This window comes from Spea bombifrons, chromosome 2 (genome assembly GCF_027358695.1).
Source record: "Spea bombifrons isolate aSpeBom1 chromosome 2, aSpeBom1.2.pri, whole genome shotgun sequence".
Classification (NCBI taxonomy): domain Eukaryota; kingdom Metazoa; phylum Chordata; class Amphibia; order Anura; family Pelobatidae; genus Spea; species Spea bombifrons.
The window spans coordinates 118,744,278-118,875,656 of NC_071088.1; the positions used below are offsets into that span (position 1 = coordinate 118,744,278).

Below are 131,379 nucleotides of genomic sequence, written 5' to 3' on the forward strand. Positions count from 1 at the left end.
CACACACTTACCTCTTCTGGAGCTCATCCTCATGGCTGCTCATGCACCGCGAGCACGCCCGCGATATTACAGTGTGGTGACATAACATTGCATTACATGACCTCACTGTGCAACAAGCGGGACGGTTGAGCGGTTAAGCAGGACTTACTAGAACAGCCATAAAGAATCGGCTCTCTGGTGTTTGTGCAGGTAATGTTACCCAAAATATCACATAAACTGCCTCCAAGTCTGAAAGTAAAGTGAGCTCATTGGAACAAAATAAAGATAACATTTTCTTTAGTACATTACTATGTACATTACTGTATACTGTAAAGCCATAGCTGGGAACTCGAGCCCGATTCTATTCTACGCTGCCAGGATTTTATATGACTCCTTATTGGTGCTTTGCTGCCAGTACGTTATGGTTCATATCTCTGATTGAACACCCAGGTGACTCAAGTAAATTTAACCCCTTCGTGACAACGGCTGATTTTATTTTTTGTACCCTTCGTGACAATGGCTTTTTTAACATTTCTGCGGTGCTCGTGTTTAAATTTTCTTCTTCCCTGTTTACTGAACCCAAACAATTTATAGATTGTTTTTTTCAGGACAGTATGAAAAAATATGTCATTATTTTGATTGTATCATATCATTTACTATAAACAAAAGTATAAAATATGGTGAAAAATTGAGAAAAAAAAGATTTTTTTTCTGACTTTTACTTGAAAAATCTTTTACTAATCTATAAGGCTAGGTTTCCACTTGGTTTTTTTTTGCTAAAAACGCCCATAAAAATGCCAATTCAGCCACACGGCGTTTTTTTAGTGAAAAAACGCTGCAGCCAGATGTTAGCTGTTCTTCAATAGGAAATCGCAAAATGCCATTTCCACTTGGCGTTTTTCTGTTTGGCGTTTTTTCAATCCTCTTTGGCGTTTTTCTGCTTTTTTGGGCTCTGTGGCAGTTTTTCAAAATCGCAGCATGTTGACACTCTGGCGTTTTTTGCAAGGAAATCTTGGCGTTTTTCTCCAATAGAAGTCTATGGGAGAGAAAAAACGCCATGAAAAAGCCATGTGGGTTTATTGCCTTGGCGTTTTTTATGGCGTTTTTTCCACAGTTACAATGCAGAGGATGGACCCAGTATCTGTGTGTCCTACGAGAAATAGGCTGAAAACAAACAGTTTCACACAAAACAAAGTCCTGGACTGGTTCATATTGAATTTTACACCATTTGGAACAAACATGCCATTACAAACAAACATACCCGATGCATCAACTGGATCCTGCGTGCCAAAAGCAACAGCAAACAATTTGCACCATCATTTGGGGCCAATCTTCCCAGAGGAGCAGACATTCGGAATAAAGCATGCCTTACAAACCACAGAAAAGAGACAAAAGGGTCTACCAAGTAAATGACATCAGGAGAGGGCAGATACTTGCCATTTATCCTAATCCCTTTTAGCTGGGTGAAACTTCTAACTTGTAAAGGCTGGAAAAACTGCCTAAGGACAAAAAAAGCAATTTCCACAGAAAGGCTAAAACGCCAGAAAAAACTCCAGAAAAAATGCCAAAACGCAGGTAAATGCAGTGGCAGTTTTCTTGGCAGTTTTCCTGGCGTTTTTCATCAAGAAAAAAACGCCGGACAAAAACCCAAGTGGAAACCTAGCCTCAAAGCTAATGAAAAAAACTGCTAAATAGATTCCACTATTTGTCCTGAGTTTAGAAATACCCAATGTTTTTATGTTTGTTTGCCTTTTTCTGCATGTTATGGGGCAATAAATACAAGTGGTGTTTTGCTATTTCGAAAACATTTTTTCCAAATCCGCCCCATGTGCTGTTTCGGGTATCTATGAAGCCGTCCAATGCAATTTACCCCATCAAACCATATATTTTTGAAAACAAGGCACCCCGGGGTATTTCAGTGGTGGTATTTTAACTCTTTCCATGCACTTATTCTACCACCAACCTTTGTCAAATTATGCAGTGGTATTTTTTGTGTGTATTTTTCCCGTACACGTTGTACTTGAGGTATGAATTTACAGCTCCTGGTATATGTCGCTGTCACACAACGCTCCAATATGTGTTCCGCAACATCTCCCGAGTATAGTGATACCCCCCCATACATGGGTTTGTCAGGTTGTTTAGGGACTAAAAGGCCACATTTGGGACATGTGCATTTTTCAAATTGGAAATTTGACATGTGGTCATCCTGCCCCCCCTCCCAACAATTGGGACATTCAATTTACCCCATCAAATTCTACATTTTTTAAAAATAAACACCCTTAACTCTTTCAATGCAAGAATTGTTTGAAGATATAGTGCTAATTTTAGGACTTGCTCATAAAAATATATATTTTTTAATATATTTTTTTTGGCCTTTTTTTACATTTTTAGGAACTGGAAGGTCCCCCTGATGGTGACATGAGTGGAAAATTATGTTTACATGCTACCGCTTTTTTTTTTTTTTAAAACAATTTGTCAATTGTTATCAAGCGGTTAAATAATTACAATTATCAATTGTCAATGCTCCCATGAGGACAGCTCTTAAAGCCACTTGGGTAACAAGTTTGGAGAGTCACTACATAGAATTTTCACAATGGGCTATTAAAGGGTTAATATTTTAAGAATCTCCCGCTCAGTAAAGTTCCTGGGTATTCAGTAAAGCTGCACAGTGATATCAGGCAGACGCTGCCTTTACTAAATAGATCTCTTTATATTTTGTGGGTATACCTACACGATCTGGCACGTAGGGAGTTAACCTAGCTCTGGGGTCATTCTATTTAGGGGGCATCCCATTTCCACCCAGATAACACAGATGCAGCCCTAAAACGAGAGGCAAAAACGTTTTAAAAGCTTTTTATAGCTCTTGCGACATAGAGGAAAGCCCTTATCAGAGAGGGCTTTGTTAGCTTGTTTTGGTTTCACTTCACAAGTAACCCCCCCCTGCAGCCAAACGGAGACTGGTCGTGGTGTTTTCACTCAGGTACTGCGCCACGGCCATGGACTCTCTCTCTCCCCTCCTGCGTTACTCATCAGCTCTCAGGACCAGTTCTATGTTTAGTGTCGGTCTTACTGGTGAATGGCCCCAGCAAGCCTTCACGTGGAACTCACAAAACCTCCCAGTCCACGCCCTGCCCTTGCCCTGGGTGGGTAACCATGGAGGCTGGTGATGAAAGCACACCCTCCTGAGACCATGCCTAGGTTACACCCAATTGGGGAAGGATTTTTCCATCTACCCAGCCCCTCGGCAACATCTCCACGTGGCTGGGCTTCCCCTGGCTCAACCTCTCATCCTCGGTCGACCCATAACCCTAATCTATGGGTCACATGATGCAAAGCGGGGCAATAGTCTCTACTAGAGATGTCAAATGCTTACATTCACAGCGTGTCTTTTGATCCGCCGCTGTTACCGAGCATAACCACCGCCTGCTTCTGCTAGCCCCCTAAGGCTTCTTTCCCGACTGTGCCTAAAAACGGCCAGCAGAGGGAGCTCTATGTCAAGGATTACACGATGCTGCGCTTCAATGGAGGGTGAACCCTGGATGGGGAAGCTTCTTATGAGAATGGATCACACCAGGGTGTGTTATCCTGATTTAGCTGTAGTAGCGTAATGCGGATTTGCCTTCCCAGGAGAATACCAGAGAGCTCATAGATAACAATCATTTTTAAAATGTGATGTTCCAATAAAAATCATCCAGCACCATGATGTAGATTTCCTGTATAGTAGTAGCAAAACGTTTTTAAATGGTAGCTTTTTATTCTGTTTTCTCCCCGATCTTTAGGGGCAATTCCTTATGCATAACTCCCAAATATCACACTTTAGAGAGACAGTCCTGCTTTCGGACCCAAAATCCTTATGTCCTTCTTTATGCCTCTGTTGCCCCTCTTTTCTATGAGCTCAGAATGTTTGCTGGTTACGAGTGGATCAAAGAGTACTACTATAGGGAGGGTCACAATAAGGTGTACGTCTGTAGAAGGAAATGTGTAAATCAAATACATTATTCTCTTTTGTACCTTATTAAGATACATAATTCGCTATCAACAAATTCCCAAAAAAAAGTTTTTGGCAAAGCCCTCCCCCAGTGATACCTCTAACTGTACCCTAAAATCACACACTAACTTCCCTGCTGTTTTTCATGTGTTACATTTTATCGACCTTAGTGTTGATTTGGCTAAGCAAACCTACATGGAGGAAACACGCCAGGTCTAAGCTGACTCGAGACTTTAAACGAACTGCGCTAAGGGCACCAATTTTGGCTGAGGAGGGAAGAATTAAGTTGTATATTTCTCTTGGGGAGTGTGGCCATTGAGGATGGAGTACACATCCATTGGCTACAGCTTCCTTCCACGGTGGTCCACTCCATTTTGGGCTGGTCCTAGACCAAGTGGATCCCCAGGAACTCTGTAGCGCCCCCATTTTTTTCATTTTAGATAGTGTTATGTTTTTATAATTAGCAACAAACTTCTGCTTTGCCTTACGGTTTCACTATACGGTTTAGGGCCATCTCACATGCATGCCCAGCAGATGTTCTGAGCTCTTAAAAAGGAGGGGGGGCATAGGGATTTGGGTCCCAATAACATGATCTGCCCCTATTAATGTGCCCCAAGACCTGTCGCCAATAAAGACCCCAGCGCTGCCCAGTGCTTCTCTGATTCAAGTACCCAAGGCTGCTGCTTGTGATGCCTGGCTCTAAGACTGCCATGTAGTAATAACTTTACTCTGCTGGATGTGCTCTGGAGAGCCCTGGAATATGATGAAAACATTGCTGCGGAGGGGATCATAGATATATGTATTGAAGAAGCACAGATCCCTGCTCACTTGCAGGTTGGCACTGTGACTGCAGCGTAACCTTTATCGGCCTTCCTAGCGGTGATGTATAGATGATGGGTGTTCACATTGCCTGACTTATCAGGGTGCAAATTGCAAGCACTTATCACCTCGATTATCACTTCCTTGTACAATGTATGACCTCAATGTGCAGATTGCAACAATATGACTACACATCCAGATGTTCCACCTTATTATTATTTGTTTTATATAGTGCCATCAAATTCCGTAGAGCTGTACAATGGGTAGACAGGACATAACAAGCAGTATATAACATAACAATTTGATTTACGGAAACTACAGGGGAGGAGGGCCCTGCTCAAACGAGTTTACAATCCACCTTAGAAGTTTCTATAGATTAGGAGATAGGTGCCACACATGTCTATGCCATCTGAAGCACACACCTCCACAATAATTACATTACCTGGTTACAAGGAGATTGGGCTGCGACCCATTGAGTAAATCGATCAGCCGATAGGGCAATCAGTGCCTGGTAAAGCGGGGCATTGGCCGCAGCCTCTGAACCTGTAGGTTGTCATTGTAGGTTGAAATAAGCCGTTGCACCCCAGCTGGTAGGAATACTCCAAAAAACACAAATGCTTCTAAGGGGTTAATCTTTTTAAGCATTTAATTATTGATTTATGGGATGCATTGAAACGCCCTATGCACATAAAGTCTGAAATTTCCAAAGTTTATTTTTTTATGAATTGGTCCAAATTGAACATTTTAAAGGGTCTTGAAAAGACATGGCGTTTCATGTAGAATACTTGGTTAATCAAATTATTTCACACAACGCTATGGTAATAATTGTTTAATGGCGCAGTGGTGCTACATACAAAAATCGCAGTGTTTTCCATTTAAGGGGTGCAAACGAGCTGACCTGGATGGCATAAATTTATAAAGCTTTGTTCAGAAAATGCCAGGCCACAAACCCTAATTCTCTGTAATCTGGAGGAGTGCCACCGCATAGGAGGAAAGAATATGCGGGTCTTTATTCCAAAAAGGCAACACAATCTCAGTTGCTAAATTATAGACCAGGGAGCTTGCCATTTAGTGCGGATCCGCTGCAATGTTTGGGAAAAGAGTTTATTACAGCACAGCTTAAGTGGTAAGTAGATCACGTCAAAACTAATTTGCACGCTTTCTATGAATAAGTACTCACAGAAAGAGAACACGGTCTTGCTGAAACTGCTGTTTGCAGGGTTACTGAGCAAAATTAGTACGCAAGATTTCAGATAACAGAGATTCGAGATTCTTTTATACAAAATAGGTGCAAAATAGCTGTATTGAGTTAAAATGGCCCAAACAGCTGGTGTCAATATCATCAAAGTGTGTAATTGACTTATAGGGGATGTGTGTATACACACACACACACACACACACACAGCTAGCAGATTTCTAAACAGGGAGTCTTACATCCAAAAGATTTTAAGCCCAAGATAACAAGGAATTGTCTTTGTTAAGACGGAACGGAACTAAGTCACCCCTGGGTAAGTACAGTGTCCAATACTTGTCAGCCGTTACGTTAAGGCTGTTTGTTAGGTTTATATGAAGATTAATGAACGCAGAGCCTTATTGCTTTAGAAGTCGGTCATCTCATCTCCAACTCAGTTGCTGTACCACCTTCTATCCACTAAAGGGCATGTGCCCATTTTTGTTTTTCTTCTCGGTTATTTCTCCAACGTAGCATTGAAGTATACGTTTTGGTTCATTATAGTTACCCTTATTGTTCTCTATGTTTTAGAGAACTGTAATGCATTCCAATTAAATAACAACCACCATTAAACACTGGAATTTCTTTTCAATTTAATATTAAAAAATATCTAACTTTTCATCAATATTGCCCTTAATCTGATGTTAACAGACTCTGCCATGCCATATTTACTTTCATTTGGATTTTGGTTTTTAATTTGTTGGCACGGACAGCCCTTGCTGAGGCTTTCAAATTAGTGTACAGCTTACTTGTGTAAATATTGCCCCTTCCATTGTCATGTATTTCCACGGTTGGTATAAGATGAATGCCCCCAGTTTATAAATTTAGCCCCCTAGATTTTCACACTTATATCTTGGCCATTGCAGAAGTACGTGCTTCTGTTTCTTGCTGCATCCTCCCAAAGCATATTCTTGATGTTTTATTTTGAGTAACGTTAGAGGATCCGAGGTAGAAAAAAACTATTTTAGGCCTCATCAGCATGGATCGTTTTGTCAAAACATGACAGGAGTTCTGCTAATGCATATTGTGATCAACCAAAACACAACTTTCTGCCACATTTTGTAGCAAGGTCACCCAAATGTCCCAGATCAACTATCTTCAATGTTGGAGACTACAAGAAACATTACAATCTTCTATTTTTCGTCTTCTGACTCCTATTTTTATTGATATTTCTTTAATCAAATGTCTTCAAAATCCTGCACACTTCCTTAAAATTCTGATTTGGCATAGGATTTTTAACTGTTAAAATTTCCTGTAATGGCATCCGCTTGGACCCAGTGGAAGGCGGACATGCCAGCTGGCCTTTTCCAACCATTTGAGTCTGTAAGCTTCTTCTATTATAGAAGTGGTGTTTCACCTGAGGTTATCACCCTTAGTTTCCACTGCTCCAGAGTCCAGTGTTGGGTGCTTTACACAACTCAATCTGACGCTTGGCATTGTACTTCACACGAGGCTTGCATGCAGCCGCTCAGCCGCGGAAACCCATTCCATGAAGCTCCCGACGCACAGTTTTTGTGCCGATATTAATGCCAGTGGAAGTTTGGAACTCTGCATCTATGGAATCAACAGATCGTTGGCGATTTTTACCCACGATGCGGCTCAGCACTTTGTGGCCCCGCTCTGTGAGTTTGTGGTCTTGAGCTTCGTGGCTGAGCTGATGCTGTTGCTAAACATTTCCTGTTTCCAATAATACCGCCAACAGGTGAATACTTAGCAGGGATGACATTTCGCAAGCTACCTTATTGCAGAGGTGGCATCCTATCCCACTACCACACTGAACTCTTCAGGACGACCCATTTTTTCCCAAATGTTTGCAAAAGCAGACTGCATGGCTAGGTGCTTTATTCTATTCACCTTCAGCAATGGGCCTGATTGAGACACCTGAATTTAATACTTAACTTTTGTCTATATACTGCATCTCCCAGCATCTTTGTGATAAAGCCAGGAAATCAGGCAAACTACTACAAGTAAAGCCATGTGCGGATTATTCGCTTACATTAATTAAGAGGAAAATGAACATTTCTAGGTGTTTACTGACATGGTGTAGAACCATTTCCACCATCTGTTAATCACTATAAGTAATAAATTAGCGTATTGTCATTTTTGTTTTCCAGGCCTGTTTTTTCTTCTTCGTTGCCCCTTGTGTAAGTGTGTAAATTTCATGCAATATCTAAAGATTTCCAATAGATTTGAAAGTATGATTTTTGACCTGTGGTTCACGGTTTATAAACACCAATATGATCAAATTCTGTTATCCTGCCTTGCCTGTTCCACAGTTCATTAGATTTAGGACACAGTAACGCGCCGCGGGTGTATTGTGTGCTGTGCATGTATCTTGATCCCCTGGACAACTACACAACTTAACAAAGTCACTCTAACCAGAATTGGCCACATGAGAGCAGAGACCCGCAGAGCAGGATGGGGTTAGCTGACCGATCTACGGATCATCAGAAAAAGGCTTAATGCTGTAATCTTGAGAGCTTTTGCCAATAAAGAGCTCAATGGACAGGCATTCCTGGAAAAAAATCTTTTTTGTATAAACACAGACATGACATACCCTCAAGAGCATCGCAGGGTAAATCACAACTTAAATAATTAGCATGCTTATTTTTTTTAGACAGTGCTACAGAATAATTTCAAAGTCATGCAAACATGGAATGTGACAGCAAAGCTGGTGGCTTCAAATATTAGACAGCAATAGGCACTTAAAAGCAAGATCTCATTAAAACTTATGCCTGTGCCAATAAAAGCTGGTTAAGTGATTCCGTAGGAGCTGCGTGTTTGCGGTCCTTGCGTGAACAGAAAACACACGGACCTGGCTGTAATTAAACCGCATCTCCCTTGGTGTCCGACAATCATCATATTCATTACATTTCAACTTCCTACATCATGTGATGCCAACAAATGCTTCGTTGATTAAAAAAGTACTAATCAAACAAAACACATGCAGCTGGCTCCTTGTAGCATCTTTTAACCTATCCCTTTAAAAGAATTGTGCACGTTACACACGGTATTCTGGCCAAGCCTAGGACAACAGCCTTTCTGCCACAAAACTGGATGCAGATTATCCTACTGCTCAAGGGAGATTTCTGATCTCCTCAAATGGCCCACTTACGTTTACCATTACTGTATCCACAATTCATTTATAGTCCCCTAAAGCAAAGGTGGACCATGAAAATAGTTTCTGGTCTCAAGTTGATAATTAGTTCAGCTAAAGCTGCACTAACTTTCAAGTAAATTAGACAGCTACGTGGATAACTATGTCTATTGATCCAGTATTATAGATAGACAGTTCTTTCTATGGCAGTACTGACACGTTTCTGCCCATTGATGTCACGCTGCACCAGACACTTCCTGGAATGTCGTGATATGACATCAAATGTACGCCGAGACACTTGTGACCCAAATGATTGTGGCAGGAACATAAAGGTGTCCATGGAGGCTTCCTGGGGCATGCGGTGCCCCTCTTCAGATGTATTGGGATTAGTAAGTGGGTAAAGGGTAGCAGTAAGCTCCACTGAAACATATAGTTGAAGTTTTTAACGGTTTGTCAATTCTTAATATTTGCCATAATTACTTGCTGTAATCATGCCCCAAAGAACACTGAACTATGCGCACACCCATTGTAAAACACTCCATAAAGAATAAAAATGCATGCAATGAGCAATTTGTCAAAAAGGTGTACATTGTGCATATCACTGCAATGTGAACAGATGTTTACTATAACACAATGCAGATATATAGAGCATATACAGTTATTTTGCACCTTAATCAGTTATGCAGAGTTGTTTTCAACACTTGACTTTCACATTAGAAAAACGGATTATGGAGAGTCTGTAGTCATTGGCACAGATATTGAAACACCTGTGGCGGTATAAGTGATAGGAATAGGGAGGTGAGTGATATGTCAGAGGTATAGCACTCACCTAGATCGGAGTGTTGCTAAAGCCAGTTATTTCTAATACAGGGGAGAATTACCCTAGACCTTTCAGATTTTGTAAAATCTGTTCTTATATTTTTCTCCCTAGTAATACTTACATTAGTGTGCCACTGAGATATTGGAAGAATGAATTTAGAAGGGTAAAGAATATCAGGTTGTGTGTTTTAAGTTGGATGAACCCCTTAAGGCATGAACCTCGATTTTTTAAATTTAGTTCAGAAAGACAAGTATAATATCTGCATATTTTTTAAATATGATTATATCTTTTAAAGCCTCCACTAGTTTGTACATATAGGGACTGTCCTTCCCGGCCACTGATAATCCATTCTGCCTCGGGGCAGCCGCCGTCAGGCTAATTAAAGGCCTGGATCTGGCCAGCGGGTGGCTGGGAGGAAGCCTGATGTTCCCACTGACCAGAGTGAAGCGTCTCGTGTAATTATCCCATTTCCAGACTCATGTACTATAAATAACGACACCGAGTGAGGTGGCTGTATTTAAAGTCATTTTTTATGGTGTCTTCTGGTGTGTGGTCGGAATGTGGTGGAAGAAGGGAGAGAGATGGAAGCAGACAGCTAAAGGGACTATGCACACCTACAAGAAACATGCTTGGCAAGATGCACATCCTTAACCATGTTGACCCTGATAACGTTCTATATGTGATCAAGGAAAGTTAGGGTAATGCAATGACTTTTAGGCACAACAGGGCAAAGAAAATTTTAGGCACACCAGCTAATAACTGAGCGGCATGATATGATTTGTAGTATGTATCACATAAAGTGTCAGGGATTGCATAGACCTTCTGCTAGTACTACTAGCACGAAGCTCCGTGAGAGCCATAAGCTGCACAGTGAAATCATATTTATTGTATTATACTAGCTCTCTGTCTATGAATACTAATATGGCTGGATGAGGACCACTGGTGAATTCATAGCACACTATAATGAAGCCCCCATAAGAGATCAGTCTTGTGGAGATCATTGTTGCTTTTTCTGTTAGACACCCAAGGCTGAGGTTAAAGACTGGCGCTAAAAGAAAAAGGTTGGAAGAGAATACCAAAAACTAGAAAAATGAGTAAATGACTGGGAGACGAGAAAGGGTAAATGGTTTCAAGGTCACAGGAAAATGTTCTTTAGTTAGACAAGCACAAGGAGCTGAAGGATAGGTAGAGGTGAGAGGATTAAGAGAAAAGTGAGGGGTGAATGGTTAAATGGGTAGTGAGACGGGGGGGTGGAGGAGATAAAATAAAAGGGGGAAAGCAGAAAAAAGTTTGATGCAAATTAAGATGATAGATTTAGACATAGAAACAGGTATGAGTGTTAGTGGTGGATCTTGCTGCCTTAAAGTGTCCCAAATATAAATAGTTCATATAAATAGTGCAGCTCTTGTATATTTATCAAAACTATACATTTTAGGATGTTGTAAACAGAGAATCTTTAGCTTATTTTTTCTCCGTAGAATTCTGCCAACTGTAGTAAACCATAACTTGCTTCTCTGTTGCAGGCATATAGCTGTACATTCATAATTGTTATCTGTCTGGGGAGCAGGGTCAGACTGGGGATGATTAAGCAGCACTGGCACTTTAAGGCCAGCGGGTGCCTTAGTAGCGTGCTCCTGGATTTATCCAGACAGCAGCCGTATACTGCAGGACCTGATCTCCTGCTGGAGTGGCAGTAAAGAGTAAGGATGCGTCCATTGCCCAGTGTGCCAGATGGTCAGTTAATGCCTGCTGAGGAGAGAAAACAGGGAATACGTGGCTACTTGGTGTTAGATACAATGCTCTATGAAAATAAACTGGAGCCTATATCCAGCCTAAATTCTCTAGAATAAGAACTATTTTAAATGATCTACCCATAAACCTGAAGTGTATTGCTAGATATTGGTTTCCAAAACATACAAATATATTTTGTTAATTGAGAGAAGAATAGGTGTAGATTCTGTAACCTCAACCAGTGAACCTCCCTTTTACCTCTACATCTAAATGCAGCTAAACCAAAACACTAATGTTACATGTACTACTACGCCCCATAGATTCTAGTTTCTAATATGAAGTGATCAGCTACACGCCAAGGCTGGCGGAGTCGCTGCGGAAGAGTGCCTTATTGCCATATAAGGGAGGCTGAGGATACGCAAACAGAAGCAAATGTCTCCCCCCTTACGGCCTGACCACAGCACTAAGAGCTCAGTCTAATTGCAGGCTCCTCTCCCAGGCGTCCCCAAGCCACATGAGTAGAGCCGGCACCAGGACTTCAACTTGAAGGGAGGGGGGCACGCACCAAGCTATCTTGTGGGTCTTATCCCCCTTCTTACACAGCCATCATATGGCTCTGATTGAGACTGTGGTCAGGAGGCTCATTAAAGTAGTGGTGAGGCAGAGAGCAGGCCGCAGGGATAGGTTCTTGTGATGGGTTAACGAGCCCCCTTTTCACATATGCTACGCCTCCCACTCCTTACTTTGGTATCTGTCTGTATTCAAGAGGCAATAAGGAGCAGCGTCAATCCATTTATTTTGTGCTGATAATACCGAGTGGGACATTTGTCCATGTTGGTGCCGTGTAAGCTCATTGCTCATTGCCATCATTTCAGACATATTAGCATATGCTTCATTCCATATACTAATGTGGAACTACAAACCTCCAAAAATACAAATGCTTTTTGATAGATTTTTTATGTTAATCCTAAAATAATAAACCGTCAATTACTTTTTCTAATTACTATAGAGTAACTCTTACAGAATGATCCTTAGTAGAAATGACTAACTATTCCTCATCCGGGAAGAAGACAGCCTAGGATGGATGGTGGAAGATGATGGAAGGAAAGCAGTGAAATGAACAGAGAACAACACTTTTACTTTTTCTCTTATAGCATATGCGCGTTCACAATGGAGCTCTAGTTTGTCAACTCTATCAGCTTTTAAAGTAATCTGTGAGCTCCAGTTACTGTATGCCTTGGATCCAGCAATCTGTGTTGACCTTGCATCTCTGATCATGTCTCCTTCTTCCCACGTTGAGATAACATCTAAAGTATATAATTGATGAAGCATTACCAGCCTTCCATTAGCTTTTTTTTTTCATTGTAACTCTTATCTAATCCCTGCTAATTTGCAATTAATGCTGTAATGTAAAGGATATCCTTATCACTTCTGTTAACAGTGACTATAAACATTTGTAATAAGACAGTGAAGGCCCACTACTGAACAGTAAACTGAAGACGGGATACCGGAGCTATAAATAGAGCTCTTGAAGCCTAAGGCAGGTTTCCGCCATTTGACGTCACATCCGCTTCTGGAAGGGGATACAGTGCCATTGCACTCTCAAGCTTAACATGAAGTACCTGGAGCTTCTACCCCTCTTGTACCATAGAAGTGATGGCCCTGTGGGATTCCGCTAGTCCGGCAGGCGTGTGGCAACATTTACAGACTCTTAAACCCTTTAAATATCGGAATGATGACCAATGTATTGCTGTGTAATTCATTCCTGAAAGGGTTAACAATCTTGTGGCTGTAAGTCAGTTCTTCTGTTTTGCCTGCCAAGGAAGGCCAACAAACATGGAGTTGTGACAAACCCTGTTAGCTAAGGGCCATAAGTGTCACTTTTCAGGATCTTAAGCACGATCCTCTAAGCCAATGTGGCTCAGGAACACAGATTTGCTGAAAACTGTGCGATTTCTTTGCAAGTGCACAAAACAAAGTCATAAGAGAAAAGTCCCAGCTCCCTATTGGAGCCATCTCTGGCTGTACTTTGCTGGCCCAGACCAACCAGCCTAAACACCCACTAACTATACTTCCCTACCAGATCCGGCCAAGGGTTTTCCCTTGACAAAATACACAAAAGGTCAAGTCAGGTAGTACCACACTTGGCTCAGGGATAGTCTTCAGGGTCTCTCCTTGCCCTGAGAGCACAGGGGAACTTCCTCTGTCCTCCACAGTCTACCAGATCGTTGGGCTAGTCTCTTGCAGACATCTAGTCTCTTGCTGCCATGGATTTTCCAGTGGAAGGGGGAATGGCGCATTGGCTCACCCTGTTCTCCATTTGCTCCATTACAGGGACCCATATGCATGAACTGTATATCACCTGTGCCCAAATGGCAAATAATCTCCCTGGTACAGTGTCACACCCTTTATTACCCAAATTATCAACAAAAAATGCAAATTGCAGACTTCCACCCTGTGCACCCAGCTCAAAGCAGTCATCATTTTCTTTCTATGAACTCATATCCACTAATAGAGAATCAACCGGTCAGCCGCAGACTTCCGGTTTTGTGACCCCTTTCAGACATGTCTGAACCAGGAGGTATACTTAGTGCAATAATAATGCACGCACTATTCTGTGTAGTATTTTTATTTTTAGGGGATGAGAGCCAATTTCAGCTTTTGCACATGGCTCCAGTTAGCCTAAAGCAGGCCCTCAAAAGGAGACATGACAAAAGATGAGAATTATTTATTTAAGAATGTTTTATTGTTTGAGTGTGTCAGTGTTCATCCGTGATGATGAGAGGCTAAAATAATTATGTTGATTTTACTAACTGGAAAATCATAAAGAATTGCTCAGCTAAGCTGGCAAGGAAATAATAGGTTAAATCCTCATCTTTCAACCACATAAGAGAATATGTACGAGCTGCCTCCGCAAGACAAATAAAGAATGTGGCTATAGTTTTGTGAATATATTAAAAAGTTACCACTTTGACTTCAATAGCAGAATGCCACATTCTAGCATGTGCGGGATTCTGCCTACAAGAACAATCTTACTGCTTTATTTTATCAAAAGTACAGTAAGCTCTGGGTGTCTACAAATTTTTGTGGCTCTTTCTTTTTCCAATATTTCACAAAACATAAGGCACAGTTTTTCTCTCATCTCTCCCCTTTCTCATTATGTCTCCCACTTCTCTCGCCTTTTTCTCGTCATCTCTCATTATCTCTCTCTTTTCTCCTTTTTCCCATCTCACTTTTCTCGTCATCTCATTATCTCTCCCCTTTCTCTCTGTCTCTCCTCATTATCTTTCCTTTCTACCTTTCTCTTTATTTCTCCATAGGGCCATGAGAACAACTTTATTGGTCGCCGGCAGTGGCCTCCTCTAGCATCAACCAATTGGTTGATGCCAGAGGAGGCCCTTGCAGGTGACCAATAGACTCACTCACACGGCTTTTTAACTCCTGACGGCGGAACTTGGCCTGGGCCCGCTCTAAAAGTTAAAGGTCTGTACGAGCAACTCTATTGGTCGTTTGTATGGACCTTTAACTCTTGGAGTGTGGAGACCAGTGGTCCCCCCGGCCAATTTGCGGCACCAGGATTTTAAAAGTCTGTACGAGCGATTCTATTGGTCGCCGGCAGGGGGCTTGTCTGCCATCTACATTCTTTTTGTGACACTTGGCAGAATGAGCTGTTTTTAAAAGTACTTTAAAGGTATAATTAATTTATATGGAAGTGTGTGATCTTTATTTTCATTAAATTGTGAACCCATTTTGATATATAAATTATTTTATTATATAAGATATTTTAAACCCATTTGATATATATAGGAATACTGTATTAATTTAAATGTAATCCAGAATAATAAAATAAAGATAAAAAGACACTGGAAAGTGCATACACAGGGTGAGAGAGACCTAGTGACCAATATAATGTCAAAAGCAAAGAGAGGAACATTGAAAGAGGTTTACACAGTGGGATCCAGATAAAGATGTGGGAGGGTGGAGTGAAGAAGACAGACAGTCAGGCACCAGGGTTAGAAACATTTCACATCTGGGGTGCCTTCCAGGTTTTGGGGGTCTGTGGTTAGAGCTAAGCGGCTGGGTCTCCTTTCAGGGAGGGCATAGTGGTTGAGTTAGAAATCAAGTACACAGGAATACACGCTTCACAGCACAGGTCACTGTCAGCAGTAGGACCCAACATGTGACAGCCACTAAACAGGACGTACAAGAATCTACATGATGCTACATGTCCCTTCTGAACAAGCTCACTGCTACAGAAGGACAAACACGGGGGGCTGGAACCTTCTGGCCTGGAGGCAGGCAAAGCCAAGGGACTCCATTGGCCCCTTGCACACCCCATACCTAACATACACACCAGCACACATACTTACACACTCACTTTCATACTAGTACACACTCATGCCAACGCAAATTTAGACACAAACTCTTGTGCTAGCACACACTCCCTGTAACACACACACATATATAAACACATTCCCTCTTACACACTCATGCTAACACATACTCACATGAACACTCACTCTAAAATATATACAACATACTCACTCCCTTACCTCCTTTTTACTTTTTTTTTTAAATAACCACTTGCACACTGTTTTTATTATGTGACCACACTGAATTTCTGCATCCACAAGTCGGCCAGTCCAAGTCGGACCAGTCCTGTTTGAAAAATTTTGTACTGAGCTAGTGGGGGGGGGGGTGCAAATGCATGTTGAAAGAATTTACGGACTTATCGGGTATCCTTGAAGCTACATTTACTCTGCTAAATGTAACACTGTTTTAACTATACAAAAACTTTCCTCCAAAGGATGTTGTTGACATGGATTGTTGCGGTAGAAACGAAAAAGCCTTGGGACCCCTTTGGATTACAAATCTGCCATGATTTATTTGCAAAACATTGTAGAGAGCTCAAGCCATGGTTTTTCTATGTGGAAAAGCACTTACCTAAAGAGGAGCTGACAACCTCACAGCTTTTAGCACAACTAAATTCACTTATTAAACTACATTCAACATGTGGCTTTGTTTGTCAAACTGTGTCATTATTTTGGGGATATTAGCTATTTTATCTCATAGAATCTCACTAGTTGTAGCTAGCTGGTCTGTTCCTAGGTATCCATATATAAAGTCATACTGGTACCTAATCGGATTGATGATTGCGACTGGTGAAGGGGTTATGGGGACATAATGGGCAATCAGTTGGGGGAGTCTGTAATCGTCAAAAGGTTCAGAATCCTTGGTTTTACTGATATTTCTTTCTTTAAAAAGGTGTTTAGAATTGAGTAAAATGCTGTATCGGTGAATTAAGAATATCTAGATATAAACTGTTACCCAGGGGCGGTACTACTAAAAAAGCTGAATAAGCAGCTGCTTAGGTCCCCCATTGGTCTAAGGGGTCTCATCAGGGCAGGTGGAAGAGGCGAGGATTCCTCTTAAACCTCTTTTATGTGTTATTAGCCATTTGTATCAGTTGTATGTAAGATAGAGACCCCTAGACCTGTTTCACCCCTGTTGTCACCAATGGCTATTTTCCTAATAATGTAGAAAAGCAATAGTCCCTGGTTAATTAACCTAACTTTCCCTAGGGTGAAACCCTAAATAATTGTACTAATGTTCTATTAGAATATTGACTTTACTCGTCACTTGTTCTTTAGCAATGACTGAATACAGATCATGTGGTTTAATTTTCTATGTGATATAACTTAACTAGGTCTGCTTACCTCCCTCTTTTTTCTGTACCCCATACTCCTTTTTTTTAAATCAATAAACTTTGGCTAGCAAAAGAAAAAATAATAATGAATTGGGCAGATATTTAATAGGTTAATTAGTTTCTTTTGAGTCTGCCTTGTGTTACAGAGATAGGGATTCAAGTAATAAATCCCTACATTGTTAAACTTCTATCTGAATTATCATTGAGCAAATATTGGACTGTTCATTCTTGATTATTAGATGGCTCAAGAAAAAAGAGAAAAAACGCTCAGGCTAGGAGAAACCGACACGTGTTTCGCCTATGTGGCTTCTTCAGGAGTCGTTTGACGGGTGTTTTAAATTGTTATAGAGTCTCTTCCAACTCAACGTAGGTTTGATTGATGTTTAACGATAATAGGCAATGAGCGATTGATGTAAAGTATACTGAGCTGTATACTCTTGGGGAATATCAGCAGTAAGGGAAGGGTTAATAGTACTGTTCATTTTAGTTTAGGTTTCTGCTGATAACGGAAGGAGAATGTGAGATGGACCCTTGTTAATTAAACTTTCTTATTAAGAGAAATGATTTGCAGCAATAAAAGTTGTATTTTCTTAGTCAGTTTACCCTTTCCTGCCCAATTCATTATTATGTTTTCCTAATAATGCTAATTGCTAAGTCAGCCTGTATCCAGGCTGAGAGGTAAAGAAGCCGGTGTATGTATCATCTGATGAGAATCTGGAAAAGTAATTTGTTGTGAATGAGCCACCATAGAATTAAAATATAATTAATAGAGCTTTAGAGAGCTCAGATATGTGCGATAATAGCTCTCAACCTTATTGTCCAAACAATCAAAAAGTTTCTTAGGAGATAACCGTGTGCGGACCAAAGATTTTATTACGTTTTATAGCAAAAAGTTCAAAACAGATAAGGATCTGAGCACTTTTTGTATAAGGTTTCTTTGGGGAAGGTTCCCAAGGCAACTTTGTTTTGCATCATTTTGTAGCCAGGGAAAAGTACAGCTCCTTCTAAGAACTGAAAAGTTACTGACAGAGGTGTCCTAGGTTGCCCCGAGGCTCTGTCACCTCAGGCCCTGACCAGAAATGTGTCTGGTAACTGGTTCTTCTACCAACAATAACATTTTTTAATCAAGATATGTGGACAAATCATTGTCAAAGAGCACTATGTATGCTTATGTTACTAAAGCTGAGATGAGGGATCAGTAGCCCAAGGCGTGCCAACTTTGAACTACAGCTCCCAAAATCCTCACCCGACTACAAGTTGGCAAGGGATACTGTTACCTCCTCCGTGGTCCCGCGGGTAGGGGAGCTGAGACGCAGCCCGCGCGTCCAGCCCCCTGCTCGTTCCGTTGGCGGGAGCCGCCGCCAGGTCCGTCCGGCGGTTAGACGCGCGTCCCCGCAGAGATCACTGGATCCTGACGGGGCGCGCGCCTCGACGTCAGGAGTGCCGTTCGCGCATGCGCGAACGGCTAACTCATAAATATTCATGTCGCTTCTTAAAGCGACATTTATCTTTTTTCCTCCTCCCCCTAATTAGGTGGGTAGGAGGATCCTGTAAGTGAGAGGGATATTTAAACCCTCAGTAGGCACTTCACCTTTGCCTGTGATAGTGCCTAATAGCCTTCACTAGCGTTCCTTATTCCTTTGTTATTTATTGGTTCTGACTCCGGCTAGTTTTTGACCTTGATGTTTGCTGCCTGCCCTGACCTCAGCTCGTGACCCCGACTACTCTTTTGCCTGACCCCTGAATTTATTATTTTTTATTTATTATTTTCGTTCCTGGATTTTGTACTGCGCTACGCTCCTGTGTCCGTGATTCACTTTGGTGTTTCGTTGCTGGGCCCTCCATCTCCGCCAGGAGGCGCCTTCCCAATTTCTGCAGCGAGGATCCTCTGCTGTATTGCAGACGTGACAGTTATCACAGGCCAGACATGGATCCCGCAGACTTGGCAAGGATGTCCAATCGTCAAGACAGACAGGATCAAGTCCTGGCGGCTCATGCATCGCAACTACAGTCTTTGGAACGGAAACTGGATGATGTCGCTGACCTCCTCAGATCCATGGCCACCAATCTGTCTCCTCCCGTCGGCCAAGGTACAGCATCTGATTCATCTTCACCAGCACCTGGATTCGGTACGCCGGTCAAAGCACCCAAGATGCCTTTGCCAGATAAATTTTCCGGAGACCCTCAAGAATGCAGGGGTTTTTTGAATCAGTGCACTCTACACTTCCGAGCTCATCCTCACACCTTTGCCTCTCATAATAACAGAGTGACTTTTATTATCAACCTTTTAAAAGGAGAAGCATTAGCATGGGCATCACCTCTGTTGGAACAGAATTCACCCATTCTGGAAGATGCTGACGCTTTTATTGCTTCGTTCAGGGCAGTGTTTGATGCTCCCGGGAGACGAGAGGCGGCTGAATCCAATTTGCTGGAGATTCAACAGGGAAGTAGAACGGTGGCCCAGTATGCCGTAGAATTTCGCACGTTAGCATATGAGACCGACTGGAATATCAGCGCTCTGAAATCCGCCTTTCGTAGGGGTCTTAATGGGTCCTTAAAAGATGCTCTTACCTATCGTGACATACCTCATGATTTGGAAAATCTGATTGCATTATGTCTGCGTCTAGAAGCCAGAGGTCAAGAAAGAAGTTTCGAGCGAGACAGAGAACGCGACAGAAGGCCACGTCAGTTTAGACCTCCTGTTCGTCCAATTTTTCAGACCCCTACAAAACCTGCTGCTGCTGCTGATGCTGCTGCTACTGCTACTGCTGATGAACCTATGGAGATAGGCCCTGTACTTCATCTTACAGCTGAGGAGAAACAGCGCCGCAGAACTTTGGGGTTGTGTTTGTATTGTGGCAAAAAAGGACATTTGATTTATACATGCCCCAGGAAGTCGGGAAACGCCAGAACTTAGTGAAGTTAGGAGGTGCTTCACTAAGTGCTACTGTTGCTACACCTCCTCAGACTCAGAGACTTTTTGTTCCCATCATGCTACAGTGGCCAGGCCACCAAGTGGCCACTCAAGCTTTCATCGATTCAGGGGCCGCTGAGAACTTTATAGACAGAACCTGGGCTCTGGAGAATAATGTTCCGTTACAGCCAAAATCTCTGAAGACTTCTATCGCTGCTCTTGACGGTTCTCCATTAGGTACTGGGATCGTGTCCCTCCAAACGGAGGTTATTGGTGCCGTAGTCGGAATTCTCCACTCTGAAGAAATACAATTTGATGTTTTGTCCAGCCCACATATACCCATTATATTGGGAATGTCTTGGCTTCAACAACATAATCCCAGCATAGACTGGAGAGAAGGACAGATTCTGGCTTGGAGTCAAAGATGTTTGGAGAACTGCTGCAAGACTCCCACTAAGTTGAATTTGATTCTAGAAGTTCCTGCTACAGATCCTCGTCAATTGGTACCTTCTCAGTACTGGGAGTATTTAGATGTGTTTTCTAAACGACAAGCAGAGACTTTGCCTCCCCACCGCGCATATGATTGTACAATAAAGTTGTTACCTGGCACCAACCCACCCAAGGGACACACATATCCCTTATCTCAACCGGAGAATCAGGCTTTGGCTCAATATATTGATGAAAGTCTAAAAAAGGGGTTTATCAGACCTTCAGCATCCCCGGCGGGAGCAGGCTTCTTCTTTATTTCTAAAAAAGACGGCTCATTACGCCCCTGCATCGACTATCGTGGGTTAAATAAAATAACCATTAAGAACAGGTATCCTCTGCCGCTCATAACAGAACTGTATGATCAACTGAGGGATGCCACCATTTTTACTAAACTTGATCTGCGTGGGGCGTACAACCTGGTTCGGATTCAAGAGGGTGATGAGTGGATGACGGCTTTCAATACCAGATACGGACATTATGAATACCTTGTGATGCCTTTTGGGCTATGTAATGCCCCAGCGGTATTCCAGAACTTTGTAAATGACATTTTCCGTGACATGTTGCTGTCCCACGTTATGGTGTATCTCGATGATATTTTGATTTACTCTAAGAATCTGGTGGAGCATCGGCAACATGTTAACCAAGTATTACAAAGATTACGAGAACACTCATTATTTGCTAAGGCCGAGAAATGTGAATTTGAACGTGACAAGGTGAAGTTTTTGGGCTATATATTATCTGCGGGGCAACTGGAAATGGATCCTGACAAATTGGCAGCCATCAAAGACTGGAAGGAACCCTCTGATATTAAGGGTATACAGCGATTCGTAGGATTTGCCAATTACTATCGTCGTTTCATTCGAAATTTTTCTCAGATCATCGCTCCTATAATTGCTCTCACTCGGAAGGGGGCTAATCCTAAAGTTTGGACCCCGGAAGCTAAAGGAGCCTTTGAGAAACTGAAACTGGCTTTCACTTCAGCACCTATTTTACAACGGCCTGATCCTGATTTGCCCTTTATTTTGGAGGTTGATGCATCAGAAACTGGAGCGGGAGCCATACTGTCCCAGCGGAATCAAATCTCCAATCGTCTTCACCCGTGTTCGTATTTTTCCAAGACTTTCTCTACCACCGAACAAAATTATGATATCGGAAACCGTGAACTATTGGCTATTAAATTGGCCTTAGAGGAATGGCGACATCTGCTTGAGGGGACGGCGATTCCTGTTACGATTCTGACTGATCATAAGAATCTGGTATATATCGAGAAAGCTAAAAGACTCAATCCTCGACAAGCTCGGTGGGCTCTGTTCTTCACTCGCTTCAATTTTTCAATTTCGTTTCGTCCGGGTTCCAAGAACACGAAAGCTGACGCACTGTCAAGGAAGCATGAGGCACCTGATCGAGAGACTCCTGTTGAACCTATCATACCATCTACTAAGATAATTGCCACCATCCATAGTACACTTTTGTGGCATATTTCTAAGTCGCAAACGCCTCGGCCTAAAGGACATATAACCCCTCCTGGTAGACTCTATGTTCAACCCCGGTTTCGTAATGCTGTTCTCTCCTGGGGTCATGCCTCACCTGTAGCTGGTCATCGGGGAACTCGTAACGTCAAGTTTCTTCTACAGAGACATTTCTGGTGGCCTACTATGTCGCGGGACATATTGGACTATGTACAAGCTTGTAACGTTTGTGGTCACAATAAAACACCACGCACCAGACCTGCTGGATTATTATGTCCGCTACCGGTTCCTGAGCGTCCATGGCAACATATAGCCATGGATTTTGTCACGGATCTACCTTCCTCCAGGGGTCACACTACCATCTTAGTGGTTGTTGATCTTTTTAGCAAACAGGCTCATTTCATTGCTCTCTCCAAACTCCCATCAGCTAGTATCTTGGCGGACACATTCATGAAGGAGATTATACGTCTTCACGGAGTTCCACAAGTAATAGTTTCCGACAGAGGGTCGCAATTTATCTCCAGATTCTGGAGAGCAATGTGCAAACTCATGGGGATAGAATTACATTTTTCTTCTTCTCATCATCCTCAATCTAATGGGCAGGCTGAAAGAACCAACCAGGTTCTCAAGCAGTATCTGCGAATGTATGTTTCCGAGGATCAGTCTGATTGGTCAATGCTGCTACATCTTGCTGAATGGTCCTACAATAGTTCATATCACGAATCCTTAAAAATGTCTCCGTTTAAAGCAGTGCATGGATATGAACCTTCATTTTGGCCTCAGGATACTAGTACCACAGGGGTTCCGGCAGCTGAAGCACAATTTCGTGTTTTACAGGACCATTGGGCAGCTCTTGCTGAACATCTGAAGAGCACTAAAAAGCTGCAAAAGAAAACGGCCGATAAATATCGCTCGCAAGGACCCGTGCTTAACCCTGGTGATTATGTGTGGCTCTCCACAAAATATCTGAAACTTCAACAAGCTGCCAGAACTTTAGGTCCTAAATATATCGGTCCCTATAAAATCAAGACAAGAATTAATGAAGTTACGTATTCTCTGGTCTTACCGAGAACATTACGCATTAACAATGCATTTCAAATTTCCTTACTGAAACCTGTAATTTCTAACCAATTCTCCCCCACGGTTCGCACTCCTGATCCTGTCATTATTCAAGGGGAGGAAGAATATGAAGTGCAGGCTATTTTAGATTCTAGAAGGACACGAGGGAGGCTTCAATATTTTATCAGATGGAAGGGATATGGTCCTGAGGAGAGTTCCTGGATTCCTGCCTCCAATGTCCATGCTCCTGTTAAGATTCGTGCGTTCCATAAAAAATTTCCACAGAAACCTGCCCCTGATCGCCAGGATGTCTCTCATAGTAGGGGGGGTACTGTTACCTCCTCCGTGGTCCCGCGGGTAGGGGAGCTGAGACGCAGCCCGCGCGTCCAGCCCCCTGCTCGTTCCGTTGGCGGGAGCCGCCGCCAGGTCCGTCCGGCGGTTAGACGCGCGTCCCCGCAGAGATCACTGGATCCTGACGGGGCGCGCGCCTCGACGTCAGGAGTGCCGTTCGCGCATGCGCGAACGGCTAACTCATAAATATTCATGTCGCTTCTTAAAGCGACATTTATCTTTTTTCCTCCTCCCCCTAATTAGGTGGGTAGGAGGATCCTGTAAGTGAGAGGGATATTTAAACCCTCAGTAGGCACTTCACCTTTGCCTGTGATAGTGCCTAATAGCCTTCACTAGCGTTCCTTATTCCTTTGTTATTTATTGGTTCTGACTCCGGCTAGTTTTTGACCTTGATGTTTGCTGCCTGCCCTGACCTCAGCTCGTGACCCCGACTACTCTTTTGCCTGACCCCTGAATTTATTATTTTTTATTTATTATTTTCGTTCCTGGATTTTGTACTGCGCTATGCTCCTGTGTCCGTGATTCACTTTGGTGTTTCGTTGCTGGGCCCTCCATCTCCGCCAGGAGGCGCCTTCCCAATTTCTGCAGCGAGGATCCTCTGCTGTATTGCAGACGTGACAGATACCAATGATTACTTGATGTTTGAGAAGGAATAAATGCGTGTGAGACATCAGAGGGAATATAAGAAAAGATTACACCAGGGGAATTAAGTAAATTATATAATATGAGCAGCCTAGTACCCTTTCAACGTAAAGCCTTCAGTGAATGCCATGAATGCTTAGTGATCAACAACTACATACAGTGAATTTTGTAATGACTGCTGGAGGTCAATGCCTTTATTTACACACAGTTACTATGAATAAGAAAATACACTCACAGGCACATCTGTTCAATTGCTTGTTAACACCAAAAGCTAATCAGCTAAATCATCACATGGCAGCAACTCAATGCATTTAAGAATGTAGAAGTGGTCAAGACAACTTGCTGAAGTACAAACTGAACATCAGAATGTGGAAGAAAGGGCATTTAAGTGACTTTGAGCATGGCATGGTTGTTGGTGCCAGACGGGCTGGTCTGAGTATTTCAGAAGCTGCTGATCTACTGTTATTTTTCACTCACAACCATCTCTCGGGTTTACAGAGAATGGTCTGAAAAAGAGAAAATATCCAGTGAGCGACAGTTGTGTGGATGAAAATGCCTTGTTGATGTCAGAGGAGAATGGGCAGACCGGTTCAACATGACAGAAAGGCAACAGTAACTCAAACAGTTAACTCGTTACAACCAAGGTATGCAGAATACCATCTCTGAACGCACAACACGTGGAACCTTGAAGCAGACGGGCTACAGAAGCAGAAGACCACACCGGGTGCCACTCCTGTCAGCTAAGAACAGGAAACTGAGGCTACAATTCGCACAGGCTCACCAAAAGTGAAGCAAAAAGAAACAAATGGAGAGGGTACAATCCCATATAAATTCAAATAATAAATCAAATCAAAAAAGGATGTCCATGCATGTATAAAAAAAGTTCACGTACTGTTGTCCCTTTCAATTTTATTGTCCACGGACACTCAATAAATATTTTTTTTTTTATACATGCATGGACATCCTTATGTGATAATGGTGTCGGCTGGCGCAACTATCTGTTTTTGTGTCACCAAAATTGAACAATGGAAGACTGGAAGAACGTTGCCTGGTCTGATGAGTCTCGTTTCCAGCAGTGTCAGTGTCAGATGGCAGGGTCAGACTTTGGCGTAAACAACATGAAAGCATGGATCCATCCTGCCTTTTATCAACGGTTCAGGCTGGTGGTGGTGTACCCCTTAGTACCAATTGAGCATCCTTTAAATGCGACAGCCTACCTTGTTTTTGACCATGACCATCCCTTTATAACCACAGTGTACCCATCTTCTGATAGATAATGCATCATTTCACAAAGCTCATATCATCTCAAACTAGTTTCTTGAACACGACAACGAGTTAACTGCACCACAATGGCCTCCACTGTCACCAGATGTGGTGGAACTGGAGATTTGCATCATGGATGTGCAGCCAACAACTCTTGCAACTGCGTGATGCCATCATATCCATATGGACCAAAATCTCTGAGAAATATTTCCAGCACCTTGTAGAAAGTATGCCACGAAGAATGAAGGCAGTTCTGAAGGCAAAAAAGGGTCCAACCCAGTACTAGCAAGGTGTACCTAATAAAGTGGCCAGTGAGTGTATATGTACAGACCATTGTGTATTAATATATGTAAAAAACATAGTTGAACTATACACTAGGACATTTATGATCATCAGATAAATAGCTTGCATAACAGTGAATCAATACATCAGTAGGTGTATCGATGCATATATATATATATATATATATATATATATTATAAGCATCTTTAGGATCTTTTCTTGTTTATTTAGAAAACAGTCTTTATTGACCTGAAATTGTGGTTCAGTTCCAATGCAAGAGAATTTCACACCACAACTGCTCTGAATGTCTTTTAAATGATGTTTGTTTTAAGGGAAACTGTAACATTTCAGATTATCCCAACTGCTAGTTCTTACAACTTATTAACTACTTATTAACTTTATTACAAGTAGTAATAAAAAATGACATCCTTTTGGGCTGGGCATGGGAGCTGCCATCTTGCTGTCCCAGTGAGTGGTAATTTGGTGTCTTCGCTGAAGGACATATCTGTCCCCGCCTCTGGGGGAGTGGCTATGTGATATTGCAGGGCTAGCTGGCTGTGTAGGTGGGGAGTAGGAGTGAAAGCAGGCAGGGAGTGGGTGCGGCTAAATACCATTCTCCTGCCTGGAGAAAGAGGAAAGTCACCTGGAGACTCTTGGTCAAACCCAGAGAGTTCCCAGGTATGCCAAAGGATCAAGAGAAATTATGGAGAAATTTGCATTAAATGCCCTCGCTGGAGGCAGATGTAATTCCAGAGCTAGGAAATAAAAAAAGATATCACTTAAAAACAGAACATTAAATTAATAGCAACTTAACAAGTAAAATGCTGGGTTCATTGGTACATGAGGTCAAACCTGGATAACTAATTATTTCCCTGTCTCAAAAGAACAAAGATCAGGCATTCCTTACTATATAAGTGATGCATTGAAGTAGAAAAAAACTCAGATTCCCTTTCCTAGAATGAAAATATGGAATAATAAAATGATAAGCCACAGGTTCCCCGCAGCCTCCTCCCTGTTTCATACAAAGCAAAGCCACGGAAACTCCAAATGTTACATTCTCCAAATATCTGGAGCTGCGGGGACCACCCCTGCCTCAGAGGGTTTGGGGGGTGGAGGAAGAGAGGTGTGTGGGTTTTAGAGTGTGGTGATGGGGGCTCTTATTTTTAGAAGAGCTTTATATAGTGAATGGGAGGGTTACATGTGGGATCAGGCAGGGAGTTTGGTTGGAGTAGAAGCTGGGTATCTGCGTGGCAATGTTTGATGTGGTTGGCACCCGAGACAGGGAGGTGCGGGGGCAGAAAGTTCAAGGGCTGGGATGGAAGGGCATTTAGTCTCCATCAGCATCTAAAAAAAAGACTAAGGGGCTATGTACAACATGATTTAACCATTTCCATGCTATACAACTACTACAACAAGAATAACATGAAAGATAAAACAATAAAGACAAGTACAAGGCTAATGTGAAACAAAATAGTGAGTTCCCTTTCTCATACAACTATATGTGGTTCTAAATAAGTATGTCCTACCTAAATCAAATGTCTACAAACTCAGTGTTATAGTTGTGTAAAAAAACATTTTAACTAGTTTAAAGCAGGGCCCCCATCAAATTGTTATGTGATGCGCTACTTGTTATGTCCTATTTACCCATTGTCCAGTGCTGCAGAATATGATGGCGCTATATAACTCAATTAATAAACATGGCAGTAATTATTGGGCATTCGTGCACAGTGACATACAGATTAGGTATAATTTTGAATACGTATTTTTTCTTTGTATGTTTTAAGTTTATAGAATTTGGAATTCCAGGTCTATAAAAATCGAATTTAATCTACTTATATCCTAATCTGCTGTATTTTTTCATGACAAAGAAAAAGGAAAATAAAAAAACAATACAGATAATTATGTTGGTCTCAAACGGAATGGGAATATAAAATGATATAGTGTTCATGGAAAGTTTTCTGATTAGACATCCAATGGTATACAGCAATGCGGGAAGGTAACCTCAATAGTTTTTTTTTAGCAGGAGTAAAGAAGTAAACAGAACTAATTTGTAAGACAGGTGAAAAAAAAATATACGTAAATATAAGGACTGAATATTTTATATTTTGAAGCCTTTTGTAGCTGATTGGTCATCAAGTCACTTTTACTGTATGGGAAAGGTTAATAAAAACAAAATACCCTGTTTAAAGACACAAAAAGCAGAAGATTAATCCTCTCTCCTGATCTTCTTCTTTCTCATCCTCTAATCTTTTGTTTTTGCCCTTTTCCTTTCTGTCCCTACCCCGGGGCAGGTACTCTCCTCTCCCACCTGCCTTGTTTGGGATAGTAGCGGGACACACCTTACAGATGAGAAGGGGATAAGCAGTGTGACCAATCTGCTCATTGTCCGCAGAGTAAGGGACACAATCAGCGACATAATAACTTTTTACAGCCATATCATCAAGACCTATGTGTGCTGGCAGGAGGGACGATCTGACAAACTAAAGCGTTCTTACGCAGGGTTACTAGAGAAATATATATAATTATCCACGTTTATTGTGCTCACTGGACAAATATATTCTCAATCAGCTAAATTTAAGGATCAAAAGCAGTTTATAGAGAGTGTTCCCTATATAGTAATAAAGATGTGCGGGGTACAAGGCAAGCCGAAACCCAAAAAATAGTTTCATCAATAATATGTCATATAAGCCATATCTACAGGACCTACTGTATTCATTCTCATATCTCCCAACCTTTCAATTGCCAGGTTTCGGGCATTACCAAGACTTTTTTATTTCCCTCTGTGGTCTATTTATTTAATGGGTAAGTAAGCAAGTAAGGAAAAATAGATTGTTGGGGTTTTTTTTTATACATTTTAATATATAAACATTTCTATACACCACTGTTATATATTCATACCCAGCGAACATAGAAAAAAGGAACATCAGGGGAGGAAGAAAAAGGACAGAAAATGTCTTCTGCTTGTCTTCCTTAACCTAGATACATTTGCAATATATATATATATATATATATATATATATATATATATATATATATATATACCGTATACCGTATATATCCTCATTCCCACCTACATATGGGGTTTCCTGAACATATATCATAGAGATTCCCAGGGAATGTTCTTTATAAAACCAGTGAAAAAGAGTTAGGCACATGAGAATCTATGATCCATTAAAAAAAAATTACTAATTTTATATACTATACAATGAGCAAGAAAAGTGATACACTATGTTTATTTATGTTATAGAATCCCTGGAGGTGGGTTGAAGATTGTTCACTTCTTGATATCACAGATTTTGAAGAGATTGTCTGTCTTTTCCTATATGTGAGAGCAACTATTGAAGATACAGACACATTTGGGTTGAAATACCACAGTATATTTCCGTTTACTTTTTATTTCCATGCATAATGAATTATTAAGACACAGACGTTTTACCTGCCAATCGACATTTGATCTTTTGTCAGGTTGTTATATCCCTTGATTTTAGGGTCACACTAAGCGCATGTATCACTCTTTTGTTGATTGGTTTTAGTTTGTGTAATAGGGAAGTTACGCTGATTCCCTTGCGGCCGGTGCAGGGTTAAGCGCTCGGTATATTCCCTTATTACTATTTTGATACTATACAATGAGTTTTGATTCATTATTGTCAACAGTCTCAGATACTTTCAACAGAGTCAAAATTCATTTCCTTCCCTACCCCTTTAAGAAAACATTTCTGTGCACCAAGACCACACTCGCAGATGTTGGGAGAACAATTTCATGCCTCCCAAGTTTCACAACTTTCTGTCCTACCGCCATAGCTCTCTTTTCCAGGATCTCAGAACCCGCGTAAAATAATGTATTCAAACAGCCCCCATGATACCCCCCATGAAAATACTTAATCATATAAGAACAGCCATTTTTTTATTATCATTTCATCATTTGATTAGCTATTTGGACTGGATTCATGTTCAGTTCCACCTGATCATGTTGTATCAGGTTTATAATCAGTATATTATTTATGTGATGCGACATATTTTGGACTATATGTTCTATTTTTGAGCCGGCCATATTGAGCACTTTGCTACTGGCTTCAGATAAATTCTTCATGTTGTTGCTGGCACATGTGAAGCGGGGCTACGCGAACATTCATTTGTGGACGGAAATTAGGGAATCGGTTACTTAATAATGGAGGATGTGGACTTTATACGCAGCGGGTAGGAAATTGGTACAACGTTGGTAATAGCTACTGACATCATGGCACTCTCATACGTCTAATTTAATAATGTTTAGAGTATTAATCCTCATTTGCCCAAATTTGTTTGGAATCCCTTTAAAGTGTTTTGTTTCCAGCATTCGAGAGAATACGCAATAAAGCTGGTATAGTCTGTGTTACTCAATGCTCAGGACTAGGTAGAGCAACCCAGGAGGTGGAGGTGGCACATTGTATTAACAGACTTATGAAACTGTGTTCCTCGGCTGCCCTGACTATAGGTTATCTGAATAGTATTATAACAAGCATTATAACCCAAACCAGGGATAGCCAACAGGTGGCTCCTTTGCTTTTGCTGAAATACAACTCCCAAGATTATCAAACACTTGGGTCATCAGAGAGTTGTGGAAGTTTTAGTACAGGATGAGACCTTCTTGGCTGCCACCCATTGCATAGATCAGAGGCGTCCAATGTGCGGCCCTCCAGCTGCTGCAGGACTACATCTCCCATACTCCACAGCCAGCCCCTTAGCTGAATTATCTGCTGAGCATTATGGGAGGTGTGGTCCTGCAAAAGATGGAGGGCCGCACGTTGGACGCCCCTGGCATAGATGGATAGGTTGATTAACCAGAGGGCAAGTTATTCTATTGTCCAGGGTATCTTATATTGTTAATATTGTTAATATTATACAATCATTCATATTCACTGCAGCCCATCTGTATTGTGAATTGACTGTAAACGGTGCAAGCATTGGCAAACTATAGGGCCACTGGGATCTAAATAGGGCTACTTAGACCAGGGGATAGCTGAATATCACATCAGCGAATTGTGTTTCAACAATACTTTAGGTCAGGTTTTCTAAAGATGAAGTTTCTGTCATTGTCTTTGGGATCAATATTGTTACAATTAGCTAAACATTTTTAAACTCTGCAGTACTAATACCTTCCTGTTTGCATATTATATTTCAAATGCGTCTGTCAGACAGCCAGCATGTGAATGTGTTGGAATGTGCCTGTCGGGTTGTGTTTAATGATGTAAAGGTGTGATGTCAGCATTCTGCTTTCTGCTCACACAAATGATGTCTGCTGCAACAGGCAGCACAGATACAGGTCTCTGCTATTCCAGCCAAAGCTCTCAAATAGAGTACCACTAGGCATTGCTATAAATGTGATGGGTTGCTATAATGCATATACATTTTATTTAGGATGGAAAAAACACCTACCAAACCCAGAATTTAAGAAATAAGTCTGGGTACATTACAGAAAGTCTGACCCTGTAGGTATTGGAATACACTGTGGTGGGAGTTGCATCTCATGTTATCATACAATGGAAACGTAGAATATGTATGTATACAATATAAATATATTAAAAAAGAAAACAAAGAGTATTGTAATGTAAAATAATACCTTTTTTGGACTAATAATCCATTGTAAGGACTATATATATATATATATATATATATATATATATATATATATATATACACTCCTTATACAGTGTATATATATATATATATATATATATATAATGACAATGTTGAGAGAAATTCAGTAGGACAATTTCCGTTTGGAATTTAAGGTCTATGGGCCTCCTCTGCCTATTCCTGTGTCTTCGCTTACCCTCATGTTCTGTCTGTGTACCGTCCGCACTATAAGTACCTCCGTTTGCAGTTAATGCTAAATATGCATTGAATGAATGAATGAGCTGTGCTATGGGTCATTAGGACAAGCAGGTGGAGATAATCTGCAGATCAATGAAGCACGTATGAGATGTACTGTTGATTACTAAAACAATGGATGGGGGTAAACTCTCAGCAGGTCCACAGCAGGGAAGGGGTTCATCTGGGTTTAACCTGTATGGCCCTGGGCTGCATTCACACCTGTGATTGTCTGTTTTGCTGCAGGGCTGAAGTGAAGGAAGAACCGAACTGAAACAATGCACCAAGGAGTCCCCTGCTTGACAACAGGAACACAAACCTATCTCTGTCCACTAGTACCTGTCATACTGATTCATTGCGCCTAAAATGTAGTTATGTTTATTGCCTGGTAACCAATGCTACAAACCCAATGCAGGTTAACGGAAAAAATGGTTTCTTCACATGGCATGGAGGAGAGGTTCTGATACACCCTGAAGTGCCAACGACATCCATTACTTTAGAAAGTGCTGTTTATTGAGTAGCTGGAATGGCCTTCATTCTTTGCATACAGTTCACTACGTGACACCTGACTGTCCCTCCGCTGGAATTGGTTGGGTTTACACTGAATAAGACTGGGAGGTAGGACTAAGTAACTCGGTGTTTAGTACATTTTGACATCTTAATTCCTCATTCTGCTTCCATGGATTACACCCCGTTCATCATTGCGGCAATGGGGCTGATACTCTACGTGTTATAATCGCAGTAAATAATTCTGTGAGTAATAATTACCCAGTAGATGGGGCAGTCACATTTAAGAAAGCGTAAGTTGCGTTGTGCGTTACATAATAATTATTAGAGCACATTTATCACCAATGGCGATGGGTAAAAACCAATTCATGAGGAAACGGACACATTCCAACGGGTCAGAGACATAAAATACATACATATACACCAAATCCCTGGTAATTTGTGCTTGAAGGAAGATAGATAGATAGATAGATAGATAGATAGATAGATAGATAGATAGATAGATAGATAGATAGATAGATAGATAGATGGTTTTGACATTGAATTCCACTAAATAAGGAGGTAATGTGTTGTATTTTCGGGAATATTAGTGCCTTACAATAAAAAAAGTCTACCAGGTAAATACGTTTTTTTTCCCTAAAAAAGTATTGCCAGTATTTTATATACAATACAGACAGGTGTCTCATTCCAGGCCTCATGTTAATCAATAGCTTTAATGAATATTCTTAATCTAGGTACACATGGATACAGTGTAGATATGTGTATATATGTGTATGTTTTCTTATTATGCTTGTGCGTCCATACAGATATACATTTGCTGGGTACATGGACACTGTGAATTCCCAGTGAATTGTCCAGAATGCCATGGGGCGGATTCCCACCTGGAGCTCTGCCGCTGAGTCCAATTATCCTCCCTTGTTCTGTGCTTTATTAGGTTTCTGTTCATACATCAAAGACTCCTCTTTCTCCTCATGAGTCCCCTGCTGTCCCTTGAGGGACCCACCCATGTGCTTCACACACCAAGTACCAGGTCACGTTGACATACTCTTAACACTGACGACCCAAATGGGAAGCCTGAGAAACATAAAAGAATGTAGAACTTAGTTTCATGGTGGAATAAAACCCAAGACACTATTTCACAAATATATTATGGAACATGTTATTTATTTTTGGATATTCGATAAAGGTGCATGTGCAGGAGAAGGAACCCGTACTGTCCACCCATGGAGCTACCACAAGAACAAGTGAATACAGAATATATGTTTAAAACAAGTGAATCATTTTAGGTGAACTCTAGTTAAACCTCGCCTGATCTGTTATTTTATTCGTTCTTCTAAAGGTTTAATGTCTTAAAAACAACAAACCTTTAAGAAGCCTGTTTATTTATCATGGCAACAACCTATCAGTGCCTGCTTTTGTGTTATATAACAATTACGTTTTCCAAGCAAAAATTATGAATGAGACAAATTTTAACATGATAAATTAATTTTGGGGTTTGATCATTCAACTGTACTGAGAATGATGCCTAACGATGCATTTGGTTACAAAAGTGTTTAATCCACCAGAATAGGTGGAGCAGCCGCTTGAAGTTGGTGCAAACAACAGCTGGTGCTCCGAGATGACAATTCTTTATCGTGCCATCTGCAACTTAAGATTTCTTTACTAAAGTGAGATTTTTCAGGAGAGCTACAGCATCAATGTCACCATGCACTCTGATGGGTCCACCCTAGTAGGCTTCTACTGCAAGAAGATTGATCTTGGATAATTTACAGGTCCTAGATCTGTCCTCAAAGCTCAACAATTGGCTTAGTTTTTTTCACTATTAACATTATACTTGGTATGCTTCTTATGGTCTTCTATATTCGTGTACAGACAGTAGCGGTTATGGCAGGTGTCCAGGCCCCCTGCAAGGTGTGCTGAGATAGAAGGAGGATGACGGAGAAGTGATGGGTAGCCCTAGAGTTCCTCAGAGGGCCCACGAGCAGAGACTTACCAAGGGCCCCATTAATAATAAAGCCAGCCCTAGGCACAACACAGAATGTTGAGTTCCAGCTAAAGAAATGTTTTAAGTGACCCTTAATTCCTGTGAATATTTTGTGGTAGATTGAAATGGCTGTGCCATGGAACATAAATAAACGTATAAAATCTGTACTCACGCATGTATAGTGCAAGGAAGCACAGGGTTCTGACTCTGCCCAAATAATATACAATTACTTGGCAATAAGTGCCTTGTGAATACCTCCTTATAAATGATCACAGAAGTCATTATTGCCAACTCCAAAGATTCCACTTGTGTTCCAAGAAGCCTTTGGACCCACCTTCTGGATGTCATGGTGTACAATGTCATGTCTACACGGGAAGAAAGGGGTGCTGTATTTGCAATAAAAACAAGTTACTTGTTCTTTGAGATGATTTTATGCATCTTCTGGGGTTTTTCCCCGTTATGCAGTTACTGTATTATCCACTAAGGATTTCCTATACAAGATTAAAACAAACGCCTGAAACGCAGGTAACACTGCCTTGAGGAAAAACCTAATCGCTTGAGTTTTGTTTTTTAATTGAGGCAAAATTTGAAATGGCATCATTGACAAGAACAATAGAGACTCCCCACACTGATGGACTGTATTTATTATTGATGTAGCTCAGAGGAACTGTTTTGGCATTTCAGCCCGAGACGACATATGTTACAGCACCAGCTGTGTCGGCTTGCATACCTGCCTGCGCCAGTTAGGATACCCAAGAAGAGGACATGCGGACAACCCTGTGGTTTGTCATGGCTCCTGGGTACATGTTACAGCAATCTTTGGCTCTGTGATCAACTATAAAAACATGGTTGCTTAGTGTTAAAAGGCTTAAGAAATCAATTGCTTTTTAATTATTTATTTTATTCAATTTTACCAACACTTATGAGCGCTCTTATTTCCCTTTAATGTAAATATTGTTATTATTTCTCTAGGTCATCTAAGGTCCATGGCAAGTAAGTGGCTTTCATTTAGGGTGGCTTCATGTGTTGCAGATTGCAACACCCATCTCACTCAGCCAGATTTTGGGAATGTCCCATACAAGCAGTGCTGTAACTGAATATAAGGTAATATGCAGATGCTCCACAATAAGGTCAATTAATTCTTGGAATTCACCAACGAAGAGCAGACTTAAGACTTGTACTGACAGCTTAAAAGGACACTCAGAATTCTTCGGATAATAACTTTACACGAAGGTTTTATGGCTTTTTAAAGGTTTATTGTACCTCCATCCAGATACTATCACAAACACATCCCCCGGACTGTAAGTGGATAATAACTGCACTAACTGTACACACACACCCTTTCCTCTTGCCCCCTCCCGTTTATTGGTTTCTTGGGGGAGGGGCATTTAATGAACGCTATCGGGCAGGAGAGGTGTATGTAGAATGAGCCCCGGGGCAGGGGGTGGATCACAAGTTCCCCTCTCAGGACCACGAGAGCTTCTTGAAGTCAGATCAGCGAGAGACACGGCGGCGGGAGGACAGCGAGCCGGGGGATGGCATCACCTATGCTAGAGGTAAGGTGGCAGGCATCGCAAGGGTTCAGGGCAGCGAGCGATCTGCATCATTATTCATCATTACTCTGTAAATCATTACTGGGCATACAGCGCACGCCTGATGCCTCCTATTCCATGCCTTCATCCTGAATTTATGGGCATCAGGGGCAGATGTCAGTGAAGAGGTAACAGAAATTAGTAAAAAGTGCAGCTGATAAGCTGCTGAGGACCCCCAAACTCTTATGGGACCCCAGATGCAGGGAGGGGATCAACAGAGGTGGGGCTCATCTTTAGCCGTTACATCTCTCTAACTACATCAATAATTAAACCCCCCAATATTAGAGATTATTGTTAAGTGCCCCTAAATACAGAGCCACCTCGGCTGGCCAAAGGTGTGGGTAGAATGAGCCACGAGGGGCATATCTGGAGGAGATCACAGCACCTGTAGAGAAGGTGACAGATCAGTCTTAGTGAATAAAAGGATGGTCATCGATTTATGTCGCCCTAGAGAAGAAATGTGTGTGTATGATTTATTATATAAAATCATGTTTAATATCAAAATAGTAAAGATACATGTATTGGCTAACTGAAGTATAATAGATTGCAAGCTTTTGGGGCTATCTATACTGTTATATATAAATATCAGAAGTTCACTTTTATGTGTGTATCTATCATTGGCATTAGAGTGTCTAAAGCGGTGTTTCAAATCTGGTATCCAACTCAATATGTAAGTGGAGTTGATGACAGGTCATTATTGGCATTCCAGCTTGTGTCTCAAAACATTGGCTGAGGATACTGGGAGCTGTAGTCCGCAACACCCAGCAGTGAAGTGGCATATGTGTGGGACTGAGGATCATCCTGCCTAGTTACAGTAGGGTTAAGAATATCAAAGAACATTTACCATCTTAGAATTCTGTCTCTTCTCGTAACCAAAAATGAGGGCTCAGTTTGCGGATTTAACCAGAATGGGATTTTGGGTCCGGAAACAACAAAGTTTATTTTAATTTTTCCCCCCTGAATTCTCCGAGGGGAATATATTTCTAACTTTGTGGTTGGGAGAGTTTTCAAAGGGAAGCAAAAGGCAGTATCCAGTTTAACCAGATACTTCCCAGTGATGATCAGTTGCTGGAATCACGTATGAGTGCTTGTTAACCCAAGAAGGAGCAGCTCCGGCAACTCCCATCACTCTAAGCAAGGTGGCTTCGAGATGATGGGAGCCATAGCTGCTTTGAGTTAGCTATATATAATTAAGCCATACATTACAAGGTGGTAGGTGTTAATGCATATATAGACACAACATGCAAAAGATTGCTCTGAATTAACTATTTCTCTACACTAATTAAATATTCATATGCAATTCGACAGGGGCGTAGATTCAACTCCCTGACCTAAAATTTAATTAGCTCAGAATGTTCTGTTGTTACCCCTAAGAGAATATGTGTTCTGTAATCATTTTATGTTTCTCTGGCCATAGCAGCGATATGAGAAATTCTTGTGCAAAGTGGTAATATTGAAGCATTCAGCAACGAGATTTGATTGGTTACTATGGTGATTACACCACTTTTTATCACTTTGCACTAGAATCGCTCTTTATATACAATCCTCGGAGTTCATCAGATCCTTACAGGTTGTGATGCCTATTACTGGACTGGGATAACCAGAAAGGCAAGCATCCTCTTGTTTACTTGTGACAAAGGGAACAAAAGACCGACAACAAAACAATACGTATCATTGTCCAACATGACTGTATATGTAGAGGTGATTTTTAGATCCCCAATCTGAAGTCAGTAATTACATATTGATTGTAAGTGGATTACAACTCTCATAATGCATAGCCAGCCAAAAGAGTTGTCAACAGCCGCTGGAGTGCCAGCCATTGTCTGTCTGCAGAAGATAATTAAAGTCTCACCTGCAGCACTTCACAACTTATACATTTATTGATTCTTCGCTTTATTGATTAAATCTATGTAGAATTACAATAGTTAATCAGTGATAGTAAATGGTAAAAGTTACTATTTCAACATGACGGTATTGGCATACATTTATTTTATTTGGCTTGAGATGATATATTTATATATATATATATATATGTAATATATTATATACAAAATATATAATATATTTTATATATATGATATATATAATATATTAGTAACTTTTTCACCTTTTCTAGTATCGTGCAATACTGTTTCTCAATCGTTGTGAATCGCTTATGTATTTCAGTTTGTGTAAACCTTTTTTTTGACACATACACAGTTAAATATACAGAATCTGATATATAGAAAGTATGGATCATATGTGTATTTCAGAACTACATACACGCGCACGCACACACACACCCTGATCTTCCTGTTCTCGAATATTCCGACATCGCACATATGAAATTTTGTAAACTGTTATATGAACAGAATTTCCTGCCGTCTCGGTGGTTAAATGGCGCCCGCTGCTTGGTTTATTTGCAGGAGATATTTTGGAGTTCACACCTTCAGAGTTAGGTGGAGATGTATTTGGGTGGGATCACAAAACATTAAAAATAATTTGTAGAAAACCCAGCAAGGACATGCTTCGAATTCTGTGGATAATAACCTGCCTCAGATGCTGGTTTAGCAAATATTAGCCTACACTCTGAGGTCAATAAAGCCCAGAATTTTGTCGCAAATGTTATTTGCAGAAGATGTATATATAGATCGGTATTCTGTTTGCGCTTGTAAATATCTGGTAATACAAATGGCAGAGCGGTTAACCCTTTTTATATATATATATATATTTATATATATATATAACTTTTATATATATAATAATAATAATACCATCCTGGTATAATACATATACTGTGCATTAAGTATCTTCATTACAGAGAATCCAGTTAAAATTAGCACGTTGAAAAGCGTTAAGAGTAAAATCTATTGCATCTATTCCAAAAGCCAAAAAAAAGTAGATTTGTTATTTTAATTATATATTTTTTTAATTGTTTTTTAAAACTGAGATTTTTTTTTTTCGGGAGTTCTGGGACCTCTTGGCAAAGGCTTTCTATTTTGTGAAATGCACACCCCTGTTGGCATTTAAAGGGTTAACCGGCCCCGTTAATGGGAATTAACCCACAGAATACAGCGTGATGTTTGACATCTCGCTACCATAAGAGGCAAGCCATATACCAGACATTTGTTTCTAAACGTTTATATTCTTGCATTCTCTGAATGGGATTTTTGGACATTAGAAAATTCTTGGGTTTGTATAATACTGTTTTTTTGGTAATTGTACAAACTTTGGGAAATGTGACACTTTAAAAATAACTGATTACAGTAACGTTAGAAGTTATTGAATGAATTACCCTTTAGCTGTAGGAAGGGGCAGAATACATTCATGTAAGATTAAGAAACACAATTTCTGACTTTTTAGCCCTATCCATATATTCTTTAAATGCTGGAAAGAAGTATGTCTCAAAAAGGAGAGATAATAATGGTGCACAGCCCCGGGGACTGAATGCAAGAATACAAGTGCAACAATTATAAACTCAGAACCGTATGCATAGGCATCTCTAATGCAAGCAATGACAAGAATCATTTTACATTAGCTAACGAATTTAATACTTGTGATCACATATTAATTTTTTGAATACATTATAGTAATTGTACTGAGTTTAATAAATTAGTTTTCTGTCCACAAGGAACCCTAAATAACAGAAAAGTAAATATTTCCAGGATTGCGGTGCAGAATCATAGAATTTCACTGTATTTGCCACTTCTGCTGGGACGCTGTTCCATGTATCTACCACCTTCTCAGTAAAATGTAAATTCCCCACACTACCTTGTAATCCCTGATCCTACATCCCTGACACTACATCCCTGACACTACATCTCTGACCCTATGGTTTTAGACTTTTGCACAGAGCTTCCCCAAACACTCATGTAGGGTGTATGAGCCTGCCTTATCGCTAACAGCCCTGATAACGTTACAGTAGGCTGTTTCACAGACAACATTGTGTTTATGGTTTCTCTATCACCAATACTAAGTGTAAAAACAACTGGATAACCATTCATTACATTTTATGATTGACATGAATGACGTGACAGGTGTTCTAGATGTGAGCAGAGATGAAAGGTGCACTGAGGCAGGAACAATATGAGGTCCACCACCAGGCCCGGTCAGTGATGTATCTAGGCTGGGGTCAGGGCCGGTGGCTCACTATACAATAAAAGACCTGAAGTGTCCCCTCTTGGTGCCTTCATCAGCGGATGTTTCCAAACTACTCAGTAAAATAGTTGTTTTTCATGTTGTTGGTTCCTGTAGATCCACATCTTGTAATCAGACATATACATACCTCCCAACATTTTAAATGGTCAAATAGGGGTATTTTTGTTTTATGGGGTGTGATGAACGGCATGGTATGGGGTTGGTGCTTTAATCAATCCTTGTTTTATTGATGGTTTATAAATATTATTATGAGTTTTAGGGCTCATGTCCACCAAACAAAAGAGGGACATCTAGAGAGGAAAGATTCATTGAGGATTTGGGTCCCAAAAAAAAGGGACTGACCCTCCTAAGGAAGGACATTTCAGATGTATGCATATATCTATGCTCTTGGTTTCCAAAACTTCAGAAAGTTGCAGGACCCCAAGGACCCCCCTTACTCATGTTATACATACAATCAACAGATGTGCTAGTAGCCTAGATTAAAAAAAAAGTAGAAGTAGGACATCTCCTTCTATCGTCCCATGTCTCACTTTCTTAGTTCCTGAGGAACACCATCATTGAGAACACCTTCACTTTCTCTGGGTCTCACTGGGTCTACTCCAACCCAATCCAAAGGGAACCCTGCTTTTCAAGAGACTGCCTGCCCAGATGTATAGAAAATGTATACGGCTTGTAAGAAATTAAAATGAATGCTGAGTGATACGTTATTTATCAGGTTCCCTGAGTGGAGGAGCAGTATGGTCACCCTAATTGTCTCCATCAGATTCAGTGCACATGGCGTTAATTTAACTGATTTACTACAGAAAATGAAGGACATGGAAAGATCTGTCTACGGGTATTCTTGATCAACAAGAAAAGTAAAAAGGTGCCTTTTTTTGCACATGTACAGTACAGATCCACAAATGCTCTGAACGTAGTCAACGTGTGACATATCTGTACACTCATTTATAAAAAGAGCAAAGAGCTTTGATGGGGAGATGCCCAGTTACATTCTTAGTTTGTTTTTTTCTCTCATGTACGACCCACTCTGAAAAAGCCTCCGTTTTAAAATGAAACACGCTAGAGTGATTTTACATGGATGCATTTCCTGTAGTGCTGGAGGGGATGGTAAAACTCCGTACAATCTAATAACTGAACGTGTTTCGTCTACACAAACCAAAGGGTCAACAGGATTTTAATTTCAAAGATGTCTTTGAACATTACTGAGCCGCAAAGAGATTTGGCTTTTTTATAAGTGTTCAAGATACTGTTCTTTGTCTAATTTGTTGTAGACGAGAGCGCATTTTTATAATGAAAGGAAGACGGTGCATAAAGACGTTACAGAGTAACACATAAACTTAAATGAATTAATAAGATCTATTTCTCTATTTTTTATTTCAGGAAGAAGCCCGCTATGTCTCTAGCCCATTAGCAATGCTTACTGCTGCCTGTAATAAGTTTGGTGGCTCAAGTCCTCTACGGGATTCCGGGTCATCCACAAAATCAGGTGTCAAGAAGTCATACAGTCCAAACCACGACTTCAGTGCCACTAAACTGATGGGGGATGGATATACGTCTACGTACCTGGGAGGAAGCGGTTTAATGACGCCATGTGGGACACCTCCTGCTCCTCCAAATTATGGAGGAGACTATGGAACATTCTCTCATTCATTCCCCTCATCTTCCGGCTGCCAAGACCCCAAGGGTCTCTCGTCATCTGAATGTGTCCCAGGAGTGTATGCCTCTTTAGATGTGGGACATTATAGTTCATGGTACAAAACTGGCATACATCACTCCTCGATCTCTGGTTCACCTACCGGCGCTGGAGGATCGTGGTGGGACATGCATCCAAACAATAACTGGCTGAGCAACCAGTCGCAACCAGAGGGGCTGACTGCATCTATGCCACCAGTGACAAGTCCAGCAGGGATGAGCACCCAGTATAGTGCTGAATACACCACTCTAACCCCTGCCACATACCCGTCTGTGGGATTTCCATCCATATCGCCTTCATCAAGCCCTTCACCGGCCTCTCACCTCCTCTCACCATCTCAGCATTCTTTGGGCCCAGACATGTACAAGCCCAAGCTTCTGCCTAGCAGCTCCTTGCTGGAGTCACCGGGACCTCTGAAACCCCAAAGGGGAACAACATATGGGAGCACTGGCCGTCCATCATGCGACTGTCCAAATTGCCAGGAGCTGGAGAGGCTTGGAGCTTCAGCTGCAAGCCTGAAGAGGAAGCCGGTGCACAGTTGCCACATCCCTGGTTGCGGAAAGGTATATGGAAAGGCTTCACATCTCAAGGCTCACCTTCGCTGGCACACAGGAGAGCGCCCTTTCGTTTGCAACTGGTTGTTCTGTGGCAAACGCTTTACACGCAGTGATGAGCTTGAGCGCCACGTGCGCACCCACACACGTGAGAAGAAATTCACTTGTCCCCTCTGTGCAAAAAGGTTCACACGCAGTGACCATCTGAGCAAGCACCAGCGGAGCCACGTTGAACAGGCTGGGGTTAAGGAAAGTGGAGCTCAGGGGGATGGTGGCGGAGGGGCCGCAGGAGAGGGACCAGGAGATGGGGCAGGGGCTACTGAAAGTTCCCCTGCCGGAAGCAATAGCCAGGATAGGGCTTCTGCTAGTCCAGGGCAGGGTGGGCTGCTGGACATTTGACCAGTACCATTATATTGTGACGTGTCATCATCATGGATTCCTCTGGTGAAACACTGCTGTATGAGTGCAGTACTATGCAGGCCCTAGGCCAAATTAAATGGCGCGGTCAGATCCTAGAAACGGACCAATAATAGCATTAACTCTTTGCTCTTTGAACTCCTTTCTCAGTTGAATTGTGACAGACTTGTAGGATGAAACCACAGGGCCTGCATCTTTATATTTAATCAAAGACTCACAAGCTAAAGTATTTGTAACATGTAAAGATCTGTCGGGTAAAATCCACCCCGCCGCTCATGATCTTTGTTCTTCGGTGCTGAGCATTATCTTTTAAAATTCTTCGGAACAATGTTAGGAAAGATAATTGTGTTTTATCACATCCAAAGAAATTGGGTGACATGCCCTCCAAAAATAATGTTTCACAATAAGCATTATATGTATTCAAAATATTACTGTGTTACGAAAAAGAATTGTGTTCAAATCGAGCCAGCACTTTGACATGGTATGAAAAAGAAAAAAAGTATCATTTTTGGATAAATAAAATGAAATGTTGCAGGGAAGACACCTGAATGCAACATACATTGAGTGAATCAATTTTGTCCTGTATTAGTGAAGCAAATATAATTCTCTGTCCTACTTGCCCTGCACTCCAAGCAGAACTTCAGGCAGAAGAGCGATGAGTCTGAGTGTGCTTGGGATTAGCACTGGGAGTACCCTTTAGTGCCCCCTTGTGGCTGGGCTTAGTAGTGAACTCAATAATGCCCTATCTATGCCACATGCACAGAATCCTGTCTGATTCTATTGCACCCAAACAATAGTTTCTTGTAGAATGGAGGGCAATTTATGAACTTATATCATGACTGGTCTTTTAATGTAATGTGCAAGTAGATTGTGTCAGTGCCGACATATTGCAGTGATCTTATTCCTTTAAGAGAAGCTCGGTGTAGACCTTATTTCACTATTTTCTTTGCACAGACACCAAAGAGAGACTGTCGCCTTGTAAAAAAAAATAAAAAAAAATCACTTTTTTTTTGTTGGCATATATTTTTTAACTTAAGTTTCAATAGTTTTATTTAACGCTCTGTATGATTTATTTGTAGATAAAGGGATGAGAATATAGTGCCTTGCAGCTAGGAGTGCCCCCTCACTGTATGAGTAGGATCCTCGGGAATGAACAAGCCTTGAAGCATTCACTTCCTTAACTTTAATACCACGTGTACGTCACAATTTACGGGCAGTATGAAGGGTTCAGTGCTGTGGATCGGTAAAGGTGCACATAAAGCTGTTTTAATGCTGCACTCTGTATTTTAAACATATGCTGTGTTAGGCTGACCACATCCGCCATTTTTTTCTTGGTCACATATACATTTCATATGTTGCTGACCAGTACATGAAAAGTACCAAGAGGTGGTCAGTCTGTGCCACGTGCCTTATCTCTGTATGACCGGAAAGGCCTTGGGGTTGATTTACTAAGCAGTGTAAAGTCTCACAGTGATCCTTCCTCGTTATGTTCTTCTAGTGAGTACTGATACAAGTCTGTGACATCATAGAATAACATGTTTTCCTATGCAAGAAACCTTTCTAATTCAATACCACAGGGAATGCCTTCATTATTATATTTGCTTTATAGTTAAGAGGAAGCTCACGTCATCCTGAAACTACTCTCAGTTTGGTAACCGAACCCCATAGAGAACTTCTTTCAGAAGATGCCATAATAATTAATCCTGTGATATCATGTGGCCTTTTATTATTGAAATACAACTTCCATATTACACTCGGCTACAAGTGACTCGGACTTTCCCTTTTTTGCTTGATAAATACATGGGGGTGTCTTATATACGAAATATATATACATAAATATATAAATATATATATATATGTATATATATATATAAAAACACAAAATGTTTTATCTTAGTTGTATGTATGTATTTTACATAAAGTCGTTGTCTTGGAATTTTTTTTATTTATTTTATGCTTCAATAAAAACTGGAATTAAATGTGGTGTGATGATTTCCGCTAGGAAAATGTGATGCAATATAGGACAGGACGCTCCAAGATAAATCAGCGTTTTAGAGCTGATAGCTGGGGGCCGCGGGGGGGGGGGGGCGTGAAAGAAACGTTTCTCTAAAGCGCGGTTCAGGTGTATTTACTGTTGAAAATTGGTTCTTGGAGCTGGTCCTTGGACCTCACACACACTGAACGTTTTCAGAATTGTTTATTATTAATGCCCTTTAAACCTTTTAAAGTGAGTCTAATTTTAAGCCCTTTAATTACAATGCATGTCCCCCCCTCCCCCCGCTAGGAATTAAACGGTCATGCAAAAATGTATTTATAATACATGCATTGCTGTATAATGGGGGTTGTAGGTGTACTCACTTAAACAATGATATTTTATTGGGGGATATTTCCGGAAATCTGTTATTTTTACCATTCTTTCAATGAATTTTACAGGTAAATAGCATCGCTAGTATATCAGCCGTTGGCAGCACTGCATCAGACGGGACCACCTGCTTATTCTTTGACAGCGGTATTTAAAGGGCTATGTCACTGTCAAATTTTAGCTGAACTAAATCCGTTTATTTCTGAGCTGTTTAGTTGGAGTTCACCTGATATCTCTTTCATAATGTAATACATTTCTCCTTCCGCTCATCCACATTTACCCTTACTTTACAAAGGCTCTCTGAACCAATCAGTGACAATCAGCAACTTGGCAAACAGGACAAACCCAACTAAACGGTGTGGAGTGATCATGCAGATCCTCAAAATAGAGAGTCAACGTAATTGCTGTCAGTATACACCAGCTTGCGGGATTGGCTCTGTACCCAATGCCATATTCTGCCCTAGGGCAGAAGTCACTCCTGGATGGGGCAGCAGTTCTCTTCCTTGGGGCATAGGTGATTCAAAAAATGCTCCATAGAGCCACCAGACTCTATCCCTTTCTAGATATGGCACCTTAGCCTGTTCAGAAGGCTTGCATGCTGATACCATGGTGTGGTACATTGTCATGTGGGACATTGTTTATATGTATGAATATGAAATGTTACCAACCCACCCACTAATCTTGAGCCCACTGCGCAGGTACCAGTATAAATAGTCCATTCCTTGCATGATGGAGACACTGCATTCTCTTTGAGAACAGCTGTCTGTCATGACACTGACCACTCATTCAGATCCACAATTGTAACTTTCTACACAGTATCAACAGTTTTCTGTGCCCCAAAAATGTCCACATTAAATATAGCAGCAGATGAAGAATGGTGTCAGGAGATAAGTATTATCAGGTCCACACAGTCTTTTTATAACACAGTACCTGGGATAGGGATGAAAGAAGGGGCATATCAAGGCTTAGACTGATGTTAAACTGTTTGGTTGCCTGCACCGTACTGATATCTGTCCTCCTTCGGCACAGATCTCTGCGCCGATCAGCTATACTAGGCAACTATGTGAAGGTCTAACCTTCACATAGTTGGCTCACCACCACAGAGGAGAAAAATGCACTGGAGACAGAGGTATTTTTTGGAGTGTGGTGTTAACCTTGGTCAGGGTAGCAGCTTCCTTTAATGCTCCACGACTCCATGGACTGGCTCACGCTTGGACCTTTGCACCAGAGCTGCTCCCTTTGAATTTGCCCGATAGCTCCCCGATAACAGTGTGAGGTTTGAAACATTTTATAGAAGAACACAATAACGTAGGAAAGAAGAGATAATAAAAATAAACCCCAAAGCTGTCCCCTTCCCCCACGTCTGGCAAACTGTTCCCCTTTCTACTGACAGCTGTTTCTGATTTCGAGATTCCTAATTGTAGTTGTTGACATTTTTGGTGGTGTGTCAGAGGCTAATCCATCCACGGATTCAGTGTGCGGCTCTCCCATGCCTTCTGGATTTAAAATACAAAAGCCACAAGGCTCCCCGGCTCTGTAAAGCCTCCATTTGGGGTTTTGGACCACGGCGTGCTAGAGGATAGCACTGTTCCTTATTAAAAAACTACAGCCACAGAGCTATGGCCCACTTTTAATAACATGAGAAGCTAGTATTGAGCTGTTAGGAACAAGTCAACTTATGTTGAGTGGACATTTAAAACCATTTTGGTCATTTTATTTGTTTGCTAAGTTATTTTAACTCATGTAAAGCAGACTGGGTAGCACAGACAGACTGTTTAATCTTTATTCGCCCAAGGTACTAAAATGATTTATTGGCGACCTTGTTGATGGGAAAATCTTATCAGGATCTAGTGAGGGACGTGGACAGTCCTTCAACAAACCAGCATTTCTTGAAAACAACTATAAATATCATAAATTCAATTTTATTAGATTTATTTTTGTGTCTCTTTCTCATTAGATGTGCTCCATGGTCTTGTTATAACAATAAACTGGGGTTGCATATGGCTGGAGTGTCCCTTTAAGCGTATTTCATATAATTGTTACAAGGTATTTACTTGGGACCGGTAAGAAATTCAGGTGCAATAATATTTACTCTCAATAATTACCCTACACATTTTGTGCATTGGGATTATAGCTCCGATAATTATAAGTGCATAAAACAGAATCTCAAATTCTTTTGGGGGAAAAAAAAAGTTCTGTCCCATACAAGATGCATTTTCTGTGATCATTTTATGTGTTTACCAGCAAAAAACCCAAATATAATTATAAAAGCTTTAAATAAATATACACACGTTGGAAAAACCAATTGCTCAAATAGATTGCCCTGTAATATTTGGCTCGCAGGCTGTTGACCGCTCATGTAAGCCCTGCCACCAATGTTTGTGCTGCTAAGACGACATCACAAGATGCTCTGGTGATGGAATAGTTAATAGGACTGCTCGGAAATACAGAACAGTACCACTGATTATAAAATACCCCTCACGCTGTGTTTTCCTTCTATGTTATTAATAGAGGAAATGCCGCAATCAATGTTTTCTAATATGTGTCTCAACCCAAAGCTGTATTTTTACTGCCTGGGTGGCTGGATGCCTCTGGTAAGTAACTCACCTTATTCTTGGTCTTGTTCCTGTGCAAACTTGGCCTGCGTACAGGATGGGAGTTTTTGGCAAGCATCCCCAAGGGCTGTGGTTGTTCTGAAGTTTACCACCGCGTGGCGCCATGAACTGTAGGATCCTCAGAGGGACTAGCCAAGCCACCTCCAGATGGAGAGGCTGCGATTCTGCTAGTTCTGAGGTCCACATGTAAACTATGCTGGGAGGCAGCTCTTTTTTCGGGACACGTGTGTTGAGAATATAGGATGCTTAAAACTTCAATAAAGAAAAACTGAGAAAATGACAAATGAAAATCTTCTTACTAAAACATGATCATCCAGCACTGACGCAATGCCAAGGGACTTTAACCAGGAGCATGAGGGTCCTGTATACCTGAAACCATGCATTGCTTCAAGTCACAATTATGTTTACTGAGGGCACATGTAAGAACAGTGAAAATATTTGAAACATGAACAAATGGGAACTCTCATAATAAATCATTAATTGGACCCTGGGCAAGCAATGCTTGAACCCCCTCCTTCTGACCCTAGTGTGACTCTGCGTGAGACATCCTCATGCCACATGCGCAGTGCACACTCTCTGGAGTCTGAGCGCCAGGAGGTCACGTCATCTCCCCCAGAGTTCCTTTTGTCCCCTACCTACCTCTCTCTTTTCCTCCCCCATACAGTTCAGGTATAGATCAAGTATACAGCACATGGAAACATAGCATTACACTTATAGATCAACTGAATAACACACAAACCCTATATTTGTAGGTATAGAGTAAATAAACAACACATGGAAACATAGTATAGCACGTAATAAATAAATAACACACGGAAACATAGCATTGCAGATGTAGAGCAACGAAATAACACACAGACAAACATACACATTCATGCTCAAACACATCTATACATAAACTCTCATTCTAATTAACATACATACACCTCACTCGCAGTTTTCTTTCTGGTGCTGGCGTTACGTGACCCTCACTCCACTGTGTTCCTGTTGTTTTGTAAACAATTTTTGACTGTCCTGGGGGGCAATTGGACCTCTGATCCTCAGGCCAGCCTGCCCTCGGCTGCAAATGATGTAGGTGGCTCAAGGGGCAGCTGCTTTGCCCCCCTAGAAATGACCTTTTGTCCCACGTTAAAGACGGCCCTGTAATAAATTCATATTTTTAAACTAATGTGCTTTGGTTTATCAATTAATGTAAAACTAATTTCTATAAAAAAGTGACTTTAACACCTGAAATTGAGATCTCTGGCTGAATGTGGCAGAACTAACATCTAATCAATTTCCTGATCTGTAGTTGTGCCTGTATGAAACAATCAACATGTTAACAACCTGGGAGCTGCATAGGGGCAGGTTGGCCTATAATAGTTGACTATTTACATTAAATTCTGTAGTATACTTTACTTTATACGAGGACAGGGACGTTTCTGAGCGTTATGGAGTTTCTAAATTTCAAGTGGAGATAATTGTCAATTATAATAAAAATACCTAACCCAGCATCGTATGCAGAAATTACTTGCAAGTAAGGACTACATAAGGCCAAGTACTCTCAGCTCATGGATGGGGGGTAATAATCAGGTACTTAGATTGAAGGGAACCCTAGGCCTGAGCCAGGGCATCTCTCCAGCCACCCTCAGCACTCATCTAATGATGTCATATCCTGACAAGGACGCGGTGCAGATACCGTATGCTATAGAGGCTATGTTGGCTAGCTACAGATTTCCATAGTGTAAGTGGGCCAATTACAACTGATCTCCCCAACCAGTCCATTATGTAAGGGTTGCACAATAGGGCGATCGGCCCCTGATTTTGCGGCAGATGGGCTGTAGTCCTGCACTTCGGCCATTCTAAGGAAATGTGGTCATTGTGAAGCAATCACCACGAAAGTTGCCTTCTGACTGCTCCTCCTGCCCCAGAAATGCAGACCTTTCAATGTAATCCCATTATTTCAGTTTCTTAATCTCCTTTAAAGGGTGTTGGCGAAAAAAAGTATGTTAATTGTGTTTGCAAATTCCAGATTTAAAACAGCTATGCACATGGCTCACTACATTTACAGCAAGGAGAAAGACTTTGTCTGCTGGAGTAACGTTACTCACTGTGGAGGGATCAGCATTTCTGGGATGCTCAGGTTTTGACTCTAAGGGCGGATTCTCAGGGTCACACAGAATGGAGATGATTAATTCATGCTACACTTTTCTGTACTGATATCTAGTGCTTTTCCCAACGATGTATCACTGCGGAAATCCCTGTTTAAATACTGTTGACCTTTATATCCTCATAGGTCAAAACAGCCGTGGAGCCCTAAGTGCAGGGGCTTCATGACAGGGTAGGGGAGTGACGGAGTGGCAGATGAAGCAAATGAGGGGATGTGGAGTTGCTGGCATAAGGTTACTCAGGTACTCGTAAATGTATCAGTGGTGTTTTGCGGCTAGTGGCCAGGGGATTGGGTTGCAGGACAGTGGCCTCTTGTCATTGGCAACGCTTCTTTGACATTAACGTGTGGATGTGATGTTTACATGCCCTTTACATTTTTTTTATGAATAAAGCTGTGACCCTTCCATCCAAAAAGCAAGTGTGGTGTGTTGTTTTGTTGGGGAGTTGCCTATACTCGAGTCATGGTTTTTAGGGACCATAATTAGAGGCATTTGGCTGACACCCTTAGGGTGTCCCTACACCAGAATCTTTGCCTTGCTCTATTAAAAATGTAATACTGGAAGAGTCTCCGGGTCATCTCATGCAGAAAGTTCCTCAGTATGGGCATTAGGAGAGTGCTTGCTAAGACCTCGCACACATATCCAGTCCTTCTTTTAGAACTGCAACTGGTGGTTTTGCAATAACTCTGTTATTTCATTTTTCTGAGAGTGGCTTGGTCTGGCAATATACTAAACATTGGGTAAACCTCAGTTTTTAGGAAGCCCTGTCTGAGGACAGCGTTTTAAGAATGCCATCAAGTATGCATTACAACTTAGGTTTTCTGTCTATCCATGGAGAGCATAAAAGTGATATACACGGTTGACTTCAGACAATAGTCCAATACGAAACACCAGATTCTGGGTTTCGCTACAAAATGACTTTAAGTAATTGTGTTGTAGTTACAATACAACGGCTATAATTAAAATTATTGCTGCAATCTATTTTATCTCCAGGACCATTTTGTGATCTAATATAATAAACACAGTAGCGTTGCCAAGTAGTGCTGAAATAAAAGTAAGTATAAATTCAGGACTTGTTATGGTCCATAAAATCTTCTCGAAAAACCACTAACATGCACACACATACATAAATCTAAGGGTTTTACAACAGAGAAAGTCAAAAGTCTGCAAATATTGTAAAACTTTAAAGAGAACATGATGGAACATTAAAAAAAAAATTGGCCTTGGTGAAGCTGGATGGAAATAATGGCCCCACGGACTAAGTTTGCAGGCTTATTGTTGCCTTTGAGCAGATAAGTTGAGCAAAGAACAGCTAGAATTCAAAGGGTTAAAATATCCAGTGAATCAAAAATAGCACTGTGTGGGGATGTTGGTTTATAAAAATGAATCAGAGAGAGAGGCAGAAGAAAATAAAATGAAATGAAAACTGGTTTTGGAAGTCATAGCAGACGCCTCCCTCAGTCAGAGAGGAACTCGAAACCAGCGATAATGCAGCATTAGAGGCTCACCGCAGGAAAGGGAAAAATGGATCTGAAATGTATGGAAACGGGATGACAGAAAGCACGGAATGGAAAAGAAGACTTGTGATCTAATGACTTTAAAGATACCCTCAATTAATGGATCACGGTCACTCAACTCTGTCACTGATGACTGGGCCACCCTGGCACTTTAAGGCCAGTAGCCGCCTTATGATGCGCGGCCAACAGCTAGATATACAGTACATGGATAGATATTATGTTTTTATGCCTACATGTAGCGTTTGGCCGGTCATATCCAGCCAGCGGCCCATCGGGCACTTGCTGTGTGTGCCAGTTGGCCAGTCCTAGCCTGGCTGACCTGCATACAATGTAGAAATAAATCCTCTGCACAAATATATAGGCAGACTAGTACAAAGTAGCATAAAACTAGATAATTTACTGGACTTTTCTTAAAATTCTCCTGGCACAGATTATTAGATTAAAGGGACACTCCATCTATCATATGCAATTTAATTCATGTGATAGATGAGAGGTCCCTTTAAATATCCATGTGTCATCCTACCCCCAGTGCAAATACATGGGGGGATTCTCCATTCATTCATGCTGCAAGCAGCCAGCCAGGGCAAGAATCATCAGACCATGGAGGAGACGGGTGGCTGAAAATATAAAAATATTTACCCCTTTTCACAAAAGTGTTTTATATAATGTGTGTATATTGTGGGTATTCACAAATATACAGTAATTCACCCTGATGTTCAGCACAATAGGTTCATTTACACAATAACAATGATCTAACATACATAGAAATACAAAGTATTACATTGAAACGGACAGGAACCTCCATTTTCACTTATTGACTAGGGAAATTTACTAAAAATATAAATTCATTCTCAGAGAAGCCATTGAAGAGTTAACACTATGGATTTTATATTTAAAAAATAGGTTTCAGCAGTAAAAATTATGGCTGATACGAATCCTTGGATTTGCAATTTTTATCCAAATATTGAGATTAAGTACAAACCCTCAAGTAAAAAAGTATCTGAAATCAGGTAAAACTTGAAACATAAATGTCAAGACAGGTGATAACAGACAGGTTGCGTTTGCTCGTATGTGCATTTCTGTAACAGGAGAAAAAAATGCAAAACACATAAAATGAGGATGCAGAATGATTTAGATTTTTTGGAATGACATAAAATTTACATTTTATCACATACATAGTAAGTATACATTTTATTTTTAAAGACTCCATGTTATATCTAAAAAGAAGCATTGAATTTGACGGCAGATAAGAACCATTCGGCCCCTCTGGTCTGCCCATTTTTCCTGATGTAAACCACGATCAGTCCTTTGTCTTATCTTAGGATAGGGTTCATGTTTAAATTCCCTCTCTGTATTAATCTCTACTACTTCTGCCGGGAGGTCATTTATCTTCCACCCTTTCCGTAGTCTTTTTAATGCTTACAGTTTACACTTAATATGTGAGCTGTATGGCAGATAGGAGGTGGGAAGTAAAATGCATAGAAGCAACTAACGCGTTTTAACGTGAAATCATGAGGAATTGGTAGACCCAGACATCCACCAGCAGGAGAAGCTGGGTTTATTTCTGCTGGATGGTCCATCTGGGTTCAAGAGTCACCTATCCTATATTTCCCGAAAGGCCCAGTAGAGCCTCTGTCTCTTCATCTCAAACCTTTCCTTAGTTAGAGCCACTCATGGCAAATGTACATTTTGAGAGGTTCTTCTAAAAACGCGTTCATAATTCTTTTTTTATGTATTATATATTTTAACAATGGGTTTAGGTTGGTTGGTGATCTTGTAGGTTTTAAAATACTGGCTGTTCTAGAATGTTTTCAGGAAACATCGAAAGTATGCTACCATGAGATGCTTCTCCAGCCTTTTAACATGTTCCCTGCTGGGTCTCATACATACCCGTCCTAGTTTAAATTGCCATCAAACCCAAATATCAAAGGAAACAGGACAAGTTATCTGTGGTTTGATGGGCCCTTCACCCATTTATAAACACATCTCCTGTACTCAATATTGTAGGCTATAGAACAAACATTATGTGCTCCTAGAAATTAGAGACACCAAGGAAAGGAGATGGGGAAAAGGGATATGGTTTCCAAAGAAGAGCTGTGCCTCCTACAGAAGGACACTTGGGGGAGTTTGAGTGGGGGGTCAGCCTGTAAAGAATGAGGAGTGTAGAGGATTACCTTTGTAGGTTTCCTATCATCTCATTGTACACATCTCCCTGTGCTCACAGACAGGAATGATTTCTGCGAGAAGGGAAGGTGCCTGTACAAGTCAGCAAAGACGGCAAAGTCTCTGTATGTTGGGGAGCAAATACTTTAAAGGTCATTTTAATGTAGCTTTCTTGGAAAGTGTGTGTGTTTTGATATGGAAGCCCTGGAACCCCCTGCCCTGTGGAACGCCTCTTCTCACTCTCTTTCCTCCCAACAAGGGTTTTGTGGCGGGTCCTTCTGTCGCCAGTTAATTAAATTGTTTCCTCTGTGGTGAAGCAGCACATCCAGTGGACATGCTGTGTACATACAACTCTCTCCTGCCACATAGCCTAGAACAGACGGAAGGGAACCGAGGGCAGCCTGCAGAAATGGGGGGGGGGGGGTTTATATCTGCTGCAGCACATATCAAAATATCAGTAGGCATTATACACATCCATGCAATACGGCAAACCACAGCAGAGACTGCCAACATCATACTAAATATAACTCAGCTGCTGAACAATCTCTGAAATAGTCATTATGACACCAATGTATGTCTTCCGAGCAGAATTCCCGGTGAAACATAATGGTGACCGGAGGCTTTTACGGTTTAACTGAATTATTATTGTTTATTATAAAAAAAATCGAATTTGTAAAATTGTATTCATTACCTTTACAGCTCTACAAACTAAATTGCAAGGTGATCTTTCATGGGGTAAGTGTGATTGGCTGTAGTTATATAGCATATACGTGTAAAACGTGGCTTCTTTTGTTTAAGCTCTTGCCGTCCAACGGAAAATAAGATATTTTTATCTAGATTTTCAATCCAGTCGCATGTACATTAGTGTAAAGAAGAACTGTTACAGCTTGTACATAGATTCCCTTCATTTCATTCACCTACCTATAGCTTGTGTTTTTCTTTGTTAAATCAGTCTAATTATATCGCAGACAATTTGGTTTAAATGTTGACAACAATTCCAATTCCTGAGGCTCTCCTTCTTCATCTCGCTCTGCCCATACAAAGGCTGCCAGAACTAATCAACAACATTCAGCAACTTACCAACAGGGACGAGAGAACGTCATGGTAAAGAATAATCATGCAGATCACGAGAGTTTAATATGGCTCCTTCTTTGATATACACATAAGCATACCTGAGAACTCTCCGGGTATTGCCCTGGTCTACCGGGAGAATCTCAGGGTCACCAAAGTGGTGTTGATGCACAATGTGTAAGTGTGTGTGAGCATGTATGTGTAATTGGTGTGAGATGGAGTGTGTGATATCATGAGTGGTGTGTGAGGGACTATGTGTGTTAGAATGAGTGTGTGCATTTGTGTGAGCATGAGTTTGTGTGTGTTTGCATATGTGTGCCATAGGGTTGATGGGGGCAGGGTGCAATGATGGCACTAACAAGCTCTTTGAGGGCAAAGATGGCACAGGCAGGCTGTTTGGAGGCACCGATACACTGCTTGGGGGCACTCACAAGCTGTTTGGGGGCAAAAGTGTCACTGTGGGACAAGTTGCTTGGTGAAGTTGGGGGGCCCTAGGAAATTTTGACACTGGGCCCTGTGGTTTTCTAGTTACGTCTGGATAGTAGCAATGGTGGTGAATGTCTAGATAGTAGCTTGATTAGATAACGCTAGCCCTGCCACAGGATACCCCTGATCTCAGCTTCCATAACAAGAAATGTACAAGCTAATTGCTAATAGATATCTTTAATTAATGAATTTAGTGATGCTAAAAACTGAGCCAGTAACACTTCTCCTCTCAGCCTAAAGGTGGAGAGTAATTTAAAATTGCAATTGTGTATTTTTTTCTTCATTTAAATTTACAAATGGTCTTAAGGCTCTTTAGCTTAATAAACGCACATAATGTACATAAAATGCTCTATTGGTTTTATCTGTAAATATCAGCTTTAAGAAGAAAAACTCAAGTCACACATACGGCTTACATACCCCACAGCGAGTTCCGCAGTAGAACTACAAGTACCATAATGCTCTGCGGCGCATGCCCGCCCACTTCTCCGTGCGCTGACACGGAAATTGTCCCATATGAGGACTCGTCGTTGCGGGAGCGCGTTTTCGAAAACCTTTTCTTACAGCAGGATATATTTCTTTAGCTGAGTTTGTGTCGCCTTGTATTTATTAAAGGTAATGCAAAGCTTAAGAATGGACTGTTAGAGACCTAATTTATTTGCCGGGGAGGGCCAGTAAATGTTTTAGGCGCTTTACGTAATGTTGACTAAAATGTGGCATCAGCTAGATGTTTCATGAGGTAATGTATGTTCTCGTTAGGAATGCTACATTTATAAAAAGAATAGACATAATAATATACTCATGACGTTACACCAGGTCCCTGGCTGATAACATATAATGCTTGTTCTTTGTGGCCCTGTTACATTACCTGTCAGTATGGAGTATGATATTATGGAGGCCCTAATACAAGTATGATAACTTTGTGTTTGAGAGCAAGAGGGCCCCAGTGAGATTCCACATTATGGAAATGTTGGGAACCCTGCTGTATATTTCATGTATGATTTTGTGGTCATTTGAAGTCTATAGCTGCGTAAGTTGTTGGCGCTATAGAAATAAAAGATAAATAAAATATAACTAACGGGCCTAAAACCGATAATTTTTTCTTCTCTCTGCTTTCAGGATGTGTTCGTTGGGGTTGTTTCCTCCTCCTCTGACGCAGGGTGATGTCACGCTGTACGAGTTTAACAATGAGATGGTCCCAGGCTTGGCGTTTGACAGCCCCCCTCCGGCCTTTCAGGAGAAGGTCGTGTGTAACAGTTACTGCTTATCTGCTTTTCTACTTTGCCTTAAAGTCCCCCAACTGCGTCATTTAAATGGCCGTATTCCTGTATTTACATGTAATACTGCTGCTTGTCCGTCAGTGTGAATGTTTTTTATCACCTGCCTGAATCAATTAAAAGTCATCGGCAACTTAGAAGTAGGGGAGTGACAACATGTGAGGAAGAATCGCGTAGATCAGGGCCGTCAAGCCTGCGGCCCTCCAGCTGCTGCAGGACTACATCTCCCATCCTCCTCAGCCAGCCCTTAGCTGAAAGAGCATTATGGGAGATGTAGTCCTGCAGCAGCTGGAGGGCCGCAGGTTGGACTCCCCTGGTATAGAGCATCAGGCTCTATACCAGGGGAGTCCAACCTGCGGCCCTCTCGAAGGAAAGTTACTAAAATCCTGACTGTCAGAGTCAGGATTTTAGTAACTTTCCTTCGTATTATTCGTTTAAGGATGATTTTCGTACATATGTTATTTTAATTTGCAAACACTATTGCATAGTTTTTATGTAGTGCATAGAATTGTAAAATATAGGGTCTGAAAAAGTTGAGAAATACACTTTAGATACAGATAACGGAATTATGCAGTATAATGTATCAACATTATATGGTATTTAATATACATTTATGCATCTTTGTTGCCCAAATCAATGCACATTTAAACTCACAAGCTTTTTGCTCTCCATTTTTTTTTCTTCTACCTTTATCCTCTCCTATAGTTGGTAGACATTCCTGAAATTGTAATTCCCCTAGAAGCAGTGAAAGTCCCCGGCCGGATGGAGCTTAGTAGTAAAGCAGCATTTATCCATCACAGAGAATCTATCTGGAAACGTTGTCTGAATGGTTGGTAAGTTATATCATAAGATCCTATACGGCGCGCCTTGTCTGGCGGTTTTGGGTTGTTCTGATGTTTTGACTATGCACTATTTCAGGCACCAAATGGGTCTTGCTGGTCTACTAGAGGAGATGTCCAATTCAGAGGAAGAGGGTAAGAGATCCATATGGAACAAAATGCTGTGTTTGAGCGGTCACAAAACTTTTATACATACTGAGTGTGCGTATACATAATATATACACATATATTGCTCCCTACAGTCGTAGCTATAAAGTAGCATTAGATGTGTATTCTGTTATGATTTGCTGTGAAGCTATTGTATACAGTGTGTACTCTAATCCGCAGTCCCTCCGTGGCTTGGACGCGCAGCCCGTTGCTCCCTTGCTGTGTGTCGTTTGGCTTCATCCTTTCATGGATCACTTTTTCCCCATCTCACAGTGAGTCTTTCATTCTGTTCAGAGTTAACCCGATAGCTGGGAGAAATTTCACTTAGAATATGAGGCATTCATTTTTTATCACCAGTATGTTATGATTTTAATCAGTATTGAAAATAAGAATACCCCCCCCGAACACACACACACACACACACACACGCCAGTTATGGGACACCTCTGATATATTTTTGTGACTCCACAGATGAAAAGCGAGGATCTCACAGCGGAGTTCTCTCAGGCTGATGACTGGTGAGTACATGTCCCCTGAGACGTCTCATGTGGCACCTAAGGGAAAATCCTTGTCCTTTGACCCCTGTGATCTCTGCTCTGTCTGATCTCTCAGGGCTGGCTGCTCTCTTCGTGCGTTTGCTTGGCATCCTCACACCAACAAGTTTGCCCTGGCTCTTCTAGATGACTCTATTCGTGTTTATACTTCAGGGAGGTGAGTTCTGCTGCATCAGAGTATTACACTTGAGTGTTCAGAGATTTCTCAAACCAGGATGACTTTCATGTTTAGGTATTCAAGTAATGTGTGGATGGAAATACTTTATTGTGTTTACTGATTCTTTTAGCCATACTGTACCCACATTAAAGCATAGACTTCAGAAGGATGTAGCCAGCATGGCATGGAAGCCCCTGTGTGCATCTATATTGGCGGTGGCATGTCAGAGCTGTGTGCTGGTGTGGCACGTAGATCCTACCTCATTATCCACAAGGTAAAACTCTATTTTTTCTTTTTTAATTCCAGATAAATGGGTTTTATGTAAAAAGGTAATTCTGATGCATAGTTTAAAATAATTGGTTGCTAGGGTGATAATGCAAAAACTTGCTCCAGAATCACTTTTCCCACAAAACCCCAAAGCTGGAGTTAGGGCGACACCTAATGGTTAGTTGGTTGGAGAAAAGAAAATCGCTTGTATCTGAAACGGCTCTTCTTTCAGAGAATATAAATATATATTTTTAATCCATTGCACTTAAATATTATCATCAAATGTTATATGAAGACTTTTACGTGGAGGAGGGAGATTGGTGATGCCATCTTCCCAAACCATTTTCCCGTATCAAAGGGCAATCTTTACCAGACTTGCATTGTTATTTAATAAATACTTTAAAATCTGCCTTTTCTACAACACTTGTACAGTAATAACCTGTGTCCAATTATTTTTAGCAACCAGTCTTTTATTTATTTATTTTTTGTGTAAAGCTAAAACTATCTGGTAAATACAATACCTTAGTCTATTGGGAACAGAGAGATGTCTAGTTACTTCTAATGAAGGTATGTGTGAAGGTCAGCACTAGCTAGTGGTTAGAACGATATTGGTTCTGTGTGTCTGATATCCATCATGCCTAAAGATGATTCTCTCTATCCCCTCAGGCCCTCGTCTGGCTGTGCCCAAGTATTGTCGCACCCGGGACACAGTCCTGTCACTAGTGTTTGTTGGTCTCCTAGTGGCAAGATCTTGCTCTCTGCTTCTCCGGTTGACACCACTATGTTGGTGAGTCATGATTAACAGATGTGTTTTTTTCTGTATTGTTGCTCATGGTAAAGCCTTTGGTGTACATTTTTATAAATGCTTTGAGATATTATTACTTAACACTCTTCTCTTTCCAGGTTTGGGATGTCGCTACAGAGAGTTGTGTGCCGTTACAGAGAGTCGGCGGAGGAGGCGTCACCTTTCTTTCTTGGTCTCCAGATGGTAGTAAAGTGTTAGCAGCTACACCATCCTCTGTGTTCAGGTGAGCATCTAAGCATACATGAAATGCTACTTTCTAATCATTTACGTATTTACAGATTTTGCAGTAAGTTATCCTGTATTTAGCTGCTAGTGCTAATCGCAGACTGATCTTGTCAGAGGGAGACTTTGAAGGAGAATTGTTCTAGTCCTTCACTTCACTGAACACTAAAGAGCCAACTCCAGTGATATTCTGGCCCTATATAATGTATACACAAAGTCTTAACACCGAATAAATACAATAATACAGATCCAGCTTAGCACTTCACGCTGGAGAAGCTTGCTAGTGTTGGGTCTTCATAATGAATAGTGAAGTGAGGGAATTAAAACCAAAACTCTTGGCTTCCTCGAGATTAAACTCCAGGTTCTGCTGATACCACCTGGCAGCCTTGTGTAAGTTTTAGTAAGTTGCCAAGGTAATTGTGAAAGGTAAGGCGTATCTCAGCCCATAGTGGGTATATGTGCTGGTTTGAGAGGCACATTACCTGTATTTAGTAACCTGAGAGTTTGGAGGGTGTTTCCACTATATAATTTATATTTCAATTGTCTATACATAGACGCCTACGTATATACCTCCTTGAGTCCCGATGTTTTTGCATATTGCAGGGTGTGGGAAACGCAGATGTGGACCTGTGAGCGCTGGCCAACATTACAAGGTCGTTGTCAGGTACAATTCATTTCATTCTTGGCCTCCTAGACAGTCCTACCTCTGATTTACTTAACTTCTGACCCCTTTATTATTACCTTGTTTCTTAGACTGGATGCTGGAGTCCTGATGGCAGCCGTCTTCTTTTCGCTGTGAAAGGAGAATCTGTAATATACAGCTTACTCTTCTCAGTCTCCGATGGTAAGCTTTCTTGGTTCACTTTTTTTTTTATTTTATTTTTATAAAAGTGTATACATGGAAAAGGAATGTTTTCTAATGAAGACAATACTATTTGAATAAACGGTATTATTCTGCTGCCTATATAAAGAGGTGTTGTCACAGTGTATGTCAATCTGCTTATCTTACCATTAAAATGCTGTGCTGTGATAACATACAAAATCATTCATTTATTATCAGGACAGACCCAAGGCTGTGTCGGTGGAAGTCAGAGTGCCAACGTGGTCGCTGATATATCTGAAACAGTGTTTGAAACAGAAAATGGGGAAATCAGGTGAGTGTGGCCATTGATCTGTGAAGGAAACGTGTTAACATACACCATGCTGAACCCGCATTTGCATCTAAACAATGAACCGGTGTCTGTGTTGCAGCATTGGAGGAGAGATCCAGTCTATGGCTTGGGACCCAAGCGGGGAGAGGTTGGCCGTCATACTGAAAGGTGATGCCCACTCTATCTGCGGCTTCCAGATCTGTTTTATTTTAAGGTGTTTGGCTTAAACGTGTCTCTTTACATAAAAAAATCTGAAGTGTCTCTTGGTTTTGCAGGAAATCCTGAGAATGAATCAAGCCAAACTGTGATTGCTGTGTTCAGGACAAGAAACAGCCCCGTGTTTGAACTTCTTCCATGGTATGTGCAATAACAAGAAAGCGTTAAGAATGGGAGATGCTCTTACTTTAGAACTTAAGAGTCTGTAGCATAAGCACGCGTATAAACAGATGTAACACCTTCATTCCCCCAGTTCGGGAATTATATAAGTTTCTGTCCCCTTTTTTGCCATTGTGATGGTTTTGAAGTAGCATTCCCTGTAATTGTGTAATTATTTCAGTGCACATTGAGGTTCATTTTTCTAATGCATGTTTTCAATGTTTATGGTCATTTATAAAATGAGATCAGTCTAGCAGTAGAAGGCAGGATCTTGTTTTCTAGTTCTAATAAAAAGAAACAAATGCATACTTATTTGCAGGGGGGATAAAGTGTTCATTTAAAGCAGGCATGTCCAAACTCGAAGAGTGCCAGATTTGATGAAGTGAACATGTGCGAGGGCCGACAATTTTGCCTGACATTCTTTAAACCATTAAAACTAAATGCAAATTAACTATTTTATTGAAAACGGCATACTTTTCATTTTGTGACTTGGATGACAAATCTAAACAGGTGTTAAACCACTCTGCCTTTAATATAAAAAAAAACAGATCTATATTTGGGCAACTTATCTGTGGGGCCTTATCAGTCCGGAATGGGGGCCGCAATTGGCCCTCAGGCCGGACTTTGGACGTGCCTGATTTAAAGGGACACTTGACTAACATGTGCATGAGATGACTAGAATGTCCCTTTAGGGTATTTCTTCATTCCACTGTACTAATTAGTTATTAGTGAAAGATTTCCATGTGTATTTCTAAGATGTTTAATGTGAAGAGCTAAAACCTTTTATTTATCATGCTTCACAATTTCTGCATTCATAATGGCCAAACATGCACCCGTTTTAGTGTGCATGTTTGGCCACTAAAGTTTTATCCAGTTGTATATTATTACATCTCTGTTTTTGTGTCCTCAGTGGCTTCATTAATGGTAACGATGGAGACACGCCACAGCTCGTGCAGTTTAACCAATGCTTCAAGAAGGGTGCTTTGCTCACTGCGGTAAGGTTATTTATCTGTCTATGCTTTGAAAATCATGATCTGTATGGATGAAATGTATAAAAGTAAACCCCAAATGGCTGCCCACTTACCAGCAGCTAACAGTGGGACAGGTGGTGGTCTCCAAAGCACCTGCTCCATACTACGCTTTATGGTGTAAGTGTATAAGGGATACACTCACACATTTATTCTGCTATTAACGCCAGACTTAATTAGCTGTCTGACAAAGTGTAGAACAGAGGTGAGTTTGTTGAGGATTGGTCTGTTCAGATGGTCTCAAAAATATCAAATTACTGCAGGTTACTTTTAACCGATGTTCTCCCTTTCTACTACTTCCTAGCTGTGGAGCTCTGGCCGGCTGACGCATGTCCCTTTCTATTTTGCAAATTCCCAATTACCGCGTTTTACCCCTGAGGGCAGCAATGTGGTGTCAGGCAATGCCAGCATCGTAGCTTCAAGGACCCTTTTCACAGAGTAGCGTGGTGGAGAGCACAAGCACCTGCCCGTTGTGGTGGAATCCTGTTCTAATCAACAACTTCACCAGAATTCAATGAAACAAGACGTCTGCTATTCTGGCCTGGTTCTCCTGAGGGACATCTGTGACCTTTAACAAATCTGCGGTATAGATACGATCTAACAGATGGCAGTACAGGGAGTTGTTTGATTGTTATTACGTTAACGTTCGCATTATAGAAATTGATTGGAAAGGTACCAAAATGTTTTGCAAATGAAAATTATTTAAGTGACTTTTCTACCTAATTTATTGTACAGTCGGTTACTGGCTTGATTTGCTTTTCTATATCCAACAGAAATAATTCTTAGCACTGTTGAATATCCCAGCCCTTTATATGAATAATTCTTTAGTCAGGTAAATTACACCTCATTCATAGACTTCTAGGAATTTTCGATGCTAAATGTCTATTAAGCACAGTATGTTTGCTGGCTGTACCCATCATATCAGCTTAAGTACAGGCAGAAAGAAGAAAATGAGCCTAGCCTATAGTAAAATAACGTGCGTGGATTTGAAATGCACAAAAAATGGTGTTCATACAAAGTGGACCATGATATACATTCGGATAGTTGATGCCCAGATGGCCTCTGTCATTAGTTAGCGTAGGTTGGACAGATCTGTATTTTATGTAAGGGATGCAGCACCTTCAACCTGTATGTAAACGTAAACCTCCTGTGGCAGCCTGATGTATACCTGCATTCTTATCTGTGCTGCTGAAAGAGCAAATGGGTTCCTTCCCTTTGGTGACACTAAATATCTGAAGTCATCCTGTCATATACAATGGTCAGGAAGAATAATTGGAGATGGGAATCACTGAATACCACAGCAGGAACATCTAAGGAAGCAACAAACCATAGAACTGCCATGCAATAAATCATATTTCTATAAATGAGTATTTTCTATTATATTGGTGTTTTAGATACTTAACTACATCCTGTACATAGGAACACATGTCATGGTTTTGTAAGAGTCCCCCAACCAGTAAAACATGTACGTAATCTTTACAGCCGTACTGGCTTCAAAAAAATAAAAAGGGGGCTAACTAAAGTGCAGTTCTCTGCCTTGCAGGGTTATTCTGTATGTGTGCCGGGGGGGGGCCCACAAAACCTGTTAACAGATGCAACAGACAACGCGAAACTACAAGTTTTGTCTTACAGCACATTTACCAAAAATAAGGTTCAGCCAATTATGTGAGAGCGAAGCAAATTATCCATACCCCCCCTTTAATATTCCCATAAAGCCTACATACAGCATGTAAGAGGGCAAGCCTTCGTAAAGACTATGCCCTAACATATGGGGACTTGACTTCTTAGTTGATGATTACATTATATATATATACATTACCTTTCACACCCCAGTTGCAGGACCATAATTCATTGTGCTGTGTCTGGGCTGCTAATAGGAGAGAAACCTAGCTTGTTGAGTAGATTCATTAAACTAGACTATTTCAAGAGCAAGAATACACAACACTTTCCCCACGTGACTAAATGCACACATAAAAAGATGACAATTGCGGCAAACATGAATTGAATACAAAAATATTTACTGATGGTAAATTGTATAAATACAATTGGTTGGAGTTGGTCTACGTGCCGCGGTAGTAGGGCCACGCAGCGTGTATCCAATGTTAAATTATTTTTTATGATGTGAGAGCTTTCCGTGCCATTTCTAAAGCTCCTCCTTGTGTCTCATTTCCACCGATAAATCCACTGGCATGAACAAAGATGCAGCCTCGAATCCCACTGACAGAGGAGAGGTCGTCAGACCGCAGCCCACGCCAATCCTCGGGCAAAGAGAGACTAAAAGGTTTCAAAAAGAAAAAACAAGTCAAACTCTCTTGTGACCCTTCACAGTCTCCCTCTTTGCAGTCTATAGAAACTAAAGGATAAACTATTTATGAACCTTCTAAATTTTTGGACTCTGTATTATCTGTATTTTAACCCCCTATACAACATTCTGTTACTTTGCATCTACATTCCTGGACCGATACGGCTACTCCTTACTACACGTCTATATTTCCTATATATTTAAATGCCGCATTACTAACCGATTCTGGAAAGTGCTAGGGCCCGTAGGAACACACTGTATTCTCCACTGTGCGCTCTGATCGGGGTACAACACATATTTGATCTGTTTCTCCAGACTTAGCTCCTTCTCCAGCTGGAATAGATGCTCCTTCCAAGGACAACCACCCTGAGCCAGAACGATCACCTCACCCCTGTCATCCACCTGCGATAGAAGGCAGAACATCACTGCAGTTATAGTCCGTCACAATGACAATTCTTATTTTAAGAGATAATAAAAGACGCGAACCTGGAATCTGTCCTTGATGGCCTCCTCTACTAGAGCGCGAGCTGGCAGCCAAGAGCGGTGATAAAAATCCAGACGGGACACAAACTCAGAGCCGGCTAATTCCATGGCCTTCTTAAATCCAGCCTATAGGAGAATGAAGTTTCAATGTGACAAATATATAGCCTGGGGTATGACACAGAGTACACAAAACCCCATGTTACTACGAGGCACATCATTACATGGCATTCCATCTAAGTGCCACTAAACAAGAGTTTGCCAAGGGATTCATTCTATCCATCTTTCACTGCCTTCAATTCTTCAGAAGATCCTTGAAGACCCACTTCTTTAAGGATGGCTACGAACTTACACATTAACACCCTTCTCCCCATCTTCCTTAGCCCAATCGTCCTAGTCTCTCTCCTGCCTTCGGACAATCCTTACATTAATGTGGCTGCTCCATCCCTAACAGCGGCACGTTTACCTCTTGCGTAATACACCCTAACTCTCTCCTCACCAGTTGTTTCTGTAAGCCAAATTGTTATGTCCTGTTCACCCATTGTACAGCGCTGCAGAATATGATGCCACTATATAAATAATAATAGGATACTTCTAATCCTGTGTCCACCTGGTAACTAGAGACAGACGAGCACATTAACGACATGGCATAGATCCGACCTTGTACAAGCTGTCCCAGATACACAAGGAGCTAAGTGCATCCATTTGGACTCTTGAATGGATTATATAATGATATTATATGAAAATAAACATGCATTAGGTAGATTTTTTTTTTTTTTGCGATTCAATAAGCCTATAATAGTATAAACAAAATACAAAAAATCATAGATTAATAGCATTCATAAACATGGTCCGAAAATATTTGGACACCAACACAATTTTGATCATTTTGGCTCTATACACCACCACAATGGATTTGAAATAAGACAACCGGGATGCAATCGAAGTACAGACTTTCAGCTTTAATTCAAGGGGTTCAACAAAAATATTGTATGAAACGCTTAAGAATTGAAACCTTTTTTTCATACACAGTCCCCTTATTTCAGGGGCTCAAATGTAAATCGGATAAATCAACACAATCATAAATAAAATGTTCATTTACTTTGTCGAGAATCCTTTGCAGGCAATGACTGCATCATGAACATCACTAAACACCGGGTTTCCTCCTTCGTGATGTAGCGGTCTTTAGTTGTTTGTTTGTGGGTCTTTCTGCCTTAAGTTTTATCTTCAGCAGGTGAAACGCAAGATTGATCGGGTTGAGATCCAGTGATTGAATCGGCCATTGCAGAACATTCTGCTTCTTCGCCTTAAAAAACTCCTGGGTTGCTTTCCCAGTATGTTTTGGGTCACTGTCTATCTGTAAAGTGAAGCGCCGTCCAATCAACTTTGCTGAATTATACTGAACCCGACCAGACAATATATCCCTATACACTATTCATTCGGCTGCTTCTGTCTTCTGTCACATTATCAATAGACCCAGAGAGGATGTGTTATGCTTCTGATCACGAGGAGTTCCAAGCCTTCTCCATACTTTTTCCTTCCCATCATTCAGGTACAGGTTGATCTCAGTTTCATCTGTCCAAAGAATGCTGTTCCAGAACTAGGCTGGCTTTTGTAGACGGTTTTGACAATGTCTAGTCTGGCCGTTCTATTCTTGAGGCTTACGAATGGTTTGCATATTGTGGTGAACTTTGTGGTGAAGTCTTCTCTTTATGGTAGACTTGGATAATGATTTGCCTACCTGCCGGAGAGTGTTCTTCACTTGGCTGGATATTGCGAAGGGGGTTTTTCTTTACCATGGAAGGGATCCTACAATCATCCACCCCTGTTGTCTTCCGTGGACATCCAGGCCTTTTTGTGTTGCAGAGCTCACCGGTGTGTTCTTCTTTTCTCAGAATGCACCAATATTTTGACTCGGGCGCTCCTTATGTTCCTGTTATTTCGCCGATAGATCTTTTCTTTCTTGCAGCCTAAGGATGGCTTCTTTCACTTGCATCGAAAGCTCCTTTGACCGCATGTTGTGGGTTCACAGCAACAGCTTCCCAACGCGAATGCCGCACCTCCAGGCCTTTTACCTGCTTAACTTAGTAATGAAGAAATAACCCATGCATGTCCATGAAAAGGCTTTTGAGTCAACCATCCAATTACTTTTGGTCGCATATTAAAGAGCTGCAATTCCTAAACCCTTCCTCCAATTTGGATGGGAATTCCCTTGAATTAAAGCCGAGAAACTGCACTTTAAACCATTATTCATTATTTTAACTGTAACTTGAATTTATTTTCATAGACAGTCGACATAACAAAACTTAGGCCCGGAAATATTTGGACACTGACACAACTGAATACAAAGTCAGGGATCGACAAACCTGGTAACAACCACATTTTTTTTGTTTGTTTTTTTTAAATAAAATATTTTTCAACAAAGGTTTTACATACTTTTCATTTAAATGCTTGAAACACAGACTTAAATGGTGCACCATAATTTTCTGTTAAAACCTAGGTGCATTCAGATTCATGTTTTGAGAAGTTTAACCCCTTAATGACAAAGCCCGTACATGTACGGGCTCAAAATGCATTGTTTTCAATGGGTTTTGGGACCGCCCATTGTCCTTAAGGGGTTAATGACAGAACTCAGAGCACCGGTACCAGTGACTTACCCGGGTGGGCTCCCGATGTCATGGGCTAAACCCAATGGTGCCTCTTGGCAGTTAAAAAGGCAAGGGTACAGATAAAGGAAAACACAGCCGAGCAGTATGGATTCTAAGCACAGTGCAGGCCCTGGAGTGTTTACCTCCGTGTCTAGGTCCGGTTCATTCCAGCGTGGGTTCAGATGGCCGACACGAGAGCTCAAGGTGGTTGTTATGGAATAGCGCGATTCACCATCATACTGCGATATCCCATTATCAACAGCATCGATTTCTTCAACAAAGTTCTCATACATCTGAAAAACGAGAGGGAGATATATGTAACTGCATTAGTTAACCTCACTCCCAATCCTCCGTAATCTCAAAAACAAGGGCAAAGTACTTCATTCATGTACGAATGGCATTGGCCTGCGCTGGAATGGGGATAAGTAGTATAAATTATATAATTATTTGCCAATTTCAGAAATGGATAAACCGGTCATGCTATAGCATATCCGGTACGGACGCTGACGCAGAAGTTTGTCTTGTTCTGTGATCAGAAATTTTCTGCTATCTTAAAATTATCAGTATTTGGGTTTTTTCCTCGCATGACCTAAAATGGTTATTGCATAATTCTCCATATATGCTCTTCATGGAGGTGATAACCATTCACAGTCACGGAGGGTACGAGCAGAGTCACCGTGATACCTTTGTAGGCTGAGTAGAGTAAGAGCTCAAGCTTTTAAGACAATATAGTAAATGACATTGTACTAACATGCCTGAAGAAGAGAGCTAAGATAGTGGAAACGGGGAAGTAACCTGTTCGGTTACTGTATGAATCCTACTTAGAAGATAGAAAGCATTGTGGCAAAAACAAGAGAAAACACTATATATGAAGGTTTGTTTTAGCTTACTTTGTCGTACAGTACAGGTATGATGGAGTCATCCTCTTCCGTGTTTAGGAGTGTCGCAAGTATTTGAGATCCAAAGTGAGCGTACACAAGTCCAGCGCTGCTCAGCTTGGTAACCCAGGGCTTGTCAGGATACAGGCTGTGCATTGTTTCACAGAATGACCTACGCAACATTAAGATTAAAATTAGGGGCAAAAAAACTTGGAAATTCTCTTAGACAACAGACGAAGAAACAACTAACCTTTGATGGTGATCGTATCGGTGCCTGTTTGGATCATACTCCCCACCCACATCCACCACTACATCACACTGAGCCAAAAGCTGAGGGTCCCGGGTCCGAACAATCTCTGCATTCTGGGGGTCAGAAGACACAAGCAAATGTCAGTCTATGAAACTTTTCAAGACAGAGGATGAGATTTCAGAGACCCATCTCCTCAGATCGTCAAAAGGTGCCAACATGAACAAGAATGTTGAAGAAAATATACCGTACATACTTTGCTTGCATTGCCAACCTAGAGCTGAATGATAATAATACAACATGTCCCATGATACTCAGTAAAACTTAAGGCAACATGTGAATCATGGGATTTGTAGTCCACAAAGATTTGCCTGTATTTGAACCATCCCCTCTCCACAACTTGTGAAAAGGAGCACATTGGGAGATCTGGCTGCATTATGCGAAGATCATTCCTTAGTGACGGGGGTCACATGAGAGCTGCGGAACTCGTGACCCGCTCCTACGTCTTTCTGCATATTTGCTTGCTGTTGAGAGTCTGGCAAGCATGCATTTAATGCATTGGGGGGGCTGTAGTAGGTGGCGGAGGTGCCTTGTGGAATGCAGGTAGGAGGTTCTTGCTGGTGTCAGTGGGCATTGATGTTGCAAGACACACACTATTGTTTAAAGGGAAGGGGGCAGAAAGTGGGCGGAAAGGGGCAGGAAGTGGGCGGGAATGTGTACGTGCTGCCGCTACCACAGCCCAGAAAAGTGACGCTCCACCCAGAGTCTCCGGGTGAAACAGAGAGTTTCCAGCTAGGGTTCTATCAGAACAGTGTGGGGTGCTTATACAAGGGGAAAAAAAGTATAATATTGTACAAAGAAAATTTTATTCGCGTGGGATTGTTTTTTTCCCACTTTTAGGGCTCTCTCTGAGGTCTGAATATAAACGACCCCAATTATAAGGCAAAGTAGTTTTTCAGTAAAAATTAAGTCTTATAATCAAATAAATACGGTACTCTGCATATTACCCAAAATGAATAACCTAACCAAAAAATTGCAGCCCTGTTCTTGCAGTCTGACATTTCTTGGCATTGATTGGCTACTTGAAGCAGCCAATTGGTGGCCGGAAATCGCTCCAAGCCAAACATCTCCTGTGGAGGGGTGGGGGCGGCAAAGCATCATTTAAAGCCCCCCTCCAGCTGTCACATACATCAAAGAGAGAGACTAGGGTGTCCCGGTGGCTCCTATTTTACACACTAACACGTGGTCCGTGTATAAGGACGGCCACCCGCAGGAAATGGGTTCCTTAGGTTGTAATACGAATCCGTCCCCACATTAGATGCTCGGCCGCCGGTAGTATAAGAGTACACGCCATGTTGGCCTCACTCCCTACAAGCCGTCCAGCGGCTCTGTCACGCTGCCCGTCACACACGCCTCACCCTGTACGGCTCCAGCGTCCGCAGGAGGTAACACGCGAGCGCCTCGTCGCAATGAAATGTCCCGTTATGGGTGCCGATCTTCGGCGCCATGAGTTGCTCCTCCCGTCGGGGTCGTTTTGGGTCTTCAGGCATCAAGAGGTGATGGAACGCGCTGCTTCGGGGGCAGGAGAAGTGAAGGGAAATCAAGGCGAGCGCGCGGGACTGCAGGCCCCGTACCAGCATGCGGAACCAACTAGACGAGTGGCTGGGGGAGCCGGGAGGAATAAACCCACGAACAAGGCACTTCCGGATGTGGATCTCCACGGAAAGCGTTGTATTATTAAAAAGATGAGCGCAAAATAAATCGGTGTTACGCTTTGTATCCTTTAATTGTTACAAAACCGCAAGATAGGTTTATTGCGGAGTCTGTTTGCACTGTTAGCGATGCTGTAAAACTGTGCTTACATTGTAAAAATAAGTTACACCTACAAGTCTAAGGCATCAGAATGTCTTAACGTGTTTATTACCATAATAGGGGGACCTTCAGAACTTCACCCAAAACCTCAGTTATGTGGCCAGTTTGCAACCTCAATGTACTTGTTCCAACGAGCGAATTAATTATGCACAATGTAGTAATAGAATGTAAGCTCGTTTGAGCAGGGACCACCTTGCCTGTTGTCTCTGTAAGTCAGAGTGTTATGTTATATACTACTTGTTGTGCCCTGTCCACCCATTATACAGCGCTACGGAATTTGATGGTGCTATGTAAAACAACAAATAATAATAATAATCAGATAACTAAGAACGTGAACGCAAGCACATTTGGGTGATTAGCAATTAGGGTGCCCAGCACACGAACAGTTAATGGTCATAGGACCAGGTGCCAGACAGCCACTAATCATGAGGGCACTAGAGTTTACACAGCGCTAGTGGAGATAAGGCCATGCCCATGTTAAACGCGTACAGCGCTTAAAAGCGACTCCTGCCTGCCCCACTCCAATAAGTAATCATCTTGGTTTCTTTACTAGGGTTCAGAGTTGCCCAGGAAAGCAGTAAATGGCGGATCGTTTAGGTTCTGGATTATGGGGCAGATCCTTGTATAATACTGGAATTTGGTATAGTTATCTTTATGTGTTACATTGTATGCAAAATCCCATATACAGAACCACAGCCTCCAGCCAATCACTTCTGTCTGTCTTTGTTTCTTCCATTCTCTAATACCTGCACATGACACACACACACACAGCCCCGGAAACTGACTTATACATAATAGAGGAAGGTGGATGAAAATGTCGTTGCTCAGTGTTGTGGCGTCTCTAGTAGCTGAAACATTACCTAGTCGGGTTGTGTTCTCCAGTGGGGGCTGTGTTTCCCCTTCATAACACAGGCTTACAAAAGGGAGGTGAAATGTTTCATCTCACACAAACTAACATGTAATTAATGAACCCTATCATCTCAGGATTATGTTAGTATTATGCAATCCACATGTATTTGGGAAGGGTAATCTATTTAGATATAAATTGAATATAATCAGGCCCTGCATCCGCACCTACATATCAGACTTAAAACATATTGTTACCCAAGTCACATTAGTTAGTTGATGCTGTGCGAGTAGACAACAGATCACTGGTGTAAAATGTTCTAATGAATTCACTGACCCACTCTTAGGGAGATATCAGACATTTTTTAAATGTCTGATTTCTCAAATCTAAAAATCTACACTTCTGCCCTACATACAGTGTGTGGGGTGTATAAACAAGTAACAAAAATTAGAGTTCCTTTCATTTATCCAATTATTTTGTTATTCAAAGAGGATCCTTAAGAGGATGCAGTTACAGATTTGTTCATGATAATACCATTCCAAGTACCCACGAGAATCAGTCAAAAGAAAGTATTCTAACCTTTCTTAATTACAGGATACTTAAGGACATCTCAACCACTTTACAGGAAACATATGGAAAATATTTATGGAAACCGATTGAAATCCCAATAACAGTACAGACAAGTTTTGATTTTAAATGCTTTATGTTTCAAATACAAAACAATAAATGATAAACAAAAAAATAAGTTAACCCCTTTGCCGAGGAAGCTGTACAGCGTACACAGTCTGTGAAGATATACTTGGCTGGTGTCTGTAGTGGGGAAGGGGTTTTACTGCAGCGGCGGACCAGGCTAGTGATGCCAGTACTTAGCCTTCCATCCGCCTCTGCCACAAGATGCCACTGCATCCCATTCAGTAGGTGGCTGGAAGGGGTGGCCTCTCCGACTTCTGCTAAGCCTTGGATGTCCCAGCCTGGGCCGATGTCAGCTGTTGGATTTTTATACTCATCATTTCTATGACAGCTAGGAAGACAAACAATAATGTTAGCATAATACAGTAGCAGAGATTTGGAGATATCTCAATAACCAAAAAGCAATGGATCACGTTGAGGCTTGTTTGCTTTTGGCACATCCTTCCAATGACTGAAAGGCCAATTTTGTGAGCATTACGTTGTAATACTTGGATGGCACCACCAATTCCTAATGGCTATCGATACAGCAATTAACCCACCATCCTATCAAAACTAACCAATTTTCTACAGCTGATGATTTTCTGTACCAGTGACAAGAAGCAACACAATCTGCCTCCAAAAAGGACTTCATTTTAGCTCATTCCTCTCTATGGCAGGGACACAAATGATACAACACTACAAAGCAACATATTGATGAAATATGCTCTATAGAACAGAACAGCTCAACAGGGATCGCAATTCCCAAGATGCTCAGAAAACGTCTAAAAAACATCTATCGTTCCACAGAAACTGCTCTATAGAAATAGCATCAATGGAACTTTGGAAAATTCCAACAATGCTGCAATCTTGCTTTTTGGTGACACCTTGTCATTAATTTTCTTTCACAGACTGCCGTAAAAGCAATCAACTACAATAGCCAGGGCAGAAAAGTTAATGTGATAAGACAATATCAGAGAACAATTACACTTGCAAAATGTATACAATTTATATACTAATTTAATTCTCTGGGACCCACAATGCTGAGCAGCGAATGCAATCTGCTACCCTCACACTAACAGAGACAGTTTACACCCATCTTTACTCATACTCCTTTGTCTCACCTTGTTTCATTGCATGCTTTTCTTGAAGGGCTGGCTGAATCTTTTCAATTTGCTTAGTGAGGAAATCAATCTTTCTTTTGAAGAAATCTTTTGCATCCTCTACAGTCTGAGAACACAGATATTTAAGTATGAGAACAACTGGGTGGGAAAACAAATGTGGAAACAGATAACATCTTTGGAACTCTTAGGTAATTCTAAATATAAAAAACATGTAGATAATGTTCTACAACTCCTTAATTGACACATGATTTTCAGACCTTATCAAAGGACAAGACTGAGTTTCTGCAGGGAAATCTGGGGGTACAGTGAGACACAAAGGGATGTTTGTCTCAGACCTTGATGCTGATTTCACAATAAATCTCCTAAAACAGGGCCAAGACAGAAATAATTTTATAAAAGTCTTCTATAAGCCAAAACTTTCTTGGCTCAAGAATGCATGTGTTCTTTTATATACGAATGTTCATGATTTATTATTGGAAACGCTTTGCAGTGCATTTTAAAAATAAAATATATATATAAAAAAAAAGTAAAGCCAAAAAAATAAAAAGGTACCGACTAGTAGACTCTCACCTTCTCCACATAATATCCGGTTCCCACGTCTATCAGCACATTGGATACGTCACGCAGAGTCCCGGGCACATACATCTAAGGAAGGAGTCAAGGGAAGAAACACAACCTAGACATACTTGGGGAAAATGTGTAGTTTTTTGTGGTTTCGAGGGTTATACCATAAAAGCCCCTCGGCCCAATTTTTTATTCGTATACGTGCATTTTTGCTTTCACTTGGTGGTGAGAGGCTGTGATGTAGGGACCTGTAACATCACAACATCTGATCCCTGCAGGTTAGCAGCCATCAGATAATCGTTCCTGTATGCCAACAAAGCTAATCCAACAAAACACCATCTGCCAGGCTGCTACTTTTGCATATGCTGGCATGGTACCAGGTAGCTAAAATAAACTAAAAAGAACACATTAAAAGAAGCTGCCAAAATGTCACAGACAGGCTGTCTGTTTACATGTAAATGTAAGGCTTCTATCTGTAACTGAAACCTGCATTTACACAAGCAAAATCCTCCCCTGGAGGTAAGGGACATGACTGCTCGGTAGCAGCTCCATTACCTATATGAGATTTGAGGCTGGAAGATTGGGTCCATTTTACCAGTCAGGTATCGCTGTTTTAGTTTGTACATCTTCTGAGCGTTCCCACTGACGCAGGACAGCTTAGACAGACAATATTAAAAGAGCAGTAGCCTCGTCCAAAAAATGGGTTCGCTCACACAGCAGGCGCTCTTTATTGGCACAGAACGCAAGCCGGTGAACAAGCACGTGGCCCGTGTCAGTAGATGGGGCAGGAGTCGGTACACTTCCTTGCTTCCGAACGGGATCACTATATACCGACACAGAGTCACTTGAATCACACTATACTCTTAAAGAAGGATACAGAGCTGGTCAGAGGAACAAGCAGTTGCTTCCCTGTAAGATAAGCAAATACACATTAATACACTTATTCTTTGGTCCTTTTTGACAAAACCACCCCATATATTGTGACCGGCTACTCACCTTCATTACTCTTATTCAACACGTTCAGGCAGTCCTTGGCTTCCACGTACTTTGTTTGTACCACTTTTAACTGGGCGATGGAGGAAGACAAGAACTCAACTTCCTAAAACAATGACAACATTTCACGTTTAGTGGTTATACCGGGGCCAGGAGCAGCAAGAAATGGTTTGCATTGATGCAGATATATTTGCTTTAATAAGGTTTTTAGAAGAGATGGATGACACAATCAATGGGAAAATACTATATTTTTGTAATATTGTAACAAAAACAGCATAAAAACAGTTCAATGTGGCTGTGTTTGAGTCTCCAGTGCCTATACCAGTAAATGAGTGCTACTTTATCAAGCGAGTCCCCCAATGTTACGACTTTAAAGTCAATTCAATACAGCCCCCCCATCATTACAGTTTCTGATTACCACTGATATAACCCGTGGCAGTTGTAGTGGATCCTGGCCAGGCCTTGGGTATCAGCCCCTCTGCTACATAACAGTTTTATCTCCCTACTGGGCAATCAGGCTCCCCGTAACTCCACTATTTAATGAACCGGTTATAAGGGGGGGGGATCACCGATCTCCCCAACTGGCCGATCAACACCACGCATGGCTCTCCTCCATCGTTTCATTCCGCACCGTGCTTCCTATGCAGTATATGACGCCATGCAATGATGCCCTGTAGAATGGATAGAGGCGTGTTGGGGGTGCCCCGGGTGATGTATAGGGCAGCACAGGAGGTAAATATGCCTTTGGGGCAGGTGGGGGGTGGCGGCTGGAGGTGCTGGTCTGGGGTAGTGCAGAAAGTACACGTTATCAAAAGGTTTTTTTTTTTTTTCATACGAACCTCCATACGTTACATATGAGCAAAGGAGGACATTAAAGGAGATGGAGCTCGGGGAGAGGGCTTTACCGCAGCATTTGACGCTATATTTAGACCTATTGACAGCGGTTTACATAAAAGAGCGGGGGATTTAGATTTTTTTGTTAACCAATTTAGTTCATAAACACTTTTTTTCTGTATAGCTGTAGAACACCGGTACTTTCACACACAGCAAGCATTCTAAGCCTTAAAAAACACACCTCTCCTATACGTGTGTGTGTATATACACATATATATATATATATATATTATACATATATGTGTGTGTCTGCTTACGTACTTGTATCTAAGCCATACAACAGGTTGTGTTAATACACAGGCCTAACAGCGGTATGATGGAAGCCAACAGGCTCTAGAATACATGCAGCCCGGTTGCTCCGGAGGCCGTTTATAGACAGGACACAGCCCCGGCACTCGCACGTTTTCCACAGGTTTCTTTTGCTATTATTACTGGTATACGGCGCGCGCAGCCGTGAATGAAACAGCCGCGTAACGAACCCGAGGATTTATCATCATACCTGATCCAGCTGACTTTTCAGCCCCTCTAGTTGCTGCAGAGACAAATCGGTAATATTCACCGTCTGCGCCATCTTGCAGGAGGAAGAGACCCTCCTTCCAACGTCCGCTTTAGCGCAAAGCTACGAGAGTGCCGCTCTACCCACGGCATTCTTTATGATACGTTAGTTCGTGCCACAAGCACAGCTCTATGGTATAACTGTCACTCTGGCCGCCTACTGAAGTACGCGCTGTGGTTTTAGCGGTCTTAAAAGATGACTCCGTTATGGAACGGAAAGGGGATCGCCTATCATTATACTATAATCACATTAAAATACTGTGACGTTTACTCTTTTAACGGGTCAGTACACATTTTCCCCAATGGGATAAGGGGCCAATTTTCCTACTTTTGCTTTAGATACGTTTATACGACACACTAATTTAGGAACAGCTACACTTTATCTCCAGCAACCTATGTAATTGTTAAGCTATTCATAGATACCTAGTATAGGGGAAAACACAGCATCTTGTATGTTTTTTTTACCCCATTGTTTGACCCCAAGAGCCACACGGAAGAGTAATTATAATGGAAACTAAATACATTTCTTAAAAGCTTCCACCCCCTTAAAGGAGATTATATAGAAGAAAAAAAAATAATAAAAAATATATATATATATCTCACACACGGTAATTATACCCATGCAGGTACCGGTATAATGCCGTTTAGGCACACAAGGAGGGGTTAAAGCCAATAATAATGGTAAACAAACTCCTGCACCTCTAGTATGCCTTTTGGGACTGCAACTCCCGCTATCCTTTTCTTTCAATGCAACACCCCATAACCCCTAGAGTGCCAACTACAAAGGAAATACACAGCCGGAGAAGTAGACCCATACAAATAGGAGAGCACGGTCTTTGGCTGTTGTTGAAATTATACTACAAAGTTTATTTTTGTAAATTCTGGGTAAAAGTGTATCACCATGTGACACAGCGGGCTGTCTGAGGTTACTTCGGCCGCTTTTTTTTTTTATATATTAAAGCATTTTTCAAATTACATTTACAAATATCAGAGACCACCCTTCATGCCGTCAGACTACATGGTCTGCTTGCCAAAGCTGGACTCCACTATACATTAGTAAGATCGAACTGATTTAGGACGCGTAGTGAAGTGGAGGAGTCCAAATCTTCAATTTACCTGCAAACCCCTACTTTAGTGAATAGATTCTTATTAGTGACAAAAACCTGACAACTTTAAGAGCAGAGTTCAGTTTAGGGTTGCAATTCATATTAAATCATGTTGTATATTTTTCTGTATTTTATTTCCAGCGCTGCTCTCGACCATTTAATTACTCTGGGCTCGTCGTTCCTTACGGAAGCCTTGTCCAGAATAGCATTTAATTTATAATAAGTGGTGATAGGGCTACAGGATGTAAAACAATTTCCCTTTTTGGCGATACATCTGATGTACAGCAGTTTCTTGCTTTCAAAAAATTTAGACTGACTGTAGTCCTTATAGTGCCCTGCCTTAAAGAAAAAAAAAAAAAAAAAAGGTATACATGGTAGTTATTATTTCGGATAGTTTTACCAGCAGTTTTTTTGCACCCAACAATTTCCTTAAGTTTGTAAAATACAATTGTACAAATTTTCAGAATGGAATATTAATGCCAGTAATTAGATTCATATATTACCACCATCCCTTCACATGTCAGCGAGATAGATATATATATAAAATCACTATTTAAAACGTTTAATGATGCATCTATACGGTTTTATGACGAGGTATATGAGGCTTAAGCATGAACAAGTTACTGTAAGTATACAGTGTTGAAAACTACATTTCCAATATAGTTTTCATCATTAACTTTAAGAGATCAACTGAGGTTTTATATCATACAAACTCATAAGGTATTTAATGAGACTAGAAAAAACCCAAACACATAGGCAATAGAAATATAAACAGCCCTTTTATTAGATATTTTGAATGAACATGGATTATAAATTCATAAAATACTTTTAAATTAATTTAAAAACAAACATCTGGAGCATGCGTCAGTTTTTGTGGAAAAAAAGGATGACTTAAATATTTGTGAACCCCCCTCCCCCATGTTAAATACACATTTCTTCATAGAATCCATTACTTGCTCGGCTGAAGAAACAAATCATGGACATTAAAAGAAAACAAGTTGTTTACTTTACACATGAGGTAGCCAACAGGTAACTCTCCAACCACTGTTAACACTGTAAATGGTTATAAGCACACACCTTTTCTATTAGGCCATTGATAATGCATCATGGGAATTATAGTTCCCCAACAGCCGGAGGGCTACCGCAGTTGGGTGTCCACACACTAATTTCTTTGCCAATAAGCAAGGAACTGTGATACTACATGTATTACAAAAAACATGGCTGTCCCCAGCAGTAGGAAGCACACCGACACATTGCTGGAAATACAACTGATGTGGTGCAATTATAGCACTTATAAAACCAATATAAATAATGTTCTGTACAAAGCACCGGTTTATTCTATACAAGGAATTCATTGCAGGGAGACAGGCAATCCATAAGCCACGGGTGCCGCACCAGTTAGGAACCTCAGCTTGGGTGCTTGTCGAGACTCAGCCAGGTATTTCAGAAGAGGGGCCCCGGGGCCAGCTTTAAGCCAACTCTGCAGAAAGGCCACGGTGTATCGGTCAATCTCCCGGTCCGTGACATCCCACAAGTTCCCAAGAACTAGAGGGCTGCAAAATGGAAAGGAGAAGAGCATATTTAACCAACGGCCGGACCTTCGACACAAGTAATCTGTAATTATGGGGAGGAACAAACCTAGAATCTGTAGGAAAAAAAAGTTACCCTTTTCCTTTAACCGATTAATGTCCAAGCCCCTTGTGAAATCTTGTCATACCGCACAAACATATGCACTGACAGCCTGGCTCCATACAAACCAAGATAAGCGTGTGAAATGCGTTATGCGTTCATAGGAAGGAATAGAGCGGCAGATCTGTTATGGTCCATTTTAAATTACATACTAGAGAGCTGTTAATATTTTGTGTAAGTGGAACTGCATCAAAGTCAAAATAAACACTCCATTAAAAATAGACAGGTGCACCGATTGGGTCAGGTTTATAGTTTACAGGATATAAGAGCTGCTATTCTAGCCCCAATCCTACCAGCTGCGTATACCCTACTGCTCACTTTATAAATGAACTGCCTAACTTACCATCCCGCCATCAGGTACTTTAGGACAATGCCGGCTCCCTCCAAATCTCCTCGAACTGCCAAGGCAGCACTGCTACAGCCGAAAAGCAGCACCACCGCATTACAGTCCAAGCGCTGGAGACTCTGGGCGTCTAAGAAGTGCGCTCCGGCACCGTGCCCAACATAGCTGCGGAAAGCATGAACCAGGGTCAGGGAGAGGGTAGTTCACGGGACTTTTATTTCTACAGTATTTTATCGCATACTTACATGTATAGATCTTGTTTGGCGAGCGCACACTGAAGCTGATCAGATTTTGGAGCACATCTGATCACTCCTTTCCAACCAGGCTCACTACAAATAAAGCAACAGGAGTGGCGTTCAGAACATTAATCTAAAACATCAAAGGAAGGTTTTAAAAGCGTCTCCGTCCTGGTTGATAAGAGATCATTTGGCACATTTTTAGACAGCAATCTCTGGACAAACTTCTACATTCAAGCAACCAAAACAGCAACTAGTCAGATGTTCTGGCAGCGTGTCCCATCGTAAGCACTTCTCCTTACAGCAGTTCTTATGACATTGCTTCTAGATTAAAAACCCTTGGATAACCAAGTTTAGTATAGTACCGTTGTTGGAAAGGTCCCCCAAATCGCATGACTGCCTATTGGGGCGATCTGCAGGTTGACAGGTGGGAGATGCATTGTAATAATGTGATACAAAGTCTATGCACAGCACTGTTTAAATGATCAAATAATTATTTATCCATGGTACTTTCAAGTCCCATGCAAGTATTATATGCAACTATATGGTAGGGCATGCAGCTTAACCCCTTAATGACAAAGCCCGTACATGTACGGGCTCAAAATGCATTGTTTTCAATGGGTTTAGGGACCGCCCATTGTCCTTAAGGGGTTAAAAAGGGACAGGTAGATATCTTTTTAGACACAATCCATATGATTTATATCTAGCTAGTGCAACAGCTAGCATGTTATTTCCAACTCAGAGCTGAAGCTGCAGTCCAACATATGCCTGTTCCGCATCGCTTCAATGTATAACGAATGCTACCTTAGAAGCCTTCATGTTTACTTTACAAAAACCAAAAAAAAACATATTGTAACTTGCACTTACTTTTTAAACCATTCCCTGAACCTTTCCTCTGTGCCCGGAAGGTTTGCATGAGGGTTGAGCACATAGAAGGTTTGTTTAGGGTCCACACCTCTAACAAGGGTTGCCTGAGGCTGGTGCTGCAGGATAGAAGAAAAAAAATGGCTCACAACACTACCTTCAAGTTATTGTTCTTTGCCATGACATTTGTGTGCTAAAAAAATACAACCTTCTTCTTAGGATCTCAAAAAATATTACCTTAAAATGATAGCAACTTCACATTATATACATTTTTTTTTTTTTTTTTTTTTTTTATAAGACACGGGTGGGAGAACAAACATTTGGGAGAAATCCAAGCAGAAAGCAGGTAAGTCCCTACCTTTCTGAGCAGGCCATAGCTGAGCAAGAAATGCAGCGATGGGAGACGGGTGACAGATGCGGCCAGCAGACAGGGGATGCTTTCCCAAGGCAGTTTCTGGAGGTGCTGGTAGAAAGAAAATACAAATAACTTCAGACTCAACTTGCGCACAGTCCAAAAAGCAAAACTCATAACCTATTTGGGGTTTAAGTAAACTACATACGCAGCTTTACTGCAACTTAAGAATACTTTAATAGGTCCGGATATGGAGCACAAATTAACAAATTGTGTGAGCTTATTTTGACAAGTATTTGCTTTGTTTTTTCTGTGCATGGGACAAATTTATTTAACCGCTTGACGACAACTGATGTGCCAGGCACGTCAAGGAGATACATCCTGTTGGTGACAATTAAGGTGCCTAGCACATCATGAAGTTAAATGGGTGTTGCTGGAATGCCTGGATGTTAAAAAAGGCAGCAGGGGCCACGTCTGATTGCTTCCCGGCGCGTCAACGTGCCCCATTAATATGACCATCGTAAAAAAAAAAAGTTCACAAGAGGGACTCTCCAGACCACCCTGAACGCTAAACTCCCCCTGAAGGTTGAATAAAGGTACTGCGTTCAAGTCAGTGGAGACCCTCTTACTAATCACAGTGATCAGTGCCATATATTTAAATAAAAATCTTGGCATAGAAAGCGTTACACACACTTTTTCTCCCACCAACCCCACTTGAGTTAGTTGGCACGTCAAGTAAACATTTGTACTTTGGTCAAAATACAGTTCTAAAGTCATACAATTATACTACAATTTGTAGTATTGTACAGCGCTACAGAATTTGATGGCGCTTTATAAAGTCAATGAATAATAAATAATGACAACCGAGTATTTTTTTTTTAAGTTTATGTTGACCGAGTGGGAAAAAAAACAATACAATACACAAAGACAATCCATGCAGCATGCTAAACACGCTATAATGTGAGTAAAGCACATTTTGAGCAAAGCTACTTGGACAGTAAGTAGACTATTCTCACCTTGTCCAGTATAAGAACCAGATGCCCTTCTGTGTGTTCGGTGCTGGATTTAACCCTTTCCACTGATGCTTGCAGGAGTTCCTGAGCCCTTTTGGGCTGGGAGAAACCAAAACACTGGACAAATGAACTAATAAGCTGAGGTGTGAGGTGATGGCTACCCCCCAACACAGCCTGTAAAAGAAAAGGATAGGTGTTAAAGCACTAGTACTGTACAGTTTGATTTATGGGATCAAAAACCACATTTGCCATTACCTTCAAAAGTGAAGTGTTCAAGGTGTTCAAGCCACAATGTGACAAAGCTTTAGATAATCTGCGAGATTCTTCTGCTACAGCAGAGACAGAACATGGGGGCATAAGCAGCCCCTTCCAGCAGTGCAGGATCTGATCCTCAAGTGACTGGATCAAAGCCTTTAAAGGAAATATAGATTATGAATCCATTGGGGCAAAACTCACAGCATATGGTACCAAGTTCATTTCATGTCAATATTTAAACATCTGTGTGTTATGGAGAGGGAACATTTTCTTCTCAGCTCTCCTACCTTCATTCGACTGTCCACTCTCATGCGTCCTTCCCACCACTCCTTTTTTGACGTCAAGTTGTTGATTATTTTCTGCTGCTTCTGAATTTCATCAAATTCTTGTAGGGCACAGCTCAGAGGCACCTGGAGGACAAGGCAAATAGAGAAGTTTGCAAATTTCATTCACTCTAGTTGGTTTCAAGGAACCTTAAATACATATAAACCATCACACATCAGTCAGCAAGAAACCTCTGGCTACTGTATGGAATGTTATCTTAAAGAATATGCCAATACAAACCGACTCATTTATTGAATCGCTTAACATTATCCTAGTATGAAGCTACCTTCAGGTGAGAAGTAGGTATCTGCACCGTGACTGGGGCACTTCCAAATTCCAGTCTTGTCAACAGTAGGTGATCACCAGGATTACTTGATTGAGAATCAGCAAGTGCTAGTATGCACACAGCTGTATCTATTTAACAAAACAAAAACTCGATCAACAGTCATAGTCAGACTAAATTCTGTAAGCAGATATCAGGCACGGTGAGTGACATACGTGGTGGGATCTGTTGAAGTTGTTCTCTGAAATGCTGGGTGTCCAATGCCTGCTTTGGAAAGCGGAACAGTACCTCCAGGTCAGAGAGATGCTGAGTCTTGGCATCTTTATCATCTGACAGAGACAGGCCCTGGAGACGGTCAGACATATCCCCAGAGCTTTCCTTCCTTAGTTTCCTAGAAGCAGCAGAATAGCATGACAATTATACTCAAGTCAGAAACACATATATTGTATAACCTTAGCCTTAAGATAGGTTGACCATCTAAATATACAACTTTATTAACCCAATAGAACAAAAATAAGTTTACGCTTATTTTTTGGCACGTTTGCCATTCAGTTTTGCTGTCACCTGGCGTTAGAACAAATTACAGACATTCCCCATTATTATGGGGAAACAGCTTCTTGATCCAAGGAGAGATCTGACTGCCATTCTGGGGTCAAGAAGGAATTTTTCCCTAGTTTGTGCAAAATTGGAAAGAGCCACAACTGGATTTTTTGCCTTCTGTAACTATGTGCAGCGTGTTTTTCACAATTTACTGATCTTAAGGATAAATCGGGCAGAAAGCAAATTCTCACAGAACACAGAATGGAGACAGTGGGCAGGTTAAAAAGGCATTATTAAAAAAAATTAGTAACACGCGGAGATAACTAACCGCAGCTTTCTGTGAATGTCACCGTTGAGTTGGTGCCGCAGCGTGATGGAAACTGACTCGCTAACCAGAAGCGACGTGGTGTAGGGGTCTTGCCCCCCAGTGCACAATGCAAGGAGGCGGCATAAGCGGGAATACAGGATGCTTGGAGGAAAATGAGCTACGGATTCCAGAGCCTCACGGAGAAGAGAGGAAACGGAGTCCAGTTCAGTGATGCCTGAGCAGACATAAAACATTGTGCGTTAATCAATTGAAAAAACATTTCTAAATTATTTTAATGTCCTAGGTTTGTGCTTCATAAACCTCTTGAGCCAACTGGACTACAACAACTGCTACAGGAGAGCGGTGACATTCTCATATCAGATTTTCCATAACAAAGCTTATGTCACTGTCCCCATATATAGGCTGAAGACTTAGATACAATAAGCAAAATTAGGTCAATGCCCCTTAATGTTTTGCTATGTCTGAAATCAATGTAAATTTCTAAACCGCATTAAGCCACACAAGCTAAATTGAAACATGGAGAAATGCAGAAACAAGCCTTTATTTAATCCAAGATGGAGTCCAATGCGCAAGATTCAAAGACAATGGAGGATAACCTGAGCTAGCAGAGACATATTGCTCAGAGAATGTGCACTTACTGAAAGTATCAGGCAGGGAAGACAAAAGGCCGCTGATGCTAAACAGGTTTGGATCAGCTTGACGCTCTTTTACGCCCATAGTCCAACTCTGACGTTCAGTTCCAGCATCTCTTCTTAAAACTTCACACTCTGCCACTGTTCTGACTTCTTTCTTTGTGGCTTTCAGTGCCTTCCGACTAGCTGTACAACAAGAGAAGAGCAGATTGTCAGATAAGTCATCGGAAAATACAAGCTGCAGTAGTATGAAAGTAACAAGTGTCCCACCTCTTAGTGGTTTTTTCTCCTCTGTGTCAGAGCCCCTCAACTCTTCAATACTGTCGTTCAGGAAACACTCTGGTTCCTCCTTTATAGACCTCAACACCTCTACTTCTTTTGGAGCAGAGTCTCTCTTCCCTTGCTGTCGTCGCGTTTGCAGACCAGTTGGGCTACACTCTTTGGAAGCTTTCTTTGTGCTGGGTCTCCCTCTCCTGGGCTTGCTCTTTAAACTACCTTCTTCCTCATCAGACTCAGGGGGTCCTTGCATTGCCGTACTCCTTCCTATCCCCCTCCCTCGGGCTCCAGATCTCGTACGCCCTGTCTTCTTCCAGCTCAGATCCGGATCATTGTCTGGCATTTCAAGATCACTGTCGCTGAAATTAACCTGGAAGAAACAGATTGATTAATCCGAAGGATCTGATTATATCACAGTGTTCTAAAATTAAAACAGGATATTATGTGCATTTTATGAAAATATAAAACCCAACCATCTTGCATAAATAATAGAAATAGAATAGTTCATTAGTATAACGTTTCCTAATCTCCTAGAAAGTATATGACACGTTAATGTAATGTTTTAGTTCCTTTATAAATGCCGCAGCACAATAACCAATACTTTAAAACTTAGTATATCACTAGCAAAACATGTTGGTAAAATAAACCCTGCCAGGACTGACCTGACTGATTTGAAGTCCAATGAAAGATTCAAATACCAATTTGTGATTAATCTAATCTAAAGCTCCTGAACTGTTTTACACATGGCCTTGTTGATAACTAAAGAAACCCTTCAGTCCTGGGGCTATAAATGCATGCATACAAACATACATGTATGTTTGGTACCAATAAAGCTACAGCTTTCATTAACGTGCATTTATCATTAATTTGCTTGGTGGCATTTTAAAGAAAGCTTCATTGCCTCTGTATAATACTATATAACATGGGCACAAAGGAACAGATTTAATTATAGGTAGATTTAGCCACAATGTTTTAGCTTGCACACATGCCACAAATAGACATTAAGGGATGCAAAAACAGACAATGTTGGTGTGCATGCCACGTGTACAATTTGCTCCTGCTTTATCACAAAGGTCAAGCAGTGCTATGATGGAAACATCCAACAGTTAACTTACAGTTAGGTTCATTATAAAAGCACCATTTATCTAGTCTATATAAAATAAAAACCGACCTTTATAACGGTCCTTGTTTTGCGCCTCCTGGGTGCTCTTGACAGTAATTCTGGCATGGGGGATTCTTCATTATATACAGAGACGCTGCTTTTTTGGGGGAGGGTGGAGATGGCAGGTTTTGATTGCGGGGGTGGAGAGTCTTTCCTCATAGGGGTTGACTGTGGTTTGGTGGATATGAGTGGAAGCTCCGAGTCAGACTCATCCAGGCAGAAGGTGGGGTGAAGATCTTCAGAAACTTTAATAGTAACTTTCTTTTTGTTGGCGACCATACTGTGTGTTAATAACTTGCTCTCAGCATCAGCATCTTTTTGTGCCTTACGCTGTGGTTGCCAGCCCCATGCCTGCATGAACAGATCTGCAATACACCCTCCATGCTTAGTAGCAAGTTTATAGATAGAATTCAATGCTTTAGCCAGGAGAAGACCTGCCCTCCAGTACTTGGGAAAACTAGCTGGACGGGATGACAGGAAGTTTAGACCATCTTCCAGAGTTTCTTCTGGAAGCTTTGCAGGGGGGCTCAGGGATGCAAGAGAAAAGTAGATCCTTGCAGTGATCTCGTCAGCCGCACCTAATTCAGCAGACGTCATATCATCACCTCTGTCGACAAGAACTTGCATGACTCTAGAAAAGCGCCGGTTTATAGACAGACATCGACACAGGGCAATTTTCAGTAGCTCACGGCTCTGGGAGTCATTCTCAGCACGAACCACCATCCACCGAGTGCAGAGCAAAGATAATACTAGATCAGAACAAAGGTCACATTCGCAATCGTCATCATGGGACACAAAGCCTGGAAGAGTCTTCTCAGAGAGAGGGTGCGGTGTAGGGGACTCTGGAGGCTTTGCCAAGTCTCTGGTTTCTACATACTGAAGAGCAATACCCTTGAGAAAGTCATCCTTTGGTGGGCTTGGAGAAGGCTCAGCAGCATGGCTCTTTTTATTTGGCTTCTTTCCTTTGGATAGTTTTATCTCCACCACCTTCTTCTGAGCTTTCACTGTGAAATCTAATAGAAAGCAACAGTAGTCATAAAACCAAGAGACACAACAAAAAAACCTGAAAACAAAAATTTGAATAATATGTATCTACCGGTACAAGACTCCATCAGGAAAACCACATACTGCAGGTCTTCTTCACAGAGTGGATTTTCTGAGCGAAGAGTCTCCAGTTCGGCTTTTCTCACCAAGAAATCTGCACAACTGAAATGTTGTATGGATAATATTAAAAGATACCAGACAGAAACATGGCCCTAAATGCTTCAGAATTACCTTTGTATGGTCAACAAGAAGTGTTGATGAAGGTAAAGGTGTTATACAGGAATTAATAGAGGATGTTAACATTCCATTCTAAATCATTCATGCTCGTGTAGAGTGCTTTCTAACACTTCTACCAAATAAACATCAAAAGGTTAGACAGAAAGAAAAAAAAAATATTTAAAACAAAAGCAGGTAATTTATTAAATGACCAGTTTTAACTTGGATTGTACTCGCTAACTTTGTAAACAAAAAAAAAAAAAAAAGTATTTAAAACTGATTGAATACTTACTGTCGCATGCTTTGCAGATTTTTTGCTAGCCTAAGCCCTTCAAGACAAAATGATTTGGCCTCAGAAACACTGCCCATGCGGCACAGGGTTGTGATGAGATCCTGGGAGCAGCTAAGGAGATCAGCAAGCACCTGCCACTTCTGGAGAAGGTTTTCTCCTGATCATAATAGATATCTTGATTACTATTTTGAAGACATCCAGTCACTGTAGTTTTTAATACTGTCCACCTACATACCATTATCCACAAAACGCACTTCAGAAGATGATTTAGTAGAGGACAACACATCATTCCCAAGCAGTAGCAGTACAATGCTTCGCAGGAGCTTGTGGGCTTCTGTCAGAGCAGACTCAGGGGTATACCAACCTAAAGCCGAGAGTTAAACAGATCTAATCAAAGATGTTCTAGATGCATGCTTCTAAACTTTGTTTCTACCAAGGAGTGATGTCTTTGCCTCACCGAATGCATGCAGCTGCTTGAGGAATTTTGGACAGAGGATTGTTGGTGGGAGCCTTAGGTACATTGAGATCTGCTGGAGGACTTGAACTTTTAATAAGTACCACGCCTTGGCCGACTTCTGTAGGGATGGGTGCTGAAGTATACCCACCAGCAATTCTACCCCTTCCTCAACCTTTATGGAGAAAAATACATTTAGAAAGCTTGTCATTTATGGATCAGGATGAAATTTTATAAAATGGAAATCCAATCATTTAAAGGGGAGCTCAATGGAAACATGGTTAGAATAAATTAATCTAAAGGTTCTGGACATATCCACTTAACTTACAAAGGTTTCACAAAACTAGAAGAAAACATTCAGTATTTGCCACTTAAGGATAAGTGCATTTGACAAACTACCCACTCTCACCCCACTTGCCTTGTGTGTGTCACGGTACAGATGGCTGCGGAGGAGTTGGCACGTGAGCTGAGCCAGTGTATAACTTTCACTGGCAGTGTCAGCACATTTTAATACTTCCTCTGCCTCCTGGAGAATCACCTGTGGGCATATAAAAAAAATTTAAAAAAAAAACCAAAAAATAAAAACACATAATAAATCGCCTCTTTGGAAGCCAGATCTATTTCCTTTTCTTTATATGCCTCAGTTTTAGGCATTTAGACTATTTCCTGGGTGTGGGTATATCTATGCTAGGGCCCTAAAAGTCAAACATAATATGTATTTAACTTAGATGCATGCTTAAAAAACATGTACTAATTATACATGCCTTCATTACAGAGCTATAAAAAAAGTTAAAATTCACATAAAAAGTCCCAAAAAAGCCCTGCCCACACCTCTAAACACACCCCCTTTGGTAATTTGAAATGCTAGTAAGGGCATCATGGAATATTTTATACTGTGCGCAGTCATGTGGGGACATAAGCTAAGCCAATTACCTAACCGATAAGCCAACCATGTTTGTGAGATGCTAGAAAAGGCGATAGCATACCTGACTATGTTGTGGACTCTCCAAATAGAACAGCAGCCTACTCAGCTGGCACAATGCTCCCACCTGGCGGATATAATCTCCCATGCAGTGACACAGGTGACTGGCAAGCTGGAAGCTTTGTATGGACTGTAGTGGCTACAAGGAAGGAGGAAAGCGTGTCTGTGAAACATTTTATTAACCAGGCAGCCTACATGATAAAAAACTTTCCAAACTGACTTTTTAAAGCAGCAGATACTCACCTTCCCCATCAGACGGAAAAGTGACCCCAGCAAGTGTAATGAGAACACAGTTTGTTCCGCATTGTTCAGTGGTGGGACCTGAGAACCACAGAGAAGACCTTTCCACAGATTTAAAGCTTCATCCAAAGCTTTCATAGGTCCTAACAAGTTAAATAAGAGCAAGATTTAAGTTAGCTGCTTAAAATCAAACTCTTTTACAGGTATACACCACTTTATTTGTTCTCACCAGCTTCTCCTGCTAGCGTAAAACAAATGCCATCCCTCACAGACTGGTCGTCATGAAGCTTATCTTCATAGTTTAGGTCATTTGGTTCAAACTCTACACCTGTCCACTGGCGACGACTCTCCAGCTTTGCTTTTCGTTGCTGCTCCTCTAAACCCTTAGGGGAAGAAAAAAATGAAGTGCATTCTCTTTTCATCATATTAAAAGGCCAAATATCACTTTTTATGGGGATATTAAACAGTATGTGAGAGTCAAACACTAACATATTGGTTAATAGAACTACAACTTTACTAGTGCATATAAACTGTATTTAAGAGTGCCAAAATAAAGTCTAGGTCTCTAACCTGGAGTCTAACGGCCCATTTACTCATCTTTACAATTCCAGCTAGTCAACCCCCTTGAAGCCGATTTGTAGTCCGATAGATCAAGGGTTAATTAAAATTTAAGTGTATATAATACCTCCTGCATGTTGGCTTCCAGCGTGCAGATATACTGCCAGAGAAGCGCCTGGGCTTTAACATCTACCAAGCACCCATCTGTTGCAGAATGGCCTGAGGCAGATGTCAAGAGACGAAGAGAATCCTGGATGGCATCTAGAGCAGTGCTAAAAGAGGACCACAATTATTTAGCATAATCTTTAACCCTTGATGGAAGAAGAAGAGGGGAAAAAAAAAAAAAAAAAAAAAAAAAAAAAAACATTCCTAAGGATGAGTTTAGACAGCCAATTCTACTTAAACACACAAAAAAAAGTTAATTTCTTTGGTTTTTAAGTTTCAAGAAGATGCCAAAACAGAAATTTACCAATTGCATGCCACCACTTTTTTTTTTTTTTTTTTTAAATCCCACAATTTTCCTATTAAAAGTTTACAGATCTGGCATTATATCACAGTTTTTTTTTTCCCTTTGTTTTTTTGTTAATAGGGTAAGCTCGCAAGAGCAGGGACCCCCCCCCGTCAGAATATGTCTTGAGTATGTAAATTTTAATGTCAGCTTTAAAATGTGAAATATTTTCACAGTCCCCTGTTGTAACTGTGCTACTGAATCTCATAGCACTATATAAATCTAATTTACTGTAATGATCGCTCTTTGCTCTTCCTGATGATTAACCCCTTAACGTCCATTGCCGGGTCAGGAACGTCATGCAAAACGGTCACTTAACGACCTATGACGTACCTGACACGTCATCAGACTTAAACAAGCTTAGAAAGTGATCAACGATCACTTTCTAAGCTTAAACGGTGTTGCTGTAATGCCTCGATGTCGAGGCATTCAGCAACACCGAGATCGGCATGATGGGCCATGTCTGGCCCCTCCCCGGGGCGTCAACAGCCGCCATACATTGTATGGCGGCGGACGCCCGTTTTAAAAGCGTTTAGGAGGCGATCAACGATCACCTCCTAAACTTCAATGGTGTCGCTGGAATGCCTCGATCAGGAGGCATCCAGCGACACCAAACACTTACCTCTTGATGGACTGTGACCGCTCCGGAGAGCGGTCACAGCCGCAGCTGCACGCAGTCTTCACCATCCGTAAGATGGCGGCGGCCCGGGAAAAAAAATAATAAAGGTTTAAAAGTTGGCTAGACGGTCTCCAGACCCTCTAGAGAACTCTGGCTCCACTTGCAGGTTGAATACAGGTACTGCATTCAACCATACAAGTCAATGGAGCCCAGCTTTCTAATCACTATGTGATTAGTAAAATATTAAAAAAATAAATAAAAAAATTTAAAAAAAAAAGGAAAAAAAGAAAAAGCTTAAAAAAAACATGGTAACATTTAAAAATTATTATGCTTTAGAGGAACTATCCAGTTCCAGCAAAATGTAAAAAAAAAAGTTCAAAGAGTAAAATAAATAAAATAAAAAAATAAAGTTTATTATTATGAGCAAGTGCTAAAATTAGCGCTGTATCTTCCCAAAAATCCTGACGTGGACAAATTTAAATAAAAAGCATTTCAAATACCCAAGGGGTGTCTACTTTAAAAAAATGAATGGTTTGATGGGGTAAATTGGAGTGGCCGGGCTCAAAGATAGGGCATAGGCACAGACTGACCGAAATGGGGGGAAAAAAAGCGCACTTCCAAAATGTGGCATTTTAACCTCAAACACCAGACAAACCCATACATGTGGGGTATGACTGAACTCGGGAGATGTTCCTGAACACATATTAGGGTGTTGTTTGATAGTGACGTACACCTGGAGCTATAAATGTATACCCAAAGTACAATTTGTGTAAAAAAAAATACCAAAAAAATACCAACACAAAGTGTGGCAAAGGCTGGTGGTAGAATCTCATGCATGGAAAGGGTTAAAATACTAGCATTTGGAATACCCTGGGCTGTCTAGTTTTCAAAGATATATGATTTGATGGGGTAAATTGCATTGGCCGGCTTCAAAGATACCCGAAATGGCACATGGGGGGAGGAATTACCAGATTTGGAAAAAATGGTTTTGAAATAGCAAAACGCTACCTGTACTTAATGCTCCATAACGTGCAGAAAAAAGCAAAAAAACATAAAAACATTGGGTATTTCTAAACTCAGGACAAATAGTAGAATATATTTAGTAGTTTTTTTCATTAGCTTTTTTGGATGAGTAAAAGATTTTTGGGGTAAAAGTCAGAAAATGTGTTTTTTTTTTACATTTTTCATCATATTTTATTATTTTTTTTATGGGAAATTAGATAATATGATTAAAACAATGGTATCTGAAGAAAGCCCTCCTTGTCCTGAAAAAAACAACATAATTTGTGTGGGTTCACTACATGAGTGAAGAGAAAATTACATCTAAACACGAACACTGCAAAAGTGTTAAAACAGCCTCGGTCCCAATGGTACAAAAGGTAAAACACAGCCTGGTCCTTAAGGGGTTATAGAGATCGGCATGAACATTGAGTGAGCGCCAAAACAGACAGATCACTTAAACAGCAATGAGAGATTCTCTCATACACCTTGTTAAGGGACCTATGCAGCAACATCTCCTCTGAGAAAATCAATTGTGAGGAGATGTATTAACTGTAAGAATAACACAAACTGGCAGTAGTTGGAGTTATTCAAATTATTGCGGCCGTTTGTGAATAAAAAACAAAAAAATCTGCCGCTTAATGCAGAAGAACTTCTCCTACTTACCAGTCTGTATGGCGAGTGAAGTCATGATAACACAAGACCTGAGCAAGCTCAAGAAGGAAAGGGGCCCGGTGATGCTGAAGGCTGCCCCCTTCACTGCACAGCTCGAGCAGATCGCAGATAGTGTTATAACGCTCCTGCCCTGTGTCACCGTGTACAGACTTGTACCCTCTCATTTCCTCAGCCAGGATGGAGACCATGAGCTCTGGATCCACAGGATGGTCACTGAGCCCATCTTTCAGAGTACTTGATAAGAGAAAAGAACATGATTAGAAGAAACATGCCGCCATGCATCTAAGCTCTTACAGATAAAGTTACCCCCCCCAACAAAATAAAGGCGTCTTGAGACTGTAATTAGAATCACTTACTGCAGCCTCAGATCCTCGACTCCATTCTTTGCACCATCCATTTTAAGCCTGACCCACAGGGCAACCGGCTCGGTCATCTGCTGGCGAATCTGACTTCTCAGAGCCCGCAACCAGAGAACTACAGCTGCAAGACCCAGCTCGGTCTGGCCGGCTTTCCTCAGGCTCTCCGCATACAGTCGGAAACAGCGGTGGAGCTGAAGTATGAAAAGGTCTCCAGATTAAATCAAACCCATGTCTTTACATAAGGAGATACATTTTATTTAATGTAAAACAACGAAAAACAAAAGATGACAACGTGATCATTAACCTTTACACAAAGATTTAAATCGTGAAACTGTCCTGGAAACCTAAAATGTTAGGTATAATTTGTACATTACGTTTAAAGAATTGTTAATAGCGATAATTAAACTGTTATTTAGACCCCTCCAATCTTTAAAACACTTAATATCAAATATGAAATGGCAAAAAACCCACAAATGCATAAAACTATCATTAATTGCAAAAACATGTCTGCATATCTTTCACATTAGCTGATATAGCCATTCAACAGTTTTTTTCCATACTTGGGGTGCTTGAGACTTACTCTCTCCAATGACAGATCTGGATCTCCATCAGGACCAGCCACAGCAAGGTGGTTGCAAAGGGGAGACACTAGCTCTGACGCTTCCTGATACTTCTTCTGGTTGTAGAACCAGTAAGCCACATTATGGACACATGAAGCTACCAAAAAAAGAGAATTTCATGACATCTTTGTTCAGATATTTTGTGCCCAACCAGTCCCCCATAAATGGCTTAAGACAAAGACGCTGACATACAAACCTGTTAGGTTTAAAAAGTCTGCAGCATCTTGACCAGACAGACCCTGGAAGGATCCTAGTATCCTGGAAATCATATCTTTGCACGCTGCCATCAGCTGCTGCAGATCACTAGAACGGAGATCCTGCAAACATGGACAGCCTCATTAACAATAGAAAATGTACCTACTAGATCAAGCTGATCACTACTTTCTGCTAAAGTTGGGAGCACAGATATGGGATCAACTATGTAGATGAAAAGCACTGCACCATGCCCATTCAATGTTACTCTATAAGCCCCAAAATATATTTACAGCCAGATAGTGCTCAGACACCATTGTATTCTAAAGTGGCTCTTTCCGTTTACACTTATTACTCTGTATTAATACATTACATGGGCTGCCGCTTCACAATAACGTAAGAGAAACCTGTAATAGACAAGTACCTTGCAGCTCTGGAGGAAGGAACAGGCAGCATTTGAGAACTGCTGGAGACCACTGAACTGCTGCTGTTTCAAGGAACGGAGCTGGCGACCCGCATCATTTGGGACCTGGGCGAAACACAAAATACCTTCTATATTTGAAAGAAAGACCTATGAGGCAGAGACATCTGAAGCTGGTCCTGCCGAGAGGATCTGTACAGTGTACACAAATGCAGACTGTGACAAAACACCTATATTCTACACTATTAATTGGACATGTGAACTAAAGCACCCCTTGTCAAGCGAAGCTACTGGAGGGTCTAAGTCCAAAGGGCTGTTGTAGCTTATTTAAAAATAGCATTGTGTGCAGGACCTGAAATTGGCAATGGTGTACACATCATTTCCTTAAGGGTGGAGGGAGGGGTCATTTTATGACGCAAACACTGATCACTTTTACTCACACTAATATACATTAGACTCAAATAATGCCACTGACAGCCAAACATGCAGTCATAAACAAACATGCTCCTCATGATCAGCTTATATTGAGCCCAAGATATTGATCAGTGAAACAAGACCATGGATAACTCCCCTGAAGCCCTCGGTAAGCTTGTCTCGATACGCAGGATGGCTGAAGTCACCACACTACTGTGACTATGACCTTTTTTGTCATTTTGTGATCTAGTTATTTCATTAGATGCGAAATAAACGTAATTTTTAACATTTGTTAATTTTGCAACAGCAAAACAATAGTTTTATCCTCATCCTCCCATTGATGTCTGAATAGATCACACTCGTTTAGTGCTGGAGATAAGAACTTTAAAACAATGTCATAATTTTTTCTTATTATACGAACAATTAATATAGCCATATCGAGAGATCAGAGGTTGCTTCTGCGGGGACCTTCGCGGCCCTGAAAGTTTTTGCGACTCCATATACTCTTTCTGTGCCGGCTTAATAAAAACGTATTACACACAACCGCAGACTGTCAATTTCAAAGTGCAGCTATCATTTCTGCACCTTACAGTAACACGCCAACATTCTGAATTCGTGTACACATGCTAAGACCATACACACTGTATGCTGACATACACACTCACGCGAATGTCATACTGTAACATACACCACACTATACACACCAATGCTACCAATTCTGACCACCGCAGCCCTCGCAGGAAAAAGTGGCTAGCGTGACAGACCATAATGATGGGAGAAACAAGACAATCCCATTATGAACGGGAGGGCTACACCCTTCATTTTTCTTTCTTTTTAAAACAAGAAAGTCGTGAGATACCTACCAAAGACGTTTGTTTCTCCACAAGGTAATAGTGACACTCCATAAAACATGCCAAATTGAGGACTTCCTCAACATGTAGTGCCCTGGAGCCTGCAACAGGTTTTAAGAGTACATCCAAACAGGAGACTGAGAACTGACAGCACTCACTCAACGCCTGACAAAGCCACCCTTCTCCAGAACTACAGGCTTTGCGAACTGTGTCTGTCATCCGTTCTAAATGTTTCGCAATTCCATGGGATAGACCAGATTTTTGAACTTCCACAGAAAAACCTAAAAGGGATAAGCCAGCATTGCAACATCCCTCAGATCCCTTCAAACAACAACGTGCATGCTGAATTACATCTTGAGCCTCCTGAAAACAGTTTCTTTTGCATAGAAAGCGGCATCTCTCTAAAGTCAGCTCCACTAGGCAGCGAGTCCACCAACCTGTCCCGGACTCATACTCTACCAGATGTTTCACCAACAGAGTCCCAATAGTTTGGCTTAAGAAGTGTGCATCATCCTTGCCACATAGTTTTCCTTTGGACTCAAAAGCTACTGTTGCAAACTTGGCATGGCGCGATACGGACACAGGAGAGTCTCCACGTGATATAGATCCTTCTGTTAACATAAGAAATCGTAAGCCATGTAACCTAAGGCAAAGTATCTCACGATTGTTAGGGCAGGGATTTTTCTTTTGCTCTTGGTCTCCAGCTGCTTTCCATAGGAACTGAAAACTGCTTTTAGCCACAGCAATGAAGTCTCCTAAACTCTTCTGATCTGTGGGATAGCCAATAAGGCAGGAGTACAAGAGTTGTGATAACTGAAAGCAAGCTTCAAAGGATGATTCTCGTGCAGACACATTCTTTAGAAGGTGAAATAGTATCTTCTCCAGGTAGAAAGGTGTGCGTTGGGGGCTGGATGCCCCAAATCCTTGGCATGCAAGCTCCGCTAAAGAAACTAAACATTGCAGGTGCCGACCACTGCAAGAGGAGTCTCCAGCCCAATGGTTACAGGCACGCAGCACTCGATCACAAACCACCCGTTGATCAGCAAAACGATCAGAAGGTACCTTGTCACAAGGACCATCTAGGAGGCATGACTAAAATGCAAGAGAGGCAAAACCATGTGAGTTATTATGTTAAGATACAGATAAGCAAAAATAGCAGTCTCTTGTTAATTTTAAGTTGTTTTGATACACCTAAGGACGGAATGAAGCACCCGTAAGCCAGGCTGCTGCAGGCATGGGTTCCCAAGCAAAATTGAAAGCCCATACATATCAGGGATTACCTACACTGCACAGGCGTGTAGCATAAAATATAATTTTTATTCCAAAGGTTTGAAACTGCATAACAAGTTCCCCAAAAATCCTGAATGATCCCTGAAGCATTTTGCGGGCTGCGGGCTTAATCGTAGGAATGGCCATTGTACAGATATTAACACGTGTGAAAACTCACCTGCAGCTCTGTCTGCAGCTTCTCAGCTGCTTCAAGGGAGGACGTAAGCTTAATAAAATCTGCTCCTTTCAAGGCTTTCATCTCTTTCCACTAAAGGCAAGCACCCTAGAACAAGAAAAGAAATGTCGTCAATTTATCCATTATAGCAAAGCAAAGCATCACTGCCATCATTAGAACAGGCAGATGGGTCCAAGACGCTAGAAACTAGTCACCATTGTTAATAAATGCTCGCTGTCTTGGTGTCACCATTGACTCCAACCTGTTGTTCACCCCCCACATTCAGTCTGTCTTTAAAATCTGCCATCTCCATCTTAAAAACATTGCCAGCATCCGTCCCTTCCTAACACAGCATGCCACAAAGGCTATCGTCCATGCCCTGATTATCTCCCGTCTTGACTACCGTAACTCTGTTTTAGCTAGTCTCCCTCTTAACCGTCTAACCCCTCTACAATCCACCATGAATGCTGCTGCCAGACTTATCTTCCTCACATCACTTTACTAACGTCTCTCCCTTCTGTCAGTCTCTTCACTGGCTGTCTGTGCGCTTCAGGATTCGTTTCAAAATCCTCACTCTTACTCTCAAAGCCCTTCACAGCGGCCCCCCTCCCTACATCTCCTCACTCATCTCTATATACACTCCTTAACCGGTCTCTCCGCTCATTCAGTGATCTCCTTCTATCCTCTCCTCTGATTTCTAGCTCTCATGCCCGCTTACAAGATTTCTCCAGGGCTGCCCCTATCCTCTGCAATGCCTGAAATCCCTCAAGACCCACTTCTGTAAGGACGCCGACAACACATTAACACCCCCATATTCCTTTAGCCCACCTCTCCTAGTCCCTCTCCTACAATACTTTTACTAGGGTGCCGGTCCATCCCTTACACTGACACCTTTACATATTGTGTAATACACCCTAAATGCCTCTAGATTGTAGACTCGTTTGAGCAGGGCCCTCCTCACCTGTTGTCTCTGTTAGTCAATTTGTTATGTTACATACTACTTGTTATGTCCTGTCTACCCATTGTACAGCGCTACGGAATTTGATTGTGCTATATAAAACAAGAAGAAGAAGAAACAAACGCTACAGTTGCCCTCCTGCTCTGTGGAGGACTATACTTAGTGGGAGAAAAGGGATCTCATTAAAATCAACGCAATCGCTTTGCACACATACATGTGGGGGTCTCAATAGACCCCCTGCCTGCAGTGCTGTAGCAGACGGGAGGGAGACAAGGGGTGGCAGGGGAAGTGTCAAACACGTATGGGGGGTTCTGCCAAATCCCAAATTCATCTGAAAGAGGGACACAGGGCCCACGCAGCTATCACACGCATTAAATAACATATGACGGCTGGAGTGTCCCTTTAAACGGGAAACCATGTAAATTATAAGTTAGTTACCATTTGCGCATTTAACATATTAGGCACAATACGCTTGGTGGAGGGGGGGGGGGTCACTTCAGCGGGATAGCGGCAGACAGCCTTATTACGCCAAACTCCCCTTACAAATGTGCGCACCTTAGAGGTGGTTAAGACAGGCTTCTCTGAGAGAGCACCGAGGAGAGACACCAGCACAAAGGTAACAAAACACCACATGGACGGCCCTATAGCACTCAGCAGCGCACCATACCAGACTCTGGCGGGACGGCAGTCACTTTTAATGGGCGCCTCTTTCTCACAGGACCGAATCGTTTACCAATCTTTCAGTTCTCCGGCACGCGCCTTACCTCAGTTCAAATCTCTCGCCGCAGCCAACCAGCGCGACTATATTGTGTGGCGTCACTAAGGCGCGCCACGCGCTGAGCATGCCGGACACTGTAGTTTTCCATATGAATTCTTCTGGCTGTATGTTTCTCATACTGCTTGAAAAGTAGTTAGAATACGGAAAGGAATTCATGCTAACTAAAAGCTGCGGCTGTTTTAGTTGAAATGGCAGGTGGAGTTTAATACAGAAGTGAAAAAAAGTTTTATTTGTGTAAAGCTAGTTATTGGGATCTTTGGAATACTGGAAATTCCATGTATTTTGTAATGTTTTACTTGGGTTTCAAGGGGAAAAAATTACTTGCAGAGAAATGTAATGATGAGATCTTGGTAATCTGGGTCATGTTTCTACGGTATTTCTAAAGAGAAATTTGAGGGGAATCTCTAAATTGTAAAGCAAACCCCATTTCATATTAGGATGTCTGCCATTTCTACCCATTCTAGAATATACAGTTAAGTGCACATCAAGTGTTGTGAGTTATTTATTTTTATAAAATAGTTGCACAACTGTCATCCATGTCTTTCTGATTAACCTGTGTATCACGTAGGTGAAATGTGATGTCACTTTATGGGCTAGTGAAGCAGCGTGATGTCAAAAGACAGATCCATCAGCAACATGATGCCCATCTTTGTATCCATGAGTACTTGAACTAGCTGCCATGCAAAAAGCAGAGAGCATTAGAAGTCAAACTAGAATGATTTTAATTACCGTTACTTATGTTTATGTAACCCCTTTACCAGGATTAAGTCAGCACTGAGGAAGAATGTACGTGATTGGAACTATTTTGTTGTGAGCCAATGCTTATTAAAATGGTTTGTTAAAAAAACTTAAAAACCAACTCCTCCTCACTCGGCTAATTAGCTGTTCCCGATTCTGTTCTTCACAAGCTAGTTCTTGGATGCAGGAAATTGTTAAAATTTTTAAGGCCACAGGAATTATTAAGTGTGTTGTAAGTAACTGTGGTACCAGATCCAAAGGGGTTGTATCACTTAAGGGACAGTTGAATCATGAAGGTTTAATACTGTCAGGTTTCTCCAGAAACAAGGCCTGAGTTGGCCCTGTATAACGCATATTGATAATAGGTGGGAATACTGAAGAAATCTCATTGATTTAGCTATACATTATACTGGACCAGTCATGCTGTTCCTAAAGCAGAAGCTCACTGGAGTTGGACCTTCAAAATGAATAGTGAAGTTAAGTTGAAACAGATAAACATACCTGGGAACCTGGGTTTGACCCGGAGATTGCCAAGTGAAGCACCGCTTCTCCTGGTCAAGATCCGAATCCTCCAGGGTGCGCGGTCTAAACGCGCCCCGCCCATTTTCCCTTTAAATGGGGGTGTTTCCTGCCGCCGTCAGCGGGACCTCCAACTGACACCGTGGGACCGGCCACCAACGGCAGTGGGCAGTCCTGGCCGCGTCCCGCAAGGGAAAGCTCAGTGATGTCACGAGTTATAACTAGTATATAACCTCCACAGCACATATATCCGGAAAGCAGGAGCAGTCACAAGGATCTCACGTCTGACCCACTTTCATTATACTTCTTATATGACATAAAACCATTTATACTCCACGTAAGTACATTCAATTTAGACTAAGGTTTTATGGGGTTTTTTCATCATTGTACCAGTTTAAAAGGACTAGTGAACTCCAACCTGACGGCAGATTTTTTTTAATGAAAAATACTAAAATTATGTTGAAGTAAAATAATCATTTTTTTTAACATATTATTAGAGAGTATAAATGTTCTCTTTTAAGTGACTTTCACAGCATAATCACACTGATTTTGATTGGCAGCTCATTTAGCAGCCCCCCCTCTTAAATAGTAGGCTGACATGTTAGTACTGCAGAATGGTGTATTAAAATATCAAATAATTACATACAGTCCTGTGAAAAAGAAAGTACACCCTCTTTGAATTCTATAGTTCACACTAGTCAAAAAGTGGGAGCCCCTTCGAGCTCTTGACTCGCATTAGTGCCAGCTTCAAAGGGTCAACAAATTTCTGCTGGTAAAGATCCCTGTAATTACCCATTATAAGACGAGCCCCCAAAGTTAGTTAATTTAGGAAAAAAAGAAAAAGCCTGAATATAAGATACCCTATAAGAAAAAAAGTTTTACTAGTAAATATTAATTCACATGTAAAAAATATTTAATAAAAACTATGATTGAGAAAAATTCATTTTTTGTTTATATTTGCCAACCTGCCCCCAGCTATGCACAGTTGCCCCCCAGCTATGCCTTATACCCCCTTATATGCCACTCTGCCCTGCAAAAATGCCTTATACCCCCCCTATATGCCCCTCTGCCTCCCTGATATGCCACTTTGCCGCCAGATATGCCTTATACCCCTCTCCTATATGCCACTCTGATATTCCTTTTAACCCCCAATATGCCAGTCTGCCTCCCTGATATTCTTTTTAACCTCCTATATGCCACTCTGGCTCCAGAAAGCCCTTATACCCCCCATATGCCACTCTTACCCTCCCCCGACTTACCTGTGCTTCCCTAGACTTGTCCCCCGTGCATCAGATTCCTTGGAGTCTAGTGGTGGCAGCCGGTGAAGGTCTGTGCAATGAGCACAGACAACCACCGCTGCTGCTGCCGGCACTTCTATGAATGACCACCGGAAGGTCATGTGATGCCGGCGCTCCATCAGAGGCCCCGGCAACAGCGGAGGTTGTCTGCCGGCACTGGCTGCCGGAGAGGAGGATCCAGGTCCCCTGCAGCGCTGCGGGGGATCTGGATCTTAGTCTTTTAGTCAGACTTCTATTTGAGGTCTGATTAGAAGACGACCTTGAATATAAGACAATGGTTATTTTTCAAAGCAAATATGGTATTTACTGCCATGTACTTCAATATGCATTCTTTACCTGGATGAAAAATAATAATAATCAAAAACACACCTACCTTTATCAAATGCTGCAGACCCAGAGCTGCCCTGCACCCTAAATTGTTCAGTTTTCGCTACTTTAAGCTGCCAGTCCCTGGCAGGGAAGCTCTCCCACTTATATCAATTGAAGCATTTTCTGCACATATCCGCAGGGGAACTCAGAACTCATTACATCACCTGGAACTTGCATGATGACATGCATTGGAGCTTACTGGCGGTAATTATAGCTTGCGTTGTTAATCCTGGTAAAGGGGGTCACATAAACATAGGTAACGGTAACTAAAATGATTCTAGTTTGATGTGACTTCTAACGATCTCTACTTTTTAACGTTTGCACAGCAGCTAGTACAAAGAGTCATGGATACAAAGACGGGCAACATGGAGAATGTGGCTCGCATGTTGCTGGTGGAGCCGTCTTCTGACATCACGCTGCTTCACTAGCCCATGAAGTGACATCACATTTCATAAGGGGACCCACTGGAGCTACACAATGCATGTGGGTGGGGAGGGTTTCAAGTTAAACACAGCTTATCACACACATTAAAGTACATATCATGGTTGGAATGTCCCTTTAAGAACGAAAACATGCTGCAATTAAGAAGAATACAATATAATTCACGTGATAATTTGTGATATGGACATTGAAATGTTGGTTTTCATTCGTCCTTATACAACCTGTTTTGTCAATTTATATTCATTTATATGCATTCAGCAGAATGTAATGTAGGATTTTAATCAGTAAAAAAGTAAATATGCCACTGTGTGCATCAATCACACAAGTAAAGTTACATACACAGCATATCATACACATTTAGTACTGTATTTTAATATTGCATAACACCCCACCAAAAAAAAAGGAAGGAGGCAGACCAGGAAGCTCCAGTTGGCACACACATTTTATGGGCTTCCCCACGTCCCATCTATACAGCACTAAAAATAACCCTTACAAAAAAATTACTGCAGTTTTTCTGCAGTTTTTTGGACATGAAAAAACTGCAATACTGTACTTTTACTGCAGTATTACTGCACGTTTACTGCAGTTTTACTGCATTTGTACTTCACTGTACTGCATTATTACTGCGTATTTACTGCGCTTTTTTTTTTTACTGCAATTATACTGCATTGTACTTCAATGTACTGCAGCTTTATTGCAATTGTACTTCCGTACAAAAATAACTGCAGTAAAACTGCAGTACAGTGAAGTACAAATGCAGTAAAACTGCAGTAAACGTGCAGTAATACTGCAGTAAAAGTACAGTATTGCAGTTTTTTCATGTCCAAAAAACTGCAGTAATTTTTTTGTAAGGGAACCAGCAATAGAAGGAATATAAATAACATATAACCCTCCACAAATTTCAAACAGCACATAAAAAGTCCTGTACATAATCTGTAGCCTTGACGTGCCTTCATCTGCAGGGTTTGTCTTTTAATTTGGTTTCACTCTTTGTTACAAGATGCACCTTCTTCCCTCGTCAAGTCAGATCTCAGACCCGCTGGGCTCTATCTCTGAACTGGGCAACCGCAGTTCAGGGTCATTCCTCACCAGAGAAAAAAGGCTTACAACACTGAGCAAGGCAAGCAGCATTGTAAAGGCACACAGGGTGAACATATTCCTTGTGCCACTCTGGTTATCAACATCATGCAACATAAGCAATCCAAGGCCAGCAAGAAGATTCAGGGGGACTCGGAACCAGTTCAATACACCTATTTGTTCTTTTTCTGGGATTAGCCTGCGTCTTAGGAATCCCATAGCTGGAAAGTACAGACCGCAAGCCAGCTCGATGAGCAGGAAGGCCAAGAAGGACTCCGTTGGACGTTCCTGTCCAGGACCTGTAGAGAACGTTAGCATAAAGAGGGAGAAAAAGACCATAAGGACAGACAGGCACAAAACGTGCATCGGCTGTAAGTGATATTTCTTGGAGGTGGCAAGACGGTATAGCGAGGAACCTGCTGCGCTGGCTGCCATGAAACTGGAGAAGGCAACCCCGAGTGGTGTGTTATGAGGATCCAGTACTGGGGTCCATAGGAAGATGAAAATATACACTACACTCTCAAATAATGCCTGAATGGCACCCAAAAGGAGCACACGTCTGTCTCTCAGCAGGCATCGCAACCCATCACCGCAAATCCGGTTGAAGCTCCCACTCTGTCCATGGTTCTCATCCCATTCACGTATCACTAGGACTACAGACAAAGCCAGAAGTGGCACAGCAAGCACAGATGGCGAAGCAGGTCCCAATCCAAGCGACTCTGCACAGGCATTGGCTGTCACTCCTGCTACCACAGCAATGCCTCCATTCCAGGCTGCTGCCTTGGAGAAGGTGTGAGGAAGCCATTCTGATGGAAAGTCATGATGCTCACTGTGCTCATGAGCGTACCATGCCTCAAAGGAAGAAAATAAAAGGGAGCTGGAGAATCCTCCCAGCACCCTACCAGCCAGAAGCACAAAGTAATCCTCGGATAACTTGCACAAGTAGCAACCAGCCAGGAGAATGGAGAAGAGTATGCATGATTTTCTTCGGCCGAGCCGACCTGTAAGCGGGGCACTTACTAAACCAGACAGAACACTAGCTCCAAAGCCACAAACGTAGATGACAGCAATCTGACCCTCCAGGAAATGATAGTGATGATATAGTTTGTACAAATAAGGACCTTGTAGCCAGTCTGCAGCTAAAGCAGGAAAGTAGGCTCTATAGAAATCATACTGGAAGCGGCGAAATGCTGGGTTGCCCAAAGAATTGCTGGTTGCAGATGACTTGGAGTGGCAGGCAGAAAACTCCAGAACTGCCCATAGAGCCAGAAGACCCACTAGTACCAAATATGCAGTCAACAGCATGATTGTATCATCGAAGTGGCATCTTGTGTCGAAACTACAAAGAAAAAGATGGAGACAAAATTAAGAGGGTGATCAGATGGGACACTTGTCACACAATGCATACTTTGATGAAACACAGGTCCCAAATTGCCGAGTATTGTCGCAGGAACACAAACGCGTTTGACTGTTCAAAGTACACTTAAAAAGACATTGGGGTAGTCTGTCCCTATTTCCCTCTCATACCTTTTTCTTTATACCTTCATTTTGCTTCAATATGTTAAAAATGTTGCTCTGCTTACCTGAAATCTGTATATCACGCCTAATAAACTGATTCATAAAACCATCCTGTAAATATATTGAAGCACCTGATAAATTTGGTGCAGATATCAAAAAGGCAAACCTCCTGAATATTATGACAACCTGAAATCTAATTTGAAAATAACCCCCATCTTTAGCTGTTTAAATATCTGCATAAGTACATATATCTATATATTTACATACCGTACATGTGAGGCTCTATATTTCAACATTTGCATGAATCGTGTATTTGTACATCAGAATGTATATACATATCTTGGTTAAGTGAATATTGACAATAAAGTACTATAGCTGTCATTAATTTTTGGATTCACAGTGACGTGTAGTCTGGTACGTGCACAAAGCTACAATTACAATATAAACTAATTGTAAGTGTGTAGTTTATGACTCTAGTGTTTAGCACCGAACGATGACACCTCTAATACAAAAAGAATCCGAATCACCCACCTCTAAGGTTAACTCATTAGCCTCTTCAGCTCCATCTGCACCCACCAGACTCTATGAACTGCACAATCCTTCCCGGACTTCCTGTTCCGGGACAGGAAGCCGTCCCCTAACACCACCCGCTTGCAGTCCGTCACGTGACATAGGCCCTGCACATCTATCCATAGACCTTAGTTTCTTTTTCAGAGTGTTTCCGTAACAGGCAACGCAACTTCTCATATGAGAGGAATATGCTTTATTAGGTGGTTATGGTATTCATGGTCACGTGTAATCGTTGTTCGTCGTAAATAAGCTTGACAACGCTTCTCATAGAGTGTTAGCCTTGGCAGTTGATGTTAATATTACAGGGACGCTGCAGCCATCTTTTTACCTTTAATGCATATGATAGCTGAAGGTCTCTTTACGTTTAGGCGGCGTCCCCGTCCCCAGCTATCTTGCATGCTTGTCTGAACACATCTCCTTTTTACCACCAGTCAGCTCCAGCATTGTGGGAATGAGAGCACATTTGCAGAAAGTGCTCCCATTGCTTTCCTGACACTGATTGATTGCTCAAGAATCCTTGGACCACTTCACTGTAATATGCTTTAAACCGCGTTTGATTGCTGGAGTGTCCCTTTTCACATGGGGATGTGACGTCATCAGACGTAGACGTCTTGGTAGAAAATGTACCAACATTCCTCACGTTCATGTATGTGCAACGGTGGACTTACCAAAAACCACAACCACACGGAAAAATCAATGTCTATGAACTATTCCATTAATAAATTGGACAGCCCTGTGATGAAGATGGAAGAAAAGGTTGCAAAAATTGGATGAAACAACAAGAACAATATAATAAATGTCACAAAAGTGTTTTCCCTTACTGTTCTGTTATTTTGTAATATGATCTGGTTTCCTCCATATGTCAAATTATCTGTATTTGGCTGGGGTTTTTTTTTGGGGTGGGGGGTTAGACAGAAGAGAACTACTGCAGGTGTCAGATACATTTTTTTCCTTTTAAGTGTCCTAAAAAATAGCAAGAGGAATTAGGAATCACATCATCAAGAGCAAACCCCAGTGAGCTTCTGCTGTATGGAGAGCTTGGTTGGCCCTGTGTCTGTTACCTACTTGATCTATTCTTTTTTATGCATACCATTTACTCACCATCTATAGCCCACCTTCGCAGTATAATTCATGAATACTACTAGGGCATAAGGGCATAGTAGTATTTATACCAGTAAATCTAACCATCAAACATGGATAGTTTTTTGGATGCTAGAAATAATGTAATGCATTATGGATTCATTTACATTTACGGGTTCAGTGGTACTGTTCATACAAGTGCCTGCTAAAGTACAAGAATGTGTTTAACCCTTTAATGACAAAGCCCATACATGTACGGGCTCAAAATGCATTGTTTTCAATGGGTTTAGGGACCGCCTATTGTCCTTAAGGGGTTAACGGACGTTCACATCACACAGGATAACCTTCCTTGTGTTATAAGACCAAGTTTTAAAACTTTAAAGAATTCATTTTTATGCAAAAACTTCACAGACAAGAGCCATTCAGCCTGTTTCATCTGTCAGGAGCCATTTGCGGTGGGGGGCAAGTCCAGCCAAGAGGTGCAGTAATGTAGCAGCCAGCGACATGCTCAGCGCGCACTGAGCAGTCCTTTCCAAAACACATTTAAGAAAGTAATTCTACTTAGGAATAGAAACGTGGGTAAGGAAAAGGGAAAGGATGTGTGACAGTGTTTATGTGAATGGTACGTGCGAAGATGTACATCAGGGGGAGACACTCACTAAGTTTGAGTATGACGAACCCAAAAACTTAAAACATCAACACCATGAAAACAAGACTGCCCAACCCGACCAGCTGTATAAACTATTGACACCAGGAGGCACCATTCACACTGCTGAACATTTCACATAAAAAAAGAACTCGCTACTGAGCTGAAGCTCGACAGTTTGTAATCTAACCAAAGTAAAGTCCTGGCATCGATTTCTTTTAAACAATATGAAAAAATGACTGCACATAACGGGTAAAGCTGTTCATGAGCAAGTAAGCCTTTTTAAGAAAAAAAATAAAGTGACATTTTTTTTTCATAAACCATGTAATTATAATTTTAAGTGAGCGTATGTTGCTGTTATGAATATGTTTGTATTTATATTTATACATGCCTCCCAAGTGTCCCTCTTTAGGCCCCAAATCACTCCGTTCCTTCTTCCATCCCTGATCCCCCGTTTATTGTTTTTGAAGCTTATAATGTTTGCCGAGTATTGGTGTCACGCGGTGGTCTACAGGCCTAAAAAGTGTAATATGTATAAAAACCAACAGAAAATGTTTATAAATTAAGTATATTCTCCTTCTATGAATAGGTCAAAATGTCACATAAAAAGCCCTGCAGTAGAAATGCCATACTGGAGGAAGGTCTAGCTCTAACTTTTTGGTGGGAGGAGTAGGTTGCCCTTTTGGCTGCCATCTCCTCTTGAAGAATTTAGTGGTTCTTCTCTTTGGAGATGATCCAGGAAGATCCAGTCCCCCTGCTTGCCTTTTTTTGGCCAGGGGGACAAATGAAGGCATTGCATGTTGAAGAGTGTGGTTCCACCTCCTGTTCTTCACATAGAAGCAATGCACTGGGGACTTCTGTGCTCCCTAGAGACGCCTCTAATCTCACCCCTCACACCTCTTTGGCCTTTGAAATATTTTGAGATATGTTTATGTATAAGTAGGGCAAAAAAGGGCTTTGAGGAAATAGCTGGAAGACGTAAGAAATACATATCTGTTCCACAATCTTTCTAATCAGTTGTACACTTATCTCTGCTAAATCACCCTTGGTTTCCCCTGTCATATTTCCTTCCCTGCAGTTTCCCTCACCTCTAGACTCTGTTTCGCTCTCTTCCGTATTGTTTTTTTCAGCCAGTGTTTTCTGCTTCCCTGCTGGGTTCTCCATTACCTACCTTTATGCTGCAAGAAAACAATGGCCATCAGCAGGAGTGGTCCTCGTCTTTGGTGGTCCAGTGCAGGGAGCATTAGATTTGATATGTGTTCCGCATCAGAAGAGGGCACAAAGTCTACAAGGTGGTGCAGATACAGAGGCCTGTGCTGTGGCACATGCACCGCTCCAGCTGCCTGCAGATTTAATTCTATAAAGGTAGGTAGGCAGGCAAGGTAACAAAGTAGTGGAAAATGCAAGCAAGGTGCTGGTTTGTATAGCAATGGTACAAATGCAAAAAAAATCCAAGATTTTTTACATTATTTCCTTGTATGTGCCACGCCATATAAAAGTAATGCAAATGAGATATATGTCTCTTGTGCAATTTTTTTTTGATTTGTTGTTGTGCATACATGCTGGTAGCGCACAAAACCTGTGTACGTGACATTGCACAATATGTAACAGGATAGGTACACAGTTTAGGGCTTTCTGCCACATTTATACCCACAAAATACAATCTAGGGATACAGTACACATTTCTACTTGCATGACATGATTGTCGCACCTCTGGTGCATATGGTTTTGTGGTCATTCCGACCTAGGGCTAAAATCTTTTTTTGGTTTGTTTTTAAGCTGTTACCATGGTAGCAAGCTTCAATTCATCTGTTGTGGGGAGGCTGAAGATTGGTTGCTGACCCATTAGCAGCCTTCTCCCTTAATTGGAGCTTCTGCATTAAATATAAACACAGGGGTTTCATATGTAATGGATATGTGTAACAGCACTTATATGTGGTTGACGCTAAAGGATGAATACAGAATGTGTACTCAACATTTTAAATTCAGAAGGATTAACGCATTGGTGTCAAACTCAAGCCTAGAGAGCTATAAACCTGTCAGACTTTGGAGATATTTAGTTTTTTCAGATTAGCATGTCAGTGATTAAGACCTCATATCATTCAAAAATGTATTACCCTGAAATCCTGGTGTGCCAGCAGGTAGTCGTAACCACCCCTGGATTTACTCATTCTAGGCACCTAAGTTGTCATGTATAATTATCTATATTACTAAATTACAGGTAAAAATATAAATAAAAATGGTAGTAGGATTGGTAGTGTGGCTGTGCAAGCTGGCTTTGGCTCAAGCCCAACAGATGGCTCAACCTGGCTAGTCCAAAGTGGAGGTGTATAACTGCCCCCTTCGCACAGAATTTTGGTCCCATGTGCTTCTTAGCTTGCTGCGGCATGGGATTTGGCTTAGTTCAAGAGCCCAAGAGGACATTTTTCCATGGAAGCATGTTTCCCATCAGCTACTTTGAGAGGATGGTTCTGCGGGTGCTGTGGGACCACCATTAAGTCTTCACATCGAAGTTGAAGTAAATCTGGAACATTTATTCAGTGTGCTGTGAATCTTATTTTAGTAATAGCTATCCTCTCAAGTTCTTTCGACAAAACTCTGGCATTACTCTGCCTTCCTCTAGAAAAAACTTTTGAAGCTGTTCTCTTGCACATGCTTAGTTTTGGTTTATATTTCCAGGGTCAGTCATAGGCAGCAGAAGATGAGTTAAGGATTTGACATTGCTTGAGTGCTTTCCCATCGTACCAGCTATTGAGCTATGGGGCAAGGAGTTTTGGAATGAGGAGTTAGTTGTTTTGGACAGATAATACAAATGTGCTCCAGGTAATCAATAACAGTGCTTCCACTTCTCCCCAGTTGCTGAGGTTACTTGGCATTTTGTTTGGCTGAGCTTGTTTCAGTCAAAGCTAGACGTGTTCCAGGTTCATAAACTATCATTGCTGATGCATTGTCTTGTTTCCAAATGGACACGTTTCATCGTCTGGCACCAAAATTAGGAGTGCGTTTCCTGGATTTGAAACTTTGTTTTTCAGGCTTGAGGGAGCTTCTGGCTTCTTTGCTGGTAGCAGGAACATGGATTAAGTATTGGCAGATGTGGGTGAAGTAGGTTTCGGTGGCAGGTTAGCATATTGGTCCCACCATAGACTCTTGTTTACCCATCTCAGATTAGGGATAGGGATGGGTCTGGTCGGTTGGCGGTCTCAGCTGTGTAATTTCTTTGAAACTTTTTTGTGCAAGCAAGACACTGGGGAGGATTTGTAACATTAGGCAAATACCTAAATATGTGAGGTGTTTTCTTTGGTATTTTAGAATGGGTATTGCCTAGCTTGAGAGTAAGCGGGTATTAAATTGAGGCTGATGTTTAGAAACACAATTTTATTTACCTTGATCAAAATGATTTAAGTTGTGATTAAAGTTAAACATTATAATATATTTTCATTGTGTCACTATGCTCTTTATAAAGTATACTAAAAAGATACCAGGAGTTGGCTCATTCAATTATTTCATTGCATACAGGGAACTTTTTGTATTTAAAAAGGCAGGTTTGGTCTATGAAAATTCACTGTTGGTCCCCAGGCTTGTGTCGTAATCTCTGGGTGAGGAAAGTGGTCTTTGGCTCCACCTTATCCATATTCAGTTATCGTCATGCTTCAAATTCTCCCCACCTAACCCCAGCTCACCAGAAAGAACTGGACTAATGTCCCCACCAAGTATGCCATACTTGGGACTTTACACTCTGCTAAAACGGCCTTGTCCAACCAGCAAGATAATAAAATAAATAAAACAACATTAACATAAATTTATGCATACATACAGGTGTACACCTGATTGATTTTCCCATACTCTCTTAACAGTTCTCCAGTATACAACCCCAGCAGCTTTATTACGAGAATTTTTAAAATAATGACCTTTGGTAACCAAATAACTTTTTATTTCTTTTCTTGCTTTTTTTAGTTGCTTATTCCTAGTTGGGAATCCTTTTTAGATCTAGGGGTAAATAAGTTTAAAGACAGCTGTTAGTTAAATAAAGGATCTCAACGCGGAAACTTGTAACTTCCTATAGTTCCGCAAACTTCAAACAAAGAAAAACTATTAATCCGCATCCTCCAGTGTGTATTTCAGAGGATACATTTTAAAATGCAGAGCTTGCGAATTTGTGGTATCTACCACTGGATCTCCATCAGCATGAAACATAGAAATTAATGTTTGTTCATGAGTTTCTACAACCACATTGATACCTTCTACAGATGAATAAGTGGCTAGAAAATCACAGGCTATATATAGTTGAATAAATGTTCTGAAACAGACTTACTTTTCTAACCATCAATTAGCCAATGATATTTTTACAACAATCCCTTGTTAGATAATCCGCCAGTTAGTTGTTGCTGGTCTAATATTGTTTTTAGCTAGAGTTGATATGGTGAAAAAGCTAATGGCACAAGGAAAAACCAACACATGATTATAAGCTCTAAACCACATAATAAGTTAAGTAGACAAAGTTTAAAAATGTGCGGGATAAAAAAGCCAAAAAAGTTATGAAGTGGAGCTTTCAATACCTTTTAGCCTGATCACATTGCTTTATTTTTACCGTCCATGCTTATTTTCCTAATACTAGCCTTCAAAGAAACGTCCCCTACTAAGCAAATACTTCCATGAGCATCCCTTGGCATTTAAGATGGCTAGTTCCCAGGAGGCCTAGAGCTTTATGTAGGGAGACACAAGGTGTGGGACTAGCCACCGATTAGTCGGCACTAGAGGGTGGGAGGGGACTTGGGCAGGGAGTAGGTGTGGTTAAACACAGATTCCACACCCCTTAGGGGGAACAGAGTGGATTAAGAAAGCGGCACTGTGATGGAGACCTGTACTCCGACTGACTAGCTCCGCCATAGAGATCTTCCTTTCCGCTGAAAGCTCAATTGGTCAAGGGAGTAACCCTTTGTGATCACCCGGACACTAGTCGAGACGTAGCGTAGGGTGTAAACAAAACCAGGTTTATTGAAAACAACAACAATATTTATACACACAGACATAATTAGATCAGGAGTATAATCAACTACTGCGCCTCCATATAGTTTTATGGCCAGCAATGCCCACCCAACAAATAGTCACTATTTCAGGGTGATCCCGAGGGAACGGGGCCAGTCACTGATGGACAGCTCAAGGTCCATAGATGTTATGTTTGAAAAAAAAGGCTTGGTCTGTCGTGGGGACCCTGAGCAACAGCCCTGGGAACGTCCCCGGGAATAGTCTGTACGGTAGCCGAGCCAGAGTCATGGCTGGGTAAACCTTGCTTTCTGTTTTTTTAGGATGGGTAATAAAACCAGTTTTCCAAATTAGCTCCCTCTCCGTAATCACCTCCGACTGTGACCCACCGCAAGCCCAGCTTCACCCCAAAAAAGTGACGCGGTAGGGCAACAGTCGTCCGTAGCTACTCAGTTCTATATGTAGACGGGCATCGCCGCGGCTCCTACCCACTGCACAGTTTCATGGATTTGCGGCTAGGTCCTGGTCAGGCGCATGGAGTGCTTCTAGCCAGTTAGTCCATGGAAGTCTGGTTAGGGCAGACCAGATGGGGTTTTGCGGCCACCCTGTACCCCCCTCCAGAAGGGACTGGGCAGGCAGACAAAAGGTCTCCACGTGAATCTGTCATGGCCTCCCTTCCAAACTCAAACCTACTCCCATGTGTCCTCAACCTCAGGGGGTTACCATGACAGGCACTTCACCCAAAAACTCGGAGAGTTCCCAGGTGTGCTGATGAGTCTATGCCTAATGGCCATGCCAAAACTTTAGTGTGTGGCTGCCTGTCACGCCCTTACTTCTGTCCCTGTTACCGGTCCCTCTGTGGAGGGGGATGAAGTCCTGACAGCAGTACATCCCTCACGCTCACGGGCGCAAATATCCTCACTCCCGCAGCACTTCTGGGAACAGGGAGGATCAGGAACACTACCACACATTGTCCATTGCAAGTACTGGCGTTGCGTTTTTCCAAGATGGTGCTTTCTTTCTCAAGTAAACTCAGACTGTCCCAGTGGAAGATGCTTCTGTAATCACCATGCTGAGCAGTATAAAAGCAGCTCTCACTTTCCTACCTGCACTCAGATATTCAGACTGGTTCTGTGTCCTCTGGAGCGTCCCTATTTCTGTCGCCTTGGCTTTTGCATTCTAAAATTACCCGGTACCTGACCTTTGCTCGCCCCTGATCTCTCTCTCTCTCATCTCCTGATCTGATCTACAGTTGCTGGCCTTGGAACCGCTGACCTTGCATTCCCAAACCTGGCTTTTCTTCTCGCTGATCTGACCTCCCCTATCCGGACCTTGGCTCACATACTGACTATCCTCTTCTCACTGTACCAGTGGCTATGTGTCCAACTATTCTCTGTACCAGTGGCAGTCTGTCTCTCTGGCTATCCTTTAGTAGTGGGGCTGCTAAGTCCCGGGTTGCAGCTCAACTTTGGCTGTGTGGCTAGGCAGGTGAACACCCTCATTATTATTATTATTGGTGATCCAGAGAGGAACTCCTGCATTCACACATTTACTAGCAATCCTGCATATTGGACTCCTCGCCTGATTGCTAATGTAACACTGTGAGAAATACACTGCCGCACACTACAAAAGTGTAAGAGAGCAGCCTGTGGCCGCATGCATGCCATTTATCGACTGCTGTCTATGTATCTTAAAAAAGCTTATCCCATTTTTAAAATAACACACCATTTTGCTGTATTTTATTGTTGAAAACGTTACAGCGGCCTCTGAATCCTGTCTGTCTTCACTGCTCACCCTGACCATCTCTGATATCACAGAAGGGCCGTTACCTTTACAGTCTTCACTCACATCCCTCCCATCACACCTATCACACAATCCACCTCACTCAATAACAATCACCCCCCATTACTGGTCATTGAGGCCATTACTGTGTATTAGGATCCATAAAGCTTTGCTGTTTCACATGCATGAGCATAAAATAGCAGGTGGGCATCGTTGTAGGTGGGCATGGTTATAGGTGGGCTGACTGCTGTGATGTAATACATAGAATAGGGGCTTTGGAGCAATGACAGGATTCTATTTCTAGGCAGCTGCACTTTTTCAATAAATGTTTAAACACAGTTTTTAAGAGACAGGAACCACTAAGGAGAAAAAGAAAGGTTTCGTTTACTCACTTTACATGAAACAGCACTTATCTGGGGATATTTTAAGAGGCCCCCTATGCGGAACAGCAACTTTAAGCACCAGAGACTGGTTTTCACTGGTTTTCATAGCCAGTGAGGGAATATAATCATTTCATGAGGTAACATCAACAATAAACATAGAAATTAATATTTGTTTGTGAATTTGTACAAAAAGAATAATTTGGAGGTTTAGTCAGTGGGTTAGTTAATGGTGAGTATTCATCGCTCAGTTGTTTGTCCTCCTGTTGTAAGATTTCAGCGTGCCAACATGGCGTTTCCTTCTCCCCGCCTCTTGGTAAGAAGTGACAGCCAGGTTTGAGAAGAAGGGCTGTGACATTAGCCCAAAATATTTTCTTGCAGTTATTTTTTTTACATTTTGTTCTGCATTGCCATAGTTACAGTGTGCTTTTGGTGGCACTGGAAACGGTGAGGTAATGTAAGGGAGAGTGTGAATACACCACACACAAACACACCAGGCCAGGAATCTGGGAGGAGGTTGACTGGAAAGCTAGTATGTGTCGCAATTTTCTTTGGTTAAATAAACAAATAGTGCATTCTCTTACTGTGACACATGGGAAGGTGCAAGAAAATAAGTGTTCCTGATATCAGAATGAAGTCTGTATGCTCCTGTGTTTTAAACATCCTATGCAGATAGGTGCTACGTGTGGACACTAACAATGAGCCATACAAAGGTCCATCTTTTACTAAGATTTACTTAGACTCATACTTATCATAGGGGCACGTGGCAGCTGCCCCTTGGGTCTCCTGCTAAGGGCCAGATGTGGAGGTTTATACAGCCGATTTCACAGACATCTCCACTATTTAGTCCTACTTGGCAGCCTATGTGCCACCATTGGCGCATGGGGAGGCGGGAGAAATGGGACAATTGAGTATCTGGGTATGTTTGGGTGGGTGTGTATTTTAGTGTGAATGCATATGTGTTAGTGTTGAGTGTCTGGATGTGTGAGTTAGTGTGAGTGCATCCATCCCTATGTACCACCTGATTTTGCTGAGCCATGGGACCATGTTTAAGACTGACCTGACAAACTGGGGGTAAGATCACTTAGAAATGGTCCTGACTATGCAGTATGGAGGAAGTACTACACTAATTCTACATTAAATAGGTCACATGCAAAGTACTTTTTGGGGGTCACCAGGGGGTATTTATTACTATGAATGAACCTTATTATATTTGTCAGACTTTTATGGGTCATCCTTGTTTTTTGATACCCCACTTTGTTTCTTTTTAAATAGTATTTGGATGTATTAAGACACAATTCCTACAGAAGAATGGGGCAATTGTAGGAACCTAAATGCAGTTGGCCCCCTGGTAAGTGCTCCTTATTTTTGGTGGAATAACAGCACTGTGTGTCAAAGAGGGTAGGATCAGTCTTATGTGTGAGTTTGTGTGTTTTGATCCAGCTGTGTCTAAGATGAGGAAAGTTGCATGACATCATGTGGGTGTGGAAATTATGTGTATAATGGCACAGGGTACATGCTAACAAAAACACAAGCGGATACTCCATAAGTGACCTAGTGAGAGACGTAGACTCTAAAAAGGATTTAAACATTACATCACAGAGGTAAATGCTCCAGAATTTCAATAATTATTGAAGTAAAACAGTAAAGAATTATCTGTGTGTTCTGGTTATTTTGTTTCTTGATGGCTGAGGATTGACAGCTATAACTAATTTTTGTCTCCTGGGCACAGATTTAGTATGAGAACACCCTGTGCCCTCAGTGATGTGCAAATTAGGTGCCACTCTGGCTTGTACTGTTGAACAGACAATAGTGCCCAAAATGTTTTTACCTTGTTACAGCTTTTTACGGGGAAACACAGCTTCCTTGGTCTACCAGCGGCTACTGCCAGCCTCCGGACTGGCAGCTCTGTTAGGTGTACAGTGCTGGGATGGAAAACGCTGTGATTCTCAAACAATACTTTTGTTCCTTAGTGCCAAAGTTTAGGGTTGAGCACTGCCAGCACCTGTCCAGCACAATGGCACAGTGGCCTTCTAGGCAGGCTAACAAGGCCATCAAGTGACAAAGGATTGTATATGCAAAGCAAGAGAAGGTTGATGGAACTTACAGGCATTATATAAAGGGAAAAGATTGCATTATCGTTTCTTTAATACACAATCCTAGGGCTTTCTTTAAAGTCTGTCTTGGCGCATGGCAGGTCCTCTCTTGTGGTCCTCATATCTCTCTTTGCTTCATTGGATTTTCCCCTCCAACTCTTATCACAGTATCCATTTTGGTCCTCCATTTTTTATCCCCTCTTTTTGTATCCCTTCTTTTTTCTTTCTAAGCCCCCTTTTCAAGACTATGCTCAATTTGTTCCCAACCTTTTTCTTCTTCCCCAGCTGACTTTTTCTTCCCTTGCAATCTCCATTGCTTTTTTATTATTCAATCAATAGCACACATGCCTGTCGATAATCTCCTGATACTTCCTCTTGAAGTGGTATGGTTCACGATTGTGTTTCAGAACTACGAGTTGATTACAGAAGATTGTCTTATCATTCCAACCAGCCAATGCAAGACAGCACAGCGGGAGCACCTGATTTTCCTTGATATGTGTAGGATAGAGAGGGAAGTTATTTTCTGAAACTAAAGAAAAGCATATTATGCTTAATGTTTATATACATACCTACATACGCACACAGGCACACATGTTCTTACTTTTCCAGAAAAAGAAAACCATCAGTAATTGGCAAATCGGCAAAAATTAGGAAAAAATGAACAAATTTAAATTGTTTTCAAATGCACGATTATACAAAGCATACAGCTGTTTTCCTAATCCATGTCCTAGCTGATATTTCCAAGTCCAAAAAAATATGAGGAAGAGTGATTTAGAATGATTTACCATGGTAATTAAAAACACAAAGTAGTGTAAAATGTTGGTGTACACACAACAGGCATTGTTCAGACGTAGGAATACAAAATATCCTCTTCGTGTAATTTAACGTGTAAGTACACCAGTTCTAAGAGGACATTTCATGGGGCCACAGACAAAACATTATGCTGGTATGTCCCCTTCAGAATTTTTGGACATGCATTGGACAATGCTATGCTTTGTGGGAACAGTTTGAGGAAGGCCCTTTTCTAATCCAGCATGACTGTGACCCAGTGCACAAAACAAGCTCCATAAAGACGTGGTTGGATAAGTTTGGTGTGGAAGAACTTGACTGGCCGCACAGAGCCCTGACCTGAACAATATCGAACACCTTTGGGATGAACTGGAACGGAGATTGCGAGGCAGACCTTCTCATCCCACATCAGTGCCTGAAGTCACAAATGCTCTACTGGATGAATGGGCACAAATTCCCACAGAAACTCTCCGAAATCTTGTGGAAAGCCTTCCCTGAAGAGTGGAAGCGGTTACGGCTGCAGACGGGGGACCAACTTCATATTAATGCATATGTTTTAAGAATACAGTTTAAAAAAATCCCTTTTGGTGTAATGATCAGGTGTCCCAATACTTTTGTCCATATAGTGTATATGCCTTCAGGTGAAGATAAAGGGAGTTTATTGAAATAAAATGAAACTAAACCAAATTATTTTCAGTGTTAATCTACATTACTATACAGCGTTGTATTGAATGCTCCAAGAAAAATATTTGTTTCCCATGTGACTTCCCCTTTAAAATAAGCCACCTTATGCAGCTGGCAGCAGCCATTAGTCTACTCACAGCTAGCCCTTTCATGATTTTTTAGATAACAAATTATGTCACACTTGGAACTGATCACATGTTTTAAATTATTTAAAATAATTATGTACTGTGCTATGATTTTACACAGTTCCTTGTTTCTGTATAGAATATTTTGGATTCCTTAAAATGACACAATCTTTTAAATCGATCTCATTCTTAGATCAAGTGAAATAGCCAGAAATATTTTGCACATTGGCCAAGCATACATTTTTGTATGTTTATTTTATATATATAGTATATGATTTTTATTGTCTATAAGCCTCACAGTCTTTTCTGGATCTCATGCAAAATTTATAGTCAACTTTATTCATAAGATATACTGTATATTAGATATATGTGTGTGCATCTGGAAGTACCTGCTACTCTACCTTTTACTCTGTGACCAAATTTGTTATCTTTGAGAGATTATAATATACCCTGATGTAGGTCTTCATGTTTGATGAGTCAGACATGTCGAGTGATGTATTCTGCCCTAGGCTGCTTCGGCATAGGCAGGAGAGGACTGAGACCATCCGGGCAAAAAAAAGTAATGGGCCACCATGGTAATGCCTTTCCCTTAGCCATGTCCTATCATGAACACACCTCTTCCTAGTTAAGCCACTCCCTTGTGGTTACACCCCCACATATCTATTTTTTTTCGGTATTTGTAGTAATAAAAAAAAAGATAACTTGTAAACAGTGCATTAATATTTACCCTAAAACTTACAGGATGATTGCCCTTTGGGTACCTATTCCTTCACCTCAGACTATCTTGCTTGTTTTTGCAAGTTATAGGGTAATAAGTACAAGTAGCATTTTGCTATTTCAAAACCATTTTTTGTCATTCTGCCCCCATGTGCCATTTGGGACATCTTTGAAGCCGGTCACTTCAATTTACCCCCATCAAACCATATATTTTTAAAAACTAGACACATGCACTAATTATACCACCAGTCAAACTTTGTGGTAGTATTTTTTTTTGTTTCTTTCACACACATTTTACTTCAGGTATGAATACACAGTTCCTAGTATATGTCACTGTCAAGCAACACTCCAATATGTGTTCAGCAACATCTCCTGAGTACAGTGATACCCCACATGCATGGGAGGGTGCATTTTGACATGAATTCACCCGCCCACATGAATTTTGACATGTTGAAAATTCTGCCCCCATATCCTATTTGGGAGATCTTTGAAGCCGGCCAATTAAATTTACCCCATCAAACCATATATTTTGAAAACTAGACACCCCAGGGTATTTCAAATGTTGGTATTTTAACTATTATCATGGCAGGCTTTTTGGAAAGATACGCGGTCAATTTTAGGACTTACTCAATTATTTTTACATTTTAAATTTTTTTAAATTAATTTCACTGATTACCAAATGATTGGTGAGCTGGGCTTCATTCACCTTCATGGTTGGCTGCCTGTAGGGGGAGCTCAATGTTCTCAGGAGGGTCTGGAAAGACCCTCTGCGAACTTTTTTATTTTTAAAGGCCTCCGCCATATTCTTAGAGGCAGCATGTCCATTTGAAACGCCCCTGACTTTTTGTTTTGTGTCGCTGAATGCTTTTGTATAGAGGGACTTCAGCAACACTGGCTAAGCTAAGTACTTTTTTTTTAGCCCTGGGCGCCGCCATTATGGTGAATACGACAGCTCCTAGGAGCGACCATACGGGGCCCCTACGTTTTTTTTTGATGTTGCTGGATGTCTCGATGTTGAGGCATTGCAGCAACACCAGCTGAGTATAGAAAGCAATCACTGATTGCTTTCTATGCTCATTTCACCCCATGACATGCCAGGCACGTCAATTCTCTTTAAGGGGAAGCATTTTCGTTAAGTGCCGCCATTATGGTGAATCCGACAGCTCCTAGAAGCGACCATACTGGGCCCCTACATTTTTTTTATGTTGCTGGATGTCTCGATGTTGAGGCATTGCAGCAACACTAGCTAAGTGTAGAAAGCAATCACTGATTGCTTTCTATGCTCATTTCACCCCATGACATGCCAGGCACGTCAATTCTCGTTAAGGGGATGCATTTTCATGAAGTGCCTGGCACATCATTAGGGGTAAATGCCTGGCAGCTGCTGCAATAGCCACTAATATATTGTCATGTATGAAAAGATGTATTGACTCACAGGCAGAAAATATCATTTTGCCTCTGTGTAAGTCACCTTTGATATGCAATGCAAAGCTTCGGACCTGGTCTTAAAAAAGATCTTGAAAATGGTATCTTAGAGGGGATATGATAGCATTATAGAAATACTTAAGAGGGCAATATCAGACGCTCTATGATGACCTGTTCATTAATAGGACTGTACAACCGGAAGAAAGACATTTTACTGCTGAATATGACATCATATTCCGGCGCTCAGCATTACAAGCCGGCACCGATACCGAGCTAGAGGGCTCGCAGAGGAGAGAGAGGGGTGCCGAGCGGGTACTGACAACCGCCTCTTCAAAAGTGCCGCCTGGGGCAATTGCCCCACTCTGCTCCATGGTAGGGCCGGCCCTGATGATTTCGCATGCACATGGAAATTCTTGTTAATCACATTTACATCCACATATTTGTATGTCTGCCTTCTCTCTACTATCACTTAAACTGTGAGCTCCATGGGGCACAGACCTCCTTTCCTAATGTATTCAATAAAAATACATTATTTGAAATCTAAATAAATAATGTGCTAAATAAAAAAATATACAAGCATACATACATGCATTATGTGCCAATAAACTTCATGTATCTGCAACTGTGGAGGCTGCCATTGTTGCCAGTCATGTGATATTTTGGATGACTTCTTTTACTCAAAAATAAGACTGAACTAATGCTTTATGGTAATGCCGACGAGTCTATTGTTTACCAGTCAGTATGATAAGGAGTATGTCCTGTTAAAAGACACATAAATGGCTAATATGCAGCTACATGAAAATATTAAATAATGCAAAAACTGTTTTTTTTTAAAAAAACCATCTGATACTAATCTGTCAGTACAAAGACAGGAATAAATAAAATAATTAAAGGATAAAAATAAACAGAAGCACAGTCTATTTTTTAATTAGAAATTGAAAAAAATATATATTTATATAATAAAATAAAAGGAGCGTGTGAACAAAAAATAAAGAAAATAGATACCGTATTGGCTCGGATATCGGCCGCCCCCGTATATAGGCCGCACCCTAAAAGTTTGGTGCTTTTTTAAAGAAAAATTTTTTTGCTTTAAAAAAGCACCAAAAAACATGCTGCCACTCTGTCCTCTCCCCCCCCGAGATATGCTGCCACTGTCCTCTCCCCCCCCGAGATACGCTGCCACTCTGTCCTCTCCCCCCCCGAGATATGCTGCCACTCTGTCCCCCCCCCCCGAGATATGCTGCCACTCTGTCCCCCCCCCGACTTACCAGAGCAGACTCCCGGGTGTCTTACGGGGCTGGAGGGGGACATCTATGCACATCGTGTATACAACTCCCGGTGCCGGCACTCAGCGGAAGTGCCGGCACCGGAAGTTGTATACGCGTATTGCGTAGATGTCTTCCGCCGGCCCTGCAAGACACCCGGGAGTCTGCCCTGGTAAGTCGGGGGGTTAAAATGCATCGTGCGGACGTTCACCGGCAACGGCGCATCGCCGCTGCCGGTGAACGTCCGTGCGATGCGCTTAGACAACCTCCCGTGCCAGTACTCCCCCCGTGGAAAGTGCCGGCAGGGGAGGCTGTCTGAGCGTATCAGACAGTAGGATGCAGGTCCCCTGCACCGCTGCGGGGATCTGTATCCTAACCCCGCTGCCTGCCCGGCGCCCGGGACTGCATGTCCCGGGCGTCGGGCGCTAGACCCCAAATATAGGACGCACCCCCACTTTAAAGACTTAAAGTGGGGGAAAAAAGTGCGGCCTATATTCGGGCCAATACGGTATTTAATATGGTCATTCTCATCTCATAAGGAAGTAATAATAAACAAGACTAGTTTTTTTATTTTCAACATATTTGTCTTCAGTTCTGATTCTTTCAACTTATTCCGCTAAAACTTTTTTTCACATTTTATATGTTGCATTGTTTTTTCTGGAAGTTTATTTTCTGTTAGTGAAGTATAATGGTCATTGGATATCAGTCATTTGATGACAAAGTTGTCCCCTTCAGTATACCAAGACCTCTTGGACAATGCTATGCCTCAAACTTATGGCAACAATTTTGGGAATGCCCTTTTCTATTCCAGCACAAAGCAAGGTCCATAAAGACATGGTTGGATGAGTTTGGTGTGGAGGAACTTGACTTACCGCACAGAGCCCTGGCCCCAATCCCATCGAACACCTTTGGGATGAACTTGAACGGAGAGCCAGGCCTTCTCATCCAACGTTAGTGCCTGACCTCACAAATGCTCTACTAGATGAATGGAAAAATATTCCCACTGAAACTCTCCAAAATCTTGTGAATATTCTTCCCAGAAGAGTGATGGAGTAATGGTTTTGTTTAGGATGTGAGGGGTTAATGCATTAGATGTAAAGTACATGCAACCTCTATGGTTTCCCAGGGAATGTAAGCTGGGTTATAGTTCTGCATGTGAACATTTAATTGGCTAGCACCCTCTGCTCCAGAACACAGCACCCTTTGAACATTTTATAGCCCCCTCTGATGTTGGCTTTGGTCTAGCCAGGAAGGGGGTCTTTTTTTCCAGAACTTCCTTCCCTATGAAAGCTTTGCTCTGGCTAACACAAGGTCTGAGTGAGTCACCGTGCTGGTACTTGGCTGGCGATTAAAGGAGAAATGGGCCTGTTTGTCACACCAACTTCACCCTCCCTGGAATAACCACAGCCAGGGGAAGGGCAGCCTCTCACACCTCACCATTGGAGGACGAAGACCAATAATGACATAGTATAGGAGAGGAGCAGAAACAAGCAACTCCCATAATGCTTAACCAGCCAGCAGTTTATTAGTGCCCCCGAGGGTGTTGTGTTGCTAAACCGCCAATAATAATGAAAATATTTGACTGCATTTTCTTTCTTCCTATTAATGACATATTTTTTTTTATAAACTTGGTTTCATCTGGAAACATCTAAACCCTTTGTGATTGAAGCTTAAAACAGACCATAAAAACTCAGAGCATCACAATGTGCGAGCCAGTCATCAGACAGCAAGCAGCCTTTCTCCCCACATCTCACCTACAGGGAACAGAGTCGGTAGGGTAAGAAACACACACAGGCACCATTCAGCTTAAAGTAGTTACAGATGTGTGTGCACGGGGAATCCCCCACCCCCCTCACACAGCAGGAAATCTGAAGGGGGCCTTCTTTAGCTAGTGGCGCTCAAAATATACCATTACAAATAACCCCTCTGGTGCCAGAACGGGCGATGTAGCTAAACGTTCCCTTCGAGTGAAAAATAAGTTAAGACAGCGCAGCAAAAACTGCTGTGTAAATGTTATGCCTTTTCTAACCCCAAAGTGATACAAGTAATCCATCATATCTTTGCAACACCTTCGCTGACAGGGGTCCCTGTTTTCTCAACATGGATTGGAGAAGTCTTGGCTGCATGGACTCCGACCATGGAATTAACTCACTCTGTGTGTGTAGTAGCAGCCCCAACTCTAAGAAATACACTTTTAGGAAAGTCGGGATCTTTTTTTGGTCTATTCACTTAAAGGGAGAGTTTTCAGGAGAGTTGTGCTTAACCTTCTGTGTTTTACTATACATTATGAAGAGCCAAGCCTCTGCTGCTGGAAGAACTTGGCTGGCCCTGTATGAAGCATTGTTAAATTAGAGACATATCTTTGAAGCCCCTTGTACGTTGCATTATGCGCTATGCAGATCCAAGCTGGATTCAAGCATTATTGGAGAAACTTGCCAATATCGACCTGTTATAATAAATAGAGAAGTGAAGGAGTTAAAACGACAACTCTCCTGCCAACCCTTTACATACATGTACGAATGTAAATATACTGCATATAATCCACTCACCAACATATTAACATTATATTAGCCAAAACCAAGCAGTTTCATCTTGAATTCAATTTTGAACTAACTGCCTTTAGCGTGATGTTCACGCCTAGGTACCTACATCATATGTGAAGTTGTTATAGGGAGTACAGGAGGGCAGTTGCGGGACATGGCATCGTTTTCAAGTATTTCAATTAGACCAAGCAAAGGCTAAAATTAAACCATTAAAATGAAGAAGACAGGCTGTAAGGAAGAATCTCTGCTCACATCTGTAAGGTCTAACCCTTACTCAAACAACGTTGTATTCCTTTGAGTGGCTGTTGGTTACGTTGATACTGGTACCCAATAGATGGGTCTTATGAGGACAGGGGGTAACTAATGGGGCAGTGGGTGAGGTCCAAGAGGGTACTGCGAACTGGAGGGGTGAGAACAGGGACCCGAGGAGTCGTAGTTTGCCTTGGATCCTTGGGCAGCCGTGAACGGGAAATAACATCAGGAATAGTTCTTTTTTAATTTACGAAAAAGGTGCCTCAGTACTGTGGGGCTCAGTGATATCCACTGTAAGCAAATTTGCATCGACTTTATAACAGAAAAGTATTGCATTTATTTTTTACATTTTTACATTTCTCATTTAATCTCGCACTCTCCCACAGACATTAAGGACTGCAGACATACCAGCATATGGAACAAACACATTATTTCACTTAAAGAACACTAGGGTACTATTTTAGTTTTATCCACTTTTTCCATTGGAAGAAGTTAAGTGTCTTGCCTTTTAACTCTTGCGTTACTCAGACCAGCAATAAAAGAGTTAAGCAATGCTGTGTCATTTCAAACAGTGACTCATAGAACAGAGCAGCATTTCCCAGCCGCTCTCGTTTACCATTTCCTGCTTTCTCATGCCAACATGCTGGAAGTGGGGTGCCGAGTGTCTGTGCCGTGATTGTGGGGTATCTGTCTGCCGTGCCAAAACCAGGCAGAAGGTTCTAAATATCACATGCCTCGTTTTTGTATTTAATGTATTTCGTACGTTGACTCTATCATATAGACCATGCCTAGGGCTGAAATGAGGTGATTTCTTAGCAAGCAAGTGCATGCAGGACAGGAGCTCCACAAACACGGTTTGCTTTGGAAACTCTAGTTTTTACTAGAAACCCTAGAATGGGCCATGTTTCTAGTATAAACATGTTATGGCGATTTTTGAAGTGTGCAATAGGCAATCAAACCTATTATCTTTTGGATAGTCTGTACATATATTTGTTGCATAGAAAGCGTACACTGAATAAATCATTATTGTCAAGTAGTTCCTCATCTTTTTATCTCATGTGAAAGCTGAGATAAAAAGAAAGCAAAACCATACATTGAGACTTAGGTGTCTCAGTGACACATACAAGACAACTCTTTGTTTACAAGTGCTGGTGAGATAGTCCAATTTGTAAATGCCCTGCCTGCAGAACCTGCTCAAACCTGAGGGTCACCGGCTCAAATTCCTGCAGGGTAAACTCAGCCCTTCCAGGTCGATCAAATGATTACCATCAATTGGGTAATGATAACATCTATTATTCAGCTGCTGATTTGGTTAATTCCCGAGAGCTGAGTTCCACTAGGAGAAAAACACTATATAAATGCTAGCTGTTAAGAGCTTAACCTCTTTTCTACCTTAGGACGTACTATTACGCCCTATAAAACATGGCCTAGATGACCAAGGACATAATAGTACGTCCTATGGTTTTTGGACAGGTGGAGACGCTGATTCCTGCTGACTGATCTGGTGTAACAGCATTAGATGCAATTACACCAAATACCCGAGAATGCCTGAACCAAAGTTCTGACACCGCTGGAAACAACATTACAAGTGAAAAGGTTCCCAGAGGATCTATCCAGATCCTCCTGAGACAGCTGATGATGCCCCCTGCAGGCTGATCATAAATACTGCAATCACCAATTAAAGGCAATGGAGCACTGCTTACTGATCACTCTGTGATCAGCAGCAGTGGAGATTATTCTTTATCATTTTATTCAGAAATAAATAAAATAATAATAGTACATAGGAAGCAATTAAAAAAATAAGTGCCCAAGCACTTCATGCTACTCCCACTAGAAATAAACATTAAAAATTACCCCTTCCTTGCTAGCAATCCAATATTCAAAATTAAGAAGAAGCAGTGTAGTGTAGAACATGAGGTATTACTCTACTCAGTGGATGTTGCTAAATCATTATTTCGTGGAAGAATTCGTTTTTAAAGATTTTTTTCCACACAATCATCATACCAAATGAAAGCCTATATAAAAGAAAGTGCTATAAAGAGAACGCCTTATCTGTCATTGAAAGAAAAAACAATATGCAATGTGTGTGGGTGCATTTAACACGGAAAAGCAAAATCATGGTTGAAGAAAGGTATGCTAAAAATGGTAAAAGGAAGCTCTGGTCACTTAGGGGAGTAAAACCCCAGGTCACAGAGTGGTTACAAACCTTTAATCTGTCACCTATTCGCTTCATGGGTTTGCTGATTGTATGTTAGTTGTATTTTATATCCTAGGTTGAATACTTTAATTGCAGAACGTGTTCTGAATCCTGAAACGTACCACGATATGAAACAATGATCACTAATGACGGAGCAAGTAAATTAATCACACGCAGGGTGTAAGTGTATTTAGAAACCACAGACCATTTTCCACAACGCTACATAAAGCATCTAGATAGTCTAGACACGGGTGCAAATGTAAGCTGAACAGGTTTTTATAATAACATTTTTGGACATTTTTATGCAGGTATATAAATAAAGAGCGTTACTAGCATTCTGTACTGGTTCATTGGGACATCGTGTCAATCTCTGGTGTCATTGGGCTAAATTCAATGATGGAAAGAAGCTTCGATTCAATACCTATTGGTAATTGAGTTTCAATGCTTCCACAGCATGTGCAACAACATGTGCAATGGCAGAAACTCTTGCCTGTCTGTACACTGATCGGGCAACTAGTAAACAGGGCACATTTTGACTAAACTTAACCCCTTCACGACAAAGCCTGTACATGTATGGGCACACAACGCATTGCCCTTAATGGGTTTAAAGACAACCTTAAGGGGTTAAATATGTTATAGACATGGGCTAGTATGTGGTCAAGGGTAATAATAATAATTGCTAGGAAAGCTTGGGTCATCTGCCCAAATTCATGCATAGAGTTCCATTTCAAGTACATTTCAAACTGAAATATTTTAGTGTGCCCTTATAAATACACCTTCGGGTAACATGTACAGGCAAATTTAAGCTTACCATGTGTTAAAACAATGAAGAACCCATAAAAAAGCAAAAGAAACTAAAAATGAAAACTGTTGTGTACATGTGGCAAAGAGGTCAGTACACTGGAAGTTGATTTTTGAGAGTGAGTGGGGCCTCAATTATTCTAACTACAGATGGTGTTCGAACGGTATCTAGTCTACCTTATGTAAAGTACGGTAGTGGGAAGCCACAAAATTAAACTCAAAGAATACGAGTTACTTCTTAGAAAGAATTTAAAAAACAATACACAGTACCCATTAATATGAAGATATTCCATTACAAATCATCCTTTTCCAGTTACAATAGTCATTTACAACATTAACAACGTCTACACTGTATTTTTGTTTGTATTTTTTAAAAAAACAAGGAAATTTCTAAGTGACTCCCAAATTTTGAATGGTAGTGTATATAGATCTCAGACTTGGGTTACCAAATAGCTAATGTTCACAGAGTCCAGAGGAAGAACCGAGTAACTGAATAAAGGGAACTGGAGACAAAAACTATTGAATCCAGCAGCCTTCACATATGAACATTTGCAACAATGTAATTCTAATAATGTCTGTAACATGTTATTACTAAGCACACACAGTGTTTCTATATATTACTGTCTTTGGGCAAAAATGTCGATAACATTTTCCAGGCCATTTAGATCCAAAACAGGACACATACATAGGGAGACCCCCTGACACATCTTCCATGTCCCCAAGTATAAGACGCACCTTAATTTTGGGGGCCGAAATGTTAAAAAAATATATTACATAAAGTTATTATACAGGCTGCCTGGGCATGATATGAGTGTGATTGATGTTAGCTGCTAGCAATTGTTAGCAATTGCACTCCTATCATGCTCAGGCAGCCAGTACATGCACATCACTTTCAGCCTCCCTGTGCCCCCTCCCTGTTCCCCCTACACACGGATCCATGCTAACATGCACACACTCATTTACTCCCGCACCTTACCTGAACTGCAGATCTTCTGCTGCCGCTCGCAGACTTCTGTGGGGGCCGCTGTTTCCCTCTGCGTTGCTTGAACAGGAACTGAGTGGAGTCATGTGATGCAATGTGCATTCACGTGACTCCACTAGGTTCCTGTGTTGCCGCGACGGATCAAGAGACGCTGCTGAGCAAAACAGGTAAGCAGTAGGTCCCCTTTCCGGTCCCCTTTTTAGTAAAAAAAATGTAAAAAAAAATCTACCACCACTGTATAAGACGCACCCACTTTTTAGACCCCACATTTTTCTAAAAAAGGTGTGTCTTATACATGGGGAAATACGGTAATCAATGGGTATAATCGTCTTCATGTACTACATGCTCACGCCATGGGTGCACAAAAAGCTCCCATGTGCAGCACAACAGAATGTCTAATAATGTATACGTATGTGTAAACGGGACAAGAGGCTCCATCTGAAACAATAATCATTCCTTATGAGACACGCCATGTACCAACCACTCTTTACTCAATCACTCCTTTACAAAAAAAACTCTGGAGCCGTGTGCACTCCAAAATAACTCACACATTCCCCGTAAAGCCTATGCCAGCTCACAGAAGCCACAAAGACTGTGCCTAGTGTCCTGTTACTAACCAGGGAAAGGGATTAATTCCTTTTCCCTGTAATTCCTTAAAATAAAAATCTTTTATTTTCTCTCGTTCCCTTATGTACCTTTGTTCTAGGAGCCCAGAATGTTTCTGTATGAGTCCATCTCAGACATTTAGCGGGGTCATGTTGAGTGAGTATGCGGTAGGTTGAGTGTGGTAGAGAGAGATAGAGTGTTTATGTGTGTGTAAACTCATATTAGAAAGGGGCTAATATAAAGTGGTTAAGGGCTGGGGGAACACTTGGGTATGTGTGCCGGCTGGCTCGAAAGGAGACATCCATCCCCTATCATAATGTGTGAGATACAGCAGAAGATTTATTTATACATTTATAAATTAAATTGTGTAAACAGAATATATAAATAAATGGCTTTGTCAATTACATAAATCAGTGGGTCACAAATTGTTAAAGGCCCCTCCAAGCATACCACACCTTTTAAAACAAAAGTGTTTATTAATGTGTAAACAAAGGGGGCTGATATAGAGTGGTGGGGTACCAAGGGTCCACTTGGCTGTACATGCCCCTGGGGCCAGAAGTCAATAGGCAAAGTGTTTCTATGTGCATCTGTCATATTCACCAATAATTGGGAGAGCTGGACATTTTCTTCTCATTTGTCTTTAAAGTAACTCCATCTTCTAATAAAGCCAAATCAGACAGATAAATAAAGAAAAACAGATTGCATCAATACCTGGGTCAAGTTTGGGAAGAAAAGAACTCTGGGTGTATGGAACTAGAAAGAAATTGGCTCCATGATACAAAATGTTATTCAGGGTGGCCCGTTACCATGTCCGCGATGAGTGTCACAGCGGCGTCAGAAGGCGTGATGAAATATCAAGAAATAATTCTATTTTTATAATAGGTATCCTAAGGTATTGCTTTTTGTTACATTGTTCGATACAGTTTTTAACAGTCTTGCAGATAAATCAGTCAACGGGCTATTGGCAAGGATGAACAGAATAAGCCAGCACTTTCTTCCAGCTTAGTTTATACCTTATTTTAGAGACAGACTTGTTCTTGAAGACTCGCACGCTGCTAACTCTAAAACTGGACCAGCAGGCAAATCGGGATGCTTCATGCAAAGTGTTGCAATACCTGCAACCTGGTTCATATTTCCAACACCCACGATTTCTCCATTCCAGTATGGGGTAACCTGCACAAGGGAATAAGTACTAAGCACTGTTTCATTGTTATGTGGTCTTATTCATTGACAGACATCAATTAGCATGTCTATCGTAGGGTACTTTAGCACTGTAATCCTATATTTGTGTATAGTCGCATACAGGGGTAGCTCAAGATCAAGTTGGGCCCTCGGGCAACTCTGTTAAATGGGCTCCCTTAAAGATAAGTATGGTTAAAGACTCTGTACTTGCCTCTTATGGCCCAGCGGGAGGGTAGCAATGGTCCCTCAGAGATTTTTCCTCTCTTCAGTGCTGAAGGGGGACTCTTCGTAAGTCCAGAGGTAGCTGTTATTTTGCTTGTCTTTATGGCATTATAATAATAAAAAAAAACACCAGGCAATAGCCTGGTCCACAGTTTCCCTATCTAAAAACAGTTTAAGTATAATGATTTTACAAAGTAATTTTGTAAGACAATAAAGTAAACTTTTTCTATTTATTTAAATTATGTGTCTGAAATAACCTTTTGTTCTGTTAACATATTTTGGGGTTTTTCACCTTTTTAGATATTTGTATTAGTACTTAGCAACGTATCTGCCCCATAATGTCCAACATATGAGAAAGAACACTTTTGTTAATAGGTTTGTTAATAGATGTGGCAATGGGAGCTGGACTTTATAAAGACTTCTATGTCACCTATTTCATAGCTATTTATGTAGGCAAGTAAGAATAATTTAGAGATTTTTATTTGTAAAAAAAATAATTTAGAAGCACATTATGTTACAATTTAAAATCTCTAAATTATATATTATATATATATATATATATATATATATATATATATATATATATATATATATCAGAATCAAATCACCAGCTGCCCAGAATAATTTACAACCATAACCTAAAGGTGTATTACTACACTACAAAACACTACTAGTATTAATGTTAGAACATGTTGATGGAATATTTTAAACTACACATTTTGAACCTTTTGAACCATAAAAAAGGTGGAGTTTTTGTCTATGATCTCATTCCAGTAAAACCATATATGATTGACGTGTTTTACATGCAGAACATCAAATAGCTATAATTATTTTGAAATAATTTTTCTATTGTTTCCTAAAAAATGTAGCTGCCATCTATATTTCTACCACTGGAAACTATTACTCATTTTTGTTGGCTTTGCAAAACATAAACTTATGTGAAAGATTAGCGTTTATTGCTGTTAACCCCTACAGAGACATTGCTTTTCAGGTATTTCTGACTCCCAGGTGTATAAACTGCATTACATGGAAGCAAATCACAATACAATATGATTTAGCCATACCTAGGTAGTTTCTGTAAGATTATCAAAACTAGTATTAATAATTATGCACAATATGTAGAAATGTTTTTTTTTTCATATGTTATCCCTATTCTTAAAGGCATATTACATATTTGGAATTCCAATACTAAATTCTTTTTAAATGACCTGTTGTATGCACCAGTCGTCGTGTCAAGCAAGAACCTGTTTAGATGCCTTTTATAACTTAAACATCATCACACTCGTTATCATTCAAGAAGCAAAAATAATCCAACTAGGCAATGGCATGCCTTTTATAATTTGGGCCCCATAAGAAATCTTCGTGCCCAGTACATGCTTAACGCCTGGGCCCCCATGCCCCCCATCAGCTCACCCGATGTCCATCCCACTGTCCCACCAATTTCTCCATCACTCCGCCTTAGGCAAACCTAGAGTTAGTGGCGTCTGGGTACAGTTTCTTCAAGACCCCTTATAACTGGCACACAAACTGGTTTTAATGCATGCTCACTCTACCGCTGTACACTTACATACACACACATTATTCACACATTATTTGTCCTGGTCCTCCCCCTCCCAGGCACCACTAACCCTAGGCTCACCCCGGACTCCCCAACACCATATGCTAACACAAACTCACACTAACATTATTAGCTAACACCCACACACACACACATGATAACACCAAACACATATACACTCATGCTAACAACCACCATATACTTACACACTCAAATTACGATTCTCAGACTTAGCATGTTACCGCTCCTCAGAGTTTTTGGGCAGATACCAGAGATTTGAGGAACTGTTGATCCAAATGAAACTGGCAAAAGTCATTTAGGTGTTACTGCAGCCACAAGTATTTTCTTGTCACTTTGCTGTAAACTAAGGGATAATATTGTTTTCTGACTAAGGTATAGCCATGAAGTTTTTTAAGCTGCTACTGGCAACGAGCCATAGAGACTGTCTCTTTACAAGTTGTAAATAGACTTGGGTGCTGGTGGAAAGTTTGTGTTCGTTTTGTGTTCAGTTTTGGGGAAACAAAATTCTTTTTTTTTCTTTGTATTCAACAAAATTCGTCTTTCTCTATCTTCTCTTTGGACAAAATTTGTCCAACATTGCCATACAAATAAGAAATAAACGCATAGAAGAAGTTGAAGTCAAAATGGTAGTTAAAATGGCGGCCACGGAGACGAACAAATT

The 131,379-nt window shown here is 41.3% G+C and overlaps 6 protein-coding genes across 6 annotated transcripts; 2 read left to right on the plus strand and 4 right to left on the minus strand.

Moving 5' to 3' along the window:
• Positions 1 to 35,717: 35,717 nt before the first annotated feature.
• On the plus strand, positions 35,718 to 42,557 carry SP7 (Sp7 transcription factor). The gene is made up of 2 exons (XM_053456200.1): positions 35,718 to 35,738; positions 41,292 to 42,557. The coding sequence occupies exons 1-2, from the start codon at positions 35,718 to 35,720 to the stop codon at positions 42,555 to 42,557; spliced, it is 1,287 nt and encodes a 428-aa protein (XP_053312175.1).
• A 12,964-nt stretch (positions 42,558 to 55,521) lies between these two features.
• Positions 55,522 to 62,916, plus strand: AAAS (aladin WD repeat nucleoporin). The gene is made up of 17 exons (XM_053456192.1): positions 55,522 to 55,548; positions 56,053 to 56,176; positions 56,916 to 57,043; positions 57,129 to 57,184; positions 57,377 to 57,468; positions 57,668 to 57,714; positions 57,809 to 57,907; positions 58,038 to 58,181; positions 58,841 to 58,961; positions 59,078 to 59,202; positions 59,805 to 59,865; positions 59,955 to 60,045; positions 60,262 to 60,355; positions 60,453 to 60,520; positions 60,628 to 60,709; positions 61,638 to 61,722; positions 62,060 to 62,916. The coding sequence occupies exons 2-17, from the start codon at positions 56,054 to 56,056 to the stop codon at positions 62,195 to 62,197; spliced, it is 1,554 nt and encodes a 517-aa protein (XP_053312167.1). The 5' UTR covers positions 55,522 to 55,548; position 56,053; the 3' UTR covers positions 62,198 to 62,916.
• An 838-nt stretch (positions 62,917 to 63,754) lies between these two features.
• On the minus strand, positions 63,755 to 69,968 carry MYG1 (MYG1 exonuclease). The gene is made up of 7 exons (XM_053456204.1): positions 69,729 to 69,968; positions 68,314 to 68,426; positions 68,076 to 68,235; positions 67,329 to 67,478; positions 64,544 to 64,666; positions 64,278 to 64,459; positions 63,755 to 64,029 (listed from the first exon to the last, which is right to left on the minus strand). The coding sequence occupies exons 1-7, from the start codon at positions 69,948 to 69,950 to the stop codon at positions 63,870 to 63,872; spliced, it is 1,110 nt and encodes a 369-aa protein (XP_053312179.1). The 5' UTR covers positions 69,951 to 69,968; the 3' UTR covers positions 63,755 to 63,869.
• Positions 69,969 to 71,713: 1,745 nt separating this feature from the next.
• PFDN5 (prefoldin subunit 5) lies at positions 71,714 to 75,906 on the minus strand. The gene is made up of 6 exons (XM_053456206.1): positions 75,770 to 75,906; positions 74,380 to 74,482; positions 74,261 to 74,292; positions 73,390 to 73,464; positions 72,820 to 72,925; positions 71,714 to 72,050 (listed from the first exon to the last, which is right to left on the minus strand). Exons 1-6 carry the CDS (start codon positions 75,839 to 75,841, stop codon positions 71,980 to 71,982), a joined length of 459 nt encoding a protein of 152 aa, XP_053312181.1. The 5' UTR covers positions 75,842 to 75,906; the 3' UTR covers positions 71,714 to 71,979.
• A 2,310-nt stretch (positions 75,907 to 78,216) lies between these two features.
• On the minus strand, positions 78,217 to 97,825 carry ESPL1 (extra spindle pole bodies like 1, separase). Its single transcript, XM_053456212.1, has 31 exons — positions 97,742 to 97,825; positions 96,120 to 96,224; positions 94,685 to 95,764; positions 93,411 to 93,515; positions 92,991 to 93,111; positions 92,755 to 92,891; positions 92,172 to 92,365; positions 91,807 to 92,049; positions 89,142 to 89,286; positions 88,686 to 88,839; positions 88,460 to 88,599; positions 88,221 to 88,355; positions 87,653 to 87,772; positions 87,238 to 87,409; positions 87,016 to 87,144; positions 86,781 to 86,937; positions 86,325 to 86,434; positions 85,238 to 86,241; positions 84,061 to 84,436; positions 83,797 to 83,976; positions 83,159 to 83,372; positions 82,506 to 82,681; positions 82,294 to 82,421; positions 81,971 to 82,093; positions 81,684 to 81,839; positions 81,432 to 81,602; positions 80,422 to 80,526; positions 80,067 to 80,182; positions 79,209 to 79,292; positions 78,964 to 79,128; positions 78,217 to 78,484 (listed from the first exon to the last, which is right to left on the minus strand). Exons 2-31 carry the CDS (start codon positions 96,198 to 96,200, stop codon positions 78,283 to 78,285), a joined length of 6,423 nt encoding a protein of 2,140 aa, XP_053312187.1. The 5' UTR covers positions 96,201 to 96,224; positions 97,742 to 97,825; the 3' UTR covers positions 78,217 to 78,282.
• A 4,252-nt stretch (positions 97,826 to 102,077) lies between these two features.
• On the minus strand, positions 102,078 to 104,443 carry MFSD5 (major facilitator superfamily domain containing 5). The gene is made up of 2 exons (XM_053457742.1): positions 104,344 to 104,443; positions 102,078 to 103,633 (listed from the first exon to the last, which is right to left on the minus strand). Exon 2 carries the CDS (start codon positions 103,597 to 103,599, stop codon positions 102,241 to 102,243), a length of 1,359 nt encoding a protein of 452 aa, XP_053313717.1. The 5' UTR covers positions 103,600 to 103,633; positions 104,344 to 104,443; the 3' UTR covers positions 102,078 to 102,240.
• Between the last annotated feature and the right edge of the window lie 26,936 nt (positions 104,444 to 131,379).

What these genes read in the sequence shown, in the direction of transcription:
- SP7 (XM_053456200.1), top strand. Translation starts at nt 35,718, where the DNA reads ATGGCATCACCTATGCTAGAG. An exon ending in TGGCATCACCTATGCTAGAG is followed by an intron (nt 35,739 to 41,291) that starts GTAAGGTGGCAG and finishes TTTTTATTTCAG; the next exon opens with GAAGAAGCCCGCTATGTCTC.
- AAAS (XM_053456192.1), top strand. Translation starts at nt 56,054, where the DNA reads ATGTGTTCGTTGGGGTTGTTTCCTCCTCCTCTGACGCAGGGTGATGTC. An exon ending in AAACGTTGTCTGAATGGTTG is followed by an intron (nt 57,044 to 57,128) that starts GTAAGTTATATC and finishes GCACTATTTCAG; the next exon opens with GCACCAAATGGGTCTTGCTG. An exon ending in GTCCAATTCAGAGGAAGAGG is followed by an intron (nt 57,185 to 57,376) that starts GTAAGAGATCCA and finishes TCTAATCCGCAG; the next exon opens with TCCCTCCGTGGCTTGGACGC.
- MYG1 (XM_053456204.1), bottom strand. Translation starts at nt 69,950, where the DNA reads ATGCTGGTACGGGGCCTGCAGTCCCGCGCGCTCGCCTTGATTTCCCTT. An exon ending in AACCGGACCTAGACACGGAG is followed by an intron (nt 64,667 to 67,328) that starts GTAAACACTCCA and finishes ATTCTCCTATAG; the next exon opens with GCTGGATTTAAGAAGGCCAT. An exon ending in CCTAGCACTTTCCAGAATCG is followed by an intron (nt 64,030 to 64,277) that starts GTTAGTAATGCG and finishes GAAACCTTTTAG; the next exon opens with TCTCTCTTTGCCCGAGGATT.
- PFDN5 (XM_053456206.1), bottom strand. Translation starts at nt 75,841, where the DNA reads ATGGCGCAGACGGTGAATATTACCGATTTGTCTCTGCAGCAACTAGAG. An exon ending in GTTGAATAAGAGTAATGAAG is followed by an intron (nt 74,293 to 74,379) that starts GTGAGTAGCCGG and finishes CTTATCTTACAG; the next exon opens with GGAAGCAACTGCTTGTTCCT. An exon ending in AAAGCATGCAATGAAACAAG is followed by an intron (nt 72,051 to 72,819) that starts GTGAGACAAAGG and finishes TTGTCTTCCTAG; the next exon opens with CTGTCATAGAAATGATGAGT.
- ESPL1 (XM_053456212.1), bottom strand. Translation starts at nt 96,200, where the DNA reads ATGAAAGCCTTGAAAGGAGCAGATTTTATTAAGCTTACGTCCTCCCTT. An exon ending in AAACAAGGACCGTTATAAAG is followed by an intron (nt 84,437 to 85,237) that starts GTCGGTTTTTAT and finishes TGTTTCTTCCAG; the next exon opens with GTTAATTTCAGCGACAGTGA. An exon ending in GCCAAACAAGATCTATACAT is followed by an intron (nt 79,129 to 79,208) that starts GTAAGTATGCGA and finishes TGCTTTCCGCAG; the next exon opens with CTATGTTGGGCACGGTGCCG.
- MFSD5 (XM_053457742.1), bottom strand. Translation starts at nt 103,599, where the DNA reads ATGCTGTTGACTGCATATTTGGTACTAGTGGGTCTTCTGGCTCTATGG.